Below are 120,738 nucleotides of genomic sequence, written 5' to 3' on the forward strand. Positions count from 1 at the left end.
TGAGAATTCTTTGGCATTGCCTTTCTTTGAGATTGGAATGAAAACTGACCTTTTCCAGTCCTGTGGCCCCTGCTGAGTTTTCCAAATTTGCTGACATACTGTATTTTAACAGCATCATCTTTCAGGATTTGAAATAGCTCAGCTGGAATTCCATCACCTCCACTAGCTTTGTTCACAGTGATGCTTCCTAAGGCCCACCTGACTTCACACTCCAGAATGTCTGGCTCTGGGTGAGTGACCAGTATTTTCATTATTCTCTGTTTCATTATTCTTTTATTATTCTCTGTGAGAGAAGCCGTCTCCAAGTCTGACCTGCCTTCTTGTGCTTGAGCCACTAGGGGTCCCTGCAGGTGAAGAAACAAGTGAAACAAGTGCGTTCTAAGCCCGCTTTCCAGCTCTGTGCAGTGTTCTCCCGTCCCAGACTCACCACTCACTAAAACACATGCAAGATTTGTCCTGCCACATCGTTCAGAGTACTGACAAGTTGGGCCCACTTGAAAGCGCATGAGAAGTGGATAATGAATCGTTAAACATCAATACCATGGCACACCACCACTAATACAATTTAATTGAATCTTTAGCCCTCACATGGAAGGATGGCCAGAATATATGAAATTAACAAAATAGTCATAGAATACTATAAATGGCAAAACTTTATGTGAACAACCAAAACTCCACCTAAGAGTTCCCTAATGAAAATAGAGGGGAAAAAACTTTCAGACAAAGATTGAAAAGCCAAAAACCATAAAAGTCTGAAAATCTTGACTATACACAAACAATTAAGCATAATAGTAAAACAACTGTAAAAACATATGCATGGCAGAAACAACACACCATTAACAAAACCAGAAGATAAATGACTAGGAATTTTAAAAATTTTTATTCAACTATCATAGAGCCTTCTCTCTGTGGTTAAGAGAAGTGATTAAGACTTCCCTTTCTAGGTGAAGTTCCATCCCTGGTCATGCAGCTAAGATCCCACATGCCTCCTGGCCAAAAAAACAAAACATGAAACGGAAGCAATATTGTAACAAATTCAATAAAGACTTTAAAAATGGTCCACATGACCCTGGAGAAGAAAATGGCAACCCAACTCCAATATTCTTGCCTGGGAAATCCCATGGACAGAGGAGCCTGGTGGGCTACATTTTAAATATGAATTTATTTTCCATTTTGTTACCTGGAACTTTTAAACAGGAGGGTGGACTTTGTGTCATTTGATAAAAGGGAATTTCCTGGCTCAAGTCTTCAGTGCTGTTCTGCTCTATTACTAACAGAACAGTCCAGTACAATTCACTCAGTTGTAAACATCAACAGATCTATTTCTAACGATGATATTTAACATTTCCACTTGTGCTGAGCAAGGACTGGAGCAAAGTCAGGCCTCAGGCTGTTGAATTTAAATGTCTTGTGATAAATAAGGCCCTACAGTGTAGTACTGAGAACTATATTCAGAATCTCGTGATAAACCATAACGGAAAAAATATTAAAAAATAATGTCTGTAGGTATGTGACTGAGTCACTTTGCTCTGCAGCAGAGATTGGTACAACATTGTAAATCAGCTACACTTCGATAAAAAAAATAAAATTAAGAAAAAAATGGTCCACATTTAAAAAACTTCAAAAACTTTATAGAACAAAAGGTTAATCTCCTTAATGAATATAGAGACCCTATAAATCAATAACTCAATAGAAAAGACCAATAAACCAGTAGAAAAATGGACAAAAGATATGATAATTCACAAAAGAGAAAATATTAAGGGCTCTAAAATTCATAAAACATATCCTAAAAGAAGATCAAAACAAATTGAAATTATATTGAGATATTATTCTTCACTTCTCAGATTGCAAAAACCTGAGAGCATTCCACTGGTGAGGCCATGGCGGATGAGGCCCTCTCCCAGGGTACCGGTGGGAGTATATTACAGCAGCCCTTACTTTCTTACTACTTGCCAGAAAGTAAGCTGGCAATATTTATAAAAATTACAAATGCATGTGCTCTTTAGCCTAGTAATTGAACTTCAGAAAATGTATCCTAGAAATACACTTGGCTATGTACAAATGATGTATCTACAAAATTACTTATTGCAGCACTAATTGAAAAATGCTGGAAATAACCTAAATATCCAATCAGGAATGATCACAAAATTATGATGTACAATGGAATGTTATATTGCTATAGTGAAAAGCAAAGAAACTCCCTTATGTACTGATACATAAAAAGATTTCTAAACTGTGAAAAAAGGCAAAGGGCAGAACAGAGTATGCTATCTCTTGTGAAAAGGGGAAGGGTACATATATTTGTTGTTGCTTTTAACTATGTTTTTTTAATCTGAGATTGTATAAGAAACAAAACATTGGTTTTCTTTTGGGGGAAGGGAGGACAAGGGAAAATGGTGCAAATAGGCTTCTAAGGTTGTTAATAGAATGAAACACTTACTCTTGTTCCACATGATAGCTTCTACTCAGCTCTGATTCTGTCATACTATACCTGTGAAATGGATAAGCAGAAGCCTCAATGGAATCAGTAGGCCAGAAAGGGGAGCTCTAAGGCCTGGCATGCTGTGATTCATGGGGTCACAAAGAGTCGGACATGACTGAGCTACTGAACTGAACTGAACTGAACTGAATGCTCTAACACTTCACATCAGTTACAGACCCAGCAGAGAGTGAAGTATCTTTACCTCTCCAACAGGAAGAAGTTTACTGCTCTCCTACCCAGCAGGAGCTGGGAAGAATTTTTCCTGGGCTGGCAACCATCAGCCAATGAGAAGCCATCACAATGTAGCCAATGAAAAGCCACTACACTTCAAATTAGAAGTTTCATTCAGTGGACTCTTTAACAGCCTCTCCCAATGCCGCCTCCTCGATAAAGAAAATGGTCCCCTCCTTTGTTCTCTGGATATAACTGCAGTTCACCATAGATTGCATGTCGTGAACTGCAATTCTTTGCTGTTGCTAAATAAACCTATTTTGCTGGTAAAATAACTGATTGTTTTAGGTCAGCATATCAAATTAACTTCACACCCCACTAATGGGCTTACTACTCATAACCTGAAAACCAGAAGCGCCAGTCTCCAGTTGATCATGTTGTGGAAGCTAACCAGACCAATTTGCTATGCTTGGGCCCCATCTCTAGGCCCAATGATCAGGCAGAGATATCTTCATGGATTCCGGTCTTGCTTTGTATAGAAACCATCTTTGTATAGATGTGTGCCTTGTCCTGACCTGTAGGCAGGTCAGGAAGCAACAGTCAGAACTGTACATGGAACAACAGACTGGTTCCAAATAGGAAAAGGACTACATCAAGGCTGTATATTGTCACCCTGCTTATTTAACTTATACGCAGAGTACATAATGAAAACGCTGGGCTGGAAGAAGCACAAGCTGGAATCAAGATTGCTGGGAGAAATATCAATAACCTCAGATATGCAGATGACACCACCCTTATGGCAGAAAGTGAAGAGGAACTCAAAGGCCTCTTGATGAAAGTGAAAGAGGAGAGTGAAAAAGTTGGCTTGAAGCTCAACATTCAGAAAACAAAGATCATGGCATCTGGTCCCATCACTTCATGGGAAATAGATGGAAAAACAGTGGAAACAGTGTCAGACTTTATTGTTTTGGGCTCCAAAATCACTTCGGATGCTGATTGCAGCCATGAAATTAAAAGACGCTTACTCCTTGGAAGGAAAGTTATGACCAACCTAGATAGCATATTAAAAAGCAGAGACATTACTTTGCCAACAAAGGTCTGTCTAGTCAAGGCTATGGTTTTTCCCGTGGTCATGTATGGATGTGAGAGTTGGACTGTGAAGAAAACTGATCGCCGAAGAATTGATGCTTTTCAACTGTGGTGCTGGAGACTCTTGAGAGTCCCTTGGACTGCAAGGAGATCCAACCAGTCCATTCTAAAGGAGATCAATCCTGGATGTTCATTGGAGGGACTGATGCTGAAGCTGAAACTGCAATACTTTGGCCACCTCATGCGAAGAGTTGACTCACTGGAAAAGACTCTGATGCTGGGAAGGATTGGGGGCGGGAGGAGATGGGGACGACAGAGAATGAGATGGCTGGATGGCATCCCCGACTCAATGGACATGAGTTTGAGTGAACTCCGGAAGTTGGTGATGGACAGGGAGGCCTGGCGTGCTGTGATTCATGGGGTAGCAAAGAGTCGGACACGACTGAGCGACTGAACTGAACTATTTTACTTAGCATATTTTCAGGGTTCATCCATGTTGTAGAATGTGTCAGAACTTCATTTTTAAGAGTTAAATAATATTCAATTGTGCATATATATGGATATCCATATCTATCCATATATACAAAGCACAGATATATTTGTTTATCCATTCTTCTGTTGATGAACACTTGCATATTTGCCACCTTTTGGCTACTGTAAACACTACTTCTCTGCAGACCAAAGTTGCCATACAAAATCAGCACAAAGATTAGTTTTTTTTCTGTACACTAGTAATGGACATTCTGAAAAGAAATTAAGAAAGCAATTTATCTATCAGAGCATCTAAAAGAATATTTAGGAGTAAAGTTAACCAAAGAAGTGAAAGACTTGTGCACTGAAAATACAAAACATTTCTAAAAACAAAGATATATAAAAATAAAAAGATAGCTCATGTACATGGATTGGAAGACTTATAGTGGTAATACTACCCCAAAATGATCTACAGAGTCAATGCAATCCCTATCATAACCCCAATAGTATTTTTTTTTTTCAGAAATGGAAAAACCTGTCCTAAAATTCATATGCAACCACAAGGAAATCCCGAAGAGTCAAAACAACTTTGAATAAGAACAAAGTAGGGAAACTTTCACTTTGTGATTTCAAATTTTACCACAAACCGTCATTAATCAAAGCAGTGTGGTATTGGCATAAGGACAGACATGTAGACCAATTGAATAGAACTGAGAATCCAGAAATAAATCCTCACATCTATGGTCAACTGATTTTGACTAGGACCATTCAGTGGAGAAAGAACAGTCCCTTCAACAAATGGTGACAGAAAACTGGACATCAACATGTCAAAAAGACTAAACCCTTATCTTAAGACCATATACAAGAATTAATTAAAAATGGATCACAGATCTAGATGTAAGAGCTAAAGCTATAAAACTTTTAGAAGTAAACATACAAGCAAATCTACGTGACCTTAGATTTAGTGATAGTTTCTTAAATATGCCACCAAAGGCGTAGGTAACAACAGTAATAAAGTGGACTTCATAAAGTGAAACAAATCTGTGCATCAGAGGAGCACTATCAAGAGAGTGAAAAGGTAATCCATAGAAAAGAACATTTTTCAAATCGCATAGCTGATAACTGCTTAATATTGAGGACATGTGAAGAACTCCTACCATTCAGCAACAAGAGAACAAACAGCCCAATTTAAAAACAGGCAAAGGACTTGAATAGACATTACTCCAAAGATATACAAGTAGCCGACAAGCACATGAAAAGATGCTCAGCATCACTGATACATATGCTTAACTAAACTCTAGTGAGAAATTTCATGGACAGAGGAGCCTGGCAGGCTCCACGGAGTTGCAAAAGAGCTGAACATGACTTAGCGACGAAACAACACAAGAAGACTTTATTTAGATTTCAACAGTTTTTCTACTAGTGTCCTCCCTTTGTCCTAGGACCCCAGCCAGGGTATAGTATTGTATGGTCTCCTTAGTCTCCACTGGTCTATGACCTCAAACTTCTCTTGTTTTTCATGATCTTGACCGTTTTGAGGCATCCTGGAAAAATATTTTGTAGAATGTCCTTCAGTTTGGTTTGTCTGATGTTTTTCTCATGATTAGACCGGGATTGTGGGTTTGGGGGAAGAATACCACAGAGTCGAAATACTGTTCTCATCACAGCCTGTGAGTATGATGTGTCACAGGAAATGATAAACTTGATCACTTGGCATATGAGTCTGATAGGGATGCTGCACAAATACCAGAGACTGGGCAGTTTTAACAACAGGGATTTATTCTATCACAGTTTTGGAAGTGGGAAGTTCAAGATCATTGTGGCAGCAGGGCTGGTTTCTCCTAAGGATTCTCTCCCTGGCTTGTAGGCAGCTGCCTTTCCCCTCTGTCACTGCCTTGTCCCTCTTCATCTCTATGTCTTGATCTCCTAAGGACATCAGTCAGATTGGACTAAGTAAGGCTCTACCCTGATGCCCTTGTTTAACCTTAATTACTAGTAGTCTTGCCTGGAAAATCCCATGGACAGAGGAACCTGGCAGTTACAGTCCACGGGGCTGCAAAAAGTTGGACACAATTGAGTGTGCACACACACACACAACCTTAATCATTACTTCTTTAAAGGTCCTATCTCCAAATGCAATGCCGTAATGTGCTGCCTCGAGACCCTGGACTGCATTTGGCTCTAATAGTCAGGGTTTAACGGAGATACAAAGCTGGAAAGTTAATCATATTAAAAAAAAGATTTAGGAGAAGTTGCTAAAAGTTGTAATCTCTGCTTTTGGGACTACGCAGGAAAAAAGGTTAGTTGTTTTTTTCCAAAACTAATTTAAAGCAGCAGTGAGTTTTCCTGAATTATTTGACACCTTTTCCAGGGCTCTGGGTGGTAAATACAGATGGCATTAAGAGCAAATCCTGCCCTGCCCACACAGCTGGCTTCCGCCTGGCCTGCAGTGGTGGGGGGTGACAATTCCTCTGCACCTGGCCAGCTTCAGATATAAGAACAAATGAGATCAATACCAATGTTCCCTGTCCAAGCAGGGTGCAATTTAACTGGACATACAAGCTAACAGTCCTTTAACAATTATGGTTGCTGCTGCTGCTGCTAAGTCACTTCAGTGGTGTCCAACTCTGTGCGACCCCATAGACGGCAGCCCACCAGGCTCCCCCGTCCCTGGGATTCTCCAGGCAAGAACATTGGAGTGGGTTGCCATTTCCTTCTCCAATGCAAGAAAGTGAAAGTGAAGTTAAGATGGTATAATTATTGGACCCTCACTCAGTACTCAGGTGTCTAGGTGTGACTCCTAGCTCTGTCACTTTCTAACTATTGTTAGAAAGTGTTTAACCTCTCTGTGCTTAAACATCATCTATAAGCTGGGGATACTAGTAATATTCATCTCATAGAGTTGTTGTGAAATGAAATGTGTGTATAAATAATGACTCCTGGGTCATAATCTATATATTAACTATTATCATTGTTGTTATCAGGAATTGTGAAGATACAAAAAACTGTCACATATGATTCTTGCCTTGAGAAACTTACCATCCATCAGGAAGTCCTACTCTGAAAAAATATACATGCTAACGGGTAAGTTATGTGATGTGTGTAACGCGTGCCTTAGAAATTAAACGGGGGGCAAGGCTAGAATGGCAGTCAGGGCCAAGTTCCTGGGAGGAGTGCTTGTGCTGGTGTCTGAAAGACAAAGGCAGATTTGGACGGCAGAAGTTCAGTGACTTGAAATTAAAAATTTATTTCCTGTCCTTGTAAAGGGGTACTGGGGTCAGTGGTGGAACTCTGCACCCCAGAGTCATTCAGGAACCCAAGGTTTTTCCATGTTGTGGCTCCACCACCCCCTAGGGCCTCAGAATCCACTCTTGGCTGCTCCGCATGCCACCAACAGAGAGGAGAAGAGAGCAGGAGGTTTAAACGGGGCAGGCCAGAGCAGGAGGTTTAAACGGGGCAGGCTGGGACGTGACGCATATTACTTACCCTCATTCCGTGGTTGATCCTAATCATGAGTGAGGCTGAAAAGAGTATTCCAGCTGTGGAACCAGGAGGAAAAGAAACTAACCTTGGTGTACACAGAGCATTCCAGTCAGTGATAAGAAATCCATCCTAATGCTTCTTATTATTCTTTTTTTTTTTTCTTTAGAAATAAAGCCTTTAACAATGGGCCTTTCACCCTTAACCTTTTCCAAGGGCTGGACAAAGTATTATCATCATTACCACAATCGGCATCATCAGCATCATTTAGCTGGTTTATTGAGTTACCACGTAATCAGGTTTTGCTGCTCCTTCCACTACTTCAACTCCCCAGGGCAATCACATTAGTCATCGGGATGTTATTGACTCTGGTCATGGAGCAGAGGTCCCCCTGTTTATGACCAGTAACTGGACTTTAAGTGCCAGGGCCCAGGACTGAGATTTATTCACTGGACTGACACAGTTTTCCAGAGAGTGACATATTTTGTGCCCTTGTGGTCAGGTTATTCAAGACAACTGTTTTCTCGCTCTCTTTACATCCCCTGCTGGACCAGGGCCTCCTTCTCCTCCAACCTACTCACAGGACTGACCTTCCTACATATTTGCCACAGACCCTGGCTAGTGATTGCCCTTATCAAAGAGGCAGTGAGGGGTGTGTCCCTCTGCTGGTTTCCCTGGTAACTAAAAAGTTAAACTGATGTCAATTTCACCCTATAACTGGCTGTCCTGCCCTGCCTGCTGTTAGCCACATCCAGTGGGGGTGTTGCTCAAGGACCTCGCTCTGACCCTGTCATCCATTAAACCATTGATATCGCTGTGGCTGACTCCGGGCTCTTTCTTTGGTCTTAAAGCCAGACAAGTGTGGGCCTTAGAGCAGGTTATAACACAATTGTGCCCCTCCTGTTGCCTAACCCTAACCCCAACCTTTGGACAAACCTCTGGTGGGTCCTTCAGATGGGTTATGATAAAGCCCAATCAGAATGAGTCATTCCTCCTGGATAGGGATAGTGGACGGCCCCCACCCACCCCCAGCCCGTCAGGACCTGGGTTCCGAGCTTTGCCCAGTCTAGTGATGGTGCTGATCCAGGGAGGATGCCACACGAAGACTTCTCTGTCAATCTAGACATTTTCTTGGTGTGTCAGAACGAAGATCCTCTAGGGAGCACCAGCCCCTTCCCTCTATCCCCTGTATCTTCTGACCCGAATCTTTTTGCCATTCAAAGAAGCCAATTTTGGCATCACTTCTTCCAAGAAGCCGTTCCGTCTAGCCCTTGCTGGCCTCCTCTTTCTCCCAGCCTTAACTGTACTCGAACCTATGAGCCATGCATTGGTTCTCAATGGGAGCTGATTTTCCCCTCTAGGAGACATTTGGAGATACTTGGAAGCAATTAATTGCACCATTGGGGGAGTGCACATAGTGAGTAGAAGCCAGGGATGCTGCTAAAAAAAATACTACAGTGCCCAGGACAGCTCCTCCCAACACACCCATAAAGAATAATATAGTTCAAAGTGTCAGTAATGCCAAGGTCAAGAAAGGCTGAACCACACAGACAGAATGTTTTCCATACTATGCACAACTGTTTCCAATGAAGCATTTAGGCCTGGTTTGTTCCCAGATAATTTTGTCCTAGGACATTGGTGATCACAGAAATTAAAAGAGAAATTCTTTTTGGATCCTAGGCTAGGATGAGCAAACTAGAGAAGCACCTTCCCTGAAAATCTCTAAAAATGGATGTCTTATTCAAACTTGAGGGAGTCCAGGTTGATTTGAAGGTTGGTGTGGTGTAATATAGTGCAGTGAGCCCTGGCCCTGGAGTCAGGCAGACCTCCATTCAAGTCTTGCCCCCACCACTTTCAGTCATGTGACTTAAGCAGATTTCTTAACTTCTTTGGTTTTAATTTCCTTACTGTGAAAAGAGTTAGATACGCACATCTAATTTGTAGGGTTTTGATGAAAGTTGAATGAGTGGCATATGCAATGAACTCATTACATAGAAAGCAGTTATTAAATGCTCATTTTCTTTGAGACGGAGAATTGTAAAACTCTGTAAACAGTAACTCAGTCACAGAGGTCTGTGCTTAAAGCAGTGCTATTTTATAGTGTTAATGGATAACTTTGGCTTCGGTAGCCTGGATGGGAAGATCGGGGCCACTAGGAAACAAGCTGCTTTAGGTCTCTCTATGAAGGAAGCAACAGTCAGAACTGGACATGGAACAACAGACTGGTTCCAAATAGGAAAAGGAGTATGTCAAGGTTGTATATTGTCACCCTGCTTATTTAACTTATATACAGAGTACATTATGAGGAACGCTGGGCTGGAAGAAGCACAAGCTGGAATCAAGATTGCTGGGAGAAATATCAATAACCTCAGATATGCAGATGACACCACCCTTATGGCAGAAAGTAAAGAGGAACTCAAAGGCCTCTTGATGAAAGTGAAAGAGGAGAGTGAAATGGTTGGCTTGAAGCTCAACATTCAGAAAATGAAGATCATGGCATCTGCTCCCATCACTTCATGGGAAATAGATGGGGAAAATGGGGAAACAGTGGAAACAGTCAGACTTTATTTTTGGGGGCTCCAAAATCACTGCAGATGCTGATTGCAGCCATGAAATTAAAAGACGCTTACTCCTTGGAAGGAAAGTTATGACCAGCCTAGATAGCATATTAAAAAGCAGAGACATTACTTTGCCAACAAAGGTCTGTCTAGTCAAGGCTATGGTTTTTCCGGTGGTCATGTATGGATGTGATAGTTGAACTGTGAAGAAAGCTGATCGCCAAAGAATTGATGCTTTTGAATTGTGGTGCTGGAGAAGACTCTTGAGAGTCCCTTGGACTGCAAGGAGATCCAACCAGTCCATTCTAAAGGAGATCAATCCTGGGTGTTCATTGGAAGGACTGATGCTAAAGCTGAAACTGCAATACTTTGACCACCTCATGCGAAGAGTTGACTCACTGGAAAAGAGTCTGATGCTAGGAGGGATTAGGGGTAGGAGGAGACGGGGACGACAGAGAATGAGATGGCTGGATGGCATCACCGATTCAATGGACATGAGTTTGAGTGAACTCCGGGAGTTGGTGATGGACAGGGAGGCCTGGCGTGCTGTGGTTCATCGGGTTGCAAAGAGTCGGACACAACTGAGTGACTGAACTGAACTGACTGAACTGAACTGATGATGGGTTTGGCAGAGCTGAAATCAAATATTCTCTATACCTGGAACTCTCATGTCTGCTCAGAGTTACATGAGAGATGGATGGTAGGGGAGTTTGGGGCAGAACGGATACATGTATCAGTTCAGTTCAGTTCAGTTGAGTCGCTCAGTCGTGTCCGACTCTCTGCGACCCCATGAATCACAGCACGCCAGGCCTCCCTGTCCATCACCAACTCCCGGAGTTCACTCAAACTCATGTCCACAGAGTCAGTGATGCCATCCAGCCATCTCATTCTCCGTCGTCCCCTTCTCCTCCCGCCCCCAACCTTTCCCAGCATCAAAGTCTTTTCCAGTGAGTCAACTCTTCGCATGGGGTGGTCAAAGTGTTGCAGTTTCAGCTTTAGCATCAGTCCCTCCAATGAACATCCAGGATTGATCTCCTTTAGAATGGACTGGTTGGATCTCCTTGCAGTATAAGGGACTCTCAAGAGTCTTCTCCAACACCACAGTTCAAAAGCATCGATTCTTCGGCGATCAGCTTTCTTCACAGTCCAACTCTCACATCCATACATGACCATGGGAAAAACCATAGCCTTGACTAGACGGACCTTTTTTGGCAAAGTAATGTCTCTGCTTTTTAATATACTATCAAGGTTGGTCATAACTGTATACATATGGCTGAATCTCTTCACTGTTCACCTAAACTATTACAAAATTGTTAATCAGCTGTGCCCCAATACAAAATAAAAGTTTATTTTTTAAAAAAAAAGCAGTGCTCACTGTCCTCTTTTAGTTGCTATGCAGATACTACAGTGGCCTTGATCTTTGGACAGAATAGAATGGAACACAGGTTGTCTCACGGAGTCCTTTTGGTTCAAGTCAGAAACATATTTTTATTTTTTTTAGGTTTTATTTATTTATTTTTTATTTTTTCAAAAACAATTTTAGGAATCTTTACTTAAAAACAACCTTATCTTAAAATGGAGTAACTTTGGTTTTACAAACAGCAAGCAAAGTACAGAAGCAAAAATGCATTACAGGAGCATTAAGTTCTACATTAGGTCACAGCGTCTAATCTGAAATTACACGCATAATATCATTTTTCCATAGTTATTTCCCAGGATGTCTGAACCATAGCTACTCTATTTTGACTTTTAATTGTTAAAAAAAAAATTTTTTTAATAGTCAAAGCAGATTTCACCATTAATGATGTCAGTGTTTTTCTAGGTATGAGAAGATGCAAGAATTGGAACTCATAAAATCTTTTTCTGAAAAGATCTAACTATCTGAAGGCCTGTTCTGCCAGTTGTTTTTTTTCAGAGCACAGAGTGCCTCATTCCTGATTTTCACCCTGAACTTCTTTCAGCGGGTGTTGAAGGTCAGCAGCTTGCAATGGTCATGATGTAATCTTTGTAGAGGCAGCTGGCAAATACCAACTTCCAGTCAGCAGGGTTCCTTCATAGCCACATATCTGACCACGTGACACCATTTCGTGGCTATTGTGTCCCGTGGTGCTGGGAAGGCTCATTCCCAGGTCTAGGGAAGTGATGGGCCACTCAGTGTGCTAAAATTGGACCAGGCCTTGCAAGTAGCAAAAGTCTCTGGACCACTGTCTTACTAGCCTCCTGGTCCAGGAAAATATTTCCTCTTGTTGCTTTTTCCCATACCCAGAGTCACATTATTACAATTACTGATCTCATATGGAACTGTCAGTTTAGCATTATATCACAGGCTCAGTGAAACAAGTGACATAGAAAATAATACAGTCATAGCTAGCAGTTATTAGTAAAATAAGAATTATAAGTCAAGAACTTTCATTAGATAAAGCCTGGTATACCCCAAGTCACCTGACTTCATTCATTAAATGATTATCAGTCAGTTCAGTTCAGTTCAGTTGCTCAGTCATGTCCGACTCTCCGCGACCCCATGAATCACAGCACGCCAGGCCTCCCTGTCCATCACCAACTCCCAGAGTACACTCAAACTCATGTCCACAGAGTCAGTGATGCCATCCAGCCATCTCATTCTCCGTCGTCCCCTTCTCCTCCCGCCCCCAACCTTTCCCAGCACCAGAGTCTTTTCCAGTGAGTCAACTCGTCGCATGAGGTGGCCAAAGTATTGAAGTTTCAGCTTCAGCATCAGTCCCTCCAATGAACATCCAGGATTGATCTCCTTTAGAATGGACTGGTTGGATCTCCTTGCAGTATAAGGGACTCTCAAGAGTCTTCTCCAACACCACAGTTCAAAAGCATCGATTCTTCGGCAATCAGCTTTCTTCACAGTCCAACTCTCACATCCATACATGACCACGGGAAAAACCATAGCCTTGACTAGACGGACCTTGGTTGGCAAAGTAATGTCTCTGCTTTTTAATATACTCTCAAGGTTGGTCATAACTTTCCTTCCAAGGAGCAAGCGTCTTTTAATTTCATGGCTGCAATCAGCATCTGCAGTGATTTTGGAGCCCAAAAAAATAAAGTCTGACACTGTTTCCACTGTTTTTCCATCTATTTCCCGTGAAGTGATGGGACCAGATGCCATGATCTTTGTTTTCTGAATGTTGAGCTTCAAGCCAACCTTTTCACTCTCCTCTTTCACTTTCAAGAGGCTTTTGAGTTCCTCTTCACTTTCTGCCATAAGGGTAGTGTCATCTGCATATCTGAGGTTATTGATATTTCTCCCAGCAATCTTGATTCCAGCTTGTGCTTCTTCCAGCCCAGCATTCCTCATGATGTACTCTGCATAGAAGTTAAATAAGCAAGGTGACAATATACAACCTTGACGTACACCTTTTCCTATTTGGAACCAGTCTGTTGTTCCATGTCCAGTTCTAACTGTTGCTTCCTGACCTGCATACAGGTTTCTCAAGAGGCAGGTCAGGTGGTCTGGGATTCCCATCTCTTTCAGAATGTTCCACAGTTTATTGTGATCCACACAGTCAAAGGCTTTGGCATAGTCAATGAAGCAGAAATAGATGTTTTTCTGAAACTCTCTTGCTTTCTCCATGATCCAGCGGATGTTGGCAATTTGATCTCTGGTGCCTCTGCCTTTTCTAAAACCTGCTTGAACATCTGGGAGTTCACGGTTTACATATTGCTGAAGCCTGGCTTGGGGAATTTTGAGCATGACTTTACTAGCGTGTGAGATGAGTGCAATTGTGCGGTAGTTATAGTCTGGTGTTAATCTGCTGGTTGTACATTATGGAGCATCCGACCTTTATCTGAAGATTGGTTACTGAGATAAGCCTTAGAAACTAACCTAGAGTGTCCTTTTTAATAACTTAATTAAATCTTTTAGCAGTATCACATAACAAGGAACTGTCTCAGCAGTGAGTCCTAGTAAACACTAGACATTAACAGAACTAGAAACTTAATTTAACAGTTTACAAAACTTAATATTCTGTGATTTTTCATTATGGAGGCCCTGTAGCCAGGGAGGCTTTAACCCATCAAATAAAAAATGAGGTTTGTCAGGCAGCTGGGAAAAGCCAAGCAGCCATCTTGGATTTCCCATAGTCCAAAGTAAAAAACATATTTTTAAAGGTTAGCAGACTCTGCATCTTGAGGAGAATTGTGGAAGTAACATTAGGCTGTGGGACAGTCAAGTCTGGCCACATATGTGACAGATAAGGGTTCTTAGGCTGCGGCAGGCTGAGTTCCCAGACTCTTTCCTTGATTCCCAGGACTTGGGGTACCCTCGGCAACAGAAAACCCGCGGCTCTCAGAAGACTGCCCCTCAGGAGTTCCCTTTGAGCTCTACCAACTGATGCGGCAGTCAGGCCAGGTCCTTGAAGTTCCCTGGACACTGTCTGCTGGGAGGGACAACTGGATGTGCTGCTTGAGAAAGGTCAGTGACAAAGCATTCAGGCCCCTTGTTTCAGTACACTGCCAGTAAGCTCCCTTCTGGAATTTCCCTGTAATGACATACTGCAAACAGAGCTGTGAGCACAGGTTTGTACACTGCAGTGTGGTGGGTGGTAGCGATGGACTGGCTGCCACCCCATGTCCATCCAGGGATGGTGGTTACACAAATGATGGTGCACTTGTAGCATGGACCACCATGCTGCCTTTTTAAAAAATTAATTTTTATTGGAGTATAGTTGATTTACAATGCTGTAATTGTTTCTTCTATACAGCAAAGTGGAGCATCCCAAGTGGCTCAGTGGTAAAGAATCCACCTGCTGATGCAGGAGATGTGAGTTTGATCCCTGGAGGGGGAAATTCCCCTGGAGACAAAAATGGTCACCCACTCCGGCATTTTTGCCTGGGAAATCCCAAGGACAGAGGAGCCTGGCACGCTACAGTCCATAGGGTCGCAAAGAGTTGAACATGACTGAAGCAACTTGGCACCCATGGAGTGCGTCAATTCCAGCCTCCCAACTTAAACCCCCCTCTCTCTGCCTGGTGGCTTAGGTGGTAAACAGTCTGCCTGCAGTGCACGAGACCTAGGTTTGATCCCTGGGTTGGGAAGATCCTCTGGAGAAGGGAATGACAACCCACTCCAGTCTTCTTGTCTGGAGAATCCCATGGAAGAGCCTGGCAGGCGACAGTCCGTGGGGTCACAAACAGTGACTACTGAGCGACTAACACTTTGACTTTCATTTGTCTCTTAATAACTCTAAGTTTGTTTTCTACATCTGTGACTCTATTTCTGTTTTGTAAATAAGTTCATTTGTACCATTTTTTTAGATTCCACATATGAGCAGTATCATACGATATTTGTCTTTGACCATGCTGACTTGAAGACTCATGGTTAATATTTGCTATAATGTAAGAAAATACTTATGATTTAATGTCAAACTATTTTTTTTTAAAAAAAGCAGGAGACAAGTCTGTAAGTATCCAAAATGTGTTTCTATCAAATTTTAAGACAGGTTCTGGAATAAAAAAGTCTTATGAATCATTTTGTTCTACCCAAATATTCTGTTTCACTATTTTTCTGGAAGAGGACAGTGGAATGAGTGCCACAAAGGACCCAGTCTGGCCTCAGGAGCCCCAGAGTAGGGGGCTCATCATTTCCAGGAGCTGCCAGGATTAGCAGGGCCCATCCTGTGGGAGTGAAAATTTCCTTTCTAAACCAGAAAATCCACCTGCCATGTGAAACCCTCCCAAAGCAAGTGTTGACCCAGAAACTGGATGAGGTTTTAGGGGCCAGGAAGCTATTTGGGGTTGGATGGAACTTGAGCACAGCACTTTTGGGGAGTGGGTGGGAAGTTGACTGGAGGCCTCAGAGCCTGTGCTTCCTCCAAATGGCCCTTTCTAAGTCACCTCCCAATTCACTTTCCTACCTCTGGCATCACCAACTCAATGGACATGAATTTGAGCAAGCTCTAGAAGATAGTGAAGAACAGGGAAGCCTGGCATGCCTCAGTCCATGGGGCTGCAAAGAGTCAGACACAACTGAGAGACTGAACCTTTGTCCTGGGCTGGTTGCTTGTAAGGAACAGAAACTCCTTCAAGCTGTCTCAACAATGGAGTGTGTAGCAGTAGGAAGCTGGGCTTCTTTGGAGCCCACGGCAGGACCCACAGAAAGCTCAGACAGCAGTGACCACTGCCTCTCTCCTGGGTCACATGATCTCTACCCCATGACTCTTCAACTTTATCCCTTTCCCTTCCACCAGCATTTGGTACCCATCTCTCAAAGAGGCTCAAGGTCAGGGTTGCCACCCTGCTGTGGCCTCAGTCCTATTTAGAAGATGATAGGGACTTCCTTGGTGGTCCAGTGGCTAAGACTCTGCGCTCCCAATGCAGGGGGCCCGGATTCCATCCCTGGTCAGGGAATTAGATCCCACATGCCACAACTGAGAGTTAGCATGCCACAACTAAAAATCCCACGTGCCACAGCTAAGATTGAGTGCAGCCAAACAAACAGATAAATATGACAGCTAGTTCCCACACCTCTGCTTGCCAAGCCCTGGGAGAGGGAGGGAACCCTATGGGCTCCTGTTGGGCCAATGATGAGTAATCCCGAGGCCTCTCCTCGCCCGGGGAAAGTGTGGCAGCCAGCAGGCATCTCCCGTGGACTCATTTTCCATCCACCTTCAAAGACCTCACCGTCACTCCCAGGGACTGCCTGTCCACTCCAGCCTGGCCTCTCCCAGGGTGCACTGCTGCATGCTCTTTCCTTCTGGAGGATCTGTATTTGCCTCATTCCCAAAATCCCCCTTTATTCAAGTCCCAGCCCAAGTCAGCCCCCTCTGCTCCCAGGGACTGTACTGGGAATCTAAGTGCCCCAGTGGCCTTTAGCTCTGGTGCAAGGCTCCCTGGCCTCTCCTGTGCATGCGCCCAACTAGGACAGGGTGTTTGGGAGTAGAGCTCCTGCATAGGCAGCCTTGGAGTTCCCATGATCCCTGGATGGATGCTCAGCTCCCTGGATGGATGGGCACCAGGGGATTTGGCTGGTTGTAGCAACAGGTGCCGGAGAAGGCAATGGCGAGCAACTCCAGTACTCTTGCCTAGAAAATCCCATGGACGGAGGAGCCTGGTAGGCTGCAGTCCATGGGGTCGCTACGAGTCAGACATGACTGAGCGACTTCACTTTCACTTTTCACTTTCACACATTGGAGAAGGAAATGGCAACCCACTCCAGTGTTCTTGCTTGGAGAATCCCAGGGACGGGGGAGCCTGGTGGGCTTCCGTCTATGGGGTCACACAGAGTCGGACACGACTGAAGTGACTTAGCAGCAGCAGCAGCAACAGGTGCAGAGAATCAAGCTTGCATGGCCCACGGAGACTCTCTGACGAAGAGGCCAGGGTTAAAGATTGGACCGCTCTGAGGCTCTGCTAGCTGGGGCCGCAGAAGCCCTGTGGGAGCGGGTGTGCCTGGAGCTCAAGGACAAAGTCCTGTCATAAATTACGTGGGCCCAGAGGACTCGGCCATTTCCTCTTGGGACCGTTCCTCCTCTTCCTACTCTTTCGTGCGCTCCGACACACCCAGAGCCCTGGCACTGACTTCTGCCCGGCTCCTTTCGGAGGGCCTTGGTGGAGGGGAAGACAAGCAACAAGACCCCTACCCTGACAAGGTAAGGGCACTTCGGGGGCCTTGTCTGTGGGCTGGTTGCCCCGAGCCTGTGTTCTGCCAGCTGGGAGGGTGGCAGGAGGGCCTTTGGGCGGAGGGTGGGTTGGAAGTCACAGCCTTGGGAAAGCACTGCAGGGAACAAGATGAGGAGGGGGGAGCGCGAGAGCCCTTTCAGGAGCCTGGAACTCCAGCCCAGAGATCCATCCCAGCAGCTGCAGGGCTGCTGGGGCCCGAGCAGGAGGAGGGGGTGTGCTGGGTCTCTGCTCTAGGAAGGCAGGCACAAGAGTAGAGGGGGTGGCAGGTGCGGGGCACCTTCTTCCAGCAGGAGGGCTTCAGGGTGGCCTCAGGAGGTGTGAAGCCTCGGCCCCGAGGCCGGGGTACCTGGCAATGTCAGCCGTGTCATATATGCCATTTCCCACACTTGCGGTGTTATTGCCTCTGTTTCATGGATGAGGAAACTGAGGTCCATGAGAGATGAAGTGCCCACAGGAAGAAGCAAAGGGGGACTTGATGCCCAGGCCCAGGCTGACCTGAGTTACCACCTACCTTCTTGGACAAGTGTGGACAAGTGTGTTCGTCACCTCTGAACGGCTTGGGCTCCAGAGTGAGGCAGGATCCTGCCTGCTAGGTCTCAAAGCCTCCCCTGGGTGGGGTGCGGGGCTGTGGGGGGACAGCGTTCTGAGAGGAGGAACACTCCCTGGCTCTCCCTTGAGCTGTCAGGGTGCTGGGCACTGTCCTCACTTCTCACAGGAGGGAAGCTGACACAGACACAGGCTGGGGTGGGGCCCATCCTGAACCTCCTAGCCCCACACACAGCCAGGCCTTCCCCTCAGTCTCCGCTCTTTAACTCTGGACTTAAACATTGTTCCAACCTGAACTCCATTCAGGGTTTTATTTTGAAGAAAACCAAAACTCTGTGTGTAGCTATTGGCCTGGAGCACAATCCCCCAAGGAAACTTTGTTTAGAGCCACTCAGCTACGTGTCACCCCTGTCTCTCTGAGCCCACTGGGAGCTGAACACTGGCCCTCACTGCCTTCTCCCAGGGGAGCTGGCTGTGTGGGTCTTGGGCCCTGCTGACCCCCACTTCAAAACAGCTTACAGTGGGGGTGGGAGTTACAGCTCGAGGTCAGGGTGACACAGCAGGGGTGAACATTTCCCACTTTCCCAGCTACATTCTTATAACTGAGTGCTTTTCATGTCATATGAAGGCCTTTGCTTCTACATTCTCAGGCCCCATGACAAGCCCTCCAGGGAAGAATATAAGGAATTACAGGACATTTTTCACAACAGAGGACATTGAGATGAAGGAGGGTACAACCCTTCACCCAAAGCCACTGGATATGAGCGCCGTGAGGGCACAGGTGGGACCTGCTCTCAGTTTCTCAGGCCCCTGCACCTACCCACGGCATGGAGGAGAGGAGGCCCTGGGCAGAGAGCTGTATGGGGGAGTGGAGTCATGAGTGGCAGAAGTAGAGGTTGGAACGAAGTCATGTTTCTAGTCGATTTTCATGTTACACTCTCTTGTCTTCCCCCTCAATTAACCAAGCAGCGTGTATCTCCTTTCTGCACTGCTGGGTGGGTGAGGTGAGGCTGTGCCAAAGAAAAGTCACCCACCTGGGGGGCACAGACCTCAGGCATCAGAAAGTCAGAGGTGGAGATGTCTGGGGCCGAGGACAGGTGGGGAAGGGGGAGGGACTGAAGCAGGCTGCGAAGGCAAGGATGGCTGATGATGATGCTGGAGGGCTAGGATGCCCAGGCTGAGAAAGGAACATCCTAAAGATGCAGAGGAAAGAAAGCACAAGTCCAGCCTGGGCACTGCTGGCTCCTGGAAGGACGCTAGTGCAGGTGTAAGGAGGCTTCAGGAAATGCTCTTTCCTTGCTGGGAACAGCATTCTCTTCTGTACTAATACAATAGCCACTGGCCATGTAGGGCTACAGAGCCCTGAAAGTGCAGCCAGCATGCCTGAGGGATTTTTAATTTTAACTAAGACGAATTTAAATTTCAGTGGCCACATGTGGCTGTGTGCTGCGCTCAAAGTGTCTGACTCTTTGCAACCTCTTTGTAGCCACGAGGCTCCTCTGTCCATGCGATTCTCCAGGCAAGAAGACTGAAGTGTTGCCATTTCCTATGCTAGGGGATCTTCTCAACCTAGGGATAGAACCCGTGTCTCTTGCATCTCCTGCATTGGCAGACAGATTCTTTACCACTGCACTACATGTGGCTAGTGGCTACCATATTGGACCTCACATGTCTAGAGAGCATAGCATGTCAGACTTGGCAGAGAGGTGAAGTGTAATAAACAAACAGAGCCAAACAAGCGTGGGTTTCAAATCCTGACTTGACCACTTACCAAGGGTGGTACCTGAAGCCTCAGTTTCTTCAACTGTCAGATGGAACCACATCACTTATCTTGTAGCATTACTGTACAGATGAAACTAATGAACTACTATTTAAAAACTCTAAGTAAGTATATTATGAGCCCCTACTCTGTTTTGGGGGCCAAGGATGGAGTGCTGAGGGGGTACAGAGAGGGGCCATGGCACAGTGGGGTACTGGCATGTACATGTGGATGTATCTGTCAACTTCTTTCTCATCCATCTCCTGCCTTATTCTAAAAGTAAACAAGAGCCTTTTGAGATAGCTTACAGAGATACCTGTAATACAGAGGAATCAAAACTGAAATGAGAAACCAGGATGAAGGAAAATTAAGGTAAATATGATGCAGCTGGAAAAAGTTTCATAAAAAGTTCCTGTCTATTTGCTAGACAAAGCTACCAAATGTATTCTGGGCTTTCTGGCAGATGATCAAAAATAAAATACAAGCAGTGACAAGAATAATAATGTCCTCAAGTTAAGAACAAGACCATTTCTGAGAAGAAGCACTGATGGGATACCAGGAAGGGGATATCAAATAAGAAAATGTTATTGGAAAAAAGAGGCTGTCGAGAGAGAGACGCCCGGCCCCGGTGGCGCAGACGCGAGAGAGAGACGCCGGGGCTCAGCGGCGCAGACGCGAGAGACGCCCGGCTTTGGCGCAACCGACCACGTGCAAAATCGTGGCTGAGAGGAGCTGCCCCGCGCCCAGGGTTAGGGCGGTGGCCGAGAGGAGCTGTACCACATCCAGGAGGCGGTGGCTGCTTGGGCACCGGAGGGCCAAGAGGAGCTGCTCCACATTCAAAGCAGGAGGGGCGGCCTTGAGGAGATACCCCTCGTCCAAGGTAAGGTACAGCGGCTGCGCCTTGCTGGAGCAGCTGGGAAGAGATACTCCACGACCAAGTGGAATATAAGAATCCAGTGTTCTGGGGAGGAAGGAACAAGATGGCGGAGGGATCAGACGGCGAGACCACTTTCTCCTCAACAAATTCATCAAAGGAACATTTGAACGCGGAGTAAAATCCACAAAACAACTTCTGAATACTGGCAGAGGACATCAGGCTCCCAGAAAAGCAGCCCATTGTCTTCTAAAGGAGAGAGAAGAAATCCAGCTCCACCCACAAGAACACCGAAACATGCTTCCCTAACCAGGGAACCCGGACAAGTCACCCGTCCAACCCCACACACAGCGAAGAAACTACATAATAAAGAGAACTCCACAAACTGCAAGAAGAGGGAAAGGCCACCCCAAGCAAAACAATATAAGCAAGATGAAGAGGCAGAGAAATACCCAGCAAGTAAAGGAACAAGATAATTGCCCACCAACACAAACAAAAGAAGATATAGGGAATCTACCTGATAAAGAATTTCGAATTTTGATGGTGAAAATGATTCAAAATCTTGAAAGCAAAATGGAGTTACAGATAAATAACCTGGAGAAAAGGACTGAGAAGATGGAAGAAAGATTTAATAAGGACTTAGAAGAAATAAAAAAGAGTCAATATACAATGAATAATGCAATAGATGAGATCAGAAACACTCTGGAGGGAACAAACAGTAGAATAACAGAGGCAGAAGACAGGATAAGCGAACTAGAAGATAGAATTGTAGAAATAAATGAAACAGAGAGGAAAAAAGAAAACCGAATTAAAAGAAATGAGGACAATATTAGAGACCTCTGGGACAATGTTAAATGCTCCAACATTCGAATCATAGGAGTCCCAGAAGAAGAAGACAAAAAGAAAGACCATGAGAGAATACTTGAGGAGATAATAGTTGAAAACTTCCCTAAAATGGGGAAAGAAATAATCACCCAAGTCCAAGAAACCCAGAGAGTCCCCAACAGGATAAACCCAAGGCGAAATACTCCAAGACACATATTAATCAAATTAACAAAGATCAAACACAAAGAACAAATATTAAAAGCAGCAAGGGAAAAGCAGCAAATAACACATAAGGGGATTCCCATAAGGATAACAGCTGATCTTTCAACAGAAACTCTTCAGGCCAGAAGGGAGTGGCAAGACATACTTAAAGTGATGAAAGAAAATACCCTACAGCCCAGATTACTATACCCAGCAAGGATCTCATTCAAATATGAAGGAGAAATCAAAAGCTTTACAGACAAGCAAAAGCTGAGGGAATTCAGCATCACCAAACCAGCTCTCCAACAAATGCTAAAGGATCTTCTATAGACAGGAAACACAGAAAGAGTGTATAAACTTGATCCCAAAGCAATAAAGAAAATGGCTATGGGATCGTACTTATCAATAATTACCTTAAACGTAAATGGGTTGAAATTTTCAAAAAGGCTAGGAAACAATTCTCATAGCCATCAATAGTTCAGTGTTGAGTTCATGAATAGTTTTTAAAGTTTGGGACAAACTGTAGTATTTGCTATTTGAAGTACTATTTGTAATTGGCATATTACGATGTAACATTGGCCTTCATTTCCAACTTAAAACGCCTAAAAATGCCTAACAGGTTTTTAGATTTGTGAACTTTAGTTGAAATGTATTTTACGATGTTACTAAACCTGCAGAAATATTGAAATATTTCAGAGAACTTATTCACTGTACATTTAATTTATTTTATTTATAAAAGTTATGAACTGTAGAAAGTTTTACTTGTTGGGTCAAATGCTTGTTGCTTCAAATGCTTGTTGCATTTGAAGTGCTAGTTACAAGAAAATCAAATACCTTCAATGTATAAATGCTATCAAGTTTTTAAAGGACTCTGGAATATAAGTAAGTTTGTTTAAAGAAATTTAGTTTGTTCAACTTGAATCAGCTCTGTCAAACATTAATTAAAAGCCTCATTAAAAAAAAAATAAAATAAATCACAAAAAAAATAAATTAAAAAAATATGAATGGAAAAAAAATAAAAAGAGGCTGTCTGATTTAAAAAAAAAAAAGAAAATGTTATTGGCAAAAAAAAAGTAAATTCAGGAGGGCTTCTCAAGGGCCATCCCTGTTAAGATCTCTTCAGGCAGGCTGACAGCACCTTGCCAAAGTGAATCTCAAGAAAACAAATGTTCTCTGGACAGGTATAAACAATGGGTTTCAATTCAGGGTGGTTAATGCCCTTCCCGAGGGCTGGCCAGGGTCTTTTGGGACCAGAGAGGGACAGATAATAGGTAGAGTGGCTGAGAACAGCATCAGGGAGGCTGCAAGGGGACACATTTTTTTTTTAATATTATTTTTATTTTAACAGCAAAAATATTTTGTATTGGGGTATAGCCAATTAACAATATTGTGATAGTTTCAGGCGAACAGTGAAGAGACTCAGTCATACATATACATGTATCCATTTACCCCCAAACCTCCCTACCATCCAGATTGGCACATAACTGACTAACATTGAGCAGAGTTCCTTGTCCTATACAATAGGTTTTTGTTGGTTATCCATTTTAAATATAGCAGTATGTATATGACCTTCCCAAAGCCCTTAACTATCTGCAAGGGGACTCTTAAACCAGATCTGGAAGAGTGCGCTGGAGATGAGGCTGGAGAGGCAGGGACTTCACCTATACCTGCAGGAACCCAGAAAGCACCTGAACCCAGGTGTGAGAGGGGATGGGATAAACGTGGTTTAGTTCACTGACTCATGAATTTGCAGAGGACTGGCAGGCTTGGCGAGTTTCCCACAAGCACATTGGCCCTCAACAGTGGGAGCAGAGCTCTGCTGGGAAGAGAGATTCCCCCGGGAGCGGCCCTTCACCAGAGTAAGCCTGCCATCTCTGACTTCCTGGGAGGGAACAGGACCCAGCCAGTTCTTGCATTGTCTCACACTGCAGGGGCTTTGGCAGTGGAGGTGGCCAGCCCCTGTGCCCACTAGAGGAAGATGGGGAAGAGGACTGAAACTTTATATCCTCACCCTGGGCCACCTGGGCAGAAGAGAAAGGGCCTAACAAAGACCCAGGAGTATAGTGTCTCCAGGTTGGGGCACCTCCATAAACCTCCTGGGTGGCCAGCTCCTCCATGCCCCTCTGTCACTGAGCTTGGTGGCTACTCTTCAAAGGTAGTCATCACTGTGGGAAAGGGGTAGAACTGATTTCAGGCCCGTGGACAATCCTGTGAACAGTAAAATAAATAATAAAGCGATCTCTGGATGTGGGAAAGCCCATCTCTCTCTGCTCCCTATCCCAATTCCCCTTCCAGGAAAAACCACTGTAAATGGCTTAACGTAATTACCTCTAAAAAGGATGTATCTCCCCAAAATAGATCTTATACTTTAAAACAAAATGGCAGTCTTGGGCTCATGCTAAGTCATGTCTGACTCTTTGTGACCCTATGGACTGTAGCCCACCAGGCTCCTCTGTCCGTGGGATTTTCCAGGCAAGAATACTGGAGTGGGGTGCCATTTCCTCCTCCAGGGGATCTTCCCAACCCAGGGACTGAACCCGAGCTGCCTGTGTCTCCTGCATTGCCAGGTGGACTCTACTACTGAACCACCTGGGAAGTCCATGGCAAAAATGGCATAACTGTATAAAATATAGCTTGTTTTTATTACATAGTCATATATCAATATGTTTATAGGTGGAACCATATGAAACTGCCAATATTTGACTTTCTTGACTGTCTGGACTGGTTGGTCCAGCCCAGATTCCTTATCACCTGCTGGGTGGTTCTGACTTCCACAGAGCAGTGGCCCTTTCTGCCTTCACCAATCCATGCAGGCTTTATTTTCCTTGGAGGGATGGATTCCATGCTAGGGACCTTAGGCTCGGGGTTGGCGGGGCGGTGGTGGGTGGTGGTGGAGAGGAATGGAGAATAGGTAGTTAGCTGGTGGCATAGCATACCTTCCAATGTTACTCTGTTACCCAATCCTTTCTGCCCCAAAATACTCACATCCCTGCTTTGGGCAATGCTTTTTAGTCCTCCAGGAGAGGGCTCCTTCTGGACTGGTAGTTCATAGACCAGAATCTCCATTTAGACCCCAATATCCTGAAATATGCCCCTGACACCACCTAGCACACAGTCTCTTGCCTCCTCTGGTCCTTTTTGGTCCCTGCAGCACTTTGATTTTCTCCCTAGATCTGCCTTCCCACTCACCTTTTAGCATTTCTTACCACTCCCGCTACATACACTCCAGTTCAATGATGCCCCAGAAATGCATGTTAGTGGTGTGGCTTTAGACTTCCAAAAGTTCTGAGGTCTTTGGGGATCAGCAGCTTATCCTTCTATCCTCAAGTTATAGTCATCCCCATTCTGATTCTTAAGATTAGGCAGACTCTGGGTCCAGTGCAGGACACTGATCCCCACAGTCTCATACTGACCAGCCTCAGAGCTAGACAAGGGGGCCTGAGCTAAGAAGAAACATCTCACTTCAAAAGGGCAGGGACTTGCAAATACTCCTGAGCTTCACCTCATAGGCAACCCCTTACCTGCCCTCCTGGGATGGGTGCCAGGCTGCTTCAATCCTCCTGGTAACTATTCATCCACCCACTCACTCATCTGTCCATCCATCCATCCATCCACCCACCCATCCATCCATCCACCCACCCATCCATCCATCCATCCATCCATCTCTTCATCCATCCATCCACTCACCCACACGTTTATCCATCCACCCACCCACCCATCCATCCATCCATCCATCCACCCACCCATCCATCCATCCATCCACCCACCCATCCATCCATCCACCCATCCATCCACCCACCCATCTATCCATCCATCCATCCACCCACCCACTCACACATCTATCCACCCACCCACCCACTCACACATCTTTCCATCCATCCACCCACCCATTCATCCACCCACCCACCCACTCACACATCTATCCATACATCCATTCACCCATCCATCCATCCATCCTGCCATCCATCTCTTCATCCATCCATCCACTCACCCACACATTTATCAATACATCTACCCATCCACCCATCCATCCATCATTCAGCAAACATTTTGTGAATTCTTTGTGGAATGAGTAAGGCAATGTTTTGCTCCTAAGTATCTCACAAATGTGGGAGAAACACATACAGTGACACAAACAGCAGAAGTGATGACACAGAGAGAGCTGCTGCGTGTGAGATGTGTGTGCCTGTGTGTGAGTACATGTGTGCATGTATCTGTGTTCCTAACTCATTTCCAATCAAGTACAGAGACACGGTACTTGACTCAGTCAGTCCCTCCCATCAGGAAGCTTCCATAAGCCTCTTACCCTTCTCCATCAGAGGGCAGATAGACTGAAAACCACAATCACAGGAAGCTAACCAATCTGATCACATGGACCACAACCTTGTCTAACTCAATGAAACTATGAGCCATACTGGGTAGTGTCACCCAAGATGGATGGGTCATGGTGGAGAGTTCTGACAAAACGTGGTCCACTGGAGAAGGGAATGGCAAACCACTTCAGTGTTCTTGCCTTGAGAACCCCATGAACAGTATCAAAAGGCAAAAAGATAGGACACTGAAAGATGAACTCCCCAGGTTGGTAGGTGCCCAAAATACTACTGGAGATCAGTGGAGAAATAACTCCAGAAAGAATGAAGAGACAGAGCCAAAGCAAAAACAACACCCAGTTGTGGATGTGACTGCTGATGGAAGTAAAGTCCAATGCTGTAAAGAGAAATATTGCATAGGAACCTGGAATGTTAGGTCCATGAATCAAAGCAAATTGGAAGTGGTCAAACAGGAGATGGCAAGAGTGAACATCGACATTTTAGGAATCAGTGAACTAAAATGGACTGGAATGGGTGAATTTAACTCAGATGACCATTATATCAACTACTGTGGACAGGAATCCCTTAGAAGAAATGGAGTAGCCATCATGGTCAACAAAAGAGTCCGAAATGCAGTACTTGGATGCAATCTCAAAAACGACAGAATGATTTCTGTTCATTTCCAAGGCAAACCATTCAATATCACAGTAATTCAAGTCTATGCCCTGACCAGTAACGCTGAAGAAGCTGAAGTTGTACGGTTCTATGAAGACTGACAAGACCTTCTAGAACTAATACCCCCAAACCTGTCCTTTTCATTATAGGGGCCTGGAATGCAAAGTAGGGAGTCAAGAAATACCTGGAGTAACAGGAAAATTTGGCCTTGGAGTGCAGAATGAAGCAGGGCAAAGGTTAATAGAGTTTTGCCAAGAGAATGCACTGGTCATAGCAAACACCCTCTTCCAACAACAGACATGACTCTACACATGGACATCACCAGATGGTCAATACCAAAATCAGATTGATTATATTCTTTGCAGCCAAAGATGGAGAAGTTCTATACAGTCAACAAAAATAAGACCAGGAGCTGACTGTGGCTCAGATCATGAACTCCTTATTGCCAAATTCAGACTTAAATTGAAGAAAATAGGGAAAACCACTAGACCATTCAGATATGGTTTAAATCAAATCCCTTACAATTATACAGTGAAACTGACAAATAGATTCAAGGGATAAAATCTGATAGACAGAGTGCCTGAAGAACTATGGACAGAGGTTTGTGACATTTTACAAGAGGCAGGGATCAAGCCCATTCCCAAGGAAAAGAAATGCAGAAAGGCAAAATGGTTGTCGGAGTTGGTGATGGACAGGGAGGCCTGGCGTGCTGCGATTCATGGGGTCGCAAAGAGTCGGACATGACTGAGTGACTGAACTGAACTGAACTGAACTGAAGGAGGCCTTACAAATAGCTATGAATAGAAGAGAAGCAAAAGGCAGAGGAGAAAAGGAAAGATATACCCATTTGAATGCAGAGTTCCAAAGAACAGCAAAGAGAGATAAGAAAGACTTCCTCAGCAATCAATGCAAAGAAATAGAGGAAAACAATAGAATGGGAAAGACTAGAGATCTCTTCAAGAAAATTAGAGATACCAAGGGAACATTTCATGCAAAGATGGGCACAATAAAGTACAGAAATTGTATGGACCTAACAGAAGCAGAAGATACTAAGAAGAGGTGGCAAGAATACACAGAACTATACAAAAAAAGATCTTCATGACCCAGATAATCATGATGGTATGATTACCAACCTAGAGCCAGACATCCTGGCATGTGAAATCAAGTGGGCCATAAGAGCCATCACTACAAATAAAACTAGTGGAGGTGATGGAATTCTAGTTGAGCTATTTCAAATCCTAAAGGATGATGCTGTGAAAGTGCTGCACTCAATACGCCAGCAAATTTGGAAAGCTCAGCAGTGGCCACAGGACTGGAAAAGGTCAATTTTCATTCCAATCCCAGAGAAAGACAATGCCAAAAAAGGATCCAACTACTGCACAATTGCACTCATCTCACACAATAGTAGTGTTCAAAATTCTCCAAGCCAGGCTTCAATGGTACTTGAACTGTGAACTTCCAGATATTCAAGCTGGTTTTAGAAAAGGAAAAGGAATCAGAGATCAAGTTGCCAACATCTCCTGGATCATTGAAAAAGCAAGAGAGTTCTAGAAAAATATCTAATTCTGCTTTATTGACTATGCCAAAGCCTTTGATTGTGTGGAGCACACCAAACTGTGGAAAATTCTTCTAGAGATGGGAGTACCAGACCACCTGACCTGCCTCTTGAGAAATCTGTATGCAGGTCAGGAAGCAACAGTTAGAACTGGACATGGAACAACAGACTGGTTCCAAATAGGAAAAGGAGTACGTCAAGGCTGTATATTGTCACCCTGCTTATTTAACTTATATGCACAGTACATCATGAGGAACCCTGGACTGGAGGAAGCACAAGCTGGAATCAAGATTGCCGGGAGAAATACCAGTAACCTCAGATATGCAGATGACACCACCCTTATGGCAGAAAGCAAAGAAGAACTAAAGAGCCTCTTGATGAAAGTGAAAGAGGAGAGTGAAAAAGTTGGCTTAAAACTCAACATTCAGAAAACTAAGATCATAGCATCTGGTCCCATCACTTCCTGACAAATAGATGGGGAAACAGTGGAAGCAGTGACAGACTTTATTTTTGGGGCTCCAAAATCACTGCAGATGGTGACTGCAGCCATGAAATTAAAAGATGCTTGCTCTTTGGAAGAGAAGTTATGATCAACCTAGACAGCATATTAAAAAGCAGAGACATTACTTTGCCAACAAAAATCCATACAGTCAAAGCTATAGTTTTTCCAGGAGTCATGTATGTGAAAGTTGGAACATAAAGAAAGCTGAGCGCCAAAGAACTGGTGCTTTGAACTGTAGTGTTGGAGAAGACTCTTGAGAGTCCCTTGGACTGCAAGATCAAACCAGTCAATCCTAAAGGAAATCAGTTCTGAATATTCAGAAGAACTGACGCTGAAGCTCCAGTAGTTTGGCCACCTGATGCGAAGAACTGACTCATTGGAAAAGACCCTGATGCTGGGAAAGATTGAAGGCAGGAGGAGACAGGGACGACAGAGGATGAGATGGTTGGATGGCATCACCAACTCAATGGACATGAGTTTAAGCAAGCTCTGGGAGGTTGTGAAGGACAGAGAATCTTGAGGTTGCAAAGAGTCGGACATTACTGAATGACTGAACAACAGCAACCATTATTGTACTGTTGTCAGTTTCTCCTTTTATGTCTGTTAATATTTGCTTTACATTTCTAAGTGCTTCTGTATTGGGTCAAGTGAAGTCACTCAGTCGTGTCCAACTCTTTGTGACCCCATGGACAGTAGCCTACCAGGCTCCTCCATCCAGGGGATTTTCCAGGCAAGAGTACTGGAGTGGGTCATGCATGTTAATGGATGTAATATCCTCTCCTTAAATTTGTCCCTTTACAGTTATAGAATGATCTTCTTTGTCGTTTGTTACAGACATTTTAAAAAAATCTCTTTCTTCTTAGATGAGTATTGCTATTCCCACTGCCTTTCGTTTGCTGCTGCTGCTAAGTCACTTCAGTCGTGTCCAACTCTGTGCAACCCCATAGACGGAAGCCCACCAGGCTCCCCCGTCCCTGGGATTCTCCAGGCAAGAACACTGGAGTGGGTTGCCGTTTCCTTCTCCAATGTGTGAAAGTGAAAAGTGAAAGTGAATTTGGTCAGTCGTGTCCGACCCCTAGAGATCCCACGGACTGCAACCTAGCAGGCTCCCCCATCCATGGGATTTTCTAGGCAAGGCTTGCCATTGCCTTCTCCTTTCATTTACATTTACACAAATATCTTTTCCCACACCCTCACTTTCAGTCTTTGTTGGGTTTATCTCTGAAGTGATTCTCTTGCAGATATCATATAGATGAGTCTGATTTATAACCCAATCAGCCACCATATGCCTTTTGATTGGAGCGTTGCCATTTTATTGTTTATTTTCCAGTTGATTTTGTAGTCTTTCCCTATTTTGTTTTTTCTTTTAGTTTCTTCCCTTGTAGTTTGATGATGTTATTTAGTGGTATGCTTCTGTTCTTTCTCTCTTGCTTCTGAGTATCTATGGTAGGCTTTTGATTTGTGGTTACCATGGGGTTCACGTATGTTGACCTATAACTGTATCTGTTTTAAACAGGTAGCCCTTTAATTTCAAACACATTCTAAAAGATCTACTCTTTTTTTTTTAACGATACAGTTCAGTTCAGTTCAGTTCAGTCGCTCAGTCATGTCCGACTCTCCGCAATCCCATGAATCACAGCACGCCAGGCCTCCCTGTCCATCACCAACCCCCGGAGTTCACTCAAACTCATGTCCACAGAGTCGGCGATGCCATCCAGCCATCTCATTCTCTGTCGTCCCCTTCTCCTCCCACCCCCAACCTTTCCCAGCATCAGAATCTTTTCCAGTGAGTCAACTCGTCTAATGAGGTGGCCAAAGTATTGGAGTTTCAGCTTTAGCATCAGTCCTTCCAATGAACACCCAGGATTGATCTCCCTTAGAATGGACTGGTTGGATCTCCTTGCAGTACAAGGGACTCTCAAGAGTCTTCTCCAGCACCACAGTTCAAAAGCATCGATTCTTCGGCGATCAGCTTTCTTCACAGTCCAACTCTCACATCCATACATGACCACGGGAAAAACCATAGCCTTGACTAGACGGACCTTTGTTGGCAAAGTAATGTCTCTGCTTTTTAATATACTATCAAGGTTGGTCATAACTTTCCTTCCAAGGAGTAAGCGTCTTTTAATTTCATGGCCGCAATCACCATCTGCAGTGATTTTGGAGCCCAAAAAAATAAAGTCTGACACTGTTTCCACTGTTTTTCCATCTATTTCCCATGAAGTGATGGGACCAGATGCCATGATCTTTGTTTTCTGAATGTTGAGCTTCAAGCCAACCTTTTCATTCCCCTCTTTCACTTTCATCAAGAGGCTTCTGAGTTCCTCTTTACTTTCTGCCATAAGGGTGGTGTCATCTGCATATCTGAGATTATTGATATTTCTCCCAGCAATCTTGATTCCAGCTTGTGCTTCTTCCAGGCCAGCGTTCCTCATGATGTACTCTGCATATAAGTTAAATAAGCAGGGTGACAATATACAACCTTGACGCACTCCTTTTCCTATTTGGAACCAGTGTGTTGTTCCATGTACAGTTCTGACTGTTGCTTCCTGACCTGCATACAGGTTTCTCAAGAGGCAGGTCAGGTGGTCTGGTATTCCCATCTCTTTCAGAATTTGCCACAGTTTATTGTGATCCACACAGTCAAAGACTTTGGCATAGTCAATGAAGCAGAAATAGATGCTCTTCTGGAACTCTCTTGCTTTCTCCATGATTACCACAGGTTTAATTAACATCAATCACTCACATAGTTACAAAAGATTTTTCTTGTGATAAGAACATTTAAGATCTACTCTCTAAGAGGATTTCAAATATACAATATAGGGTTGTTGACTGTAGTTACCATGCTGTACATTTACATCCCTAGAGTTAATTATAACTGGAAGTTTTTACATTTTGACTACCTTACGGTAAAAGATGTGTGCTTAAAAATTCTCCCCCGCAACCCATTTTGTGTTTTTGGTGTCATATTTTACATCTTCATGTTTATACCTTCACTGATTATTATAGTTATACTTAGTTTTATCCTTTTTTTGTGTTTTAATCTTCATAATAACTTATTTAAATGGTTGATACTCAACCTTTGCTATATATCTGTCTTAACTAGTGGGATTTTTTCTTTCTTATAGGTACTTACTTCTTCTTATAACTTTTTCCCTTTATTTGAAAAGACTCTTTAACATTTCTTTTAGGGTTAGCTTAGTATTGATGAACTTGTTTTAGTTTTTTTTTTATCTGAAAAGTTCTTTAGCTCTCCTTCAATTTTAAATGATAAATGATAATCTTGGTGGATACAGTATCCTAGATTTCATGTTTTTTTCCCTTCCAGCATTTTAAATATATCATGTCATTTCTTTTTGGCCTGTAAAGCTTCTGCAGAAAAATCAGTTGATAATCTTATGGGGTTTCCTTTGTATATGACTCTTTGTTTTTTCTCCTATTTCTCCTAGAATTCTCTCTTTTTGTTTAACTTTTGCCACTTCAATTATGATACATCTTGGTGTGGGTTTGTTCTGTTTATCTTGTTTGGGCCTCTATGCTTCCTGTACCTGGATATCTGTTTCCTGCTTCAGGCTTGGGAAGTTTTCAGGCATAATTTTATTAAACGCTTTTTTTTTTTAACTTTCTTTTCTATCTTGTCTTCTGGGACCCCTATGGTGTTAATATTGGTATACTTGATGTTATCCCAAAGATCGTTTACACTGTTTTAATTTTTTCATTTTTCTTTTTACTGTTTTTTAAGGGTGATTTTCATCATTCTACCTTCCACATCACTTATGCATTTTTCTATATCACCTAGTCTGTTGTTCATTTCTTCTAGTGTGCTTTTCATTTGAGTTATTGTATTCTTCGGCTCTGACTGGTTCCTTTTTATATTTTCTAGTTCTCTGTTAAAATTCTCCCTGTGTTCATCGATTCTTTTCCGTAATTCACTTAGCAGTCTTATTACCAATGCTTTGAATTCTTAATCTAGTAAATTCTTTATTTCTGTTTCACTAGTTGTATTTTTTTAGGGGTTTCCTCTTGCTCTTTCAATAAAGATGAATTCCTCTCTCTCCTCATTTTAATTATCTTTCTCTGTCTCTATGAATTTAGGTGAAATTGTTACAAATGGTGGTCTTGAAGGGGTGTTCTTATGTGAGAGTCACCCTGCACCCTTCGCCTATGCCCAGGGGCTTTGCTGTGAGGTATGGATTTGACGTGAACACAAGTGCCATTTTTCCTCAGGGTGTGCTGGCAGCTATCACCGTGGTACTAGGTGGGGCTGGAGAAAGAGGGGATAGGGCTAGAGCCAGGTGTGAAGTGGGTCTTCCCCTTTGCTCAGTGGCTAACACTGCCTTATTGAGGGTGAGGTTAGATAACAGAGGTTACCTAACCTCTGTTCTTGCTGGAACAGAAGCCCTGTGTGTCAGGGGTGAGCTGGCCAAGTGCCCTTCCAGTGTGTGTGTTTTCCCTTTCCCAGCACCAGCATCTTCAGCCCCAGGAGGGAACAGTTCTGGTGCAAGAGCCAGTGTGAGCATTCAACAAACGCTGGGCATAGAGTATGGTGATATGGCCTCAGTCAGAGCCCTGGACTGGCTCTCATGTCACACCTGCGCGATCACCAGTAAGGACGGCCCCTCCCTGCTAGGAAGCTGCGCAGCATTTGAGCTGCCAGAGTCTCACAGCCAGGCCTTTCTTTTGGTTATGGCAGCCTCCCTCCTGTGTGGAGCTGTGAGGGGAGCAGGGCTAGAACATTCACTCTGCTCAGGCCAGGGCGTGCTCTGGAGTGGTCCTGGGAAACACGTCAGCTGACTGTATGATTTCAGTCTGCCCTCTCCTGTCTGCTTTGGGAGCAGGCAAGTGTTCATGTGCTCTTCACAAGCAGGGTCCAGTCTTCCCACAGCCCTCCTGTTAGTCCCACTGAGCCTCCAACAAACCAAGGGGGCTCGTCTTCCCTGTGTCATACTCAGGGCTGGGGAACCCAACGAGTGCCTCAAACTGCTTCCTTTCCAGGGAGGGTCTCTACCTGTGTAACCTCTTTTCCTCTGAGTCACCTCCTAGGGGCACAGATTCCAACCTGATCACTTCTCTTATCTTCCTCCCCAGTTCTGTGTATATCTCTCTCAGAGTCTTGGTCATACAGGAGTCTTCCTGTTGGTCTCCAGTTAGTTTTCTGTGAGAATTGTTCCACACATAGATGTATTTTTTGGTGTGTTCATGGAGGGAGGAGAGTTTACTCCGCCATCTTGGTTTGGATGCTCATCTTTTTTAATATAGTCTTTCAGCATTATAAGTTTCCTTCTAAGCAAGTTCTCACTGCATTCCACAACTTTTAATAAGTTGTGTCTTCATTTTCATTTAATTGAAAACACTTTAAGAATTTTTCTTGAGACTTTGACTTGTATTATTTATGTTTCTTAATCTCCGAATATTGGGAGATTTTCCAGCTATTTTGATTTATAGTTTAATTTCTTTGTGGTCTAAGAGCAGACACTGTATGGGTTTTATTTTAAAAATTTGCTCAAGAGTGTTTATGACCCAGAAGGTGTTCTATCTTGGTGAATGTTCCATGTGAACTTGAGAAGAAGGTATATTCTGTTTCCATTAGATGAAGTATTCTATAAATGTCAATTAAATCCAGTTGACTAACAATCATATTCATTTCAACTATGTCCTTGCTGATTTTATGCCTGCCAAATACATTAATAACTGATAAAAGCATGTTGAAGTCTCCAACTATAATATTGGATTTACCTTTTTCTCCTTGTAGGTTTACAAGTTTTTGCCACATGTATTATGATGCCCTGTTATTAGGCACATACATGTTAAGTAATATTATATCTTCTTTGGGAGTTGGCCACTTTATTATTATGTTATTCCTGTTTATACTGCTCATAATTGTCTTTGCCTTGAAGTCCACACTGTCTTAATTAAGTATAGCTACTCCAACTTTCTTTTGATTAGTTTTAACATGGTATATTTTTATCTGTCTATTTATCTTCAGTCTATCTGGGTCTTTATATTTATACTGAGTTTCTTGTAGACAACATGTAGTTGGAAGCCTCACATTTTTAAAAGATGATATCTTTGGATCTTAGCGATCATTCAGATATGAGGATTATAGGATGACTCAAATGTTTTCTTCAACAATGGATAGTTTCACTCACTGAGATGAAAAATGAAGGGGAAAGAACAGATAGAAGACAGAGGAGATGTGTATTCAGGTTGAGTTTGTTGTGGCCTTGGCCTGTCTGCTGGAGATGTCCAGGGATTAGAGTCTTGGTGGATCTAAAGTTCCAGATAGAGATGAGGGTTAGAGACATTGAATTCAGTCAAGTGCTTTGATCCTGTCAGTGGCCCTGGGAAAGGGTGGGCATGCACAAGGGGAGTGGGCAGACTGAAAGAGAACAGAATAAGGACCATCAGTTTGATAGAATTCTTTGATTTCAATGACAGAGTCTAGATGGCTTCGCTCAAATAACAAACTGCAAAAATGCAAACACAAAATTTCTGTCTTTGTTTCATTCCCTCTCGGCCTGCCGACTTTATTCTCTCCTATCAGCTATTTTGGGGACACTAGGACCATAGCCCCTGGAAGTTCTGGAATCATATTTCAAAACTTTGTGACTAGAGAGGAAAATCAATCCCCAGTTCCAATTCAGAACATTCCAGGGAAAGTCTGTGATTGGTCCTTCCTTGAATCACACCCCATCTCTGAGGTACCATGATTCATGGTCCCTATCAGAAACATTTTGGGCAAAGGGAGGAGAATTTCCCCAAAAGAAAATAGAGGAAAGCATATCAGGCAGACTGAAAGCATCAGCATCTCCTTCAGACACCAAGAGATCAAAGTGAGGGGAATGAGCCCTGGGAGGAGATTGAGGGGAACCCCAGAATCAAAGGAAAGACAGGGCAGGGCAGTCCTGCAGAAGTCACAGGGGCGAGCTCGGGGAACAGGGCATGGCTGAAAGAGTCCTGGCACTAGCGTGAGCAGTGTTGTCCCTGAAGGGGTCAGTGCAGTGTTGGTGGGTATGAGCATGCAGCCCAAGGCTTGGGAAGGTGTGAAGGGCGAGAGAGTGGAGACAGGGCAGCTGTTTCAGGCAGTTCAGCTGTGGCGTAGAAACAAGAGGAAGGCAATATCTGGAGGAGGTCAGGAGGCCAAGAAAATTCATTTTAAGGTAATCAAAACCTCAACTTGAAAATGTTACTGACAAGGGGGTATTGGAGTTATTTTCTGGTGGAATTATCATGTCACTAAAGCAGGCTTTTTGATACATTAAAAAATTTTAAAGCAAAACAGAAGTTTAGATTTTAATCATATTTATAGGATTTCTAAGTTTTGCTTTACAGAATTGCTTGTTTGCTTCAGCTGTCTCCTTCCCATCTCTACTCTTGGAGGAGATGGGAACAGGTCTGGAGTCCAAACACTTGTAATTTTGTATTCTGATATCTATTCCCTGAGTACAAAATATTCCCTTCCTTGGTTAAGATTCCCGAGTGTTTTTCTTTTATAATAAAAACAAACTCCACCTTTGTCCCTAAAAAAAAAGATAAACAAAACTTGCATCTTTGTGTAGGAAGGAAAAGTCAGAAGAGAGAGTGAAGGAAGATGAGAGAGAGGGGTGACTGTATTGGGTGTCTGTTGCTGCATAGCAAATTACTCCCAAAGCTTGCAGCTTAAAATGACAAATATTTATTTTCCCACACAATTTCTGAAATCCAAGAGTGGCTTAGATGGGTGGTTCTGAGCCAGGAACCCTCATGAGGTTTTTTTGTTTGTTTGGTTGGTTTTTGCTGTTGTTGACTGCACCGGGTCTTATTTGTGGCATGTAAGATCTTTTTCTTTTTGAGATGCCACATGTGGGATCTAGTTCCCTGACCAGGGATAAACCTAGGCCCTCTGCACTGAGAGCACAGAGCCTTAGCTGTTGGGCCTCCAGGGAAGGCCCCCTCGTGAGATTTGTATTCATTTTCTAGGGTTGCCAGAACAAAATGCCACCGACTAGGCAGCTTAAGCAACAGACATTTCTGTCCTCACAATTCTGGAACCAGAAGTCCCAGACCAAAGATGCTGGCAGGGTTGGTTTTCCCGATGCCCCTCTCCTTGGTTGCAGACAGTTACCCTCCTGCTACTCTGTCCTCATATGATCGTCCCTGTGAACACACAGCTCTGGTATCTCTTTTTCTTCTTACAAGGATATCAGTCACACTGGATTACGCCCCACCGTAACAACTTCAGTTTAATTTCACCACCTCTTTAAAGGCCTTATCTTCAAATACAGTCCTATTGTGAAGTGCTGGGACTAGGACTTCAACTTATGAACTTGAGAGGGGGAGTGGACACAATTCAACACTCAGCAAGGTTGCAGTCAGGACACTGGCTGGCGCTCTGGTCATCTGAAGCCTTGATCAGGGCTGAAAGATCTGCTTCCAAGATCACTGGCTGTTAACTAGAGACCTCTGTGGGGCTGCTTGAGTGTCCGCATGACATGGCAGCAAGTTTCCCCAGGCTGAGCAACCTTAGAGAGAACAAGGAGGAAGCCCCAAGTCTTGGAAGCTATACTCTATCACTCCCATCTTATTCTATTTGTTAGAAGGACGTCCCTAAGTCCACACCCATGGCAGGGAGAACGAATGAGTCTTCATCTTTGGAAGGCAGCAGAGTCAAAGAATATGTGGGCATATTTTCATCACCACAATAATCAATAAAGCAAAAGCCCTGATGGAGGAGGCCAGAGAGGGCAGGGCTGGAAGGGTGAATGTGGAGCTGTCAGTGGCCCATGCCCTGGGTGTCCCTAACATGCTCACAGGTATAGGAAAAGGCAGGGACTGAACAGAACTGGAAGCTGAGGGTGACTTCTCTCTTTTTTCAGTGATGCAGATCAAAGAGTTCTGCAGAGTGATTAGTGGGAGGGAGACTTGAAATTGAAGGGATTTTTTTTTTTTTACAGAAAGAGCTGACTAGAGCCCACTCAAGGATCCCCAAGCATTTCTAAAGTCTTAGGGAAGGTACAGGTCATGAAATTTCCCTGCCCCCTGTTGTCAAGATGGTGTGACCCTTCCTTGGAATGCTCAGCTCAGTGCTCGGACTTTGCAAGGTGAGAGCAGGACTCAACAACATTTACAGGACAGGAGTGAAAGTGGACAGAGGGGTCCACAGAGTGTGCAACTCATTGTACTGCTTGTATTCCATTTATGGGTACTTGCAAAACTACTCTGTTCCAAAAAAGATTTAAGTTCATTTTTCCAGGCTGATTGAGATAGACATGGAGCTAAGATAGTTGATAGACTGGGGAGAGAAGCAAAAGCTGAGGAGTTGTGATGAAATGTGGGAACAGTTGCCATGGGCAGAGAGTCCAGTGCTGGTCTGGGGTATGGCAGGAGAGTGGCAGTTGGAGGATGCGGCCTCTGCAGGGGAACATGGGGTCCTAGCCAGTAGACTGCCAGGGAACTCCTCAGAGGACATGGCTTTTGGAGTGGAGACGTTCTGGGACGTGGGAAGACCTGGGGAAGTTGTGGGAAGTGGAGGCAGTAGAGTCTGGGAGTCCAGGACACATGGCAGGTTCAACCCCCAGGGATGGCAGGACTGGTGGGGAACACTGGTGGGGCAGATCCTGGAGGCTGGAGAGGGATGATGTCCTTGGAGGTCAGTGCCATGTGTGAGGGCAAAGAGGGTGACAGAGCTGAAGAACACAGGCGGGCCTCAAATTCCTAGCTGGGGAGAGAAGTGAGGAGCCTGGGCCACAGTGGGGACTCAGAGGCAGAAAATGCCCCCTGCCTCTTCCCCACCTGCCGCCTCACTGGGGTATGTGAGGTGGTAAGATGCACCAGCCTCTCTTTGAAAGAGCTGTAGCCTCTTTCAAGGAATCTCTGTCTGATTATCGCCTCTTACTTTTTAGGTGCTCAACAAATGCTGGGAGGTGTAGATTGCCATAAACATATTAATGCCCATGCACTAAGTACAAAATGGAATGAGAAAATTCTTTGTTCAGCAGAACAGAGAGGCAAAGACTCTCTGTCACATCTGCTCGCTGCTACGAGACACTTCTCTCACCTCCCCACAGTCTGCTCAACCCAAACATGCTGACCTCGCATCCTCTGTACTTTTCCCTCTGCCTTTGCTAAAGTTACAGCATCCCTAGAGAATGCCCCTTTCTTTCCACTGTGAATACTTGCTCATCTGACAAAGCCAACATCAAAGGACACCCTCTCCAAGGGCTTCCTTCTCTGTTTCACTGAACATGTATTTCCTCAGTTCCTCCCAGGAGCAGGTTTGCGTTACAAGCAGGGAGTATGTGACGAACAAAAAAGCCAGCCTCTGTGTCAGGATGCTCAATGCAGAGAGTGGGGTGCTGGTGGTGGGCGGGGCTCCTCCTGAGATCAGGGCCCGGCCTTCCCTCCCCGACTAGGGGGCAGCTACTCAGGCCCACCTGATGCTCCCTGGGTACCGTAAGCAGCCAGGCGCTGAGACAGGTTTGAAAGGAGGCAGGTCCAGACTGAATTTCCAGCTATGCTACTGATTAATGGTCACCTTTCCTTTGTTGAGTCCCATGAATGAAATGGGGGTATCAGTGTTTTGTGGGTGCATGAGGTTTAGATCAAGTATGTTGCATCTCAAGTTCTGCTGGCTGGTTCCCTCAGCACTCCGTGTGGCATATGATAATAACTGATGTTCACAGATGTCTGACCAGACACAGTCTGAGTTTCTGAGTGGCAGAGATGCTGGTCTGAGGATATTCAGAACCACCCCACTCCCTATGCTGAGCCCAGTGCCGAGTGCAAAATAGATGTTCAGTGCTGTGGTTCATGGGGTCACAGAGAGTCGGACACGACTGAGTGAGTGAACTGAACTGAACTGAACTGAAAGATGAGATAGGGCTTCCCTTGTGGCTCAGCTGGTAAAGAATCTGCCTGCAATGCGGGAGACCTAGGTTCAATCCCTGGGTTGGGAAGATCCCCTGGAGAAGGGAAAGGCTACCCGCTGCAGTATTCTGGCCTGGAGGATTCCATGGACTGTATAGTCCATGGGGTCACAAAGAGTCGGACACGACTGAGTGACTTCCACTTAACTTCAAAGATGAGATAGGACGAAGAAACTGAGAGTCTCCTCCAACACTTGCCATGGGACTATGACACATCCATCCATTCTTTTAAGAGTCCTTTCTTGGCCCCTGCCAGGAACTCAGGGCTACACTGATGGGCACTTGTAGCCCCTACCCACCAGGGCTCCCACTCACGGTCATGAAGACTGACATTCTGCTTTCTCTCTGCACACAGGCTGTCGGGAGCGGCTGCCTCAGGATGTCAGGGTTGAAACTGGTAAGAATTGCATCTCTTCCGTCAAGGGGTTGTTCATGGGAGTTGCCAAATGCTGACTCAGACCACTCCCAAGGAAAGAAGAAACAAGACAATGCGACCTTGGAAGGAAAATACCAGACACAGAGAGCTTGAGGGAAAAGTCAAAGTTCCTCGGTCATGTCTGACTCGTTGCGACCCCAAGGACTATACAGTCCATGGAAGTCTCCAGACCAGAGTACTGGAGTGGGTAGCTGTTTCCTTCTCCAGGGGATCTTCCCAACCCAGGGATTGAACCCAGGTCTCCCTGATTACAGGCAGATTCTTTACCAGCTGAACCACGAAATTGTGTTACCTAAAGAAAATGAGTTTGGTCAAACTTGGCCTTGGCAGGATGGCCATGTGCACAGAGTAATCCCTCACTTATACTCATGGCTTAAAATGTCTTGACAAAACACACTACTATATTTAAAATAGGTGTTCCACAAGGATGTACTGTACAGCACAGTAAGATAAGACACTAAATATCTTGTAATAACCTATCATGGAAGAGAATGTAAAACAAGAATTGTTGTTGTTCAGTCACCAAGCTGGTCCGACTCTTTGTGACCCCATGGACTGCAGCATGCAAGGCTTCCCTGCCCCTCACCATCTCCTGGAGTTTGCCCAAGTTCGTGTCCATTGAGTCAGTGATACCATCCAGCCATCTCATCCTCTGTCATCCTCTTCTTCTGCCTTCAGTCTTTCCCAGCATCAGCGTCTTTTCCAGTGAGTCAGCTGTTTGCATCAGGTGGCCAAAGAATTGAAGTTTCAGCTTCAGCATCTGTCCTTCCAATGAGTATTTAGGGTTGATTTCCTGTAAGACTGACTAGTTTGATCTCCTTGCAGTCCAAGGGACTCTCAAGAGTCTTCTCCAAGACCACAGTTCAAAAGCATCAGTTCTTTGGTGCTCTCCCTTCTTTATGGTCAGGTTCTCACATCTGTACATGAATATATATATATATATATAAACTAAATCACTTTGCTGCACACCTGAAATTAACACACCACTGTAAATCAAATGTATTTCAGTAAAATGTTTTAAAAATAAAATGAAAAGTAAAAGAATATCTTGACAACAGTATTTTTCATTTGTTAACTCCTCCATTTATTTAAATGAAGGCGGCCCAGAGCTACTTCTAGGCCCATCTTTTCTTCTGCGGGAAGAGAAGACTGATGGGTGAGCACATGGGACAAGGCACAGTGCACATTTCAGCCAGGGGCTGGAATAGCCAGCCAGCCTCGGAAGGCTGAGACCAGGCTCTCCCGGAAGTGGTTTCTTTGCACCTTTGAGACTCCTCGTGGTGATCTCTGTCCCAGGCTAGGACAGGAGCTCTTCTGCGCCACGGGCAGAGGTCAGTTGTCAGGTCTTTCTTATCACAGAGAGCAGTGAAGACCGAGATCCCTCTGCTTTCTGTGGCTCGTTCTCTGTTTCTTTTTTTAAGAAATGTCGTTTATTTATTTGGCCGCACTGGGTCTCAGCTGAGGCACACAAGATCTTCGTTGCATCTTGTGGGCTCTTTACTTGTGTCATGCAAACTCTTAGTTGCAGTGTGTGGGATCTAGTTCCATGATCAGAGATGGAACCTGGGCCCCCTGCTTTGGGAGCATGGAGTCTTAACTACTGGACCACCAGGGAAGTCCCTCATGCTCTGTTTCTTTTTATAAAAAAAAATCATTTATTTACTTTTTATTTATTTTTGGCTGCGCTGGGTCTCCGTGGCTTTGTGCGGGCTTTTTTCCCCTCTAGTTGTGGTGGGCAGAGGCTATTCTTCATTGTGGTGCTTGAGCTTCCATTGTGGTGGCTTCTCTTGCTGCAGAGCACAGGCTCTCGTCAGGGGCTTCAGTGGTTGCAGCACACAGGCTCTAGAGTGTGGGCTCAGTAGTTTTGGTGCAGGGGCTTAGTCTCCCTGAGGCACGTGGAATCTTCCTGGGTCAAGGATTGAACCCTGTTGCAGTGGCAGGCAGATTCTTATCACTGTGCCACCAGGGAAGTCCCCATTCTTTATTTCTCGAATCTCCTATAGACTTTATTTTTTTTTTTTTTTGCAGCTGATAGCTTTTTCTTTACCTCTTCTTGCTCATTCTTTCCCTGATTCAGCTGCTTCTGCAGTCATCTTTTTCTTCCAGTAGAGTTCGTAAAGAACCTCTGCTTTCTGCTGCTTGGTTTCTCATTATTTCCTAGTGAAGCTTTGGCCAAATGGAGTGAATGCAAGTCCCATTACAGCTCTTTTATTTGTTCTTCAGGCTCACGTTGGGCTGACATCTTAAACTTCAGTCTGAACTGGAAACGGTCTCTCTCTCTTTTTCATCTCTGGTTAGTATCAAGCTTGCATGAGATGCGCATCCCCTGTCTTTGACAATTTTCTCACTTTGGTGATTTCAGCAGCTGTTGCCGCAGCGCAGTGCAGTTTTCACACTGGGATTTCATCCTTGTAAGAAAACTTCTCCAGGCCTCTGAGGTTCCTGCTGTGACTCATAGTTCACTGAAACCAGTATGCTGTGCAGGCTGGTCTTCTGTATCCTGTAGCAACTGTTTCTGCTGTTCTTTTTCATTTAGATTTCAGTTTTATACAGTTGTTATAGGCACACAGTTTAAAGAATCAGTCTCCCTCTTCCTCTCCAGGAGAGGTGACCACCACTGACCTTCTAGTTAATTCTTTGATACTTCTCTCCCTGTGTACAGCGCCACTTGAGTTTTTTATTCCAGGCGTCATCTATTACTGATTTCCCACTGGGTGAGAAAGGCCTTAGCTCCTCACTCCTATCCTTGCCCACAGCACTCGCAGTGTCTCTCCTTTCTCCCCAAATTGTTAAATCCCAGCTTACAGGGTTTACTTATTTTATCTAAGGAAATGCTCCTCTCAAACCCAACTTATGATTCTCTGGGGAAGGGTGGGAGATGGATTGTTAGGGAGTTTTGGATTGGCATGTATACTCTGATATATTTAAAGTGGATAACCAGCAAGGACCTGGTGTAGAGTACAGGAAATTCTGCTCAATATTATGTAGCAATCTAAATGGGAAAAGAATTTGAAAAAGAATAAATACATGTATAGGTATAACTGAATCACTTTGTGATACCCCTGAAACTAACACAACATTGTTAATCAACTATACTCCAATATAAAAGAAAATGTTTTTTATTAAAAACAAAGAAAATGTTCCTCTCAGTTGAGCCCTGAAATGTACTCTAAGTGCTAGACTGAAATTATCTTGTTCCTTATCTGCTTTGTTTTCTCTGTACTTATCACAACACCTCACCCTACCCCCACCCAGCTTTCTCCCAGGTATGTCAACATCCTCGTAAAATGATTCATCTGGGAGTTCAGTCAGTGTCGTCCTCAGGAGAAGGTTTCTCCCAGAGCTGCTGATGCCATACCTAAACTCGCATCTTCTACTTCTGAGGCACACGCCTCAGGATCACGGGGTCTCCTTCACAACCACCCCGGACGTTTCTTTCACCTCTCCTTTACCTGAGTCCCTTTTCTTGGGCCCAAGGTTTTTCTATTTCTTGCTTTACTCCCTTGTTTTGATCAAGCACAACCTGTAATAGCTTCCTGAGATAGGGTACATATGAAGGAAATATTTTTAACAACTTGCATGTCTAAAACTATGTTTATTCACATTTGAATATCAGCTGGACATAGGATTCCATACTAGATATAATTTTCCCTGAAAATTGTGAAAGCATGTACTCCTTCTGATTTCCAGCATTGCTATGGAGAAGTTGGAAACCCTTCTAATTCTTGAGCCTTTGTATGAATCTTAATTTTTCTCTCTGAAAGTCTTTGTGATCTTTTCCCTATCCCAAATATTTTGAAACTCCATGATTGTGTATGTTGGTATGGACTTATATTCATTCTTGGTACTGTTGACTGAAATTTGTTCCTTAATTATTTTTTCTAAAAGACTTATGAGAAAATATTCATCTTAAAAATGTCTATTATCTTTATACGGAAATGACAATTGGGCTGGGTAAAAAAATTATTGGATTCTTTTTTCTATTTTTTAATTGTGGTAAAAAATATCACATTCAATTTTGCATCTGAACCATTTTTAAGTATACAGTTCAATATTGTTATATACATTCACAGTGTTGTGTGACAGATGTGAGAACATTTTCATCTTGTGCACTTGAAACTCTTCACTAATTAAACATGATTTTCCATCTGTTTTCCTCTAGCCCCTGCAACTGCCTTTACACTGTCTGTTTGTATGATTTTAATCATACAGATTTGTCCTTCTGGGACTGGCTTCTCTTGCTTGATATAATGTCTTTGAGGTCCATCCACATTGTAGCATATGACAGAATTTCCTCCTTTTTTAAGGCTGCATGCAATCTCAAAGCGAAGAGCTGACTCATTTTAAAAGACCCTGATGCTGGGAAAGATTGAGGGCAGGAGGAGAAGGGGATGACAGAGGATGAGATGGTTGGATGGCATCACCGACTCAATGGACATGGGTTTGGGTAGACTCCACCGGTTGGTGATGGACAGGGAGGCCTGGTGTGCTGCGGTTCATGGGGTCACAAAGAATCGGACACGACTGAGCGACTGAACTGAACTGAACTAATATTCCATAGTGTGTAGTATTTGCTGTGCTATATCATTTCATATAAGCATCTATGGATTTGGTATCTGCAGGGGCTTCTGCAATCAATCCCCTGAGGATTCTGAAGGATGACTGTATAGTTTACATTTTTATTTGTTCATCTGCCAATGGACATTTGGGTTGCTTTTACCTCTTGGCTATTATGAATAATGCTGCAATTAACATAGAAATGCAAATATGTCTTTGAGATCCTGCTTTGAATACCCAGAAGTGGAATTGCTGGATCATAATTCTATTTTTAGTTTAGGAACCTTCATACTGTTTTCGCCAGTGGTGTCACCATTTTACATTTCCACCAACAAGGGCTCCAGTTTCTCTGCATCCTCACAAGCATTTGTTGTTTTCTATTCTTTTTATAATGGCCATTCTAATAGCTGTATTGCTCTTTTCCTGAGGTCTTTGAAGGGGTTGTTCAGCCCTCATATATGATTTGAATTTGTCCTGAATTATCTCCTTATAAGGGTACTTGTCTTTTTATCTGTCTACCCCTCAAAAAATTAACTCTAGGAACAGTATCTGTCCTAGAGTTGATTTTTCTTTGTCATCATTTCAAAGAAAGGATGGCGTGTCTTCAACCCATAGATTCAAGCCTTGATAATTTCTGGAGAGTTGTCTTGAATTATATCTTTAAGTGATTTTTCTGTCCCCCACCCCTGTTTTTCTTCTTTGTGCAATTAAATTATTTGTCTTTTCGCTTGCCTTCCATACCTACGCTTTCTGCCTAGCCCTGATTCTTTGACTCTCTTTGTCGCTTGCTCACTTTCTTCTCCTGCCACCTGTGATCTGTACCCTGGTGTTAGCAGTGCTTACTTCCCTGTTTGCGTTCACTTCTGGCCCACGTTGACCTGTTTTCCTCCGTTTCTCTTTTGAGCTCTGCCAATTCCCGTCTCATCCTTTTCAGTTGACTCAGCATCTAATATCTGAGCTCAGCAAATGTTTGGAAATCATGGGAAATACTTGGTTACAACTTTCCACTGTTCTGCGGCATTTTGTTTTCCCCTGCTCCTTTCCTCCTTTAAATTTCAGTATCTTTGAGTGTAGACCTGTGCTTTGTCCTTTGGGATTACTCCTCTTTGAGTAGGGTGAGCTTCCTTGGATCAGAAAGAGGTTCACATGGGTAAATGCCTTGTTGCAGGCCAGGAAGAAACCCAGTGAGATTTTAGTCTTTGCTTTCCCCTAGACACTGGGTTTGGGTACTATAGGGCTAGTCAAAGGGCAGAGACTCTCTGTTTGCACCTCACGGGGGACACTTTCCTGCAAAAACCAGACCAGCAGAGATTCCCCTGCCATCATCCATTAACATCTTGATAAGAACAAGAAAGGACTGGGGAGGGGTGGGTAGGCGAGAGGGAAGAAGAAAAAAGAGGAGGAGGAGGAGAAGGGGAAGCAGGGAGGGCAAGGGAGAGAGCACATCCCAGTCACTTGGCATCTCTTGGTTGGAGGGGACAGCCCCCAGGGAGGTAAGTCTTGAGCAGGAAGGGGAAGGTGGAACGTGGATCTGACCTCTCTGCCCTCCAGGGTGACCATGTGTGGCTGAACCCCACCCCTGCTGACAAGACCAGGGTGGCCATCGGGGGCATCATCAAAGAAACCAAGCCTGGCAGAATTTTGGTTGAAGATGATGAGGGCAAGGTGAGTATGGCCACACCCCTCACAGGCTCAGCCTTCTCAGCTCCCGCCCAGAACCCTGAGCCCCCTCCCTTCTCTGGCGCTGCTCCCAACACCAGGGATTCTAGAGCCCAGGTCTGGGAACCACGTGGCAGGACAGACCACAGGGGAATCCTGTCATGGTGGGCATTGTGGGTCTGTCTAGGGAACTGTTTCTATAGGGAAGAAGCAGGGAGCAGGTTGGAAGACGGAAAATTAACCCACTCCAGTATTCTTCCCTGGAGAATCCCATGGACGGAGAAGCCTGATAGGCTACAGTCCACGGGGTCGCATAGAGTCAGACACGACTGAGCGACGAAACGGAAATGGAAACGGAAGGGAGCAGGAAAGAGTGAAGTGGGAAAAGGGCTGGGGCAGAGACGGGGAAGGGCCAGAAGCTTGGTTTCAAAGTAATGCAAGGTAAGCAGGAAGGACAGGAGAAGCGAGGGAGAGAAAGGTGCATGAGAAAGCTGCCTGGAGGGGGGACCTCCAGCACATGAGAAGGAGAAGGAGATCCATCTCACATGAGCAAAACAGCCCAGATGAGAGAGTAGGAAGCTCAGGATGACCTGCTGGGGAACCAGCTCAGTCACCTGGCAGGCTGGGGAGGATCAGGGGAGGGGCAGAGGGGAAGGACTTGAAGACTGGGGCCTCCAGCTGGTCACTGAGGTCCTCCCTGGGCAGCCCTCTTTGCTGAGGGTCTGCAAAGTGAAGCATGTAGAGACTTGGCCTCCAAGGAGAAAATTCTAGAGTGTGACCTGTGAGCCCTATAGTATGGAAGCCAGTCAAATATTAACAATAATGTCTCCTATTTGCAAAATGACATAACATCATTTCTTAAAAAAACACTTGCACACTTTGATCCCAACCATCTATGAGACCCCAGCTGCAAGCTGCCCCGATCCCAATTGTAGCCATATCTAACTCCCAGCTTCACACTCCTCTGACCCTGGTCTGAACTTCACCCTTAGCCCCAGTACACACTGACCCCTGGCCCTGGACACATGCTGACTCCGCCTTGGCTTGACTCAATCATTTGACCTTCACCACAGACCAACCCTGGCCAGGTGCAGGCCACCAGGTCAGCCAGTCCATTGAGCACATGGAGGAGAATTTGGCCCTAGCAGAGGTTACCTCTCAGGAGAGCCTGTGCCCTTTGTTGCAGGAACACTGGATCCAAGCAGAGGACCTTGGCACCCTCAGCTCCATGCACCCCAGTTCAGCTCAGGGCGTGGATGACATGATCCGCCTGGGGGACCTGAATGAGGCAGGCATGGTGCACAACCTCCTGATCCGCTACCAGCAGCACAAGATCTACGTGAGTCTCCCTTGGCCATGTGTGCCCCCCGGTATGCTTGGGCCACACATGCTGACCTGGCTGGGGAAACAAATCGTGCCCCAGGCACACCTGGCTTAGTCCCTGAGCCCGACACTCTTACAGTGTGAGGATGTTCATCAATCCCTGCTCCCCAATCTGCAATAAGCAGGGGCATAAAGCTTTCAAGGTTGCAGAAAGCGGACATGCATATGCCAGCACAGTACACAGGATACAATATACAGATTAAGTGCTGTCTCTCCCCTTCATCTGTGGCTGAGAAAGAGGCCTGCTCTGATGGTCGAGGGGATCAGAGGCTGTGGGAGAGTAGTTTTCTGCCTGGTTTCTTTCCGGTTATGTGGCAAAGACAGGGTCACCAAGCAGAAGACCCTTGCCCTTCTATGAAGTGATGACCAGGAGGGCCGTATAGGTAGATGCAGGTGCTTTTCCCAAGGCCTTGTGATGGATGGGAAGCTCGCATCCCTGCTCCAATGCAGCCTTCCCAGGTGAGGTGGTATTCCAAAACTGACGCCAGCCCTGCCATGAATGGATGTGACCCAGGGGTGTCACCAACTGCCTGGGCCTCTCACAGGAAGAGGCGGCTCACTGAGCTCTGACCAGCCCTGATCCTGGGATGCTCAGAGCAGGGGCCTCTGAATAGAGGGCAGGGTGGGAGAGGAGGAGAGAGCCCTTGGAGGGCAGGGACCAGGCACTCAGAGTTCACACTGGCTGAGTGTGCCTCAGCTCCTGGGACTGATAACAGCAATAAATTAAGTTGAATTGCAGCTTATCCTTTACCAAAGAGCTTATGCTTGCATTCTTTTATCTGGTTGTCATCGTCCTGAGTCCTCTCCTTCCCTAAAATGAAAACGAAGTCACTGTACACGACTATTGAGATGACTGTCCCCATCCCAACCCAGAGGGGCTGGCAGGCCCAGTGGAGGCTCCACGTGAGCAAGTGACCCTGAACTAAGGTCCAGGAGGACTCTGAGGGCTCCGATGGTGGCCCAGCCTCACTGAGGCCCCTGTGGGAGGCAGGTGAAGACTTGCTTCACACATTCAGTCTAGTTTCATTGAGCCTCTTCTACAGAGCGCTAAACATTAACCACAATGTTAACGTTGGTGCTAAACATAAACCACCTCATTTAATGTTCCTGTGAAGGCACCCTCACCCAGGAGCTCTTGTTCTTGGTGCGCATCCTTTCCAGGGGAAGGATCTGAGCCGCCAAGAGTCTCATCTCTCAGCCCCGAATCAGTCCCCGCCCCCCTGCCAGAGTCAGCCGTGCCCGGTGCCCTTGCAGAGTGACGTCCGAAGTCAGCACGGATCCCCAGATCAGGGGCCGCTCACCGCCCCCTCCCTTCCCCAGACATACGCAGGCTCCATCCTGGTGGCGGTGAACCCGTTCCAGGTGCTGCCCCTCTACACCGCGGAGCAGGTGCAGCTGTACTACAAGCGCCACGTGGGCGAGCTGCCGCCGCACATCTTCGCCATCGCCAACAGCTGCTACTTCCACATGAGGAAGAGCAGGAGGGACCAGTGCTGCATCATCAGGTGAGGCTCTGGGCGGGCACCCGCCGTTTCTGAGCTTCTTGTAAAGGAGGGAGCATCTCCTCTCCCCAAACCTCTCCAGACCAGCGTGCGACTTAGAGGCCCCCTGCGTCTGGCGCCTGCGGCCCCTCCAGCCTGAAAGGTCCCTCTGAGGTGTCCTTCCTTCAGAACCTACTCTTCTCCTATCATCCGGGCCTGAACAGCCCCAGCCTTCTGTGAATGTTTCCTAAGACAAGGAAGGAAGAGTGGGGATGGGTTGGTTTATAAGTGGGACCCAGGATAGGGACTTGGGGTGTAAGGATCAAGCAGGTCAGATCCCTCAAAAACAACCTCAGGAGGACTTCCCTGGTGGTCCAGTGGTTAAGACCCCCTGCTTCTAACGCAGGGGGCTTGGATTCAACTGCTGGGTGGGGAACTAAGATCTCACATACTGCTGCCGAAAATAAAAAACAAAAATGGAACAACTTTGGGCAGATCTCAGAGAGGATGGCTCTCAGGCTGCTGGACGCAGAGGAGATGTGTCCCTCTCCAGTCCAGACGCTGATCCTAACTCAGAGAGAGACTCGCTGCCTGGCCTGGCTTCTCTGCCTCCTGCCCTCCCGGCCCTCATGGAAGGGAAGCTGAGCAGGAAAGGAAAGGGGAGAGGGAATTTGGCTCCAGGGCCCCTTGCCTGGGGCTCTAGTAAAGTCATCTCTTCATTCTTCGTTTATTTATTCAAGATTCTGCTGTGCTCCAATGGTGTGTCCTCTGTCCTAAGATGGCTAGACAGCAGCTGAGGAAAGGGACTAAAATCCCTGCCTCGTGGAGCTTACGTTCTAGGAGGGGAGACGGGCAATAAATAGACAAATTGTTTTGGCAGATAATAAGAACTTTGAAGAAAAACACCGCAGGGAAAGAGAAAAGAGAGTGATGGGGTCACTGCCTCAGGTGGAAAGGCAGATTGGGTTGGCCTCTCTGAGGAGGAGCCGTTGGAACAGAGATTAAAACGAGCTCCTACCGTGAAGGTTATCCTGTTTCGTGTTCTCAGCAACTCTCTTATTCCTGTTTACTATTGGGGCGACCTCCCACCAGAGGGGTTGATATTCTTTCCTAGTGACACACAGCTGTCAAGCAGGAGCGGCAGACCCAGAGCTCTGGAAGAGAAGACAGAGAGGTGGCCTGGCCAGGAAGCTTCACCCCCAGGACAACAGTGCCTGCACAAGAGCCCAGGGCACCTGAGTCCTCTGCACTCAGAGTCATCTTCCCATGCAGGGGTGTCATGTGAAGTGCCACCCCTTATGTCACACCTTCACTTGTGTCAGGGAAGAGGAACATTTGGATCAAAACTTTTTAAAAATATGTTCAGGTGAAAGCTTGTTCGTCTGGAGTTCGCTTCAGTATAGTACAAGAGGGATGTCCCTGGCAGCCCTGTGGTTTAGAATTTGTGCTCTCAGTGCAGGGGATGCGGATGTGGTTCCTGGTCGAGGAACTACCATCCTGCGTAGTGTGGGGAGAAAATTGTACAGAATGGGAATCAAATTTGGTCAGGAGTTGCAGCAGAGAATGGGACTCTGGGAGTTCATTAAGAAAGCTGTAAAGTGCAGGAGTCCCCTGGGGATCTTGTGAAAATGCAGATTCTGGCTGAGTAGAGCAAGGGAGCCTTGAAGTTTGCAGCTCCAACTGGGCAGCAGGTGCTGCTGGCATACAGGCCATACATTTATTAGCAGCACACTGCAGCATTCTGCCTTCATTTGTAATGTTTGACATTTTCTATAATTTAAAAAAGTTCATAAAAGCAACATGTCTCCCTTTATAATAATAATAGTGTTAATTACTACAATCCTGAGTGTATGCTATGTGCCAGACATAAGTATATTTTTCATTTTAAACACGCTAAGCAATTTTTATCTTTATACTGGTTAATTATTTTATTGTTAAGGTTTAAAGCATGTAGTTTTATTTTGGTTTCCTCTTTAATTCATTATATTTTAGAAGGGGGCCTGTAATTTCTAAATATAAAAGTACTTCCACCTTTTAACGCGGTTACTAATTTCATCACATTGTGGTTAATATGTTCTATATGCTACTGACTCTAAAATACATTGACTTCTTTTACAGCCCTATTACTTGGTCAAATGTGTGACTATTTTATGTGAGCTTCAAGACATGTATATGTTCTCTGTTAGCTCAAGAGTCAATAAATAATTATTAGTTTAAGTTTATTAGTGCTTTTTATATATGCTTTAGATTTCTGATAAGAAATGTTTTAAAACCTCCTTTTAGTTTCCACAAAGTTGACTTTGTGTATTTGGAGGCTGTGTTATTAGGTGCATGCAAATTTGTGATACTGATATTCTGGGAATGGTTTCTTTTTTATGTAATGCCCTATTTTTTCTACTAATGCTTTTTCCTTTGTTATATTTTGTAGTAATGTTTTGGCTATCTTTTTATTATTTGTTTTTTCCCCAAACTTTGTTTGAGCAGAGTGTGTGTTTTGGCTATTTTTTCTGATTACTATTTTATGGCATATATTAATGCTTTTTTCCTTCCAGTTTCATTGAGATGTAATTGACATACAGTTAATTATAAGTTTTGACATACAGTTAAATAAGTTAAGTTTAAGGTGTATAGCATAATGAATTGACATACATCATGGAATGATTATCACAAGAAGTTTAGTGAGCATCCATCATCTCTTATAGATACAAAATTAAAGAAACAGAAAAAAGAATGTTTTTCCTTGTGATAAGAATTCAGGACTTACTCTCTTGACAACTTTCCTATGTGCTGTACAGTGGTGCTAATCACACTTATCACGTTGTGCTTTGCATGGTAAATGCTAGGTGGAGTGTTTTGTGTTGTGTGCTTCCCCTTCCACTACTTTAAATATATTGTGCAACTCCCTTCTGGCCTGCAGACTTTCTGCTGAAAAGCCAGCTCATGGCCTTTTGGGAGTTCCCTTGTATGTCACTTACTGTTTTTCTCTTGCTGCTTTTAATATTTTCTCTTTGTCTTTAATTTTTGCCACTTTAACTACAATTTGTCTTGGTTGGGTCCTCATTGGTTGATCTTGATTGGGACTCTCTGTGCTTCTGTACTTGGATGTCTGTTTCCTTTCCCAGGTTGGGAAAATTTTTAGCTATTATGTCTTCGAATATGTTCTCTGCCCCCTTTCTCTCCCTCTTGTCCTTCTGGGACCCCTATAGAGTGAATGTTAGTATTCTTGATGCTGTTCCAGGAGTCTCTTAACCTGACCTCATTTCTTTTCATTCTTTCTTTCTGTTGAGCATCAGTGCATTTCACTGCAGTTTCAGCTTGCTGATCCATCTGATCTACTGCTGTTTCCTTCTCTTGTATTTTTCAATTTGGTTATTGTATTCCTCAGATCCGCTTGGTTCTTCTTTATATACTCTAACTCTCTGTTAAATTTCTTACTGTGTTTGTGCATTTTTCTGAGTTCTTTGAGCATCTTTACAATCATTACCTTGAGCTCTGTCTCAGGCAGATTAATCGTCTCCACTTTACTTAGCTCCTCTGGAATTTTTTCTTGTTCTTCAAGAAATGTGTTCTTGTTTGGAACACATTCCTCTGCTGCTTCCTTTTGCCTAATTTGATGTTTTTATTTCTATGTATCTGTTAGGTTGGTTACAATTCCTGACTTTGGAGAAGAGGCCTTTTATAGGAGATAGCACACTCCCCTCTGATTATCAGAGCTCTATGCTCTGGCGGTACCCGCTATGTGAGCGGGCTTGGGTCATCCACTGTGGTGGGCTGACTACCGAAGGTGGTCTAGTAGGTGTGACTGGCCCCTGGTCCAGTTTGTTGCCAGGCCCTGCCTCGTATGAAGGTTACTGACAGCTGGTGAGGCCTTGTCACAAGGCTGCAGGCTGCAGGACCCTGAGGGATCCTGGGGCTAGTGGTGAGCAGGGCAGGGTTCTGGAATGGGTGGTGACAGGCCTGGGAATCCCAGACCCAGTGTTGGCCCACTGATGGGCGGGGCCAGCTCCTGACATGGCTAGCTGCAGGGTCTGGCATGTCCCAAATCTAGCTTTCTCCGGTTGATGAGTAGGGCTGTGCCTTGGGGTGTCCTGGCACTAGTGCTGGCTCCAGTGGGCAGAACTGGGTTTCTAAGCTGTCTCAGCGCTGGTGTCAACCTCCTGGTAGGCGGGGTCTGGGGGTTTTCAAGGTTGGTGTAGGCCTGATTGTGGGTGGGGACTGGAGTCCACGGGGTTCTGAGGGTAGTGCCAGCTCACTGGTGGCTGAGGTTGTGTTCTGGGTCCTCTAGTGGACAGAGCCAGGTCCTGTCCAATGGTGTGCTCTGGGGGCCTTAAGGCAACAGGCCTGCTATGGGTGGAGCTGTGTCCTGGCCCTGCTCATCGCTTGGCATGTGGTGCCCCAGTACTGGTACCAACAGGCTGGCGGGCAGGGCTGAATCCAGGCTGAATAAGCTAGAGGGGGGATTCCACTCATGAGCACCAGGGTCCATGTGGTCAACAAACTCCACAAAAAGGCTTCCCCAGTGTCTGTGTCCCAGGGCGAGCTGCAGTGACCTCCTGTCACCAGGAGACTCACTAGGATCAGCAGGCAGTTCTGACCCAGGCTCCTTTTAAATCACTGCTTCTGCCCTGGGTCCTGGAGCATGTGAGATTTTATGTGCACCATTTACAAGTGGAGTCTCTATTTCCCACAGCCCTCTGGTTGTCCTGAAAGTAGGCCCCACTGACCCGCAAAGCTTCCTCACTCCTTGGGGAGAACCTGTGTGGTTGTACTTCTTCTCCTGTTTGTGGGTCACCTAGCAGGGGTACGTGTCTCGACCATACTGTATCTCTGCCCCTCCGACTGTCTCCTTGTGGTTCTTCCGTTCTTTCTGTTGTTTTTATCTGTTTAAGTTGATGTATTTTAACTGTGAATTAAATATATTTTATCCTTTAAATGTAATGCCGTTTAACATTTAGTCCTGAGACAATGAAGGAAACAGCTTTTGTTTGCTTTGTTGTTGGTGGTGGTTTTTTAACTTTCTTGGAGTCTAGTTGACTTACAATGTTGTGTTAGTTTCAGGTATACAGCAAAGTAATTCATACATACATATATGTATATATCTCCATTCTTTTTCAGATTCTTTTCTCATATAGGTTATCATAGAATACTGAGTAGAGTTCCCTGTGCTATGGTTCTTTCTTTATGTATTATTTACAAATTTCTTTTCTGTTAGTCTTCCAGTTTTTATCATCAATAATTTCTCTGAAAATAGCTGTAACTTCGATTTGCCCATGGGAGGAGGTAGGCTCTGGGTCTTTATACATCACCACCTTGGCCAGTCCACTGCCATAAGTAATTTTTAAAACTGTTTTTCATATTTCACTATTATTAAATTAATATATATTCACCATGAAAATTTCCAAAATTTTCAGAAAAATAAATATTCTCAGAAAAAAATTGCTAGACATTACTGGAAGAAAAGTCTTCCTCCACTCTCTTGGATCAGTTCAGTTCAGTTCAGTCGCTCAGTCATGTCTGACTCTTTGCAACTCCATGAACCGCAGCACACCAGGCCTCCCTGTCCATCACCAACTCCCGGAGTTCACCCAAACCCATGTACATCGAGTCGTTGATGCCATCCAGCCATCTCATTCTCTGTTGTCCCCTTCTCCTGCCCTTAGTCTTTCCCAGCATCAGGGTCTTTTCAAATGAGTCAGCTCTTCGCATAAGGTGGCCAAAGTATTGGAGTTTCAGCTTTAGCACCAGTTCTTCCAGTGAACACCCAGGACTGATCTCCTTTAGAATGGACTGGTTGGATCTCCTTGCAATCCAAGGGATTCTCAAGAGTCTTCTCCAACACCACAGTTCAAAAGCATCAATTCTTCGGCGATCAGCTTTCTTCACAGTCCAACTCTCACATCCATACATGACCACTGGAAAAACCATAGCCTTGACTAGACGGACCTTGGTTGGCAAAGTAATGTCTCTGCTTTTTAATATGCTGTCTATGTTGGTCATAACTTTCCTTCCAAGGAGCAAGCATCTTTTAATTTCATGGCTGCAGTCACCATCTGCAGCTCTCTTGGACAAATTTTACTTAATAGTACTTACATTTGGCACTTCACTTAACTAGTAAACGTTGCTCATGTTACTGCTCTGCGCAGACCTGGATTAAGTGGCTGCACAATATTCTCTGATTAGATGGACCATAATTTCCCACATTTATGTTACTTCCAATGTTCCACAATTGCAATGACAAATAATGCTTTAAAGAGCAGGAAGCATTTGTAGAGAAAGCTTTTTCTGATTTTAAGATACTTTCTTTAGACTAAAGGCAGGATAATTCTGAAGGGGCTTGCAACTATGCCAGATTGCTTTCCCAAAGGACTGATGCCATTTCCCTTCTGTCCAGCATGGCCTTGCTGCTCACGGAGACAATGTTACGTCAGGGCATGGCATCACCCAGTCTCACCCATTCATCTACGGTGACTAAACACTGAGCCAGTGACCCTGGGATGAACCAGATATGAGCGGGACTGTGCAGCTGAGCAGAGAAGGAAAGATGAACACTCCAATAACTAACACAAAGTTAGCAGGGGATGTCAGGGCAAACGCAGTGCGATTTCTGCATAGGGAGAGAGCATCTTTGTTCAGACTGGCCCAGAAAGTGGACCTGTGATGGGTTTGCAGGAGAGTCAAGCGATGTTGAAAAATAGTTGTTTCATTGACTGACATACCTGTACGCCTCTTTGCAGTGGCGAGTCTGGCGCAGGGAAAACAGAGGCCACCAAGCTCATCCTGCAGTTCCTGGCCACCATCAGTGGCCAGCATTCGTGGATTGAGCAGCAGGTCCTGGAAGCCAACCCCATCCTGGAAGGTAAGCAGTCACCCACCAGACCAGCCTCCTTCCCAGGCTCTGCAGGCTTGTACCTTCCTGCCAGGCGGTGCTTGTGGGGAAGAAGGATAGGGTAAGCCATAAACTTTCAGCAACTTCTCAGGATTCCCCAGGACACAAAAGACAAGGATGGGGTGGATGGTAGTGTGGCGGCTGCCAGGAAGCACAGAAAAGAAAGACTGATGACCTTATTAGCTTTCACAGGTGTATTTTCCACACACGGGATCTTAAGCATTCCTTTAAAAAAAAAATCCAAGATAAAATCAATTTGGGAAATTCTGCAAATGGATTATTGATACACAGAAGGATCCCAAGTGTATTATGCTAATAAAAGTAGCAAGACCCTCTATTTTTTTCATTTACCTGTACAAGTGAGGATGTGTGCGCAAAAAGATCTTTCTTTATGCAGTCACATCATCAAACAGCTCTATGGAATGCACTTCAGATTATATTGGAACCCAAATGCCATCTGTTCTAACCTCCTTATCCACGCCCTGGCACTCTCCTTGCAAGCCTGCCCTGTCTAGCCTAGCAATCTTTCTCAAATGCACCCAAACTCCCTCAGGAGGTTTCCTGCTTCCCTCATTGCCCGTGGGACTAATTCCCAACTTCTTAGCTTCACGTTCAAGGTTCTTTGCTACTTGGCCCCACCTAGGAATGGTTCCGTCTTCCTCTGCTTTTCTCCTGTATCCTATGTCCAGTTGATTTTCCCTTCCTGAAAGCACACTTCATGCTATCTGACCTCCTAACCTTTAGCAGCACTTTGACTTCCTCTTAGCAAACCCTTTGCCGCCACCACTGTCTGGTGTAAGCCTACCTATCCTTCAGTTCTGGACTTAGCTACCTCCTCTGAGAAACCTTCCCAGAAGATCTCACTAAAAGTAAAATTTCTATTCTCTGCTCCCATCATGGGCATCATCCTCTGGCCCTTAGCCTTTGGAAATGCCAAGACAATCCGAAACGACAACTCAAGCCGCTTCGGGAAGTACATTGACATCTACTTCAACTCCAGTGGGGTGATCGAGGGGGCGCGCATTGAGCAGTTTCTCCTGGAGAAATCCCGGGTCTGCCGGCAGGTAAGGCCTCTGCCTACTACCCTGGTCCTGGGGAACCTCCCCTTGCCCTAAGATGGGAGTCCGGGGATTGGGGAGGCTTCCAAGAGAGTTCCTTTCCATCACTCTCATACCTCTCTCCCTCATCCCTGGACCCGCACAGGCCTTGTCTCACTCCCATTGAACCCTGGCCTGAGATGGGCCAAGGACCCCTAGAATTGGATAATGATGGTTCTTCCCCAATATTCAAGGGACTGATAGGATTTTCTGTTTTGAATTTTCCATCTATATAATTGTCTTCATTATTTGGTGATTACTACTCCTCATCTCTATTAGAATTAATTCTGAGGCCAGGTAAGTCCTCAGCTGGGAGTGGGTGTATCTTCAGATGTATTGGGGGCCCTGTCAGAAGGACCTGGATGACACTGTCCAAAAGACCACCTGGCCAGGAAATGAGATGGCATATGGTTTGTATTGTCACATGGGGCCTCGTACTCACAAGGGCCCACATTGGGTTTAATGCTCTGTTGTCATCATCTTGAAGTTCTTAATGACTTTTTAGAGACTCTCCATGTTTTCATTTTGCACTGTGTCCCACAAATCAAGTAGAAGTCCTGGCTGACAAAGACCCCAAAGTGTGACAGCCACATCAGCAGAGTTAACACAGCCTTATTTGGATAGGGTAGGATACTCCTCTCATGTAATGGTATAACCCCTAACACGTGTGTGTGCGTGCTCATGAAGTTTCAGAATGGGGCCATGCCACTGAAGGGGCTGGAGATGTGTATGACGACAGACAGACACCTGGATACTGTGGCAAGCTGAAGAAGGAAGCTCACCTTTAGTGACCCCTACCTGATGCCAGGTGTTTCCCCTGTGTTATCTCATTAGATCTTCACAACAACCATGAGAGACTGGTCTCTTTGTCCCCATTGTATAGATGAGGAAACCGAGTCCAGGGTAACTTATCTAGGTCCCAGAACTAGTAGAAGGTAGAATCTCTCTGACTCCAAAGTTTGCCCTTTCCAGAAGCTTTTAGTTCTTCACATAGTGGTTGGTGAATTCACAGAACTTGGTCTTCATAGAGGCATCCCAGAATGAACAGGAGACTTCTAAAGCAGATCAGAGACAAGTCCTGTCCATGATAAGATTAAAAATTTTGGCGGGGGAGGGGATGGGGGCGGGACTTCCCTTGTGATCCAAAGGCTGGGACTTCATCTTCCAATACAGGGCATGCAGGTTTGATCCCTGGTCAGAGAGCTAAGATCTCACATGCCTCGGGGCCAGAAAACGTATAACAGAAACAATATTGTAACAAATTCAATACTTTTAAAATGGTCCACGTCAAAAAATTTTTTTTGGCATGTAAGTGGGATTGCAGAGGTGGACACGACTGAAGCAATGGAGCATGCGTGCACACACTCTCAGCCAATGTGCTAGAGATGTGTGGAAAGGACATCCAATGGCTCTGAGGAAGAAGAGGAGGTCGTAGGAGGAGTGGGAAGGCAGGGAAGAGAGACTCCCCCTTTAACACTCTGTACTTGGGGATTGCCTGAATTTCACAACAGAGGTGTGCTCATAAATAATGTTTAAAAATGAGGAGGACCCAGCTGGGTAAGCCTGTGGAAGTCAGGCCCCTGGGTGCTGTTGTTGCTCAGTCGCTAAGTCGACCCCACGAGGCTCCTCTGTCCATGGGACTTCCCCGGCAAGAATACTGAGTGGGTTGCCATTTCCTTCTCCGGGGATCTTCCCGGAGGATCAAATCTGTGTCTCCCACATCTCTTGCATTAGCATATAGATTCTTTGCCACTGAGCCACCAGGGAAGGCTTTACCTAGACTGTAGAGTCGGGAATTCTGAGTCAGAGAGCCTGGACCTGAATTCTGACACCTTGCTTTGCCTGTGACTCTGGACTGCGGGGGGGCAGTCGGGCTACAGGGACATGCCAGGGAGTGACATTCTGCACGGAGCTGTCAGGATGAACTGGCCTTGGATGAGGACAGCGACCAGGCATGCTCATCCCTTGGGTCAACGCCAGAGCCCTGCTGGCTGGGGAGGAAGGAAACTGGGACAGGGCTGGGGCCAGGAGACAGTTCTGAGGACCCAGAGCTCAGGGAAGCTGCTTACAAGCTCCTGGAACTTCCCCCCTGCCAGGCCACGGAGGAGCGGAACTACCACATCTTCTACTGCATGCTCATGGGGATGAGTGCCGAGGAGAAGAAGCTGCTGTGCCTGGGGACGCCCTCGGAGTACCACTACCTCACCATGGTGAGGCCGTCTGCCCCTCCCGGCCCTCCTCCCCCTCCCTTCCTGCCCCACCCCTCCTCCCCTTGCTGCCTCTCCCTGCCCTGCCTCTTACAATGAGGAAGAAGTAAGAAGGGCCAGTTCTTGCTCAGCATTGGTTTACAGCCTCATAAAAGCCCAGACTCTGGGTGGGCCCCTGGGCGGGGACTGGGGGCTCCCTTTTCCCTTCCCCACTCCACCCTTCTGTGGCATCCACTTTACAACCATCAGAGGATTACTCTGACCATCAGAGTCCTACCCTTGTCCGTGTGCTTCCTTGTTTTCTGCAGAGCCTATAGTCCTGCCCCTCAAGCCTCACCTTCCTTTGGTCCTAATGGACAGAAGGCTCCTGGCCACCCCGTAGCTCCCCCCTCGTTTCATCCCAGTCACCATCCTCCTAGGTGCCCCTAGAACTTGCACTGCAGGAGAGCAGAGGCCTTGCCCAGTTGTGTCCCCACGCCCTGGACATTGCCACACAAGCAGTCTCACAAGTTGGGCTTGCGTTGTTGACAAGAGAATGAATGAGATCCACCCCTTGACACTCTCCTGCCTAACCCCTGTCTCCCCTGTCTCTGCCTGCGGCCTTCATCATCTCTTGCCTAGACCATGGTGCTGCTTTCCTGCTGGGTGCCCCTCTCCCCAGACTTGAGCCCCAATCTATCGTCCACCCCACAGATCTCCCATTCAGGGCGCCTGACAGACCATATTCCTGATCACAGCTCTTTGGAAGTTCCTTGTGGCTCCTTGGCAAGGTTTCCAAGTCCCTCCAGATCCCACCATCTGCCAACCTCTCCTCCTCCACATGACCCCAGCCCCTTTGCAACTTTCCTGCCTCCCATCTCACAGCCTAACTCAAGCTGTTATCTGCCAAAAACCCTCTCTCCCTGTGCTGCTATAAAGCTCAACCTGTGGAACCAGCTCAAGAGGTTCCTCCTCCAGGAAGCCTTTCCCCAGTTCCCAGGAGGCCTGGCCAAGCCCCCTTTTGTCTCAGCATCTGTAAAAACCTATGACCTAATCTTTCTGCCTCCTCTCCTGGATGCAACACCATGCAGAGCAGGGCCAGCTCTCTCCATTAATGAATTCCCAGTAAGTACCCCAGGGTCTGACACACAGTGAGCCTTCGAAAGTGTTTGTTAAAGGAGTTAACCCATGGTATCCCCCCGAGAGACTGAGGCAGGCATTAACATGGATGGTTGACAAATAGAGGCTCAGAGAAACTGAATGACTTAGCTATGGCCACACAGCTATCAAGCTACCATAGAATTCTGGCTCTATATCACCAAAATTCTGCCTTTGGAAATATGTTTGTGTATTTTATGAGCTTGGTCCTCCGGGTGGTCCCATGGGACCCACCCAGAGCCAATGAAGTATCACTTACCAGGAGCCTTTGGCTAAGTCCCTGATACATCCCTGCCTTGCTGGCCCTCCAATGGAGAAGGCTCCCAAAACTGATGTGCTCAATCTTTCAGGGGAACTGTACTTCCTGTGAGGGGCGCAGTGATGCCAAGGACTATGCCCATGTCCGCTCGGCCATGAAGATCCTCATGTTCTCTGACTCCGAGAACTGGGACCTCAGCAAGCTGCTGGCCACTATTCTCCACCTGGGGAATGTGGAGTTCATGGGTAATGCTGTTTCCCCCCAAAGTACACCCCCTGGGGAGGAAGAATGGGGACTGGAGGAGGAAGAGATCCCTGTGGGTTCTCATCCAAAGGGCCCATCAAACTCACAATGTGCTGGAAAAGTACATTACGAATTTTCACTGTAATTTTGGAGGGCTAGTGGAGTTAGGCAGAAGATGCCAAAGCTTAGGGCCCTCCAGAGGTGAAGACATTGATCAATCGTCCCTAACTTTTGGCTGGAAACCCAAAGAGTAAGCAAAGCCATGCATGAACTTGCAAGCCGTTTCTAAGCATCCAGTTGGTCTGGAGACTCAAGTGTCCTGGACTGTTAGTGCCCCAAGTGCCTGAAAGAAATTACTGGCAATCCTCTCTGGAAGAAAGCAACATCAACTTAGATTACAAATTATTCCTCTAAACAGTTTCAAACACAACATCCAGCATGCATCCAAAAATAGATAGGAACAAGGAAACAAGATATCATGAGCAAGGATCAGCAGTCATAAGAGACAATAAAAACAGCCGCAAAGACTTCGGAGACTGGGATAGCTGAGCACAGACCACAGAGCAGCCATGCTTGTATACTCAAGAAAGAAAAAGCCAAGCTTCAAAATTTAGACAGGGAACTGGAAAGTATAAAAACGTGACATTACAGGTTTTAAAGTGAACCACATCAAAATTCTACATTAAAAAAGCTAAAACCAAAATGAACTCTATGGATGAGTTTAACCACCAGTTTTATAATGTGAAAAAGGAGAAAAAGTCAGAAAAAAGCTGTGTACAGCACAGAAAGACCAAAAGATGGAAAATATAAAAGAGAAAATAGGAGACCTAGAAGACGCAGTGAGAAGATACAGTACACATTTAGTCAGAGTGCTAAAGGGAAAGAGAAGCTGTGTGTGCAGCGTGGAAAGACAGAAGGATGGAAAACAGGAGCTTCCCCAGTGGTCCATGGCTGAGACCCCATGTTACCAGTCCAGGGTTCCAGGTTTGATCTGGGTCAGAGAACTAGGTCTCACATGCTGCAACTAAGAGTTCACGTGCTGCAACTAAAGGACCCGAATGCCACAACAAAGACCCGACGCAGCCAGAGGGTACACAAGTCAATATTGTTTAAAAGACGGAAACTATGAAAGACAGAGTTCAGTTCAGTTCAGTCTGTTCAGTTCAGTCGCTCAGTCGTGTCCGACTCTCCATGACCCCATGAATCACAGCACGCCAGGCCTCCCTGTCCATCACCAACTTCCGCAGTTCACTCAAACTCATGTCCACAGAGTCGGTGATGCCATCCAGCCATCTCATTCTCGGTCGTCCCCTTCTCCTCCCCTTTCCCAGCATCAGTCTTTTCGAGTGACTCGACTCGTTGCATGAGGTGGCCAAAGTATTGCAGTTTCAGCTTTAGCATCAGTCCTTCCAATGAACACCCAGGACTGATCTCCTTTAGAATGGAATGGTTGGATCTCCTTGCAGTACAAGGGACTCTCAAGAGTCTTCTCCAGCACCACAGTTCAAAAGCATCAATTCTTCGGCACTCAGCTTTCTTCACAGTCCAACTCTCACATCCATACATGACCACGGGATAAACCATAGCCTTGACTAGATGGACCTTTGTTGGCAAAGTAATGTCTCTGCTTTTTAATATACTATCAAGGTTGGTCATAACTTTCCTTCCAAGGAGCAAGCGTCTTTTGATTTCATGGCTGAAATCAGAATCTGCAGTGATTTTGGAGCCCAAAAAAATAAAGTCTGACACTGTTTCCACTGTTTTTCCATCTATTTCCCATGAAGTGATGGGACCAGATGCCATGATCTTCGTTTTCTGAATGTTGAACTTCAAGTCAACCTTTTCACTCTCCTCTTTCACTTTCATCAAGAGGCTTTTTAGTTCCTCTTCACTTTCTGCCATAAGGGTAGTTTCATCTGCATATCTGAGGTTATTGATATTTCTCCCGGCAATCTTGATTCCAGCTTGTGCTTCTTCCAGCCCAGCATTCCTCATGATGTACTCTGCATATAAGTTAAATAAGCAAGGTGACAATGTACAGCCTTGACGTACTCCTTTTCCTATTTGGAACCAGTCTGTTGTTCCATGTACAGTTCTGACTGTTGCTTCCTGACCTGCATACAGGTTTATCAACAGGCAGATCAGGTGGTCTGGTATTCCCATCTCTTTCAGAATTTTCCACAGTTTATTGTGATACACACAGTCAAAGGCTTTGGCATAGTCAATAAAGCAGAAATAGATGGATGTTTTTCTGGAACTCTCTTGCTTTCTCCATGATCCAGCGGATGTTGGCAATTTGATCTCTGGTGCCTCTGCCTTTTCTAAAACATACTTGAACATCTGGGAGTTCACGGTTCACATATTGCTGAAGCCTGGCTTGGAGAATTTTGAGCATGACTTTACTAGCGTGTGAGATGAGTGCAACTGTGCAGTAGTTTGAGCATTCTTTGGGATTGCCTTTCTTTGGGATTGGAATGAAGATTGACCTCTTCCAGTCCTGTGGCCACTGCTGAGTTTTCCAAATCTGCTGGCATATTGAGTGCAGCACTTTCACAGCATCATCTTTCAAGATTTGAAATAGCTCAACTGGAATTCCATCACCTCCACTATCTTTGTTTGTAGTGATGCTTTCTAAGGCCCACTTGACTTCACATTCCAAGATATCTGGCTCTAGGTCAGTGATCACGTTATCGTGACTATCTTGGCCATGAAGATCTTTTTTGTACAGTTCTTCTGTGTATTCTTGCCACCTCTTCCTAATATCTTCTGCTTCTGTTAGGTCCATACCATTTCTGTCCTTTACCAAGCCCATCTTTGCATGAAATGTTCCCTTGGAATCTCTAACTTTCTTGAAGAGATCTCTTGTTTTTCCTATTCTGTTGTTTTCCTCTATTTCTTTGCATTGATCACTAAGGAAAGCTTTCTTATCTCTCCTTGCTATTCTTTGGAACTCTGCATTCAGATGCTTATATCTTTCCTTTTCTCCTTTGCTTTTCGCTTCTCTTCTTTTCACAGCTATTTGTAAGGCCTCCTCAGACAGCCATTTTGCTTTTTTGCATTTCTTTTCCATGGGGATGGTCTTGGTCCCTGTCTCCTGTACAGTGTCACAAACCTCCGTCCAGAGTTCATCAGGCACTCTATCAGATCTAGTCCCTTAAATCTATTTCTCACTTCCACTGTGTAATCATAAGGGATTTGATTTAGGTCATATCTAAATGGTCTAGTGGTTTTCCCTACTTTCTTCAATTTAAGTCTGAATTTGGCAATAAGGAGTTCATGATCTGAGCCACAATCAGCTCCTGGTCTTGTTTTTCCTAACTGTATAGAGCTTCTACATCTTTGGCTGCAAAGAATATAATCAATCTGATTTCGATGTTGACCATCTAGTGATGTCCATGTGTAGAGTCTTCTCTTGTGTTGTTGGAAGAGGGTGTTTGCTATGACCAGTGCGTTCTCTTGACAAAGACAGAGTAGGAGACCTCAAAGATAGAATGAGAAGATGTAGAATACGTTTAATTAGAGTTCTAAAGGAAAAGAGAGGGTTAGGACTTAAACAACACTTGAAGAGATTATGGCTGGCTCTAGATCTAATGAAAGACACCAACTCACACAGCAGTGGGAAAAAGACAGACTTTTCAATAAATGGTTCCAGAGCGATTGGGTATTCAGTAGAAAACATGAACCACTATCTCAGATCATGTAAGGAAATCTACTCCAGCAAGCTGTAGCTGATTGACCAAGTAATCTATCAACCGAACCAGGCACTTCTACTGGTAAAAAGTGGGTGCTGACAAGCAGGGGGCGTCAGGACATGGAATGCTATCAAATGTGTTGTTGAGGAAATGAAGCCAGGCAAAAGACTGCAGAGAGCTCACACACAAAATTTAAACACAGATAAAATTAAACGCTACAGGGCTTCGCTGGTGGCTCAGTGGTAAAGAATCTGCCTGCCAAAGCAGGAGACTCAGGTTCGATCCCTGATCCGGGAAGATCCCACATGCTGCGGGGCAACTAAGCTACAACTATAGAGCCTGTGCCCTAAAGCCCAGGAACTGCAGCAAGAGAAGCCCACACACTGCAACTAGCCTCCACTCTCTGCAATTAGAGAAAAAGCCAGTGCAGCAACCAAGACCTGGCATAACAAAAAATAGATAAATTTTTTTTTTTTAAATTAAATGCTACAAAGGAATGCAGATTGTTAGATGACACATAAGTAAACAGGTAAAATTAAATGCAGCTTAGTGGTTAAATCAGTGCGGGACAAGGACGCCTGGCATGCTGTAGTCCATGGGGTCACAAAGAGTCAGACTTGACCGAGCGACTGAACGGCAACAGGGATTAACATATAGGTAGTAAAAAGATAAGGAAAAAACGAAGGAAGTGGTTTCTGTGGTGATCAGGAGAATACTGCCTTTTGTGGAGGAACTGATCTGAGCAGGAAAGGTCGTGGGAGGCCCCGGCTGTTTGTGAAGCTCTGGGTTTGGCTTTAGTGGTTGCTTCACAATGCTGACATAATAATTATCCATTAGAACATACCTTTGGGTTTTATGCATTTCTTATCCATATGCTTTAGTTTACAATTTTTAAGTCTAAAGAAGAAAAAATATGACAGAAACAGCTTTCTTCCCTCCCTGCAGCTCAGCAGCCCTAAAGGGAGGGACTCAAAGGGGAGGGATTGAACCAGGAGGTGGGTCAGGAGACTTGCAACAGAGCTGGGCCCTGCTTCATCCTTTGCTGAATGAATGAACACACCTAGGTTTCTAAGGACAGCAGAGTGGATGGAAGGAGACCAATGGGTCATCCTCTCCCTTGATAGACCCCACCCGCCCCACCAGCACCGGACTTCTCCCTCCAATAGCTTCAAACTCCCCTTTGAATCAGGATCTCAATCTGGGCAGAGGGGGACATACCCTACGAACAGTGGTTAGAATCAAAGTGTTGATGGTCCCCAGAGAGGCCACGGCTCTCAGAGGGGGCCTGGGAGAGGCAGTGCCCGGCACCCAGGGATGGTTGTCTCTGAGGCACGCATCTGGGACAGCCTCCCCGGGGCCTCTGTCCCATCCCTTCAGGCCACTTTGCCTCTCAGGGCCATTGCTTCTCTCTGCAGCTGCAGTCTTTGAGAACCTGGACTCCTCTGACGTGATGGAGACCCCTGCCTTTCCCACCGTGATGAAGTTACTGGAGGTAACCCTGCTCTTCTGTCCGCCAGTCTCTTTTTGTGAGCAGCCCCAGGGCCTGGGCTGACAGCCCTTCCCAGTCTCCAGGTCCTGCCTCCCAGGCGCTTGCTCACCCTCTCCCCTCCAGCTCCCCTGTGGAGCACTGCAGGCCCTAGGCAAGGGAATCAGGCCCGTGGAGCTAATCATTAACAAAGTCCCAGAAACGATCAGTTTGGCTTGAACACATATTTCTTGCCCTTTCCCTGACCTTCTTGCTCTTCCATGGCCTTTACTCAACTTTCTACCCCACCCATTCCCCAGGTTGTCCCCACTCAACCAATCTGATGCCTTTACAGCAAGACATCCTCACCCCATATCCTGGTCCCCAGGGCTTCTCCATGAGTTGTGCTCTTCTGGGCTGATGGGATGTACTCAGACCATTCGCCTTACATGTTATTTTTGCTGTTGTTATTTTCTGGCTTTGCCACACCTGCTGGCCCTGTAGGCATTTAGGCGGTGGCCGCTGACACTTGTACTTTCTATTTACCTTGCAATGCAGGAAACTCAGATTCAATCCCTGGGTGGGTCAGGAAGATCCCCTGGAGGTGGGAATGGCAACCTACTGCAGTATTCTTGCCTAGAGAACTCTTGGGCACAAGAGCCTGGTGGGTGTTGCAAAGAGTTAGATGACTGAGTGCCTGACACTTTCACTTTCACACAGCATGTGGGATCTTAGTTCTCCAGTGAGGGATAGAACCTGTGTCCCTTGCACTGCAAGCACGGAGTCTTCACCACTGGACCACCAGGGAAGTTCCCCCTGCACATTATTAAAGAGATCAAATAGAGCCTTGACTCTATGATGGGGCTTTGTAATCACACCCTACTAACAGGTTCAGTGGGAAATTAATAGAATCAGAAGGGGGAAAAAAGCAATCACATGAGGTAGGCGCATTTTGCTGCTAATGCTTTTCATGTGGATGCAGGGTTCTTAGAATCCTTGGGGGTTTGCCAGCCAAGTCTTCTCTGCATGTGGGAGGGACTTCATCCAGACTCCTGTTGTTAACTTGGGCCTCCAGACTCCAGGCAGGCGTGCCTTCAATTGAGGTGTATTCAGATGTCAGTGGCCTGGCCTCAGAGCCCTCCATGCCCACTCTTTTCCAAGGTCCACCCGATGATGGGCCCAGCTGGTGCATCCTTCCCTGACACTGATGTCCCAGTGCTCAGACTGATGCTGGACCAGTCCTGCCCAGCATTCTGACTCTGGTCCTAGTCACAGGCATCTCCCATCCTCAGGCTTTGGGCATGGGATGTTCGGTCATGAGAGAGCATGTTGGCACCAGGCCCTGCCCTATCAGCTGTGATGCCAGCCCCTGTCTGCCTTCCAGGTGAAGGACCAGGCCCTCCGAGACTGTCTGATCAAGCACTCCATCACCATCCGTGGGGAGTTTGTCACCAGGCCCCTGAACATCACTCAGGCTGCAGACCGGAGGGACGCCTTTGTCAAGGTGCAGAGTTGTGGGAGAAGGGGCCTACATGTCTCGGTATTGAGTGTAGCTCCTTGCCTGGTGAGTGGACAGCAGGAAAGGGCAGAGAGCTGGGCAAGTCCTGACTCTGCCAGTCCCCTGTCTGGTGACCGTGGGCTGCCCAGACTCTCCAGGGTGGTTTCTTGCCTTAAAGTAGGGGTGATCTCCCTCAGTAGGTCCGGTGTGTCTGCAGCCTTTCCAGATAAACTTGGAGAAAGCAGCAGCCTTCCTCTCATGCATCAAAGCCTGTGGGTTCTATCCATGTCTCTACAGGGCATCTATGGGCATCTCTTCCTGTGGATTGTCAAGAAGATCAATGCCGCAATTTTCACCCCACCTGCCCAGGACCCTAGAAATGTGCGAAGGACAGTCGGCCTCCTGGACATATTTGGTTTTGAAAACTTCCAGAAAAATAGGTATGGAGGTCCCTGCACCTGCTTTCAGAAAAATGAGAGATAAGCTTAGGTCCTCCCTGAGCCAACTGGAGGGCATCCATTCCTCCCCAGACTGGCTGGGAGCAGGGCCTTGCCTCCGCTCACAGATGCCAGGGTGAGTCCCTCAGCAAGACTGTGTGCTTCCTCAGTGAGGCCGTTCATGCACATCCCCTGGCATCCACAAGGTGTCTAGAAAAGGCCATACAGCTCAGAGCATCATGAGAGTCAGGCTGACACTCCGGCGTGCATCACCCGTCTCAAGCTATCCACTCTTCTCACAAACTAGAGTGAATTATCACGTGTGGTTAAGGCAAAAGTGGGAATCAATAACACTAATGTGACTGCATCCTTGGGTGGGCTCTCATACTAGCTGATGGGGAAGGCAGGGGGTCTGTGGCCCATCCCCAGTTCTTCAGTCTGACAAGGGTACGGTGGGGCAGGACTCTTCTGACCCAGTGTCCCAGCCTGGAGGCTTAAGAGCTAGAGAACTGAAGCGGGTCAGAAAAGTAATTCCCAGCTGAGACCGCGATGAAGACTGGGGTGGAGGTGGACAGAGGCAGCAAGGGGAGCCAGGCCGTGGAGCTGGATGAGGACAGCTGACGCTCTGGGGGGCGTCACCGAAGGGCCAGGTGAGGAGACAAGGATGGGGCGACAAGCACGCGGGAAGCGTCCTACCTGCGCCACCCGCTCACCAGCGTGAGCCTGGTTCACCCACAGCACTGCTGACACAGAGCCCAGGGCTAGATCTGCTTCCAAACGGAGCTCAGGGCTGCTCACCCAAGGTGCAGCAAGGCCAGTCTACTCTCACCAGGTTGTGCTGAAGTAAAGCGCAGCACTCACTGCAGGGCCAAGGAGGAGGACAGGCAGCTCACCCAAGTATGAGGCAGCTCGAAATCCAAATTCCTTGATGGCTTTCAAGTAAAGTTTTTTAAAGGCAATTTTAGGGGTGAGAGTCACAAGGTACACGATCAGCTTGTGGACTTTCTTCTCATTGGTTGGTGGTGAGGTAATGGGGTGATATTTAGGGAATCTTAATCATCAACGTTCTGGTTCCAACCAGTCTGGGGTCTTGTGACCGGCATGTAGTCACCATACTCCACCTGGGCAGGGGTCTTAGTTTCTGCAAAACAGCCTAAAGAGATCCATTCAGTTGTTATGTACATCCCTTGAGGAAGAACTCGGACTCTGTTTTATCACTGCACTGTTGTTTCTTGACTGCATTCCTTCACTTCCCTAGTTGGTCTTGAGTCTGCTCTTAGGACTCAGAGATGTCATAGGAGACTAAAACCTTTTGCTACAAGTAAGAAGTGGGGGACAAGGAGGGAGTTTTGTATCCAGGAGGGCCCCACAGGGTTCTGCTTGGTTTCAGTCCCAAGTGGAGGTCTCTGGGCACTGTCAGAGGTGCCAAGGGGCTGTCCTGACCTTGGCAGGCCCCTGCCCAAGGCCCTATCTCCAGCTGAAGGCTGAGAAGTCCCCTTGGTCAAGATGCAAGCCATTCTGAGTGCAAGCACATTGGGATTGCAGACTCCTAGGACCAACTCTCTGTGGGCAGGTGAGATGGGGCAGGGCTCGCAGAACTCAGCCCAACATGACGGGAGCTCTAAGGAGCTGCTGCTGCTGCTGCTGCTGCTGCTAAGTCACTTCAGTCGTGTCCGACTCTGTGTGACCCCATAGATGGAAGCCCACCAGGCTCCCCCGTCCCTGGGATTCTCCAGGCAAGAACACTGGAGTGGGTTGCCATTTCCCTCTCCAATGTGTGAAAGTGAAAAGTGAAAGCCAAGTCGCTCAGTCGTGTCCGACCCCCAGCGACCCCACGGACTGCAGCCTACCAGGCTCCTCCATCCATGGGATTTTCTAGGCAAGAGAACTGGAGTGGCTTGCCATTGTCTTCTCCGGCTCTAAGGAGCAGTAAAGTAAAAAATGATTCCAATCATTGGTTTCTGGCCCTGAGAGGGGCAGCTGAGCAGACCAAGCATATCTTTGGCCACTGTGGAGGTGGATGAGTAGTTTATTTTGGGGGATCTGGCCATTTATTCAGGGACACCCTCCCACCCCAACCCCCTGTGAAGGAGCCACAAGCTGGGTTTGTGGCAGGGCTGCAGTCTGGAGGCCACCTGAAGGAGCAGGGCCATGTCACTCAGCACCCAGTCACTTACCCGAACTGCCTTCTGCAAGGGTGCACCGAGTACTCTTCTCAACTGAAAAAAAGTGCATGACCTAAAAGTTGAGACTTACGTTTTATTCAGCAGACATTCCTAGAACTTCAAGCCCAGGAGACAGCATCTCAAATAATTCTGAGAAAAATGCTCTGAGGAGGTGAGGGTGGAGCCAGGATATGTAGGAGTTTTTTGCAACAAAGGGCAGATAGAACATCAAAAGATTATTGTTAATAAAAGAAAACTAGATATCTCAAGTTAAGGTATTTAGCACTTTTCTGTGTATGGAAAGATGCAAGAGTCTGGATTCACTGAAATCATTCCTTGGATATGAATCTCAGATATCTGGGGCCAGCATTCTGTGTTTTCACATCCTGAGTTTCTTCAAGCTCTACTGTTGGGAGTGGCTGCAATCTGATGGGGCTTCCCCAGTGGCTCAGCAGTAAAGAATCCACCTGCATGCAGGAGACATGGGTTCGATTCCTGGGTCAGGAAGATCCCCTAGAGGAGGAAATGGCAACCCACTCCAGTATTCTTGCCTGGAAAATCCCATGGACAGAGGAGCCTGGCGGGATACAGGCCAAAGGATCTCAGAGAGTTGGGCGTGACTGAGTGAGCACACAGGCAGTCTAATGACTGCTAGTGGGCCAGTATTCCTTGTTTCCATCCTGAGTTCCCTCGGGGCTCATTGTCAGGGTTGGCTGCAATCGCTGATGGCTACAGCATCACTCCACACTGTCCAGGAAGTGTGTCAACAGACCTGAACAACCAGTCTGAGGAGCTATAAGGTTTTGCATAAATGGGCAACCCATCCTGAGGAAGAAATGCCTGAGTGAGACCCAGAGGATGAACCAAAAGAGCAGGTCAGAGGAAGGAGGGTCTCACATGTGTGAAGGCTTAAAATTAGAGAAGGGCAGGGTGCCCTGTTGGAGAAGGAGATGGCAACTCACTCAAGTATTCTTTCCTGGAGAATTCCATGGACAAGAGGAGCCTAGCAGGCTACAGTCCACGGGGTCACAAAGTCAGACACGTCTGAGCGACTGTCACTCACAGAGTCCCCTGCGTCCATTCCCTGGCAGTGTTGGGCAGGCTTTCCACTGTGTCACTGTCTGTCTGGATCCTGAAAATAATGGGAGCTCAGGTCCACAAGGATTCAAAGCAGGGGGAGAGCAGGGTGGGGGCGGGGATCAGATCTCCACATCCGAAACCTCTGTCTAGTGGCCATGGAGAGTGGTGGGAGGGGTGAGGCTGGAGGCAGAGAGAGCCATGAGGCGGTTGCTACTGTGCTCCAGCTGAGAAAGAAGGGTAACCTGGATTAAGGGAGCAGCAGTGGGAGTGAAAAGAAGTAAACAGATCAGGTGCTGTGTTGGAGAGAGCAGACCGGACTTTGGCAACTGGTTGGAATTGGGGAGGAGGGAGAGGTGTCAGGTATGAGGCCTGGTTTCTGATCTGAGCCAGGGGTGATGAGTGGAGGGACCATTTCTGGAGGTGAAATGGAGCCCAGGAGGAAGGGCAAGTGGGAGGATTGGGGGAGGGGAAAGGAGTATGTCTGATTGATGCAGAGGAGCCCAGCCATCAGTGACAGGTCTCCAGAAGCTCGTCTTAATACCAAAGCCGCTTGCCCATGAGGCAGGGGACCCTTGGCCCCCAGAGATTGTCTCCATGTCAGGACAGCCTAGCTTGGCAGAGGATCCTGCTGGGGACCTTATGGAGTCAAAGTCAGGGCTTGATGCTGAGTGGAGCCTCCTCATTTCTCTGAATCTGTTTGCTGTGGGATGGAGGAGGGGATGGAGGCAGAGGAAGAGGGAGGCTGGCTGTCGGCCTGTATGGTGTTTGGGGTGTGCTCTGTGGGTGCACATGTGGAGGGCTGTGTGCCAGGAGTTGGCTGCAGTGGCAACCACGCCAGCCTTGCCACCGGGGCGGTGCTGCCTCTGCAGCTTCGAGCAGCTCTGCATCAACCTGGCCAACGAGCACCTGCAGCAGCTCTTCGTGCAGCATGTGTTCACCGTGGAGCAGGAGGAGTACCGCGCGGAGGGCATCGCCTGGGACTACGTCCACTATACCGACAACCGGCCTACCCTGGACCTGCTGGCCCTCAAGCCCGTGAGCATCATCTCCCTGCTGGATGAGGAGAGCCGCTTCCCTCAGGTGTGCCCCCCCCCCACGGGCGGCCCCGCGCCTGGCAAACTCCACGGCTGCTGAAACCTCCTCCTGCCGCTTGGCAGGCTAGCCCCAGCCTTCCAGCCCTCTTCTCCTTCAAGGCTCGCTCCTAGAGGAAGGCACCCGAGTCCACCCGCACTTCTACTCCGCAGCATAGATTATTCAGATTCAAGAACACACCCCCAGAGAGGGCTGGCTGAGCCTTGTGGGCCAAGGGCTGCACGGAGTGAAAGACAGGGCAGCACTTTCCTTCCTGCTTTGGGGGACTCTGCGTGTCTCTGGGGAGGTGGACTCTCACAGGCAGTCAGTAAGAGCTCTGATGCAGAGAAGGGAGATGCTCTGCTCCCTGGGAAGACTACAGCCAGTGAGCTGGCGGTCTCCCTTCCTGCCTCCGCCCTCACTCAGGCAACAGGCCCCTGCCCCGACACATCCGCTTGCTGTCTGTAGAAAGGCCCTCAGTTGTTCTGAACCCAGTTGCTTTGTCCTTTGAGGGAGCCCCTGAGACCTGGGGGTGTACCCAGTGGCTGGGCTGTGGGTCCTCAGCCCATAGGGCATCCATTCTTCCAGGGGATAGATACCACCTTGCTGCAAAAACTGAAGAGTGTCCACGCTAACAACAAGGGCTTCCTGCAGCCCAAGAACATCCACGACTCCCAATTTGGCATCGCCCACTTTGCTGGCGAGGTGCACTACCATGTAGAAGGTAGGTGAAGCTCCTCTCCACAGTCCCTTCCTTCCAAACCTGGAGCACCCCAGGGCGGCCATGGGAAGAAGGCTAGGTCATTTTGCAGAGCCAGCAATGGGACAGGGGGAATGGAATGGACCAGGCACGTATGTGTTCTGTTTTGTTGGTAATAGTTCATGGGTTTGAGTGAACTCCGGGAGTTGGTGATGGACAGGGAGGCCTGGCGTGCTGTGATTCATGGGGTCGCGGAGAGTCGGACACGACTGAGCGACTGAACTGAGCTGAACTGAACTGAATAGTTCTACTGAGAGATAATTCACATACCGTAGAATTCACTCATTTGAAGTCTACAACTCAATGGTTTTTTAGTGTATTCATAGACTTGTACAGCTGTTGCCACAATTTTAAAACATTTACATCACCCCTCAAAAGAAATCCCTATTAGGGACTTCCCTGGCAGTCCAAAGGTTAAGACTCCATTCTTCTTATGCAGGGGGCTTGCGTTCAGAAAAACAAAAGGGGCTCCCATTAGCAGTCATTCCTCATTGCTCCCCAATTCTCCCCAACCCCAGCAACTACTTTCTGTCTCTGTGGGTTTGCCTGTTCTGGGCATTTCACAGAGGTGGAATCGCCCACCACGCGGCCTTTGTGGCTGGCGTCTTTCACGTGGCATAGCGTCCACGAGGCTCGCTCACATGGGAGCGTGTTTCTGCGCTCTTTCTTTAGACTGAACAGATACACCCCCCCCCCCCTCAGCAGCTGATGGATGTCTCGGACCACTGTGAGCAATGCTGCCGTTCACACTCATGTACAAGTTTTTATGTGGACATATGTTTGCACTTCTTTGGGACACATACCTAAGACAGGAATTGCTGGGTCATGTGGTATTTCTGTTTAACTTTTGGGATAAGCACCAAACTGTTTTTCAAAGTGGCTGCACCATTTTACATTCCCATTAGCAATGTATGAAGTTTCCAAATCGTATAGCTCCTTACCAACACATGTTAATTCTTTTCTTTTTTTTTATTGCAATTACCTTATCAGATACAGAATTTGAAAATGTTTTCTCCTATTCTGTGGGATGTCATTTCATTCTCTTCGTAGTGAAAGTGCATATGTTGAGATAAAATCAGGCATGCTTTTAAAGATTTTACTTATCTATTGGCTGTGCTGGGTCTTCATTGCTGCACGTGGGCTTTCTCTGGTTGTGGCAAGCAGGGGGGCCTCTCTAGTTGCAGTGTGGTGTGAGGGCTTCTCAGTGTGGGGGCTTCTCTTGTTGTGGACAGGCTCTAGGGTGCAAGGGCTTCAGTAGCTGCAGCACGCAGGCTCGTAGCTGTGGCGTGTGGGCCCTAGAGCGCACAAGCCTCGGTAGTTGTGGCGCATGGGTTTAATTGCCCCATAGCATGTGGGATCTCCCTGGACCAGGGTTATGACCCGCATCTCCTGAATTGACAGGTGGATTCTTAACCACTTGACCACCAGGGAAGTCCCAAGCATAGTTTTGATTAGAGAAATAAGGGGCTGAGTTGGTCAAGCTGCCGGTGTGCTTAGAAAAATGGGAGAGGTGGCCAGTGTGTGCTGCGATCAGGAAAGGAGGCGGGAAGCCAGAGGCTCACTCTGTGCGGCTCATATGGAGAAATGAGGAGCTACTGTGGTCTAACCGGAAACTTGGAGTCAGGGGTGCTCCAAGTACGCTTTTCAGGTGGAGGGACAAGGCAGCAGGAGGGGCTGCTGTTTTCACATGGATGAAGGGAGGTGTTCCGAGAGCTGGGGATTATTTCTGTTGGAGAAATGAGGAAGTAAGCGGGCTCCTTTTAACTCCCACCAGATCCTGGCTTTGGGGCTTTTCCAAAAGGGGGAGACCAGAGCTAGGGGGGCTTCAGAATCCTGGGGCACGACGACACTGAGCACAGCAACCTCCACGGGCTACTCAGGCTGGGTTTCAGCTTCTGAAGTGATCTGAAACTTCCATGGATGCTGAGATTAAGGTAGTTTCTTTCCAGGCGTTCAGAGTACAAAATTCCATTAATGCTCCTTGAAGCTGAGCCTGCTGGGATTTCTCAGTGCCCTGCTATCTTCGTGACTTAAGCCCCCTTACTCTGTCTTCTGGCGGGGATGGGGTGGGGGGAGGTTTGAGCCCAGCTGTGCCTCAGTTATCCCCCTGAAAGCACCTGGGGAGGGGAGGCTCTGTCTAAGCCTGGAGGGGCACAGGGTAACATCATGGGCCTGCTCGCCCCGTCTGCAGAAGGCACGGGGCTGGGAGAGGGGCTTATGTGCCAGCCTCCTCTTCAGGTGGCCCTGGAGCCTGGCCAAGCAAGCTTGCTCTCACCACTCTCAGCTTGGTGAGGGCGGCTCAGTTCGAGCTCTTGGTCCAGTCTTCCCCTCTCAAAGCACCTGTCGGCAGAGAGGGAATCAAGCTTCCTTCTTCCACCATTGGCATGGCCTTCCCAGATCCCACACGAGGCTGTGCAGGCATTCACAGAGCACCCCACTAAAAAGGGGTGACTTAAGGGAGAGGACAAGTCAGAGTCGGCGCTTGTGGGTGCAGCCCTCAGCAGGCCCCCAGTCATCATCTGGCCTGGTTTTGAGAAGCAACCGTCCCCTAGGGCCTTCTTGCTGTTCCATGCCCTGCCTCAGGCAGGTCCACTCTCTCCCTCGGCAGGAGGGGAGGCGTGCTGTCCGCCCACCCCCAGACCCACACGGTGTCCCCGGGCCAACATTCCCATAGCAACGTTCCACAGAGAGGTACAGGAATGCATTTTCTCACAGTCCCAGAGGCCGGGAGTCCAAGACAAATGTCAGCAGGTCCGGTGCCTTCTGAAGCCTCTCCCTGGCATCTCTCTTGTCCCCGTGTGCGTCTGTGTCCTAATCCCCTCTTCTTGTAGGACACCACTCCGGCTGGGCTAGGGCCCACCCAACAGCCTCATTTTACCTCCCTTACCTCCTCACAGGCCCCCTCTCCACACACATTCTGAGGTACTACGGGCTAAGGCTTCAGCACGTGGACTTGGGGGGCAGACAGCTCAGCCCATACACTCCCCCCTCCCTAATTCCTAGAGGCTCACTCCTTAAGCTGCAGGGGCCTCCAGCTCTAGCACGTTGTTCCGAGGCCCCAGAGCAAGGTTGGTAGAAGGGCCTTGGCATGCCCAGGCCCTCGGGGTGTCCTCAGCAAGTGGCAGACATGCTTTGTTCCCAAACCTACGGGGTCCAGGCCCATGCCTATGTGTGCACACGTGTATTCACGCAAGTGCTCACATGTGTGTGCACACACTATGGGCACACGTTCAATTCCAAGACCAATGCAGTTTATACTTATAATGAGGAAAGAAATACATCTTAGGACCTCATAATCAGCAAGTCACCTACCCCTGCCCTCTATCCTTGAAGCCAGGAAGCCAAGTGGTGTTTAATTTCTTTCCTTTCCCCATTTCGGGCTTCCAGGAAGAGCAAAGCAGCGATTTCCCCCTACCTTGCTGGTTCCACAGGGACATGTGAAGCAGCTGCTTCTGTACAGACTGGCTGCTAGGGAAGGGTGGGCCTCCCAGCAGGAGTGGCCAGGCCTTCCTGTCCAACCTGCAAGCTCCCTGGTCACAGCCAGGTTGCCACATTTTCAGAAGTTATGGGGCTGGGCAGGCTTCTTCACTTTCTCCTTTTCCTTGTCTTCTGTTTTGGCTCCTTTATGTAGACAAGTGGTTGGCTCAATCAGACTTGCCCAGGGTTCCCCAGAAATTCAGAGCCTTGACGAGAATCCGCAGGCACCTCCCTTGGGGAGGTCTGAACCGCACAGTGAATAGACACTCCATCTGCTCTGCTGCTAGTGGGTTCCTAGCTGGATGCGGCAGGGACAGTGGAAGCTGGGAGGGCCAGGATGTTGGGGGGAAGGGACTCGCTCCCACCCGTGGTCCACCCAGGGAGCTGTGGCTGAATGACAGGACCCAGGTGAAGGGCAGATGGGAGCCACGTGTGGGTCTGTAGGGCCTCCTGGAATAGATGACGCTCGAGCTGTCTATGAAGCACAAGCCAGCATTATCCCGGAGGGCTTAGAAGGGAAGAATGCCCCAGAGGTGTCTTGGGGGCCATAGGCCATCAGGAGAGGGGAGGCCCCTGGGGCGGGGCACAGGCACTAGCGGAGAGAAGAGACCCCCTGGGGCGGGGTGCACGCTTGGATGAGGCAGTTTGGGGTGGGGATGGTGGGTTGTGGGGGCTGCAGGGTGTGGATGTGACATGGCTTGGTGCTGAGCAGAGGCACTGGATGCCAAGATGTGGGGAGATGGAGGCGGGCATGGTGGCCTCCTACCTGCACCTCACCCTCCCCTCCCTGGTCTGAGCTGGCGGGGGTTGGGGGCTCTGCTTCCCCACAGGCTTCCTGGAGAAGAATCGGGATGTGCTGAACAGGGACATCCTCGCCCTGGTCCACTCCTCCCAAAACAAGTTCCTGCGGGAGATATTCGGGCTGGAGTCCGAGGAAAGCAAGCGGGGCCCCGGGAGCCTCATCCGGGTGAAGGCGGGCAGCCAACAATTCAAGGTGGGCTCTGGTGGCCCTGCTGTGCCCAGGGCCTGGGGGGCAGACAGACATGGAGAGGCCCCGCTGCCTGGGGTCTGGGGTTGGAGATTCCCAATGGGGTGCAGAGGCAGCTACAAGGGGGAGAAGTAGTGTGGGGGTAGCGGCCAGGGGCAGGAGCGTGGGGCTCTGCCTGCTTCCCAGTGGGCAGCGGTCTCTGTAGGGCTCACTGTTTGTTTATGCTATTCTTTCTATATTGGTCTCTGTATATGTTTTATGGGGGTGTGTGGCACATGTGGTATATGTGTGCTTTGTGTGGTGTCTAGTGTGTGTGTGTTTTGTGTGTGTGGTACGTAGAGTGTGTGTGTGTGGTATGTAGAGTGTGTGTGTGTGGGGTATGTGTGTGTTGTGGGGGGTGTGGTGGGTTGGGTGTGTGTGTGTGGTGTGGTGTGTATGTGGTAGGTGGGGTACTTGTGTGTGTTGTGGATTTGTGTGTGTGGTAGGTAGGGTGGATGTGTGTGTGGTATGTAGAGTGTGTGGGGGGGATATGTGTGTGTTGTGGGGGATGTGGTGGGTGGGGTGTGTGTGTGTGGTATGTGGGGTGCCTGTGTGTGTTGTAGGTGTGTGTGTGTGGTAGGTGTGTGTGTGTGTGTTGTGTGGTTTGTGTGTGGTATGTGGGGTACTTGTGTGTGTTGTGTGTGTGTATGGTGGGTGGGGTGTGTGTGTGTTTTGTGTGTGTGTGTGTTTTGTGTGTGTGTGTGTTATGTGGGGGGGGTGTGTGTGGTGTGGTGTGTGTGTGGTATGTGGGGTACTTACGTGTGTTATGGGTGTGTGTGTGTATGTGTGTGGTATGTAGGGTGTATGTGGGGTGTGGTGTCTGTGTGATAGGCAGGTGTGTGTGTGGTAGGTGGGTGTGTGTGTGTGTTGTGTGGTGTGTGTGTGGTATGTGGGGTACTTGTGTGTGTTGTGTGTGTGTGTGTGGTATGTGGGGTGTGTGTGTGTGTTGTGTGTGTGTGTGTGTGTTAGGCAGGTGTGTGTGTGTGTTGTGTGGTGTGTGTGTAGTATATGGGGTACTTGTGTGTGCTGTTCGTAGTGATGCTTTCTAAGGCCCACTTGACTTCACATTACAAGATGTCTGGCTCTAGGTCAGTGATCACGTTATCGTGACTATCCTGGTCATGAAGATCTTTTTTGTACAGTTCTTCTGTGTATTCTTGCCACCTCTTCTTAATATCTTCTGCTTCTGTTAGGTCCATACCATTTCTGTCCTTTATCGAGCCCATCTTTGCATGAAATGTTCCCTTGGAATCTCTAACTTTCTTGAAGAGATCTCTTGTTTTTCCTATTCTGTTGTTTTCCTCTATTTCTTTGCACTGATCACTGAGGAAGGCCTTCTTATCTCTCCTTGCTATTCTTTGGAACTCTGCATTCAGATGCTTATATCTTTCCTTTTCTCCTTTGCTTTTCGCTTCTCTTCTTTTCACAGCTATGTGTAAGGCCTCCTCAGACAGCCATTTTGCTTTTTTTCATTTCTTCTCCATGGGGATGGTCTTGGTCCCTGTCTCCTGTACAATGTCATGAACCTCCGTCCAGAGTTCATCAGGCACTCTATCTATCAGATCTAGTCCCTTAAATCTATTTCTCACTTCCACTGTATAATCATAAGGGATTTGATTTAGGTCATATCTGAAAGGTCTAGTGGTTTTGGGAGAAATATCAATAACCTCAGATAGGCAGATGACACTACCCTTATGGCAGAAAGTGAAGAGGAACTCAAAAGCCTCTTGATGAAAGTGAAAGAGGAGAGTGAAAAGGTTGGCTTGAAGCTCAACATTCAGAAAACAAAGATCATGGCATCTGGTCCCATCACTTCATGGGAAATAGATGGAAAAACAGTGGAAACAGTGTCAGACTTTATTTTTGGGGGCTCCAAAATCACTGCAGATGCTGATTGCAGCCATGAAATTAAAAGACGCTTACTCCTTGGAAGGAAAGTTATGACCAACCTAGGTAACATATTAAAAAGCAGAGACATTACTTTGCCAACCAAGGTCCGTCTAGTCAAGGCTATGGTTTTTCCCGTGGTCATGTATGGATGTGAGAGTTGGACTGTGAAGAAAGCTGATCGCTGAAGAATCGATGCTTTTGAACTGTGGTATTGGAGAAGACTCTTGAGAGTCCCTTGGACTGCAAGGAGATCCAACCAGTCCATCCTAAAGGAGATCAATCCTGGGTGTTCATTGGAAGGACTGATGCTAAAGCTGAAACTGCAATACTTTGGCCACCTCATGTGACGAGTTGACTCACTGGAAAAGATTCTGATGCTGGGAAAGGTTGGGGGCGGGAGGAGAAGGGGATGACAGAGAATGAGATGGCTGGATGGCATCACCGACTCTGTGGACATGAGTTTGAGTGAACTGCGGGAGTTGGTGATGGACAGGGAGGCCTGGCATGCTGTGATTCATGGGGTCGCGGAGAGTCGGACATGACTGAGCGACTGAACTGAACTGAACTGTGTGTGTTGTGGTGTGTGTGTGTGGTAGGCGGGTGTGTGTGTTTTGTGTGTGTGTGTGTGTGTGGTATGTGGGGGGTGTGTGTGTGTGTTGTGTGGTGTGTGTGTGGTATGTGGGGTACTTGTGTGTGTTGTGGGTGTGTGTGTGTGGTAGGTGGGTGTGTGTTAGGTGTGTGTGTGTGGTAGGCGGGTGTGTGTGTGTGTGTGGTAGGTGGGGTGTGTGTGTGGTAGGTGGGGTGTGTGTGTGTGTTGTGTGGTGTGTGTGTGGTATGTGGGGTACTTGTGTGTGTGGTGGGTGGTGTGTGTGTGTGTTTTGTGTGTGTGTGTGGTATGTGGGGTACTTGTGTGTGTGGTGGGTGGTGTGTGTGTGTGTTTTGTGTGTGTGTGTGGTATGTGGGGTACTTGTGTGTGTTGTGGGTGTGTGTGTGTGGTGGGTGCGGTGTGTGTGTGTGTGTGGGTGTGTGTGTGGTAGGCAGGTGTGTGTGTTTTTTTTGTGTGTGTGGTATGTGTGGTGTGTGTGTTGTGTGGTATGTGCGTGGTATGTGGGGTACTTGTGTGTGGTGTGTGTGTGTGTGGTAGGCGGGTGTGTGTGTGTGTGGTATGTGGGGTGTGTGTGTGTGGTGTGTGTGTGGTGGGTGGGGTATGGGTATGTGTGTGATATGTGGGGTGTGTGGTGTGTGGGTGGTATGTGGGGTGTGTGTGTGTGTGTGTGGTGTGTGTGTGTTATGTGAGGAGTGTGTGTGTGGTGTGGTGTGTGTGTGGTATGTGGGGTACTTGTGTGTGTTGTGGGTGTGGGTGTGTGGTATGTGGGGTACTTGTGTGTCTTGTGGGTGTGTGTGTGTGGTAGGCGGGTGTGTGTATTTTTTTGTGTGGTGTGTGTGTGTGGTATATGTGTGGTATGTGGGGTACTTGTGTGTGTTGTGGTTGTGTGTGTGTGGTGGGTGGGGTGTGTGTGTGTGTGGTATGTGGGGGGTGTGTGTGTGCTGTGTGTGTGGTATGTGGGGTGTGTGTGTGTGTGTGTGTGTGTGTGTATGGTGTGGTGGCAACAGCGCTGGGCCTGCTGACCAGGGAGGAGGGAGCAGAGAGCCCCTGGTGTTCCTCAGAGCAGCCTAGGACGTCCTGGCAGGGTGGGGGTCTCCCTTCACCCCTTAACACTGACTGTTCCAGAAAAGCCCTGTGAGTCATCTGATGAGGAGCTCCCCACCCCTGGGCCGGGAGGTGAGGCCGGTACTGGCACAAGAACTGTGGGTGCAGGCATAGGAACCCCCAGCCCCCTACTCCATGCTGTAGTCAGCTCTGGCCACACTGAGGTGCCCCACCTCCACCTCCACAGGAGCTCCTGTGCCCAGGGCCCACAGCATGACCACATGCAGAGCCAGCCCAGAGAGGCACCAAGGAGCTACGAGGCTTGCAGGAACTACCCAGGTCTGGAACCAGGTGGAGCTGAGCCAGACCCTCCGCCCTCATGGAGCCAGGCTGGACTCCACAGTTGAGGCCAGAACGCAGCTTGGTCCTGGCCCTATAGGGCCTCCAAGGCATGTCCACAGGTTTCAGGAGCAGGAACAGGAGGAAAATGCATTATTTTAAAACCAGGAGAATGCTGCCCATTGTTACTATACCTGCCAGGGATTGAGTCCTATTCTCAGAGACATTAAAGCATGAATTTGAGTCTCCAGGCTGATGCAGTTTGGCAGTACATATGTTTACCAAGTGCATCTGACCTTGGAAAAAGTTTGATCAAGGAGCATCATCCAAGATCAGTATGGCACAAAAACACACACTACTCTTGGCCCAAGTCTTTCCCAGTGGCTTAGCAATAAAGAATCCTCCTGTAATTCAGGAGACACAGGAGACTCGGGTTCGATCCCTGGGTCAGGAAGATTCCCTGGAGAAGGGCATGGCCACCCACTCCAGTATTCTTGCCTGGGAAATCCCATGGACAGAGTAGCCTGGTGGGCTACAGCCCATGGGTTCACAGAGTCGGACACGACTGAAGTGACTGAGCACGCACTCACGCACTCTTGGCCTGGGGCTTGGGTTTTTTGTTTTGTCTTGCATCCATCATTTTAATACATTTTTAAAAAACTACAGTAATGCTTATAATGTACAGTACATAACATTCAAAAAGAGCATACAAAGTCTATACAAAAACTAAAAAATGCAGAATGGCAAGGTAAAAATTGACACTGTCTCCTCACCCTGGTGCATCTCACTTTGGGGTCCCCACTCCTAGACAGGAGGATTGCCCAGCTCTACTTGCCTCTGGGTTCCCAGCGTCTACTGGGTGCCTGCACAGTAGGCACTTGGGGAACCTCTGCTAAACGAAAGGATGAGCGACTGGATGAATGTGGCCCTGCCCACCTGTGGGACCTCAGCAGAAGCCCTCGCTGTGCCATGGGTCAGCTGTGCCCTGGACCGCGCTCCACTTGTGCCCTGTGCGTCTGTCTACAGTCTGCAGACTCCAGCAAGCGGCCCTCCACCTTGGCCGGCCAGTTCAAGCAGTCTCTGGACAAGCTGATGAAAATCCTGACCAATTGCCAGCCCTACTTTGTCCGCTGCATCAAACCTAATGACTACAAGAAGCCACTGGTAGGTAATAAGGGGAGCCTGGGGGCCTGCACAAGATGAAGGGAGGCACCTAAGGGAGTGAATCTGATGGCATCTCGAGTCATGTCACCAGTGCCTGGGCAGCTTTGATGCTATCTGCCCCCATTTTACAGCTGCGGACACTGAGGCAAGGTGGCCAGTCTAGACCATTTGAAGGTCGGTGGCCTTCAAGGCTTTGGATCTCCCAGACCTCAACTGTCTCCACACTGCCATTCGCTTGCCATTGGCCAAGTGTGTTGCTTCTCTGAGCCTCAGTTTTCTCTTCCACAAATTCTGGATCTGCCAGCCTGAGGGGAGCAGCAAGGGTTGCACATGACTTTGTGTGTGTGTGTGCCATATCTGCATAAGTAAACCATACTCCATAAGGGCAGCAACCAGTACTGTGATTTTAGAGGCTGACACCAACTACTGGTCACCTAGACCTGAGGCCACTAAACCCTTGGAAAGTGGCTTTATCTACTTATGTGCAGGGTGGGAGCCTGCTGCCTACCCAGTCCCTGGGATTCCAGCTTGGGAATCCCACCCAGAGACTGCAAATTTAAAGGCTTCCAGACATGGGAAGATGCCATCTGAAAGGAGATAAAATGATTTTAAAAAAAAGTCTTAGAAAAAAAAATTACAGTACTAAAGTTCCTATTTTGAAAGTATAAAATTACATGAAATTCAGGCTGGCCCAGGAAATCCAAAATGCATCTTCCTTAAATCACAATGCACAGATGTTAGATAGTAACTGTGCTCCCAAAGGCCCTCTGCCACAGGCGAGGGCCTGAGGGTCATGCTCAGGTCTTGTGGGTGCCCCTGGCTGAAACACCCCTGGGAGATGGCAGCTCCTGTGCAGGTATAGGGGAACCCAGGCTGAGGGGACAGGCAGGCTCAAGGCTGGAACTCTGGCTCTGCCACCTAAGAGTATGTCTCTGAGGCTTAGGCACCTCATCTCTAAATTTGAGCTAAGTACCCCTTCCAAGTAGAGCTGTTGTAAAGATTAAAGGAGAAACAGCAGGTCCACCAGAAATACTGGACAAATGGAAGCTAACTAGTTGCTCAAAACTGCTGGGTGGTCCTTGACCCCATTAGCAGTTGCCTTGGTGGCCCTCCATGTTTCCAGGTGGGTGACTGCCTGCTGGTAGGCTTGCTGATTGGAGGGCACGCACTTAGTCCCCAGACACTCCTGGTTCCAGGTGGAGGGGGGGCCCCTCTAGGGTGCCAGCCATGGCTGAGCCCCCATACCCTTGTGCAAAGCACTGTGACCGAACTCGTCTCCAATAGCTATCTCTGGAAGATGCAGAGACTAAATTGATTACAATATTTTCTGAGTCTAAGTAGGAAATGTACTCTTCCTTCCACTAGAGTGGGAGGCATAATGGTGCCCCTGCCGGAAGGACCCCAGGGGCAGTGGTCACCCCAACATTGGCAAGGTCAGGAGGAAACCGTGTTCATTGTTTGGGGATCATTGTTTGGGAGCATTTGACAATATTTTAAATATGGCATATGCAAAAAAATTTTCTATTCCTCATACTCTGCATATCCTGAAAATGAGAGAAATATTTGCTCTTCTATGGATGTCCCAGTTTGTATGTGATGAACTTTTATCTCCTTGGAAACACTTCCAGGACTTTTCAGCGACTACAACCAAATCTCTCTCTTCAGAATAGAATTTTCATGAGACCAAGTGTTTGTTTCGTTCTCCTGCATTTGGGGACAGCGGCAGAGGTGGTGGCGGGTGGTTGGGAAGGGGCAGCCCGTGCTATCAGCCCCTTGCCTCTGCAACCGCAGCTCTTCGACCGGGAGCTGTGCATCCAGCAGCTGCGCTACTCGGGGATGATGGAGACCGTGCACATCCGCAAGTCCGGCTTCCCCATCCGCTACTCATTCGAGGAGTTCTCACAGAGGTTCCGCGTCCTGCTGCCCAGTGCCGTGCGCACGGAGGTGTGTGTTCCCGCAGCCTGGCTGCAGGCCCCAAGGCGCGGCAAGCGCATCCTGAAAACCCGGGCGCCTCTGGGCGCCCCCAACCTCCCTGTTCCAAGAGGGCTCAGGGCCCCTTCTTAATGCTGAGGGTCCGAAGCTTTGAAATGACCCCTGTTCCTGCTTCCCTTCTCTGGAGGAGCTAGCGGCTGAATATGTTACTTCTAGGAGCAACCGAAGTTTAAAGCAAATACTCCCTTTTAGGACAGAATGTTGCAGAAGTGATGTGTGGCCAGGGAGCAGGAAGTCCGTCCTATCGTTCCCCAAAACCCTCAGCCATCCTAAAGTTTGGACTGCCCGTGTCCAAGGGCCACACTGAGACCCCACGCCCTTGGAAGCATTGTGGTCTCGTAATCCTCTGGACCCCATCCTTGATCCACGGTGCCGGGTGCTCGTGTCCTGGCCCAGCAGCCCCTGACGGTGACCCCTGTGGGAGCAGAAAGACCCCGATCCCTAAGAAGTCCCTGAGGAGGGACCTCATCCTCCTGCGTGACTCCACCTAGCCACTCCTGTTTCCTCCTGGCAGCTCCGGAGCAAGTTTCGCCAAATGACCCTGCGCATCGCCGAAAGGTGGCTGGGGACAGATAAAGAATGGAAAGTGGGAAAGACCAAGATCTTCCTGAAGGTGAGAGCCTGAGGCCCGTGTGGCTGGTCTCGTGCCCGTGGGTGCCTGCTCCATGCCTAGCCCCTGCCCTCAAGGAGCCCTGGTCGTAGAAAAGCATGCTAGGGGAAAGAGGCAGGGAGTCACCGAAAGAGCCCAGCCGAGCCTGTGAAAGCCCGGGCGGCTTCTTAGGAGAGGACATTTAGGACAAGACCCAAGGAGACAGAGGGGCTGCCTCCAAGCTACTGAGCAAGAGCAAAAAGGACCTGAGGGAGGTCTTCCACTGTCCCCGGAGCAGTCTTTGCTGCCGGAGCCGGAACCGAAGCGAAGTCTGCCGTCAGTCCTGGGGAAGCCCCGCCCCAGCCTCCCTGGGGAGGCGGAGCTTCAGGGAAGGCGGCAGTGTGGACCCTGCCCTTTGACAGCTCATCCTTGGCAGGGTCGGGCAAGCAGCACCACTTCCCACCTCCCAGCTCACACCTCCCTCTCCATCAACTTACAGGGAGGCCCCAGGTCACAGCTGAGGCAGCCTCCAGCCCCTGAGGCTGGCCTTCGGGCCCCGCAGGATTTTGACTTGGGTCTAAGGAAGAGTGTCGGTGTTTCCTAGCCCCGCACACCTTGGGTAGGTCAGCAGGGTGAGGAGGAGGAACAAGAGAAGATCAGGCCAGAATCAGGACTCTGCCAGCCCGCCTGGTATCGCACCCCGTCCCCACAGCGCCTTCCTGAGGCTTCCACTCTCTCCTCTCACCCCGTGGAGCCTGCCCACCAATCCTTGTCTGAGTTCCCAACCCCAGCTCTCCAGTGGGTCTACTGTCAGTCCATCATTAGGCTAGAGCTGGGGCTGTGCGGCTTAAAAAGGAAAGAAGCAGAGGGGCTTCAGACTCTACTGGGGCAGGTGACTCCACAGAGGAAAGAGGTCTGGGGAATTCCAGGTGCTACCCAGTAGGGTGTGGTTTAGAGCGGGGATCCCCAACCTCTGGAATCTAATGTTTGATGATCTGAGGTGGAGCTGATGTAATAATAATAATAGAAATAAAGTGCACAATAAATGTAATGTACTTGAATCATCCCAAAACCATCCCCCACCCCTCAGTCCATGAAAAAATTGTCTCTTCCATGAAACCAGTCCCTGGTGCCAAAGAGGTTGGGAACCGCTGGTTTGGAGGGTAGGGTCAGTGTGGGCTCATGGCCTAGGAGGTGAGGAGACTGCCCGCCCCACCATTCCTCCTTCTCCCTGGCTGCTCCATGAGGCCACAGTCAGGAGTCTCGTCCGTCTCTATGTCCCCAGTACCCACCCACACACATACAAAGGGTCCCAGTACTTACTTGCTGTGAGACTGATGAAGGCAGGAAGAGCCACCAAGCCCATGGCTTCTGCTCGTCACTTGCCAAAGGCCCATGCTGCTCTCTGCTCTGCAAAGACAGTCCCTTCGTTCTGGACCGGGGATCCAGGGGGAGCATCAAGGTGGGCCTGGGAATGTCACCACTCAGGGATGAATACGGTTCATCACCTCACACTGTAAATTCTCTGCAAAGGCTGGAGAAACATGTTAATATTGAAACAAGCATGCGTCTGTATTACAGCTGAATGCGTGTTTCTCCTGATTTTTAGGAAACAAAATACAGCTTCAGGGACAGTTTTTGCCCCCCTCTTGGGTTCTCCAGAGCAGAAATGAAATTTTCCAGGTTGAATTCACAAGAAGAAAGAGCTAAAATGGGAAGTTCTTGGATTGAAGGGCTGGGCCGCGGCTCTGGGCTCGGAGCCACATCAGTGGCAACTTAAGAGCATGTCTTTCAACCTCACGTCTTTCAACCCGTGCCCACTTCTCCTGGGAAGAGTCTGAGCTCCTGACTTCTGGAGACAGAGCCCTGGCTGCAGGTAGGGGCTTGGGGGTAAGGCAGGGCAGTTATGTGATGAGAGCTCTTCTGTTCCAGGAAAACCAGGACACCCTGCTGGAGGTACAGAGGAGCCAGGCCCTGGACGAGGCTGCCATCAGAATCCAGAGAGTCCTGCGGGGCTACAAATACAGGTGCAGGCCCTGCCCCAAGTGCCTCCCCACCCTCATATCCACAGGCCCTGTCCCCTGGGCAGGCCTGTCCGCCTTAAACCAGGGTCCCATGTTCCCTCTGGTCTCTCTCTGGGGGTGACTGAGGCAGAAGAGCTTTTGCAACCTGCTGACCAGGGACACTGCCGTCTGTGTTGGCAGAGAATTTCTAATACACAATTTGAATGTTTAGGGGTGAAGGGCAGAATCTACCAGTGTGGTCTCGACTGTATTTTGACTCTCCTTCAATTATCTTAGAAAACATATGGATTTGGGTTTATGAGGTGGTTGGTTTTGGAGGGAAGAAAAGAACCATCTTTGACTCAGTTCCCTGTTCAGTAAATGGGTAATGCATGAATTTCAGCCCAGGTTCAGCAAATCATCCATATTACTGCCTCCCTTACCCTCACCATGTCCAGTGAAAGTGAAAGTCGCTCAGTCGTGTCCCACTCTGCGACCCCATGGACTATACAGTCCATGCAGTTCTCCAGGCCAGAATACTAGAGTGTGTAGCTGTTCCGTTCTCCAGGAGACCTTCCCAACCCAGGGATTGAACTCAGGTCTCCCACATTGCAGGCGGATTCTTTACCACTGGGCCACCAGAGTTATTATTATATCCATCTTCTCATATAGATACAAAAACAAAATAAATTTTTTTCCTTTTGATGAGAATCCTTCTTAGGGTTTGCTCTAACAACTCTCATATGTACCACAGAGCAGTGTTCACTCTGGTCGCCATGTGCATTTCATCCCTAGCACTTAGTTATAACTGGAAGTTTGCACATTTTGATCACCTTCATCTAAATGCCCCTGCCTCTACTCCCCGAGGGTGATTTTTAATATGATCGACATCTACTGTTCTAAACCTAAGAAAATACCCTGAAGAATTATTAGATGTGATAAGAAAACTCAGTTCAGTGTGGGAAGAAAGATACAACCATATGCAGTTTGACTCCCCAGAGGCCAGGTTTTGGATCACCCCTCCAGTTTCAGCCCACTTCCCGCTCCCTGGAGGAGGGCATGGCAGCCCACTCCAGTATCCTTGCCTGGAGAAAGCCATGGACAGAGGAGCCTGGAGGGCTGCAGTCCACAGGGTGGCACAGAGTCGGACACGACTGAAGTGACTTAGCACTAGCACTTCCTCTCTGTGGAGGGAGCAGTTAGATGGCACTTGCCAGGCTCCCAGCACCTGGGTGCTGCCCTCTGGTTTGACGTGTCCCCAGAGAGGAGCTCTGGTACTAAGATTTCTGACCTGATTTCGGTAGACTCCTGGGCTAGTGGCCAGAGGAGGGGGCAAGGAATAAAAAGTTGGAAACCGGTTTTATACCTTCATAGATCTTTGGGGGTAATGAGGAAATTATTCCTTCTCATTCCAAAACTGGACTGTCCTCGGGAATTCCCTGGCAGTCCAGGGGTTAGAGCTCCACACTGCCACTGCAGGGGGCACAGGTTTGATCCCTAGTCAGGGAACTAAGATCCCACACGTTGCATAGCATGGCAAAAATATATAAATAAATAAATAAAAGATATACGATAAATGTAATAAATAAATAACAGAAACTAGACTGTCCTCATTCACAAATTTATTTGTTGGCAGTAGATTTTTTGTTCCTAACCTGTCTTTCAGCCTATAAAGTCTTCTGGAAAAGAAATACCATGTGTATTCATTTTTACCTGATTTTTGTTTTCTCTCTTCCCTTCAAAATCAGTTCCCCCATCCCCACCCCGAGGCCTTTAAAATACCTGTGGTTGTTACCACTGACTTGCATTTCCCCTTCTAGGGAGGAGTTCCTGAGGCAGAGGCGGGCAGCTGTGACCCTCCAGGCCTGGTGGAGAGGCCACTACAGCCAGCAGAACTTCAAGCTGGTAAGAGAATTCACGTGGGAGGTGGAGCCTGCAGGCCAGGGGACACCTGTCCAGTTAGAAACCAACCTCGACGCTTGTTTATGAGTGTGAGCGCTGGGGCGAGGGGCGCCGCCGGTCACAGACCTCAGCACCCCACACTCTTCTTTCCAGTGTCAGGCCACACATTTGCGGGTTTCAAGTGTTCTCCTGCAGGATCTGAGGCGTCTCCAGAGCTACAAGGAGATGTCCCACTCTGAAATGAGATGGCGGCTATTTTGTTCCCCCCAATTTGCAGGCAGCAAAAGAATTTAATGGATTGATTATTCTCTGTTTCAAGCACTCCTTCCAAATTTTTTCCTTAACCACAGGCACTGCTAATGAGTGTCTGCTAAGCAAACAAACCAGAGGCACCTTTAGCATGCCCTGCTGGGCCTCCTTGACTGCTTGCCTTGGTCATGGCCATGACTGTGGCTGGAACATGCAGATGGAAAGGCTACATGGGGCCTGCTGCTCTATGTGCATCATTTTGTTTATTATTAAACCGACACTATATGTCATGGATCTGAGACATAAAGAAGTTAAGTCATTTTCCCAAGAGCACGCAGTCAGTAAGCAGCAGAGCGGGAGCTAAGATGCAGGTCGGTGTGGCTTGACGGCTGTAAAATGAAGCGCGACCCCACACAGACAGCATGCACCCGGGCTGGTCTTTAAGAAGCCGATAGAAGTCGGCCCAGAGGCTCAGAGACCTCTGTGGCCCAGAGTGTGTTTGCAGCATAGAAGTGGGTACTCATGGTTTATTATTTCCTTTTTATTTTCAAGCTCCCTGTGAGGGAGTTGCTTGATGGAGCAGGCCAAAGGCCTCCACCAGGTTCACAGCCCCACACGAGCTGACTGTACTTGGCTGCAGGTGTGAAAAGCAGGACCTCTGCAATCCTGCCACCCACGTGACTTCCAGCCCAGTTCTCTGTTGCTAGCCGTCAGGAGACCACTCTATCATTTATGCCATGTCAAAGTACTTCTTTAGCACCAATTTCATGTCAGGCTCTAACTGCTTTACAAATATAAGTCACTTAATCTGCTTGTGCTCACAGGTGTGCAAAATTTTAGCACCAGCACTTTGCCAAAAAGCATGTAACTGTAAAGCTAATTTGCGAGAACACCTTGCCTCTCACTCTCTGTCCCCTCGGGAAGCCTTTCTCTGCTCTGTGTCCTGCCAGTCCCAGGCCTCTCTGAGGGTGTACACCCTTCTTGCCTCCACAGATCCTCCTGGGTTTTGAGCGTGTGCAGGCCATTGCCCGGAGCCATCTGCTGGCAAAGCAGTACCAGGCCCTGCGACAGAGGATGGTCAAGCTGCAGGCCCTCTGCAGGGGCTACCTGGTGCGCCAGCAAGTCCAGGCCAAGAGGAGGGCTGTGGTGGTCATCCAGGCACATGCCAGGGGCATGGCCGCTCGACGGAACTTCCGGCAGCAGAAAGCCAATGTAGGTGGTCACTGTTCTCTCTGGCAGGTGGGAGATGGCTGGGCCCAGATGAGGGAGGGCAGGAAGAAGGAGTGGGCAGCAACATAAGACCATCATCAGACATTCTGGACCCCTCTGGGTCCAAAGTTACTACTGTAGTAGGCTCCCACCATCAAGCACACCTAGCTCATATCCTGGATGCTGAGGATGCAGTGTGGGAGATGGATTATCTCAGTCTTATACCTGGAATCTTCCTTTAGCTTTGGGGATGATTTCTCAGCAGCACTGATCAGTCCCCAGGAAGGCTCAGAAAAGCAGGGTCGGCTGAGCCATGGGAGGCCACAGTTCCATGGAGGAGGGTGGAAGTGCCTGGTTCCTGGGCAGGTCTGATAGCTTAGGCAGAGGAGCCTTCAAGAGAGTCTGGGCAGGAGAGACAGGAGGGCAGGGGGCAAACAAATGGTACTGAGATGCGTATCCCTGCATTGTGCAATTTCACCGCTGGGTGGCCCCATTCCCTCCATCCAGAGAGGACCCAAGACTCAACCTCACTCCTCAGAACTCACTCACTGGCAATGGTGATAAGGACTCCTCAGAACTCACTCACTAGCAATGGATGAAATTTTCTCCTGCTCCGTAGATAATACGGGTCCCCTGAGCACAGTACTGGTACAGGAGCCACAGCGAGAAAGAGTGCAGAGCCTCAGACACGTCAGCAGCTGCTCCGACACCTACATGGCCCCGGACGAGCAACAGACTGGGCGGGCCAGGGCCCTCTCCCAGGGGAGCCTCCTTGCTTTTAGTGAAGGGACCATGTGGGCCTGAGTGGGTTTTGGAGCTAGGTTCTGGGAATCTGTGGGGTTTGGTGTGGTCCCACGTGGGGACAAGCAAGCATGTCCCTTCTTTACATCTTCTCTGAAACAGGAAGCCCAGGCTGGTTGATCTCCAGTCCCTCTAGCTACTGAAACCTAGGGTTTTAAAGGGGAACGTATTGATCTGGACAAATATGGCAGTAGAAGGTTTATTCAGCTTTGTGAGGGGCTTGCCCCAGCTGGGCTGGTGGTAACTGTGGCCCCACGGGGTGTCTGTGCAGGTGCCTCTGGTCATCCCCGCTGAAGAGCAGAAGAGCCCAAGCGCTGCACCCAAAAGGAAGCGTAAGTCCATCTACGACACCATCACCGACACGGAGATGGTGGAGCAGGTGTTCGGCTTCCTGCCTTCCCTGACTGTGGGGCAGGACAGCCCGGCCACACCGCACATTGAGGTAAGATGGGCCCTGCCAGCCCAGCGTGGGATCTTGTGGGGTGCCTGCCCAGTCCCAGCCCTCAACCAACCTCCAGGCTTTACTGAAAAGCCACGACTTGGCTCGGGGAGTGAGTTCTGTGGTCGTGGGAGAAGATGCAGAGAAAAGAGGAGCAAGGGTCTCTGTGGTCAGACCCTTTCACGTGTAGAAGGTGTCTTAGCTGCAAGGCTTCCTAGAGCCTTTACTGTGCAGCTGTTCTTGGGCTTTCAGCTGGGCAGCGTTTCCCACCTGTATTTGGCTGCCGTCACAGAGCTTCTCATTGGCTGCTGCTCTGCAGAATGGGACCTGCGGGACTGGGGGTGGGGAGCAGAGCAGGAGGATTGGGCAGAGAGGGCAGCTCCAGGGCCACCCTGTTGACTCTCACTGCATCCTTCCAGGAGCTCATGCCCACTCCCCCAAGCTCCCCTGACCCACAAACCATCTGTGCTGTGGGGGCAGCTGGGCACACCTCCCCTGGAAAGGCACCTAAGGGAGGCAGGCAGGAGGCAGCAAGGAGTGGGGGTGTCTGGGGAGCCGAGGTCTACAGGCGGAGGGCTCTGAGGGCAAGCTGCCGGGTACCTGGGGCTCTCATACCAAGGCCCATTCAGCACCTGGCAGCCAACCAGGGACACACTGAGGGTGTGGGTGGGGGGAGGTCCCCAACCCAAGGGGGAGTGGGTCATTCTGCACCCTGTCACTAGCCAGGCAGGCCCTTCTTGGTGCTCCCTGGCCCCCAAGATGCACACACTGGCAGATCACATCTGAGAGGAGAGTGGACCCTTGTCTCTGTCCCAGGATCTGAAAGAGATGACCCAGAAGCTGCCTGAGGTTGACCTGGACACAGTCCCCATGATGGAGGAGCCTGAGGATGACCTGGCCGAGTACACCTTCCCCAAGTTCGCCGTGACCTACTTCCAGAAATCGGCCAGCCACACGCACATCCGGCGGCCCCTCCGATACCCTCTGCTCTACCACGAGGATGACACTGATTGCTCGGTACCTGGTCCCACGCTTTCTAGTGGCTCAGGCCTCCCTCTGGTTCTGCGGGAACAAGAAACGGGAGGATGCAGTGGGCTCTATGCTGCATGGAGCTGGGTTCCAAGCGGGGGCTCTGTCTGTTTTCCCAGGCTGCCCTGGCTGTATGGAGCATCATCCTGCGGTTCATGGGCGACCTTCCGGAGCCAGTGCTCTTCACCAGGAATACCCTGCATGGCGGCTCAGTAATGCGGCAGATCCATGATGCCCTGGGCAAGGACAGCAGCACCCAGCCTCCACAACACAGCAGATCAGCACAGGTGCGCCATGAGGGCGGTGCCCAGGGGAGACACCCTCCCGGTGTCCCCAGGCCCAGGGCCTGGAGAAGCTGGACCAGAAAGGGGAGGCCCAACGTGCAGTGAGCATCGCCTGTGGGACCTCGGGACCCCTGGGGTCTTCAGACTTGAATTGCACTCGGGAGCTCACGAGTCAGGCACTATACCCAGGACTTTGTGAATTATACAGTCATTATTGGAGAAGGTCCTTCAGGCGCTGAACACTGGGGCTGACTTAGTCAAACTTGGTACTTAGTCATTCAGCTGTGTCTGACCCTTTGAGACACCATGGACTGTAGCCTGTCAGGTTTCTCTGTCTGTGGGATTCTCCAGGTAAGAATACTGGTGTGGATAATCATTCCCTTCCCCACGGGATCTTCCCGACTCAGGGATTGAACCCAGGTCTCCTGCATTGCAGGCAGATTCTTTACTGTCTGAGCCACCAGGGAAGCCCTTCAGGATTCAAATGCATAGACCAGTAATAATAACAACAAATGTTGTGACTGACTGTCGACATGCTATATGCCGGCCGCTTCTCTTCAGTTAATTTCCAGAGGAGCCATCCCTACAAAGTAGGATTATTAAATTTATTGTAACTACAGAAACTGAGAAGTTCAGTGACTTGCCCCCAAATCACAGTGAATGCATGTTACACAGCTGGGCTTTGAAGCCACTCCACTGAATTCAAAGACCCAGTTCTTTACCCGTATTCTACCCTGACCTCCGATGAAAGGCTGATACATCCATTTTTGGTCAGAAGCCTTTCCTAAGGCCTCAGTTCCATGATGTCATCTTCGTGGAATTAGCCAAGAATAGTTCAGAGGAATGACCCAGCAGTGACAGCACTCGGGCCCACTAGCAACAGGAACCCCACACGGTCTGTGATTCTGACACCAGCTCCACTGTGTATGGGTTTTTCCCACCAAAACTTCTCAGCACCAGCTGGGTGTCCAAAAACTCAACTCGGTTTGGATACTATCTGCCTGGAGATAGTGTCCGATTCCACAGATGAAGGGCCCAGTCCTTCTAAATTACCCCCACTGTAATGCAAGTCCAGATTGGTCTTTATTTGCTGACTACCTGGCTTGAATCAGACATTCTCACACCTCCTCCTTGGGTTTGGTTAATTTGCAAGAGCAGCTCAGAGAATTCAGAGTAACACTGTACTTACTAGCCTACTGGTTTATTATAAAGGATACAAGTCACTACAGTCAGACGAAAGAGACAAGGTATGAAATGCACAGGGAAAGATATGAAAAAGATTAAGAAACTCGCATGCCCCCTCCAGGTGCCACTCTCCCCAAATCTCCACGTGTTCACCAGTCTGGAAACTCTCTGACCCCTGTCCTTTTGGGTCTTTACAGAGGCCTCACTTCACAGATATGATCGAATAAGTCACTGGCCATTGAGCCAGCTGAACTCAGTTTCGCGCCCTTCCCCCCCAACTTGACCACTAGCCACCAGCCCCCATCCTTCAGTTCGGTCAGTTTAGTATCTCAGTCGTGTCTGACTCTTTCCGACCCCATGGACTGCAGCACACCAGGCCTCCCTGTCCATCACCAACTCCCGGAGCTTACTCAAACTCATGTCCATCGAGTCAGTGATGCCATCCAACGATCTCATCCTCTGTCATCCCCTTCTCCTCCTGCCTTCAATCATTCCCAGCATCAGGGTCTTTTCCAGTGAGTCAGCTCTTCACATCAGATGGCCAAAGTATTGGAGTTTCAGCTTCAGCATCAGTCCTTCCAATGAACACCCAGGACTGATCTCCTTTAGGATGGACTGGTTGGATCTCCTTGCAGTCCAAGGGACTCTCAAGTGTCTTCTGCAGCACCACAGTTCAAAAGCATCAATTCTTCAGTGATCAGCTTTCTTCACAGTCCAACTCTCACATCCATACATGACCACTGGAAAAACCAAAGCTTTGCCCCCATCCTTAGGTGCTTTCTAAAAGTCACCTCATTAACATAAAAAGACATCTTTTCACAGGCGATTCCAAGGGTTTTAGGAGTTCTGTGCCAGCAATGGGGACAAAGACCAAGTATCTATTTCTTATTATAAACTGAAATATCACAGACCCCCAAACACCAGGTGCTCAGATAGCAGAGCAACTGCACAGACATCTAAGCGGGTCTGCAGCCTGGGGTCACATGGTCAAATGTGGTCCAGAGGTTACATGGAAGTTGCTCAAGCTCCAGCCTTGACTCCCTGACCTCTAGAGACGTGGACTCTGCCTAGTGTAATGGTCATCCATTGCTGTGCAACAAATGAACCTCTAAATATGATGGCATGAGACAGCCCACATTCATTATCTCAGACAGTTTTTGAGGATCAAGAGTGGCTTAGTTCGTTAGTTCGGGCTCCAGGTCTCTAACGAAGTTACAGCCAAACTGCCATTTAAAGCTTGACCGGGACCGCAAGATCTGCCTCTGAATGGCTCCATCACATAGCTGCTGGTGGGAGACCTCAGCTCTGGCCACCCGGGCCTCTCCACCGGGCTGCCTGAGTGTTCTCACAATTTGCTTCCTCCATGATGAGTGACTTAAGAGAGAAAGCAGGAAGGAAGCTTCATTGCCTGTGTGCCATAGTGGGTGAGAATGTCAGGAAGCAAGGGTCACTGGGGGTCACCTTGGAGGCTGGCCGCCACTCAGGGAGGGGGCATCGAGAGGTGGTTGAGCCACCAGCACCTCTGGAAGATAGGCACAGTGAGCACTGGCTTCCCAGGGTCAGATCTCAAGCGTTCCTTCTTGCATGCTTATTAAGTGTGTGTGCGCCCAAGGAGGAGCAGGGGTCTTAGTGAGCCCTGCCCACCCTCGCTCACCAGCTAATGTATTTTAAATTTGGTCCCTGTGTGGCAAACCAGTTGTAGCCCAGCCAGAAGCCACTGCCCACTTTCTAGGTGGCACTAGTGGCAAAGAATCTGCCTGCCGGTGTAGGATATGTAAGAAGCACAGGTTCAACCCCTGGGTCGAGAAGATCCCCTAGAGGAGGAAATGACACCGCCTCCAGTATTCTTGCCTGGAAAATTCCATGAACAGACAAGCCTGGCAGGCTATACAGTCCATGGGACGGCAAAGAGTTGGACACAACTGAGCAACTGAGCACACAGCATGCACACACAGAAGCCCGTGCCCAGCCCCAGACCTGGGCTCAGCCCAGCCCAAGCCCAGTCCCACCCTGAGCTCTGATTTTGGCAGCAACTTCTCATGACACCATCAGGACAGGCTGTGACCGCTGCCTACGGAGACCATCGGATCCTGATGGCTGGGAGTGGGCCCAGGCCCCAAAGTCTAGTCTTCTGAGCCTCTGGCAAAACTCTGGCCTTGCAGTGGGCAGAGTGTATTCCGGTTCATCCATCAAGTTGTCACAGAGAATGACTGTAGCCTGTGGCTGTTCTGGGTGCCTGGGTTCAAACCCAGCCCACTTGGCTGGTGAGAGGTCCATACTTTGGAATCAGAGCAGTCCTGAGCCCTCCTGGAGGACCGGTGTCTGGCCGAGGGCTTTTGTCCAGTTTCTCGCGTCCTCTCGCCTGTGTCCTCGCCCAGCAGTGAGAATGGCGATGCACAGCTGTCAGTGTGGCAGGCTTGGTGGAGAAGAGGGAGTGCACGCTGCTTTATGAGTCAGGCTGGGAAAAGGCTCGGGAGCTGGAGACGAGCCCCACCCTGGGCGGGTCTTGGGTTAGATGTGGAGGTGCTGCCCAGGCTTCACCTTCCCTCAGGAGCTGTCTCCCTCCACAGAGGCCCAGCCGCAGGGACAGAGGGACCAAAGACATCTCCTCCATGAAGCTGAAGCGGTCCTCCTGGGTTACAGGCCAGGTAAGCCCAGGGCCAGGGAACCCAGGCTTGCTCCCAGCTCTGCTGCCCACTGGCCGGCCGGCTACAGTGTTCCAGGCTTTCACCCAGTTTCCTTCTTTGCAAATGGAAGCGATCTTGGTTGTCCTGACTGCCACCTTTGTGTTTCAAGGTGGCCAGCCAGCTGAATATTGGAGAAGAGGCATTTGAAGAGGACGGCCCCATTTCAGACCGACCCATGTCCAACCTGGAGAAGGTGCAGTTCATTGTGGGCTACGCCATCTTGCGTCCTGGCCTCAGGTCAGTCCCCACCCCCATCACGCCCCCTGAGAACACAGCCCCTCACTAGCTCTCAGCCCAGGGCCCCATCCCTAACCTGCTCCCCACCCTGAAGCCTGCAGGCTGGGTTTCAGCATAGCAGATGTTACAACCATCAGGGGTTCTCTGTTTGCTCTGCATTAAAACCCTTGGGTAAAACCCAGTTTTAGGAAGACAAACTCATCTTGGGTTGTTGATTCATCTTATAACCAGCTTTACTGCAAGACCCTATAAATGGGCAAGTTCCTCATTTATTCTATATATGTTTTGCTTTATATACAATTTGCTTTACAGAAATTGTGTTTTTATACAAATTTTAAGAACTATGTATACTGCTTACAAGGACAGACTACTGTATTTCAGGGGTTCACATATTTTAAGTTGTTACTAATATTTTTAACCAAATTCAAGGAATTTGAGTCATTATTTTTTCAAATGTTTTTTTCTACTTCACTCTCTCTCTTTTCCTTTGAACTCTAATTAAGTCTATAGAAGACTTTTATATTGTCTGTCACATCCCTAAGGGTCTGTTCATCTGTGCTTTCTTTTTTCCCCTTCTGTTCTTTAGATTAGATATTTTCTGTTAATCTGTCTTCATATTCACTGATTTTTCTTTTGTCTTCCCCAGTCTGCTGTTATACCCATCCAATATTTTTTAAAATTTCAAATATTATATTTTTCAATTCTAGAGTTTGCACTTGACTCTTTTTTTAAAAAAAATAGTTTCTGTTTTGCCAAGATTTCCTGTTTGTTCATTCACTATAAACATAATGTCCTTTACATCTTTGATCATAGTTATGGGAATTTTAAAACCTTTCCTGATAAATCAATATTTGGCTCATCTTGGGGTCAGTTTCCATTGGCTGCCTTTTCTCTTGAGAATAGTCACATATTTCTGTCTCCTCGTGTGTCTGATACTTGACTATTATTTTCTCAGTAGCCTAGTACTTTTGGATAGTTATCTTAGACATTTGGGGATGATATGTTTGAAGACTCTGGAATCTGTTACATTCCTTCAGAGACTTTTCATTTTGGCAGGCAATTAGTTTGGTTGGATTCAAACTCTGTCTCTGTGGTATGCAGCAGCTGGAATCCCTGTGCAGTTATTTTAGCCTTTGCTGCACTGCCTGGAGTCTGCCTCAGACATGTGTAGATCAGGGGTGAGCCAGAGATTTAGGAAGATTTTATATACAAAATATAGGGCTCCTCCACTCCCCCAGAGCCAGTCCCCAGCCTGGCCTCCCACCGCTCTGTGTCTTTCAGGGACGAAATTTACTGCCAGATCTGCAAGCAGCTCTCAGAGAACTACAAAACAAGCAGCCTGGCCCGGGGCTGGATCCTGCTTGGCCTGTGTCTGGGCTGCTTCCCGCCTTCTGAGAGGTTCATGAAGGTGGGGAGGGGCAGGGGCAGGAGCTGAGGGCGGGGACAGCATGGGTGGGCCCAGGGCCCTGGAGCAGATGGAGAAACCCCAGCCCATGGCCTGGTGCTCCTGCTCCTGCTCGCCAGGATGGGCAGCAGTGCCTGGCCTTCTTTGGGCCTCAGTTTCACGTCTATAAAAAAGGATGCTCCTCCGGCCCCTAATCAGGATCTGCAGGACTATCTCTCCTGGGCTCTGTCACCAAAAGACAGTGAGGTGGTGGATAAAATGGGCATTGAAAAGACAAAAGTGTTTGAGGAATTGGTACCAATGAGAGGCTGGATGCAGCATCTCCCTCTAGGCCTTAGAACTAACAAGAGAGGTGTTTCCAAGTGTTGGAGACCCCAGGCTTAGGTACTCTAATACACTTTTTGGTTCTGAATATAAAAGTAATATGTAGTGGGGACTTCCCTGGTGACCCAGTAGTTAGGAGTCTGCTCTTCTACTGCAGGGGGCACAGGTTCAACCTCTGGTTGGGGAACTAAGATCCCACATGCCATGCAGCCAAGGGGGAGAAAAAAGTAATGTGTAAGAAATGTAAAAAGTCTAAATAGAAGATAAAAGTTATTCTCACACCCAGAGGCAACTTGCATTACAGTTTCTGACCTTTTGTGGTGTGAGAGAGTCACACTTGTGATCACACAGAAAACAATCTCACTATCTCTCCTGCCTCAGGGGACAGCAGGAAGTCTGATCACCCTGGCCATCTGCCCTGGGGCAGCCTTGACACCAGTAAATCCTTCCAGGCTGCATCTTCTCAGAGAATCTCTCTGAGAGACAAAAAGCTTCTCAACACCTTGTCTCAACATCTCATCGAACATATTTTGAACGTCGGCTTTCCCGCAGCTTTCAATTATAAGCGTCTTCTCGTGTCATAAACTGTCCCCAAATGGCAGCGCTAATGCCATTTGTTAGTGTTCCTAATGCATATTTCACTTGTTGATGGACATTTAGGATCTATCTTTCAATTGCCCATCACCATAAACACCATTATGATTAAAAACTATATATCTACCTTTACCAGATTATTTTTACCTTTACCAAATTAGGTCAAAGAGTACACACATTTTAAAATTATGTACTATTTAAAACATATTGACAAATAGCTCCTCAGAAATGTTGTGCAACTGATACTCCTCATAGTGTGACAGTCCCATGTTAACGCACCTTTGCCACCACTATTATCATTTTTAGCTTTTTTCCAGTTTTATTGAGATATTGACATATAACATTGTTTAAATGTAAGGTATACAGTGTTGCGGAGAAGGCAATGGCAAGCCACTCCAGTACTCTTGCCTAGAAAATCCCATGGATGGAGGAGCCTGGTAGGCTGCAGTCCGTGGGGTCGCTAAGGGTCGGACACGACTGAGTGACTTCACTTTCACTTTTCACTTTCACACATTGGAGAAGGAAATGGCAACCCACTCCGGTGCTCTTGCCTGGAGAATCCCAGGGACGGGGGAGCCTGGTGGGCTTCCGTCTATGGGGTCACACAGAGTCGGACACGACTGAAGTGACTTAGCAGCAGCAGCATACAGTGTTGTGATATTATATAGGTGTATATTGTTAAATGATTGCCAAGTAATACATCGGTCATCCATAATTACAATTAGTATCTTAGTTCCTAGAATCTGGACAGTGAGTAGAAAGTGGCCTCTGTTCTAAGTATCTTCGTTCCCTCCTCATCCACCAGTATCTGCTGAACTTCATTGGTCAAGGACCAGTCGGCTATGGGCCCTTCTGTGCTGAGCGCCTGAGACGCACCTGTGCCAATGGGGTGCGCACAGAGCCCCCCTCCTGGCTGGAGCTGCAGGTAGGGGCTGGAGGGGTGGGAGGTGGCCAGTGTGGGGTGGTGGCAGCCCCCGTGACTCCTCCAGCACAGTTCATGGGGCTGCCAACAGGAAGTGTGTGCTCTGGGCTCCTCCCCGCTCTTCTGGGCCAGTGGTCCCTGGGAGCCCAGCTGGGGCTCAGCCTCCCCAGGCCCAGTCCAGGCTTCAAAAGTGCCACCTCCCCCATATCTAAATTGATATTCCTTGGTGGCTCAAACTGGTAAAGAATCTGCTGCAGTGCAGGAGACCCGGGTTCAATCCCTGGGTCGGGAAGATCCCCTGGAGAAGGGAATGGCTACCCACTCCAGTATGCTTGCCTGGAGAAGCTCATGGACAGAGGAGCCTGGTGGGCTTCAGCCCATGGGGTTGCAAAGAGTCAGGCATGACCGAGCGACTAACGCTTTCTCTCTCACTCAGGGCCCTCCTAGCTGAAGGGGGAAATCAGTCTCAGCTCCTTAGCTGCCGGGTGGGAGTGGTTGCCAACTGCCTACAGCTTACCCCTCCCAAAGACAGCTGCATCTTATATGGTCATCCAAGGTTGTCTACCTCGGTGGCATTCTTGTCTGTGTTACCTGTGAGTTCTTGCAGGATCCTCAGGAACGGTACTTCAGACACAGGTAGGGCCTGGCCCCCACTGTACCTGTGGCTCCTGGAAGGTACTCACGCTCTATGCCCTGAGGTGCTTCTACCAGACACAGGGAGCACCTCCCGCCACACCCCGTCCTGTTCTCGCTCCGCCGCCAACATCCACAGGACTTCCCTCCTCCACCTCATCTACCTGCTCTGCCCAGAAGCCCTGGAGCTGAAAGTGAACTTGCTGCAGCTATGTGGCCTGTGCTCAAGCCCTGCTGCACACAGACAGTAACAGTGGCTTCCTCTGACCCACAATGTTCCAGAGTCCAAGACTCAGACAATCTCCGAGAGCTTTTTGATTTTCTGTGTCACCCGACCTCGCCAAAGCTCAGGGAACTCATGTTAAAATGGGGCCTTCCAGTACAGGCTGCACCCCACGGGGCACGGTGCTTAAGCACCCCTTGCCCTGGCGGGTCCCTCCGTTCAGCAGCCACGTCTGTTGGCCAGGGCTTTGTAAACGCCTTGACGAGCTGGGCGGGGCTTCAGAAGGCCCCGCCCCCCAGAACCCACGGGAATGCGCCCGCGGGGCAGTGGGTTGGAAAGAGGGGCTGGTGGGCCGGCCTCCCATCGCAGAGTTCCAGGAGCTCCGGCGCAGGCAGGAGCCGAAGGGCCTCCTGGGCAGAGGACCTGAGTCTGCGTCTGTCCCCAGGCTGTCAAGTCCAAGAAGCACATCCCAATCCATATCACCTTGGCGACTGGAGAGAGCCTGACGGTCATGGTGGACTCAGCCTCAACGTCTCGGGAAGTCTGCCTGCACATCGCCCGCAAGCAGGGCCTCAGCGACCACCTGGGCTTTTCTCTGCAGGTCGCCGTGTACGACAAGGTACTGGCCAGGGGTCCCATCCACCGCCCACCTCCTTCACACACGCAGGGCAGCACCGACCCTTGTATCTTGCCCGCCTAGGCACCACCCACCTTCCCAGCTGCCAAACACAGATGCGAACACAAACTCCCGCTCACAGACGTGCCTCCTAACCAGGCAGCCTGACCCCTGGCCCAGCTCTCATACACTCAGCCTAGTATCACACACACACACCTGGAAGGTCCCTTGCTGTGCCTACATCCTGTGCCAAGCCCCCCACGCTGGGGAGCTCAGAATCCCATGCATCCATGTGGCGGTCACACCAGCAATGCCCCATCCTGAACCCCATATAGTTGCCCCACCCAGATGCCCTGATTCCCGTGCTCAGAGCCAGATATACACATGCCAGTGAATCAAGGCATTCTAACCCAGTCACATGGGCATGAGCCTCCTGTGAGAGGGGCTGGCAGGGGGCGAGTTCAGGGGTGTCTAGGGGTGAATGACAGGCCATGCCCAATGGGGAGGAGTCTGAAAGGTTCCTGTACTCTTGATGTCCACACCTCCACATGGGTATGGCAAAGGCAGGTATCCCTGGGGGGCTGATACGCAGCAGTCGCTCACCCCTGCTGCCCTGATTCTGGTCTCAGTTCTGGTCGCTGGGCAGCGGGCGTGACCATGTGATGGATGCCTTGGCCCAGTGTGAGCAACTGGCCCGGGAGAGGGGCGAGAGTGAGCGCCAGGCACCCTGGCGCGTCTACTTCCGGAAGGAGTTCTTCACCCCGTGGCATGACTCCCAGGAGGACCCGGTCAGCACCCACCTCATTTACCGCCAAGTCCTCCATGGAGTCTGGTTTGGAGAGTACCCCTTCGAGAAGGTGAGGGGACCATAGCTCTCAGGGCCCCAAAGACCCACCTCTCAGACAGCCTGGGGAAAGGCCCTGTTCCAGGGCAGGGACTTTGGGACAGAGCAAGGGCAACTGGGCTGTGGGCACCAGGCATATCCTTGGGGAGGCCATGTGGATCATGGCGGGCAGGAGGCTGAGGGAGAGGGGTGGGCCCGGGATGTATCTGCAAGTACAGGTCCCTGAAGCCCTCTGGGAGCAGCTGTCCCTGCCCAGGAGCCTCCGTCTCCTCCTTTAGCCACAGGTTCACTCAAGCTTCTGGGGTTTGAGGCACCTGCCGCTGGCAGCAAAGCCCACCCTCCCCCATCAGCCCCAGGCCCACCGAGCCTCACTACAGTAGCTGCTCATGGGCAGGAGGGCCTGGGGGTCAGAAACACGGCCTTGGAGTCCCAGCACTTGAATTCGGGTCTCACCTGTGCCTCTTCCTGGCAGTGTGGCCTTGGAACGTTAGGGCACCTCTCTGAGCCTCTGGCTCTCTCCTGGAAGGTGCAGTCACCAGAGCTTTCTGTGTGGTTGTGAGACTCAAGGTAGGGGAGTTCATGCACCTGACCTCCTTGGGCAATGCTGTGCCTTTCAGCGGTTGCAGACCTCCCCAGGCTTGAATCCAGAGGATGCGCTGGGGACTGGAGGCAACTGTGGCAGTCCCGGAGGCCTGCCTGGAGCAGGGCAGTGGGCGGGAAGAGGTGGGGGCAAGGGAGCGTGGGGTCAGAGGGCAGGCAAATAGATGGCTGGGCAGGGTTTGTCTCCTTGGAAAGAAGAGGGCAGCTTGGTCCCTGTGGGGCTCCTGGAGCAGGGAACCTTCTGTGTGCCGGGTTTGCTGGTGACTTACACAGGATCCGCCCACATGAATCCTGGCAGAGGCTCTGCAGGAATGGCCAGGGGGGTCACCTTTGCCCAGTGAGGACTGGGGAGACAGGGTAAAGGCCTTGTCCACAAGTGAAGGACAGGGAAGCCTGCTGTCCTGCAGTCCACAGGGTCACAAAGAGTCGGACACGACTCAGTGACTGAATAACAGCACTCACCTCACTCAGACAGCAGTGCTGGGGCTGCACCCAGGCCCCAGAGCTCAATGCCGCACACTCACTGGCTCACGAGGGCTGAACAAGGAGCATGCAGGACACCCGCCTTGCCCTCAGGCTGGGGTGCTGGGAGACTCCGGCCTGCCAGCAGGCGCGCAGCCCGTTTGGGGCCTAGTCAGGGCGCACAGGGCCTCTCCCATGTTGGGGGAGGGGCAGGTCCTGCCTAACAGAGGTGGCTGCTCACCTCTGCTGTGGGGGATGAGAGCTCAGCAGGGGCAAGGCTTCCTGGGGGAGAGTGGGCTCTCACATGCACACCCCACCCCGGCTCCCGTGTGCGTCCCTGGGCTGTGCAGGAGCAAGAGCTGGTGGAGCTGCTGGCCCAGCACTGCTACGTGCAGCTCGGTGCCTCGGCCGGGAGCCAGGCCATCCAGGAGCTGCTGCCCAGCTGTGTCCCCTCCAAGCTGTACAGGACCAAGACCCCAGAGAAGTGGGCCAGCCTGGTCACCACCGCCTATGCCAAGGTCAGCCTCCCCAGAGCCTGTGGACTCCGACTATGCAGCTCTTTTTGGGGGTGGTGGGCCCCTTGGTATTTAGAGGGGCTGGAGATCCCATTATGAGTCCCTACTCACTGAGGGGATGGAGACTAACCTCCCAGTCAGCATAGCTCTATGTCTCCAGGTTTAAACGATCTCATTCAGGTTCACCCCCCTCACAAGATGGCATCTTGGCTGGTCTGGGCAGCTCAGTCCTCCACTGGTCTCTACTACAGGATCAATCTGGGCCCTGGCTTTTGGGTGCAAGAAGGCATCCTCAGCTGCTGACCGTGAGCACACCCTCACCTTGGCCCCAGTTCCGCCCTGGGCCTTACTGTTGTCCCCTTGCTGGGCCCTGAGTGCCCAGTGCTGGCCTGGACGGCAGGGAGGGCTGCCCCTCCTCTACACCTGCTTGGTCAGCCTGCACCAAGTGAAGGTGGTTCCTGGAGGCTCACAGCCTCTTCCCCAAGAAGACAGCCTTCTAACTTGGCCCCCTGCTTCTTTTCCCCTCCCCACAGAGTTGTCCCAAACAACCCCTCTGTCAGAGCCTCCTTCCTCACAGGGTGCTTTGCTCTGCAGTGTGTCCTGAGGGCTCAAAGACATCTCTAAGGGCTGGTGGGCTCCGTGCTGCAGCTGCTGCTGCAGGAGAGCTGTGCGTGGGGTGAGGGGGGTGGAAGAGGGGGGATAGAACCCTTTGGTTAATGCTTGTGTGTGTGTTAGTCACGCAGTTTTACCCAACTCTTTAACACCCTATGGACTGTAGCCCGCCAGACTCCTCTGTCCGTGGAATTCTCCAGGCAGTGATACTGAAGTGGGTAGCCATTTTCTTCTCCAAGGGATCTTCCCGACCCAGGGATCAAAGCCGGGTCTCCCGCTTTGCAGGCAGATTCTCTACCATCTGAGCCACCAGGGAAGCCTTCCCCGGCTTCAATTACCCTGTGGCACTGGGAGCCAAGAAACAGCAGGACAGGCAGTGGGCAGTTCAAAGGTGGTGCAGTGCTGGTTTTTCAGGGGTTGACAGCCTAGCTGCAGGAGATGAGTCCCAGGTGCATGGCTCAGATAGCAGGGGTCGCCCGAGTTCAGAGCAGGGCAGGGAGGATGACCAATGCAGTCTGCAATCTGGCCACAGGAAAGGAGGTGCTCAGAGTCGGCTTGCAGACAAGGGTCCTGTGTGCATCTGCAGTGGGGGAATGCAGCTTGCTTTGTCCTGCTCTTCAGGAATCACAGTGCACAGCCCTGAGGAAAGGCTCCGAGGAGTCCTGCAAGAGAGAAGCCCAATTGTTTTGCCTAATATTCCTCACACAAGCTTGACCACAGAAGCTTTGTTCCCCAAGGCGGTCGCTATCATCCCTTGGGGACAATCCTTGAACAGGAATTTGGGGAAGCAAACCTTGTGGATTATTTTTGTTGTTTCCCAGCCTGAGTGGATGTGTTTACAGGGGAGAGACCATGGATTTTTAGGGCTAGTACGAGGCAGAGGAGACAAGAGATGCACATGACCCCGAATGAACCCGAGGAAGAAGTGGCATCATCATCTTGGGAAAGGGGATATAGGGTGCGAGTAAAGAATTAGGACATTTACACCACTGTTGTTTCCAAAGGGAACAGAAGTTTCACTGATTTTTTTCCAGTAAACACTAAAATGTGGACATTACCAAATAAACCGGAAAACAAGGCAAACACAAAGAGAAAGGGGAAATCACCAATAGTTATCACATCAAAGAGCTCATCCCTCCTAACACTGCGGTACATGTCCTTCTAGACTGCTTTATTCACATGCACACAATGAACGTGTGCATGTGTTTGGAATGCAAGAAACACACTTTAAAAAATTAGTGTATTTTAATTGGAGGCTAATTACTTTACAATACTGTGGTGGTTTTTGCCATGCACTGACATGAATCAACCATGGGTGTACTTGGTTGTACCCCATCCTGAACCCCACTCCCACCTCCCTCCCCATCCCATCCCTCTGGGTTGTCCCAGTGCCCCAGTTTTGAGTGCCCTGTTTCATGCATCAAACCTGGACTGGCGATCTATTTCACATATGGTAATATACATGTTTCAGTGCTATTCTCTCAAATCATCCCACCCTCGCCTTCTCCCACAGAGTCCAACAGTCTGTTCTTTACATCGGTGTCTCTTTTGCTGTCTCACATACAGGGTCATCGTTACCATCTTTCTAAATTCCATATTTGTGCATTAATATACTGTATTGGTGTTTTTCTTTCTGGTTTACTTCACTCTGTATAGTAGGCTCCAGTTTCATCCACCTCATTAGAACTGATTCAAGTGCATTCTTTTTATAGCTGAGTAATATTCCATTGTGTATATGTACCACAGCTTTCTTATCCATTTGTCTGCTGACAGACATCTAAGTTGCTTCCATGTCCTAGTTATTGTAAACAGTGCTGCGACGAACATTGGGGTACATGTGTCTCTTTCAATTCTGGTTTCCTCAGTGTGTATGCCCAGCAGTGGGATTGCTGGGTCGTATGGCAGTTCTATTTCCAGTTTTTTAAGGAATCTCCACACTGTTCTCCATAGTGGCTGTACTAGTTTGCATTCCCACCAGCAGTGTAAGAGGGTTCCCTTTTCTCCACACCCTCTCCAGCATTTATTGCTTGTAGACTTTTGGATAGCAGCCATTCTGACTGGCGTGAAATGGTATCTCATTGTGGTTTTGATTTGCATTTCTCTGATAATGAGTGATGTTGAGCATCTTTTCATGTGTTTGTTAGCCATCTGTATGTCTTCTTTGGAGAAATGTCTGTTTAGTTCTTTGGCCCATTTTTTAATTGGGTCATTTATTTTTCTGATGTTGAGCTGCATGAGCTGCTTATATATTTTTGAGATTAATTCTTTGTCAGTTGCTTCATTTGCTATTATTTTCTCCCATTCTGAAGCCTGTCTTTTCACCTTGCTTATAGTTTCTTTCATTGTGAAAAAGCTTTTGAGTTTAATTAGGTCCCATTTGTTAATTTTTGCTTTTATTTCCATTACTCTTGGAGGTGGGTCATAGAGGATCTTGCTGTGATTTATGTCAGAGTGTTCTGCCTGTGTTTTTCTCTAGAAGTTTTATAGTTCCTGGTCTTACATTTAGATCTTTAATCCATTTTGAGTTTATTTTTGTGTGTGGTGTTAGAAAGTGTCCTAGTTTCATTCTTTTACAGGTGGTTGACCAGTTTTCCCAGCACCACTTGTTAAAGAGATTGTCTTTTCTCCATTGAATATTCTTGCCTCCTTTGTCAAAGATAAGGTGTCTGTAGGTACGTGGATTCATCTCTGGGCTTTATATTTTGTTCTGTTGATCTATATTTCTGTGCCAGTATCATACTGTCTTGATGACTGTAGCTTTGTAGTATAGTCTGAAGTCAGGCAGGTTGATTCCTCCAGTTCCATTCTTCTTTCTCAAGACTGCTTTGGCTATTTGAGGTTTTTGTGTTTCCATACAGATTTTGAAGTTATTTGTTCTGCTGCTACTGCACTGCTAAGTCACTTCAGTCGTGTCCGACTCTGTGTGACCCCATAGACGGAAGCCCACCAGGCTCCCCCGTCCCTGGGACTCTCCAGGCAAGAACACTGGAGTGGGTTGCCATTTCCTTCTCCAATGTGTGAAAGTAGACAGTGAAAAGTGAAAGTGAAGTCGCTCAGCCGCGTCCGACCCCCAGCGACCCCACGGACTGCAGCCCACCAGGCTCCTCCATCCATGGGATTTTCTAGGCAAGAGTACTGGAGTGGCTTGCCATTGCCTTCTCCTAGTTCTGTGAAAAATACTGTTGGTAGCTTGATAGGGATTGCATTGAATCTGTAGATTGCATTGGGTAGTATACTCATTTTCACTATATTGATTCTCCAGTCCATGAACATGGTATATTTCTCCATCTATTAGTGTCCTCTTTGATTTCTTTCATCAGTGTTTTATAGTTTTCTATATATAGGTCTTTTGTTTCTTTAGGTAAGTTTATTCCTAAGTATTTTATTATTTTCATTGCAATGGTGAATGGGATTGTTTCCTTACTTTCTCTTTCTGTTTTCTCATTGTTAGGAAACATACCTTTTAAAAAAATAAAATTGGGATCATCATTAGACAGCTTTCAACCTGCCTCTTCACTTCACTTAAGAGTTTGGGCCCTTATTTCTGTGTCACTAAATAGCAATCTATTTTTAAGGGCTGAATAGTACTGTATTCATGAGCTACAATTCATTCACTGGTGAATTTTGAGGTCATGTCCCATATTCACTGTTAAAACAATGAAGTGAATCTCTTTGTAGATACAACTTTTATATGTTTGATGGTTATTTCATCAAGATCAATTTCTCAAAAAGGGATTTCAGAGTGTACAAATGTTGGGTTTCCCTGATGGTGCCAGTGGTAAAGAACCCGCCTGCCAGTGCAAGAGACATAAGAGACATGGATTCAATCCCTAGGTTGGGAAGATCCCCTGGAGAAGGGCATGGCAACCCACTTCAGTATTCTTGCCTGGAGAATTGCATGGACAGAGGAGCCTGGTGGGCTACAGTCCGTAGGGTCGCAAAGAGTCGGACACGACTAAAGTGAATGAGCACGCATGAATGTTCTAAAATCCTTGATATGTGTTGCAAAGCGCCAAATCTCAGGATGTGTCCGTTTGTCCCCTGATTCAGTATGTGAGTGTTACCCAACCACCTTTTACAGAAGGAACAAGAGAAACTACATCTTATCCAACAAACCATGACAGGAAAGCTCAGTTGGATGTCACAGCCGCGATATCACAGTGAATGTTAAGATCTGTGGGGTTGGGAAGAGGAAAGGGTGAAGGTCAGATAGAGCCAGGGGGGAGGGGGGAAGGTGAGGCAGCACTGGGGAGGGGCGTTGAGGTGAAGGTCCCTGAGAGACGCCTCCCAGATGTGAGAAGAGAGGCCGAGCGGAGCCCCACCAACACACACACAGACACCAACACGGGCCTGGAGCACGGAGTGACATGTAGGCCCAGGAGGCAGGGGCCGCAGACACCCACACATGCCCCTCATCGTCGTGCAGGCTCAGGCAGCGGGCAGCAGCCCAGCCCTCCAGCCCTCGGGAGCTCTGATCTAAAGCGGGGGTCAGAACCACCAGTGATGGGCCCTCCCCAGCCCACCAGAGTCCCTCACCTGACTCTCAGTGACACCGGCCTGGCTTTAGGCAGCGACTTCAAAGAATGGCCCAGCAAATGAGCTCCTGGGCACTGGGTGAGGAGTCAGCTGGGGGGTAGGTGATGGAGGTGACTCATCGCCGCAACCTCCGTGCAGGCACCCTACACCCAGAAGCGGACCAGGCCACTGACTGTGCAGGAGCAGGTGGTGGACACTGCCTGCTTGAAGTGGCCGCTGCTCTTCTCCCGGCTCTTTGAAGTCACCACACTCTCAGGTAATGGTGTCTCATGTGTAAGAGGGTGCCAGTGGGCCCCCACCCTGGACCAGCCCCCGCTTCACACCCTTCTCTCCTTCTTCCAGGCCCCCGACTGCCCAAGACTCAGCTGATCTTGGCTGTTAACTGGAAGGGGCTGTACTTCCTGGACCAGAAGGAGAAGGTGCTCCTAGAACTCTCTTTCATCGAGGTCATGAGTCTGATCACCAACAGGTGGGTGCTCCGAGGGAAGCCCCAAACCTGCCTCTCCCCACAACCTCAGTCCTTGGGGCTCCAGGAGAGACAGGGAGACGGGGGGCACACTGTTCCTGGGGGCCCAACTGGCTCACACTGCATCATACGTGTGGCATGATGGCCATTGGCTCAGGCCCCGCCCTCCACTGTCCTGCGGTCAGCAATGTGTCCGTATACCACCAATTGCCCTCTCAAGCTTCCTTTAGAGCCCAGCTCCGCTGGAAAGAGGCACATAAGCTTGCAGCCTTCGGGGCGAACATTCACTTATAGGTTCCTTCTCTTCTTGCTGGTGGGCGCTGCTCAGTGCAGGTGCCAGTAGTCTGGGAGAGGGAGCGAGGGACAGGCCTGTGTGTACAGGACCACCTTGCATGCCAGGCATGCCCCAGACACCCCGCCCCTGGCTCTCATCTACTGAGAAGGCCTCCATGCCCTTCTGGAAGGCCTGTCTGTGCCCTGCCAGAGCCCTTCCTTGGTTAAAACACACCCTACTGTGGCATGACCATTATGGTCATTCCCAGTGTGTGCAGGGCACTTGCTGGCACCACTTACTGTGCTGGGTGCTCTCTTCTAGTCCAGGGCACTTGCTGGCACCACTTACTGTGCTGGGTGCTCTCTTCTAGTCCTGTAAGTCCCGCCATTGCCCCCACACTCTGCAGAATAAACATAGGCATGCAGAGGGCAGGTGCTTAGTCACTCAGTCCTGTTCGGCTCTTTGTGACCCCATGGACTGTAGCCCGCCAGGCTCCTGTGTCCATGGGATTCCCCAGGCAAGAATACTGGAGTGGGTGGCCATGCCCTCCTCCAGGGGATATTCCCAACCCAGGAATCAAACCAGGGTCTCCTGCATTGCTGGTGGATTCTTTACCAGCTGAGCTACCAGGGAAGCCCACAGAGGCTGGGTAGCTCACCCAAACTCACCCAGGCTGATGCTCTATCTCAGCACCAACTTTCTTTGCAGTGGCCCCATGGTGGCCCTGCACACCAGCCACCGCCTTGCCTGCCTAGAGCTGACTCCACAGACAGGCTTGGCACCCCACTGCCTTTGAAGCCCATAGAACAGGACCCTAAGCTCCAACTCATCTGCCCATGCATACAGAGAGTCCGGGGCTAGGGCAGATCCGTGCTCAGCCCCAGGCCCTGTATGACTTCCGACACACTGCAGTTTCCTCATCTGTAAGAGGGCTTCATGGTGTGATTGTTGGCACTCCAGACTCTGTAACTTGGGCAGGTCACCCCTCTGAGGCTGTTGAGGGGCTGACCCAGGGGGAAGGTGTGGCCTCTGGTCACATTGCCCCCTTTCCCCCTCAGGGAGGCCCGGGGTGGGCAGAAGCTGATGCTGTCCACACTGCACGAAGAGGAGTATGAGTTCCGGTCCCCCAGCAGCGTGGCCATTGCCGAGCTGGTGGCCATGTTTCTGGAGGGCTTGAAGGAGAGGTCCGTGTTCGCCATGGCCCTGCAAGACAGGAAGGCCACAGGTGCCCAACCAGGGAGGGAGCCCGGTGAGGGGCCGCTCATGTGGCCGGTGGGAGGGCGGCTTGCTTGTGCCAGGTCCTGGTGGTCATGAAGCAGGCAGAGGGCAGGGACTCGAACAGAGAGAGGGAGAGAGGCCACAAAGTGTTCAGGGTCATCCGTGGGCAAGGCCCTCCCTTCTGTAAGATAAGGGAGTTCAGGAGGGGTCTCAACCCCTCCAAAATGAAGGGCACTGAGGGATGTCCTTCTTCTGGAAGGAAAGGGAGAGCCAGCCAGGTCACCAGCCCATGCAGTGCACATCATCCCCACAGCCACCCTGTTATTCAGTGTTGCAGACAAGGACTGGTGGCTCAGAGAAGGAACGCAGCTTATCCAGGGCCGCATAGCTTGAGGGTGGGGGTGGAGGCGGGGTGAGCCCTGGTGGTCTAGTTGACAGCCACAGCTTCCCTCAGCACAGCTGGAAATCAGGCTTCAGAAAGTAGGGGAGCAGGGGAGGGCTGTGCACAGGGTCTTAGCTGCGCTGGAAACAGCAGCAGCAGCTTTGTCCCCATGGCCCATCCCGTCCTCACAACTGCCCCAGGAGGGAGGGGTGGCCTCCATTTTACAGCTGAGGAGACAGCCTCAGACAGGTCACCTAGCTCCTGGGCAGGCGTGGTGACAGCCTGCCGGTCCTCTGTCCCCTTGGTCCATCTGCCTCGCGGCTCCCTGGCCACTTCCTGGTCAGGCCTCAGAGCAGGTCTCCCCAGCTTCTGCCTGCCCGGCTGTCTGTCCAGGCCCCCCGAGTGCCTCAGCTCGGGGCAGCCGTGGGCCCCCTGCTGTGTCCCTGTCCCCTCGCCTGTCAGGGGGGCCGCCCACAGGGCACCAGCAGGGCCTCTGGCCTCCCCTGAACCCTGGGGAAACTGTCTTCTCTGCCTCGTGTGTGTGTCCGTGTGACCGTAGAGGATTCCACCCTCCTGCCCTTCAAGAAGGGGGACTTGCTGATCCTGACAAAGAAGCAGGGCCTGCTGGCCTCTGAGAACTGGACCCTGGCCCAGAATGACCGGACCGAGAAGACGGGACTGGTGCCTACCTCCTGCCTCTATGCCATCCCGACAGTCACCAAGCCCTCAGCACAGCTGCTGGTAACTCACATGCTCACCTGCCCTCAGCCGGGCACCCCTGGGCACCTGGGGAAGAGGCTGAGATGCCAGGCCTGGGGTCCTAGGTCAGGTGCCTGGGCCCCACCCCCCAGAAAGCCTGGGCATCATGTCAGCCCTGCCAGCCCCGCCAGCCCTCTGGGAGAGGCGGGAAGTGCTTGTGCAGTGAGTGGCTGGGGCGTCACCTGGCACTCAGCAGGTGCTCAATCAGTGTGCATCCTTTCATCCCTCCCACCAGGGAGCGTTCTGGGGGTAAACCCATCTTGCCTCAATGTCATTTAAAAACCCTGACCCAAGGGGGCTCAAGTCTCCCTACCCCTGACAACCACTCCACCCTAATCCCCAAGACCAGAGCCCCCCCGCCAGGGAGACAGGACAGACAGGCCTCCCAAATGCATGCATTGAGTGCCAACTATGTGCCCTGTACCACAATACAGTATCAAACACCATAGCATCTCCACCCTCAAGGAGCACTTGGACGAATGATGACTTGATGGCAAGTGTGCAAAGTGCCACTGAGAAGCAGCACTGGTTGTTACAGGAGCAAATTCTAGGGTGGGGCTCACCCTGTCCAGGAGGGTTTCCCTGAGGGACAGACACTTCAGTGACAAGGCCTGAAGGGGGTGGGGGGCCAGGCCAGCAGGGCCAGGGTGAGAGATACTCCTGAAGAGAAGGGCCCAGCAGAGGGGAGCCTGGTGGGCCTGAGCACCCTCTGAAGAAAAAGGAAACAGGTTCAGAAACATTGAGTCACTGGCCTGGGTTCTAGAGCAGGTGACACAGGAGGGGTAGGTCCAGGCCTGTCCAGTCCTGTGGCCCGACCCCTCTCAAGTCTCTGAGGACACCTGGCCGGGGGGAGCCTGTGGGAGGGGCCTTCTGGACACCCATACCTGTGCCCCACCCCACCCCCAGAGCTTGCTGGCCATGTCACCGGAGAAGCGGAAGCTGGCAGCCCAGGAGGGGAGGCCCACAGAGGCTCCCCCCGAGGAGCAGCCCGAGGAGAGCCTGCACACCCTGGAGGAATTCTCCTATGAATTTTTTAGGTGCCCACCCTGCTCCATCCTGGGCCCCACCCTGACCAGCCCTTCTGTGCTCCCTGGGGACTCAGGTCCATGAAAGCGGATGCAGTGCCCACCTGGGCTCCCTGGGCAGGGAAGGGACCCTCTGACCCTGACATGACCAACCTGTTTCTTAGCGGCGTGCTGTGGGCGCAGACGGCATCCCTGTGGCACCCCACCCTGCAACCCTGGGCTCTCTCTGCACTGTGTGTGCATGGCCCAAGGAGCAGCGCACACCCTGACCCTGGCCCCCATCCCCAACAGGGTCCCAGAGAAGGAGACCGTCAGCAGAGCCATGCTGCCCCTGGCCCGAACCCGGGGGCAGCTGTGGGCCCACTCAGCTGAGCCCCTGCGGCAGCCGCTGCTCCGGCGCGTCCACGCCAACACTGAGCTGCGGGATGCCGCCTGTCAGATCTTCATCGATATCCTTTCCCGGCCGGCCTGCCCCAGCCCCACGCCAAGCCTGTGGGCATGGGCCCCACAGCCAGTCCACCCGAGAGCCAGGCCTCTCAGGGCAGGGGGCTGCTCCGGAGACAGTGAGGTGCCCCGGGGTGAGGTAGGGATCAGCTCCGGGCCAGACTCAGGATCGGCAGTGACGGACGCTTCTCCTTGACAGCCACACCCATCCTCAGGTACATGGGTGACTACCCCTCTCGGCAGGCCTGGACCTCCCTGGAGCTCACCGACCAGATCTTCTCATCGGCCCTCCAGGAGGCCGTCCTGCAGGACGAGGTTTATTGCCAGATCCTGAAGCAGCTGACGCACAACACCAAGAGGTCTGTGGGCACCGGGGACGGATGGAGGGCACAGTGGGCACAGGGATGCTGTGCCCGGGGCCCCCTTGGTCCTTCCTCCGGCCCCCACCTCGTAAAGGCAGCCTTTGCTGTAACATTGGGCGGGGGTTGTTGGGACTTCTCGCCCTGGGCCGTGCCTCTCCCACCCTGTATCCTTTGTCACCTGGACTCTTTGAACCTTAGTGCTCTCCTTCACAAAATGGTCACGATAGCACTCCCTCCCCTTCTTGTGAGCGGGAAAGCTCTGGTGGCATTGGCAGCAGGGCAGTGGCCTCCTTGCCCAGGGCCTCAGGCAGGCCTCTGCTCACATGATAATCCTAGAAAGAGCCCCATCTCCCTGCAGTGCTGGCGGGCCAGGCCTCCAGGAGGGGCCCCTCCTGGGCTGAGCTGTGCTGCCGTCCACAGGTACAGCGAGGAGCGGGGCTGGCAGCTGCTATGGCTGTGCACCGGCCTCTTCCCACCCGGCAAGGCGCTGCTGCCGCACGCCCAGAAGTTCATAGACACGCGGAGAAGGAAGGTGCTGGCCCCCGACTGCAGCCGCCGCATCCAGAGGGTCCTGAGGTGAGCCTGCCAACTCCTAGGTGCCCCCGGAACGTTGGTCTGGGAGTGCCGGGCGGGGGGCGAGGTGGGTTGCCAGTCTCCCAGGATCATGTTCCAGTGGGGACACCTGCCAGAGGAGTCAAACTCAGCTTCCTCTCTGAAGTGGTGTCAGTCTGGGGAGCTAGGACTCAGTCCCAGCCCCCAGGGAGGAAGACACGGAGTGAGGCCCCGGGGGGCTGCAGGGAGGCTGGGGGGGTGGTGGAGTTTCTGGCCGTGAGTGGCCGGCCGGGGCATGAAGAGGCCCATACCTGATGCCCGGCTATGTGAAGATAAGAACACGACCCGCCCTGCCTGCTGGCGCCCTGGCCAGCCTGGTCCTCTCCCCACACGTGCCCTCAAACCTCGGGGTTCCTGGGAGATGAGGCCAGGCTGGCGTCTGCCGCCTCCTGTGGGCCATTGCTCAGCACCTCCGCAGGGCAGCTCCCCGCACTGACCTGGGCACCACTGTGCACGTCTCCGGGGTTAGCTTCTGTTCTGTGCGTGGCACATAGCTGAGCTTAGAGGCTGGTGCTGGGGCCGGGCCTAGGTGGGGGTGGTGGGTGGCCCGTGCAGCATGCACTTGGCTCCAGGACAGGGCCCCGGAAGCAGCCGCCGCACCAGGTGGAGGTGGAGGCCGCGGAGCAGAACGTCTCCCGCGTCTGCCACAAGATCTACTTGCCCAACGACACAAGTGAGGTGAGCCTCCCCTCCCCGCCCCCAACACCACCAGGGGCTCACAGCCAGAGCAAGGGACTTCCCCGCTGGGGTCACTCTAGGAGAGCTGGGAGACGCCTACAGACACAGCTGTGTGAGTTCGAATGGACTGCCTCCCCTTCGTGCTCTCCTTGCCCCTCTTCTGTGAAAATACTACTCCACTCCACTCTCACCGGCCCCCACCAGCATGAACTGAGGGCTGGGCTCCCTCAGGAGCTCCGGGTCATGCAGGGGACTACTGGCCCTGGGGAGCTTGTAGTATGGTGGGGAGTTAGGATGTCCCAAAGGCATGGGGGGCCCTTCCAGGCCATGCACAGGATTGAGGAGGCCAGGAGGCTGGGCAACAAGGCTGACTTCCAGGGCCTAGAGGCCCCTTGGGGCTTCCACCCAGCCCTGGGGCCACAGTGAGCAGGGAGCCCATGAGGTGCCTATGGATGAAGCCCAGTTGGCTGTTGGGGCCAGTGGAAGAGACAGGTGCGAGGGGGAAGTGCATGTGTGCGAGGTAAGTCGCTCAGTCGTGTCTGACCCTGTGCGACCCCATGGACTGTAGCCCACCAGGCTCCTCTGTCCAAAGGATTCTCCAGGCAAGAATGCTGGTGTGGGTTGCCATCCCTTCCTCCAGTGGGAGACCCTGGGCTAAATGGCAGCAGTGGAGGGAGGGGAAGTGGGGGTGATGACCTCATGGCCCTCCCCAAGTGGACTGTGGCCTGGAGATGGCAGAGCCCGTGACGGGAAGTTCCAGTCTGGCTGCAGGCTCTCAGAGCAAGTTGAAAATGCCAGGCCTCTTGGGTACCCTGAGACAGTGAGCCCTGTGACAAAACAGTGTGCACATCTGGCCAGGTTTCTAGAGGGTCAGTCTCACCCTTCTCAGGACAGGGCATGCCCAGCCTTAGCCAGCAGGGTTCAGAGGGTTATTCAGAGGTGGTCACGGTCTGCCTCTCTGCCCAGATGCTGGAGGTGGGTGCCAATACCCGGGTGCGGGACGCATGTGACAGCATCGCCGCCCGGCTGCAGCTTGCCTCCTGGGAGGGCTGCAGCCTTTTCATCAAGATCGCAGACAAGGTGAGTGGCCCACAGGCCAGGGGGCAGGAGGGAAGGTGGTTAAGGCGGGTGGGGGTCTCCCACCTGCACTGGGCCAGCCCCGCCGAGGTACACAGGCACACAGGTGAGAGGGGCCACGGAGCCCCAGTGTGACACCTGGCCTCCTGGCTGTCTGCTCCCTCCTCTCCACCTGCCCAGGTCATCAGCCAGAAGGAGGGAGACTTCTTCTTTGACTCCTTGAGGCACATGTCTGACTGGGTAAAGAAGAACAAGCCCCAGAAGGAAGGTGAGCAGAAGGCTCTGGGAGCCAGGCTGGGGCCACAAAGGAGGGTGCTGCTGGGATGTGAGGTGGAGCAGGGCTTGTCTGCCTCCTGGGCCAGGGTCAGACAGCTGCCCTGGGCCCTCCCGCCTGGCCCATGCCCGTTCATTCCTCCATGCTCCTCAGGTCCCCTGGCTCATGGGCATGGCCAGGCCTGGGGCCAGGCAGTGAGGCCCTGCCCTGAGCACTCTACCAGCTCGGGCAGGGGCTGGGCATGGGGCAGGCCTGGAACACACAGCCAGACTTTGGGGTGATGAAGGGTACACAGGGGCAGAAGGGAGTCTGACCCCACAGGGAGACCCAGGAGCGCCCATTCATCTGAAGGCTGAGGAGGGTTGGGGGCCAGGGAGAAGGAGGCATGGAGGCCTTCCAAAGGGGTCATGGCAGCAGACACAGAAGCGATGTGGGAGGGCCAAGTGGCAGGGTGCAGTAGCGGGTATAAGGCCTCAGAGCCTGCCTGGCCAGGCACAGGCTCTGTGCTCACTGCTGCCCCTGCCCAGGGGCCCCTGTGACAATCCCCTATCAGGTGTATTTCATGCGGAAACTGTGGCTCAACGTGGCCCCTGGGAAAGATGTGAAGGCAGACACCATCCTTCATTACCACCAGGTACCAGGCTGCCCCTCCTGGGGGTGCTGGGGCCACTCTCACTCAGCCACACCTGCCCTCAGAGTGGGCCACCCACCTCCTGCCCGGGGCCTCGTGGGCGGTCAGGGTTCTGGAGCCAGGAGCAGATGGAGAGCAGTGCCTTGGGGCAGTGGCAGCTGCAGACCGTGGCTGTACCCTCACCTGCAACATGCCTATCGGGGAGGGGAGGGCCCAGAGGGTCCCGAGCCTGGGAAGAGCTAGGCCTTGCCCTGAAGGGGTAGAGCAGGCCCGGCTCTGCAGCGAGGTGCTGGGGAGCCCTACCCACGCAGTCTTCTTCCCTCCACTGGAAACCTAACCCTGAGGCTCTTATCTCTCTGCAGCCTCCGTTTCCTAGATTCTACTGGGTTAGATTCTTCTAGATTCCTAGATTCTTCCTGGATTCTAATATACCACTTGAGCGCAAAGCTGGGGTGGCAGGGGCCTAAAGTCCAGCTTTTCCTTCACCCAGGAGCTGCCCAAGTACCTGCGTGGATTCCACAAGTGTTCCAGGGAGGATGCCATCCACCTGGCCGGCCTAATCTACAAGGCCAGGCTTGGTGATGAGCAGCCCCAGCTAGCCAGCATCCCCAAGATCCTGCGGGAACTCGTGCCCGAGAGCCTCACGCGCCTAATGTCTTTGGAGGAATGGAAGAAGGTCCTGGTTGGGGGCTGGGGAGGGGGCCCTTGGCCGCTGCCCACATGTGGCTGTGGGAGGGTGGAGTGGGTCTGCCTCCCACGGCCTCAGACAGCAGCCGTTGTTCTGGCCGGAGCCGCAGGGCCTCATGTGGTGGCCCAGCCAGGCTGTGGTCTCCACTGAGACCTCCCTGGCCCTGGCTTCCCCTAGAACATCCTCCTGGCCTGCAACAAGCACAAGGACAAGACGGTGGAGGAGGCCAAGGTGGCCTTCCTGAAGTGGATCTGCCGGTGGCCCACCTTCGGCTCTGCCTTCTTCGAGGTGAAGGTAGGTGGCACCCCAGACCCGCTGTCCTGGCCAAGCAGGCCCCACACAGCTCCGGCCCCGGCAGTCTGAGCATCTCCTGCAGACAGGCCACAGGCAGGGCCACGGCCAGGTCCGGGAGGGCATGTATGCACGCGTGACTCAGGGAGGGGCTGTGATCCCTGTGACGCCCTCCCTACGCAGCAAACCTCGGAGCCCTCCCACCCGGACATCATCCTCATCGCCATCAACCGGCACGGGGTCCTGCTCATCCACCCCAAGACCAAGGTAGTAGAGGGCCCTGGCAGGGCCGGGGGGCCCCGTGCAGGGGGGCTGGGTGCCCATCCTCCTACACATTGGTCCTGGGCTCTGGAGGATTCCAGGCAGAAGCTCAGCCCCGTGGCCCCTCAGGCCTCCTGGGCTTTGACTGGCTCTGACCCACCCGCCTGCTGTGGCCGCAGGACCTGCTCACCACCTACCCCTTCACCAAGATTGCCAGCTGGAGCAGCGGCAGCACCTACTTCCACATGGTGCTGGGGGGCCTGGGCCGGGGCAGCCGCCTGCTGTGTGAGACCTCTCTGGTGAGCTCCAGGCCTGGGGGACCTTCCAGGGGCCCCAGGTCCCTTTTCCCAGCCCAGACGCAAAGCACCCAGAGGCTCTGGAGACTAGGTTTCCCACAGCCTGACCCCCTGATACCACCGGGTGAGTTGCTCATGGGAGGGCCCGGCTCCCACACCTGGCAGGGACAGGCCAGGCTGGGCCGGTGAAGGACTCAATGGAGGTGCAGTGCGGGGAGGGCTGGGCGTGTCACTCAGAGGCATCAAGGCCTGGCAGGGGGCTCTGTGGTCCTAGGAAGGATGAGTACTCAGGGCCCAGACACAGTCCTGCTTCTCTCTTCACCACGTCTGCCTGGGTGTCACTGAGGCAGAAGCTGGGCCCCCTGAGCCCCGGTCCACACCCTGCCTAACCGTGCTTTACCTTCCCCTAACGCAGGGCTACAAGATGGATGACCTGCTGACCTCGTACGTGCAGCAGCTGATAAGCACCGTGAACCAGCAGCGGGGCCCCCGCAGCTCAGTCCCAAGCCACCCATAGCAGCAGAGTCCTCTGGCCCACTCAGCCACCCTCCCCAGTCAGGGGTCCCTTGGGGCTTACCCAGGACCCTCCTCTGGGCCCGAGGCCTGCCCTCTCCCCAGAACACCCCCTCCCACCCTTTGGCACCCCAGTGGGTCCCTCCCCTGGGCACTGACTATGAGGTGCAAAGGCAGGAGCCCAGGGCAGCACCAGGAGTGGTAGGCTTCCCAGCTGATGGGTGGATGACGGAAAGGACCCCCTAGAAATGTTCAATAAAAGTTCATGGAGCACTGGGGAGTGTGTGTCCGTGAGAGAAGAGGGTTGCGGGTTAGATGGGCAGGAGATCCAGGAGGTGCTGGACAGGAAAAGTTCCTTTTGTAAAAAGCAAAAAGCACTATGATCCCCCCAGGGGCAGGGAAGACAGCTTCATCCTCAGAGGATGACTTCCTTCGTGTCTCACCTTTCTTTCCACCTCCTTCCCTTCCTGCTTCTCAGACTGGGA

General features: G+C 49.3%; 1 protein-coding gene across 1 annotated transcript; it reads left to right on the forward strand.

Moving 5' to 3' along the window:
* The first annotated feature begins 40,428 nt into the window (after positions 1 to 40,428).
* MYO7B (myosin VIIB) lies at positions 40,429 to 120,518 on the forward strand. The gene is made up of 47 exons (XM_055397711.2): positions 40,429 to 40,446; positions 46,594 to 46,707; positions 47,888 to 48,040; positions 49,405 to 49,589; positions 56,300 to 56,421; positions 57,373 to 57,515; positions 59,645 to 59,758; positions 61,243 to 61,396; positions 66,502 to 66,578; positions 67,936 to 68,055; positions 68,347 to 68,489; positions 72,601 to 72,811; positions 73,391 to 73,526; positions 77,870 to 78,033; positions 82,973 to 83,110; positions 84,902 to 85,054; positions 85,617 to 85,715; positions 87,624 to 87,718; positions 89,515 to 89,599; positions 90,839 to 91,057; positions 92,127 to 92,297; positions 93,111 to 93,311; positions 93,443 to 93,610; positions 97,363 to 97,440; positions 97,589 to 97,716; positions 98,998 to 99,124; positions 100,845 to 100,964; positions 102,263 to 102,436; positions 103,063 to 103,290; positions 104,690 to 104,857; positions 110,141 to 110,258; positions 110,345 to 110,471; positions 111,801 to 111,967; positions 112,902 to 113,083; positions 114,008 to 114,138; positions 114,418 to 114,575; positions 114,776 to 114,929; positions 115,353 to 115,508; positions 116,117 to 116,222; positions 117,189 to 117,302; positions 117,480 to 117,567; positions 118,101 to 118,207; positions 118,695 to 118,880; positions 119,070 to 119,186; positions 119,367 to 119,450; positions 119,624 to 119,743; positions 120,156 to 120,518. The coding sequence occupies exons 1-47, from the start codon at positions 40,429 to 40,431 to the stop codon at positions 120,255 to 120,257; spliced, it is 6,423 nt and encodes a 2,140-aa protein (XP_055253686.2). The 3' UTR covers positions 120,258 to 120,518.
* The last annotated feature ends 220 nt before the right edge of the window (positions 120,519 to 120,738 follow it).

Source organism: Moschus berezovskii, chromosome 2 (assembly GCF_049115385.1).
Source record: "Moschus berezovskii isolate FMDL1 chromosome 2, NW_MosBer_1.0, whole genome shotgun sequence".
NCBI classification, from domain to species: domain Eukaryota; kingdom Metazoa; phylum Chordata; class Mammalia; order Artiodactyla; family Moschidae; genus Moschus; species Moschus berezovskii.

What these genes read in the sequence shown, in the direction of transcription:
- MYO7B (XM_055397711.2), top strand. An exon ending in CGGGCAGCCAACAATTCAAG is followed by an intron (nt 78,034 to 82,972) that starts GTGGGCTCTGGT and finishes GTCTGTCTACAG; the next exon opens with TCTGCAGACTCCAGCAAGCG. An exon ending in AACACAGCAGATCAGCACAG is followed by an intron (nt 93,611 to 97,362) that starts GTGCGCCATGAG and finishes CTCCCTCCACAG; the next exon opens with AGGCCCAGCCGCAGGGACAG.